The 141,603-nt window shown below is 36.6% G+C and overlaps 4 protein-coding genes across 5 annotated transcripts; 2 read left to right on the top strand and 2 right to left on the bottom strand.

Annotated features, from left to right (window-relative positions):
- Positions 1 to 18,336: 18,336 nt before the first annotated feature.
- LOC126701130 (uncharacterized) lies at positions 18,337 to 19,322 on the bottom strand. Its single transcript, XM_050399262.1, has 3 exons — positions 19,206 to 19,322; positions 18,804 to 19,151; positions 18,337 to 18,714 (listed from the first exon to the last, which is right to left on the bottom strand). The coding sequence occupies exons 1-3, from the start codon at positions 19,320 to 19,322 to the stop codon at positions 18,337 to 18,339; spliced, it is 843 nt and encodes a 280-aa protein (XP_050255219.1).
- Positions 19,323 to 23,462: 4,140 nt separating this feature from the next.
- Positions 23,463 to 106,776, bottom strand: LOC126698771 (mogroside IE synthase-like). 2 transcript variants are annotated; one of them, XM_050396200.1, is made up of 3 exons: positions 106,757 to 106,776; positions 24,568 to 25,242; positions 23,463 to 24,440 (listed from the first exon to the last, which is right to left on the bottom strand). In XM_050396200.1, the coding sequence occupies exons 2-3, from the start codon at positions 25,222 to 25,224 to the stop codon at positions 23,718 to 23,720; spliced, it is 1,380 nt and encodes a 459-aa protein (XP_050252157.1). In that variant the 5' UTR covers positions 25,225 to 25,242; positions 106,757 to 106,776; the 3' UTR covers positions 23,463 to 23,717. The 2 variants fall into 2 exon arrangements, with proteins under 2 accessions (XP_050252157.1, XP_050252158.1); XM_050396201.1 differs by lacking the exon at positions 106,757 to 106,776 and adding an exon at positions 106,525 to 106,750 and having other exon boundaries at positions 24,568 to 25,010.
- Positions 68,938 to 74,644, top strand: LOC126698772 (ribonuclease 2). Its single transcript, XM_050396202.1, has 9 exons — positions 68,938 to 69,306; positions 69,435 to 69,463; positions 69,569 to 69,642; positions 70,379 to 70,480; positions 70,604 to 70,607; positions 71,371 to 71,462; positions 72,932 to 73,093; positions 73,492 to 73,591; positions 74,404 to 74,644. Exons 1-9 carry the CDS (start codon positions 69,089 to 69,091, stop codon positions 74,442 to 74,444), a joined length of 822 nt encoding a protein of 273 aa, XP_050252159.1. The 5' UTR covers positions 68,938 to 69,088; the 3' UTR covers positions 74,445 to 74,644.
- A 20,869-nt stretch (positions 106,777 to 127,645) lies between the features above and the next one.
- Positions 127,646 to 131,269, top strand: LOC126698770 (cytochrome b561 and DOMON domain-containing protein At3g07570). Its single transcript, XM_050396199.1, has 4 exons — positions 127,646 to 127,879; positions 127,980 to 128,397; positions 129,027 to 129,310; positions 130,863 to 131,269. The coding sequence occupies exons 1-4, from the start codon at positions 127,694 to 127,696 to the stop codon at positions 131,091 to 131,093; spliced, it is 1,119 nt and encodes a 372-aa protein (XP_050252156.1). The 5' UTR covers positions 127,646 to 127,693; the 3' UTR covers positions 131,094 to 131,269.
- Positions 131,270 to 141,603: the final 10,334 nt, after the last annotated feature.

Here is a 141,603-nt window from a genome sequence, read left to right as displayed (position 1 = left end):
CCTAGCAAAATAAACATTTTCTTTATGATTCCTCTTGAAAGGAAGAATATAAACTTTTTTAGCTTTAGGCTTAAGAGAAACAAAAACACATCTTTCAACAACAGTAGACTTAGTACTAGTCAAATTTTCAAGTTTAGCTTTAGATTCAATTGACTCTTGTTCCAAGCTTTTCATCTTCTCATCTTTGGAGGAAAGTTGATTTCTCAAAAATTCATTCTTTTTATTTGATTCATTCAATCTCACAATCAATTTCTCTTTTCAAGATTAGCCAATTTTAACTTTTCCTTGAATTTCTTAGCAATTTTCATAGATTTAGTTAATTCCCTACGAAGAGTTTCACAAGCATCAACAAGATCAACAAAAAGATAGTGTCCTTTTTATTCAAATCATCACAAATATGAGCAGACAAACACTTAAAATTATCCATGATAGCAAGGATCAAGGATCTCACTAAAGACGTTAATCCAATCAGAGTGAACCCGTTCTGATACCAATTGTTTGTTCATTTAGACCCCTTAAACTAGATTGTTTAACCTATTATATTAACCAAGTGATTACTTAGATTAATTATTCAGATCTAGGTTAAACACAGATAAATCATATCATGCAAAGCAGCAGAAAAATAAATAAATCCACGATATGATGACTCAGGATAACCTATGAAACTCACTATTTTAAGGTAAAAATCTAGGAAGGATTTGACCTAACTATCCTCAAGATAAAGTAAATCTACTATAAGAGAATCGAAGTTTTTACAATCAGATTTAACCCTAAATTGATTGCTACCTTATGTAGTAACTTACTGACACTACCATGTGTAAGTTCTGAATCCATAAACTCCTCTTCTTGGATTTACAGCAATACAATCCACTTTGCTTGTGACTTTGAGATCCACTCAAAGGTTTAGCAACACAAACTTTTCAGTTTGTGACTCCAAGACCATCCTTGAAAGTTTAGATCATTAGCAATTGTTGATCTTGTTGCAGCAACTTCAAATTTACCGTATTTAATAATATGAGAATGATTTACAGTAGTGACTTTAAAAGTGGAAGGCACAATACCTTTTAGATCTCACAAAAGCACTTTCAAAGTCTCTCAAAAGCTCTGAAAATGTAGTTAGGGTTTTCCTTTTTGTACTAGAAGTGTTTCACTTGAAACCCAAAACGTTTAAGTAGAGTTTGGGCCGAAATAGAATTCTGCAAGAATTTTATGTCTGCGATTTTCGATCGGTCAGATCTAATTTTCGATTGGTCGGATTTCACAAAATTTGAATTCTCCTTTCTATAGCTTGAATGCTCTTGTATTTTGACTTGTAACACCTTGAGCATTGTTTATGTCTGCGATTTTCGATCGGTCAGATCTAATTTTCGATTGGTCGGATTTCACAAAATTTGAATTCTCCTTTCTACAGCTTGAATGCTCTTGTATTTTGACTTGTAACACCTTGAGCATTGTTTAATCAAACTTATAAATCTAGGAATCTATATCTAGACAAGTTTGTGCTCACGGTTTGCCAATTATTCTAAACTTTAGAACTTAACATAAATATTTTGTAACAACAGTGAGAGTTAATGGGGAGATAACATTATATATTATAAGCCCATTTCATATTAAATTTTGTAACACGAAAATTATGAGCATAATTTTTTGATATATATTTATTGAAATTTATAGATAAGAAATGTTACATTGTTACTTTTCTTTTTCTGTTTTTGATAATATTGAATTAGAGTTAAACATCTAGCAGCATGCAACTACACCCTTTCATATATATATATATATATATATATATATATAACCATACCCTTTGCTATTATTAATAAAATAGTGTAAAAGAAAATAAATAGTGAAAAAAAGGAGTATATTGGAAAATGATAAGTAGGGCGGGACTCTAATAATCTTAAAAGGTTTTTTTGGGACACATTTGGGCACAACTTATTTTATTGTCAATTAATGAATAGAGTTTTTTCCAAGTGAAAAAGCCAATAATTTATTTTTTGGAAGTAAATTAAAATATAATAATTTCTTTCTTTATACATATTATATATTATATTATACATATATAGCAGTATAAAAAAACTATCAACAGAGTTTAAGATGTAAATCAAATATTATTATTTAATGCATAATAGACGTATAAAAATGGGTTTATCAAACTTAATAAAAATATGCAAAATTTACTAAAAAAAAATATTAAATACATTTTACCTATATTTTCAATATAAACAACCAATTATCTATAAAAATAAATAACCTTGTACCTCAGATTCTTTAAACATTTTTTTAGAAATTGAAAATTTCACAAATTTAAGGTATTCTTACCTTCTAAATTGCCAGTGTAGGGACACGATTCTCAAGCGGCCCAACAATGACGTTGAGCTCGCGCGTGATGGATTCCTCACAATAAATTTTGTAGAGAGTGGGCTTGAAAGGCTAGAGTTGGGTCACGGGGCGTCAGTACAGACCGGACATTAGATAAACCTAGACTAGAAAAGGCTTTAGTCCGGTTATCTAAGCCCATTAACTTTACAGATTGAGGGATTGGGCTGCTCGAATCATGTCCGAGGAGCGCTAGTGTTTTTCTCCGGTTATTCGACGGTGGATTTTTCGGGGTGATGCGCACATATTCTCCGGGCATTTTTCCTCCTGAAGTCTTTTTTCCGGAAGTCAGATGGAGGCTCCTTTACTTTGTTACCCTACGTTCTCTTTTATACCAGCCTACGTTCGTTGTCCCTCGTCCACGTGTAGGGTCAGTTTTTCCAGGACTGATATTTGTCCTGTCCATCCCATCCCAGCATTGTTGGGCAGGGTTAATAAAGCCTAAAAATCCGGATCTGTTAGGTGCAACGTCACATCAATGAGGGGTATTAAGGATATTTCCCCGAGATATTTTCTGATCCTTTAAGTTAGTTTGTATTCCAATCTGATCCTTAAGGCTTTGGGTCTGCCGAGGACTAAGCTGTCCTCGGCTGTATCTTCGGGCCGCCTTTGGCTTCCTATTCTTGGACTTGGGCCTTGGCCTCCTTTAGTTTGGGGCCTGTGGACTCCCCATAAGCGAGCGAGCCGGGCCCATAAACTATTGGGCCCCACAATAGCCCCTCAAAACCCTGTTGTCCAACATCTTGGTTGGAAAGGGGGGTTTTGGTAATATCGAGCCTTTATTGCGGCTCATTTAATTCGGCCCTTGATCAACGTTGGCGACTCTTCACCTCCACGAGGAATGCACCGGTCTACAAGATATTTCCCTCGATTTACGCGTGATGCGCTTATACCGTTCGGTTATCCGTAGCACGCCTTTAATATCTCCCTTTTACGAGACCTCCCCAATCTAACGGTTACTGATAGCGTTGGGGAATGAAACGGATGCACATTTATTCGCAGATTTCCTTGGAGATCAGAACGTGTTACGTACCCTCGTCTTACTCCCCTATATAAAGAGAGAAGACAAAAGGTGATTCTCTCATATCTGAATCCCTCAGGCCCTTCTCATAGTCCACTTCTTCCGTCCGGTTATTCCTTATCCAATAATACATCCCCCATAATAGTCAGCCATGAATAAATCCTTCATTTCTCAGAAACGCCATGTCCTAACAAAACTTGAGATGGCTCGGTCAGGGCAAGGATGGCGGAGACTCAAGATTTGCCTCCCCATTCTTTTAGCCAAAATCCGAAGCAGGGAATCGTCACACCCCACTTCCGGTGTGACTGAGTCGAAAACCTCCCTTGTCATCTCCATCCGCTCTCTCATGGGCATACCTAATATGGCTCCCCTTTTCCCTCTTTTGCTCCTTTTACTTTCTTTTCATTGCTTCCCTCTTCTTCTCCTCCTTCCTGCTCATGTCTTCCATCTTCTTTTTCCTTTGCACTCCTCAGCGACAAGAGCTTGCTGAAGTGCTTCCATGTGTTCCAATTCTTCTTCCTTCTCCTTCATCTTTTCTATATAAGGTTCTTCTCCTGATATGAGCAGTACTGAGGCAAAGATTTCAGAGATACTTTGAAGGCGAGTTTAAAGGACACCTGACGGTTTACTTATCTGTATTACGGATGTTATTACTGCTTCGGCAGTTCATTTTTTGTATAGGTTTGTTTAAGCCCTTCCTTGTGCGTTGTAATAAAAAAAAATTTATATTAATGAAAGTTACTGTTATTCTATTTCGCATGTTCTGTTTATTTGTTTTAATAAATTTGCAAGCTCTGCTCGGCACAGTAGTATAGCATTTGAACCAATGATAACTAAGGCCAAAATACTTGCTAATAAAAAGACGCCATAATAACTTTAACAAAATGATTATTCGACATAACAATCCAACCAGTGATGAACGAGACTTACCTTAAAATTAGTCGAAATGGGGACTAAGTGTTCAATAAGGTATAACAAGTAGTTATCCGAGGACTTGCCACCTTCCTAATGAACAATTTCCTTAGGCTAACGATCATCAGTTCGTTTCACCATCTCCTTAACACACTGGCCTTAACTTCTCCATCCGAACAGTTGACTCCCCCAAGAGGCTTGAGTCCGAGGACTTCGCAAAGCCTAGATTTCACTTAAAACTTATGCTTTTTCTTTTATGTACTTGGCTTCCCCATAGGCTTGAGTCCGAGGATCATACAAGTCCCAGGTTTTGTCCAAGACTTTTATGTCTTTGGTTTCCCCATAGGTTTGAGTCCGAGGATCATACAAGTCCCAGGTTCTGTCCAAGACTTTTCAAGTTCAGATTCTCCCTTTCATCAGGCTTTTCATAAGGCGCCGAGCAGGGGTCGTCCTTGGCTACGGCTATTTCTCGGTGGGGGCCGCAGTCCCTGGGCCCTCACGCAAAGCGGACCTGGGCCGCGAATTCACTTAGCCCACGAATTAAGAGATATTTCTGCAAAATCTGGCCACGCGGTACTCTATGACGTCACAATGAGCGAGGTGCGCCTTTACGAGGCTTCTTTAATCTTGGGGCTGCAGTTGACATTGGAAGTTGAGCCAGAGCCCTTTTGTCTGTAGCGCTCCTTGGGACGCTGCGTGAGTTGACTGCCATCACCTTGTCTTTTCAAATAAATGGGAGGGAGAAAAAATTGCTTTATATACACACAAATCCCTCAGTTTTCTCCCCCATCACAGCTTCCATATCCGGAGCTCTCCTCTCTTAGCATAACACGTTTAAGGCAAGGGTTGGGAAGAAAGAACTCTCTCCGCCGCAGAAGCACCGTGCCTTTATGAGACTCAGAATAGTACGGTATGGGCATAGGAAGCATAGGTTCAGGAGAATACTCCATTTCGACCGAGGGGGAAGGGTGTCTCTTCCTCTTTTAGTCAAAATCCGAAGCAGGTTCTGTTCATGCCAGAATTTTGGCATGTCAGAAGAAAGATTTTCCACCATCAGCGCCTCTGCTTTGCGGCAGGCGTATATTTAGAGAAAGCCTCTCAACCTCCAACTCCCTGCACCTTTCCTTCAACGGTGTCAGGCTCAAGTTGGGTCTCTTTGGCTGTTTGAGTTGTGGGCATGTGAAAGCATTGAGGAAGAACAAGGTCCGGGGGCTGTAGCCAACCTCTCCTCTGACCTACTCCCTCAGCTTCATTTTATTCTCTTGTATCTTCCTTTCTTTTCGGTTATGTAATGAGTTTTGATGCAAACTGATTCCAGCTTTTCATTGTACGCTGTACTATTTCTTTGTTTTAGTGGTAATGGAAATTTCTTTGCTTGTTTTGGATACTGTTCCTTTGATTACACTACTTTGTGAGTGAGTGTGCCCCATGCGTGTGTTTCTTTCAGAATACTTAGAACAAAATAGCTCGAAACATAATCTAACTAACTCCAATTTATCAATACTATCAGGCATTATATCGATAATTCATAGTAAATCAAACTTAGGAAACTAACCGGGATAACAGTCGAACACTCTGTGATAAGCGCATGAACACCATCCAAGGCCGATAATTTCTAAATAATCCATCCGAGCAATCGGCCGGGAAGTAGGGGATTCCGATGGTGCTTTTTTGTACTCGGTTTCCCCACAGGCTTGGGTCCGAGGACCATGCAATGTCTTGGTTCTGTCCAAAAATTTTTTGTATTTGGTTTCCCCATAGGCTTGAGTCCGAGGACCATGCAATGCCTTGGTTCTGTCCAAAAATTTTTTGTATTTGGTTTCCCCATAGGCTTGAGTCCGAGGACCATGCAATGCCTTGGTTCTGTCCAAAATTTTTTTGTATTTGGTTTCCCCATAGGCTTGAGTCCGAGGACCATGCAATGCCTTGGTTCTGTCCAAAACTTTTTTTTGTATTTGGTTTCCCCATAGGCTTGAGTCCGAGGACCATGCAATGCCTTGGTTCTGTCCAAAAATTTTTTTTTTGTATTTGGTTTCCCCATAGGCTTGAGTCCGAGGACCATGCAATGCCTTGGTTCTGTCCAAAATTTTTTTGTATTTGGTTTCCCCATAGGCTTGAGTCCGAGGACCATGCAATGCCTTGGTTCTATCCAAAAATTTTTTTGTATTTGGTTTCCCCATAGGCTTGAGTCCGAGGACCATGCAATGCCTTGGTTCTGTCTAAAATTTTTTTGTATTTGGTTTCCCCATAGGCTTGAGTCCGAGGACCATGCAATGCCTTGGTTCTGTCCAAAACTTTTTTTTGTATTTGGTTTCCCCATAGGCTTGAGTCCGAGGACCATGCAATGCCTTGGTTCTGTCCAAAATTTTTTTTTGTATTTGGTTTCCCCATAGGCTTGAGTCCGAGGACCATGCAATGCCTTGGTTCTGTCCAAATTTTTTTTTTTGTATTTGGTTTCCCCATAGGCTTGAGTCCGAGGACCATGCAATGCCTTGGTTCTGTCCAAAATTTTTTTGTATTTGGTTTCCCCATAGGCTTGAGTCCGAGGACCATGCAATGCCTTGGTTCTGTCCAAAATTTTTTTGTATTTGGTTTCCCCATAGGCTTGAGTCCGAGGACCATGCAATGCCTTGGTTCTGTCCAAAACTTTTTTTTTGTATTTGGTTTCCCCATAGGCTTGAGTCCGAGGACCATGCAATGCCTTGGTTCTGTCCAAATTTTTTTTTTTTGTATTTGGTTTCCCCATAGGCTTGAGTCCGAGGACCATGCAATGCCTTGGTTCTGTCCAAAACTTTTTTTTGTATTTGGTTTCCCCATAGGCTTGAGTCCGAGGACCATGCAATGCCTTGGTTCTGTCCAAAACTTTTTTTTGTATTTGGTTTCCCCATAGGCTTGAGTCCGAGGACCATGCAATGCCTTGGTTCTGTCCAAAATTTTTTTGTATTTGGTTTCCCCATAGGCTTGAGTTCGAGGACCATGCAATGCCTTGGTTCTGTCCAAAATTTTTTTGTATTTGGTTTCCCCATAGGCTTGAGTCCGAGGACCATGCAATGCCTTGGTTCTGTCCAAAACTTTTTTTTTGTATTTGGTTTCCCCATAGGCTTGAGTCCGAGGACCATGCAATGCCTTGGTTCTGTCTAAAATTTTTTTTTTTGTATTTGGTTTCCCCATAGGCTTGAGTCCGAGGACCATGCAATGCCTTGGTTCTGTCCAAAACTTTTTTTTGTATTTGGTTTCCCCATAGGCTTGAGTCCGAGGACCATGCAATGCCTTGGTTCTGTCCAAAACTTTTTTTTGTATTTGGTTTCCCCATAGGCTTGAGTCCGAGGACCATGCAATGCCTTTGTTCTGTCCAAAACTTTTTTAAGATCTCTTGTTTTGGAGGTCAGCCCCTTGGCTATGACGGGGGGAGCTGACTTGGGGTCGGAAGCCCCTAGAGAAACCCGCGCCGTTAGCGGTGCAAGGCGTAACCCCTAGCAGAAGTTTATGGCGGAGCAACAACTGCACGTCGCCGGAAATGAGAAAGACTCGTGAATCTCCGCTTGCTAGAGAGCTGACTTATGCGCCACTCGCGCCAACGCGCAAGCCTTCCCACAGACGGCGCCAATTGTAGGGACACGATTCTCAAGCGGCCCAACAATGACGTTGAGCTCGCGCGTGATGGATCCCTCACAATAAATTTTGTAGAGAGTGGGCTTGAAAGGCTAGAGTTGGGTCACGGGGCGTCAGTACAGACCGGACATTAGATAAACCTAGACTAGAAAAGGCTTTAGTCCGGTTATCTAAGCCCATTAACTTTACAGATTGAGGGATTGGGCTGCTCGGATCATGTCTGAGGAGCGCTAGTGTTTTTCTCCGGTTATTCGACGGTGGATTTTTCGGGGTGATGCGCACATATTCTCCGGGCATTTTTCCTCCTGAAGTCTTTTTTCCGGAAGTCAGATGGAGGCTCCTTTACTTTGTTACCCTACGTTCTCTTTTATACCAGCCTACGTTCGTTGTCCCTTGTCCACGTGTAGGGTCAGTTTTTCCAGGACTGATATTTGTCCCGTCCATCCCATCCCAGCATTGTTGGGCAGGGTTAATAAAGCCTAAAAATCCGGATCTGTTAGGTGCAACGTCACATCAATGAGGGGTATTAAGGATATTTCCCCGAGATATTTTCTGATCCTTTAAGTTAGTTTGTATTCCAATCTGATCCTTGAGGCTTTGGGTCTGCCGAGGACTAAGCTGTCCTCGGCTGTATCTTCGGGCCGCCTTTGGCTTCCTATTCTTGGACTTGGGCCCTGGCCTCCTTTAGTTTGGGGCCTGTGGACTCCCCATAAGCGAGCGAGCCGGGCCCATAAACTATTGGGCCCCACAGCCAGCATCTTTTTTTAAAGAATATATCAATAGTTCTTAATTTGGGCATGCTTAAATTCTATTATAAATTAATAGTAAACCATCCAAATTCGTTGTAGTATTTGTTAGATTTAATAAAATTGGATTTAACCAATCATGAATTTAGATTAATAAATTGAAATCATAACATCATTTTGAATGAAATCAAATATAAATGAGAATTAAGATTTTTTTTTTTTTTTTACCTTAAACAAATTGAAATCAATTAAAATTTTAATGATAAGGAGATTAAAAGTTTTTGGGACAAAAATAAATGGAGCAATTAGGAAGAAAGTTATCTATTTTGACCATAGCTTGATATGAAAGAGTAGTATTGTGGTGTGAAAGATGTGGGAAGGGGAGGGGATCGGATTAGCCTTTGGTCACATCTTGCATAAGTGAAGTGCATAAAAAACAATAAAGAACGATATTGTCATAGTCTCCTATACGCAATGTCTGTTTGGGATAGATTATTTTTACCAACTTATTTTATTATTCAGCTTAATTTTGCTATTATTTATGGGTCACACCGTACTTTTTGGTACTATTCATGGGTCTTATTATGTTATTTCAGCTAACTTTTACCTTTATCTACAATAATTTTAACAAAAAGTTTTTAGTTTCAGCAAAATAAGTGAATCCCAAACCAACCCACAATGTAAAAGAATAAATCGGATTTCTTTGACTTTTTTATTGATTCACGACAGAACCAAGTCACTTTGATGTTTTATTTATCCACTAGAAAGTTAGGAATTGGGATAAGATAATATAAGTTGTGGTCCTTGTATTATAAAAAAATTCTTTAAAAAATAATTTGGGGAGCCAAAACTTCAAATTGCTTAAAAATTGAAATTTATATATATAATATAATTTTTTTTTGATACATATATATAATATAATTAAGTTGTGGTAAAGTGTACCCTAAATGATGTGTGCCTCGAACTTTTGTAGGGCCGGCCCAAGGCGTAGGCCTAAGGCTCCCACCACAAAAAAATTTTACCCTTTAAAAAAAAAAGCCTCATCTCATTATAAAAGACCTAAAATTTTATAAAAAAATATAAATTTTTTCAAATTGTTGTGCACTTTTTATTATTAGTGATATTAGAGATATCACAAATTTTATTATAGATTTTCAAACTGACATGTTACCAATCACAAAAAAGTATTTTAAATATTCATTAATTACATTATTGAATCTCATCCTTCACTATTATTGTCACATTATATTGTGAATATTTTGTAGTACTTTTAGCATTTTCCTTTTTTATTTCTAACAAGGCTTTAAAAAAATTTGCAAATGTGTTAGATCATCAATGATGATTAATCTCCCCTAATAATTTGAAACATTAATATTAGTAAACTAATCTACCACAAAGCCACACATCAATTAATATAATAGATTATAAATGTAATTAATTATGTATTGTTATATATCCAAGATAAATTAATTTTCCTTTAAAAAAATTCTCTTTGTTAAATTAATTTTTCAATTATGATATTCAATTCTCTTTATGAAATTAACCTTAATTTTAGTTAGTATCATTCATTAAATTATGTATTTAATACATCAAATTAACCTCAATTTGATTAATACTAAATAATTTTATTTAATTAATATTTATATATAAAAGGCTCCACATATATATTTCGTCTTAGGCCCAAATTAGTGGGGTCAATTTCATACCGTACCTACTGATATGACTGGTGTTTACCGTATCGAAATCTTGGCTGGTACAGGAATGTTAGTATTTCGTTCCGATTTAAATACTGGTCGTACCGGAATCATTCCGGTAATATCAAAGTGAATATCGGATTTCGGCCAATAAATGAATACCGGGCTGAAATAAAAATCTCCATTATTTTGGTATAGATTTATCTTTAAAGAAGAATAAAAATAGAAGAAGCAGTTGAGGCTTCTGTGAATCATTGAAAAAAAATTTCACCCATCGTTGCAGATCAATTAAGCTGCTACTTCTTCTCATTTCTCTGCTGCTACCTCGTGAACTTCTTCTCCTTTTTTTTTTTTTTTTTTGGTTAAAAACTTCTTCTCCTTTTACTTCTATCAAGTTCCCAACCCCAACCCCACCCCACCCCCCAAACACACTTTTTCTTTGTTTTATCCGGCTGTGAATCTTAATGCAAATTTTGGAACTTGTGATCAGTAATAGGAAGTGAAAAAGACAAGTCTTCAAATTCACTTTTTACCCATCCAAATGCTCATGTCACTCACGTGGCTTATAGATGGAGTATTTTTTAATCCCTTTAACTTTATTATAGTACTAGTCTTTAACTCAAAAAAAAAAAAAAAAAAAAAGCACAATAATATATATATATATATATTATATAATAAACTGGTCATCAAAAAAAATATATATTATAATAAATTATATATTCTATACATTAGTTAAATAGTATTAACTTTATAAAAAATATTGTATACTTTTTATTGATATTATTTGTGGGGGCCGGCCCAAAAATGATGGGCTATTCCAAACTCAGGCCCGTCCGAGGAGCGTACTATCCGAGGAAGAGCCTCGTATGCAGCATTACCCAATCCCAGCAGCTCCAAGGAAACCCGTCCGAGAAGTAATTCGTCCTCGGACATCACGAAGCCCAGACGAGAAACTCTGCTCAGCCATTTCAGCTCACCTTCCCCAACATATAAAACGAATTAAATTCAAAATATCTCACGGAAGGCTACCACCACATTAATTGCGCCCCAACCACCCTCTTGGCCGCATTAATGAGGAAAAGACTCCTGAACAGTACCGCCTTGGCCTCTGCAACTCACAAAGGGTCTGATGAGGGCATCTGATGGGACAGGTGCTCGAGTGGATGCTTGGATGACTAACAGGTGTAAGGCTGGGATGAAAAGAATAAAAATATATAATGTAGTGAAGTCCCTCAAAGAAGGGACAGCAGAATTGTAAGAGGAACAAAAGAAATAAAATCATACTTGAGGAATCCTTCTTTGCGTTCTTATTTCCTTTCTGCAAACAGTACACTACATGCATTAGACCTGCTAGTTTCACTGAGACCAAGTTCTTTAACCCATTCTCTACAAGTATTTATTGTGGGTTGTGCTTTGGGCCAAGGCCTGATCAACAGAAGTTGGGCCAGGAAAATCGTGCAACCACAATTGGCGCCGTCTGTGGGAAGAACTAGGGCATCAGCTAGTGCAACGGTCAAGCATGTCAGAACTAGACCCGCACCAAGAGGATCCTCACCAAGCTAACTCCCAACGGACACGACATGCCGAGTCCCAGAGGCAAAATAACCCAACTGGCCCAGGTGAAAGGGGGAATCGTGAAGGGAGTGTGCACACCACCCGGACGAGCCAGAGTCACACTCAGATAGGAAGTCACGTGTCTCAGAGGCGAAATAGTCACCAAGCCATGCAGCGAGAGATAGATGACCTAAAAAGGAAGTTACGACGTGCGCAGCGAAGACGATCTCCCTCTGACTCAGGCGAGTCTTCTAGTCCAGAAGACGTGAGTTACAGACGAAGGTCAAGGACCCCACTAAGCGAAACCTTTTCTTACGAAAAGGAACCACGCCTTGTACGAAAGTATGAGCGCCCGTCCAGCAAAGGTTCGGGGAGCGACGCCATGAAGAAGGCGTTGGATCAGGTTTAAAGATCACCCTTCACGAATAGAATCGAAGGGGCTAAGATGCCAAGACGCTTCAGCCAACCGGCGTTCGCCATTTATCACGGCAAAGCAGACCCGGTGGAGCACGTGAGTCAGTTTAATCAAAAGATGGCAATTTACTCGCAAAACGAGGCCCTGATGTGCAAAATCTTCCCCTCTAGCTTGGGATCGATGGCAATGAGATGGTTCAACAGCCTGAAGACAAACTCCGTGGGCTCCTACAAGCAGCTCACTCAAGCTTTTTGCTCCCGTTTCATTACAAACACTAGAGTCCCTCGACCTCTCAGTTCGCTGCTGTCCTTGTCCATGCACGAAGGAGAAACCCTGAAAGCGTATTCTGATAGGTATTGGGAGGTGTATAACGATTTAGATGACAACCATGATAACATTGCTATCAGCACGTTCACAAGCGGCCTCCCCACTGGGCATGGCTTAAGGAAATCCCTCACCGGGAAACCAGCTACTGACGTCCAACAGCTGATGGATAGGATCGACAAGTACAAAAGAGTGGAGGAGGATCAGCTGCAAGGGAAGGGCAAGGAGAAGGTCGTCCCCTTTAAGGCAAATGATTTCAGAATGGAACGTCACAATCCTGGTCAGCCGAGGAGAGATTTTCCGCGACAGGCTGGGCAGAGCACCCCGCAAACAGTGAATGCCGTATTCAGAGAGCCAGTACAACAGGTACTGGAGAAAGTAAGGGATGAACCCTATTTCAGATGGCCGGGAAAGATGGCTGGAAACCCTGCCAACCGTAATCAGAACCTGTACTGCCAATATCATCAGGACCACGGGCATACTACTGAGGACTGCAGGAGTCTATGGAATCATCTAGATCAATTGGTCCGAGAAGGAAAGTTACGTCACCTGCTGCACCCATCAAGCGGCCATCCCGGCCAAGCAGCACAAGAACCTCGAAGGGACGTGTCTTTAAGACCCCCCACCGGGACGATACATGTCATCCTCGCTGCACCAGGAAGAACTGGGCCGCCCATCCCCAGGGTATTAGCCGTGGATCATTTCCTCTACATGGGCAGGCAAAGAGAGCCCAAGAGGTTAAAAAAGGGAAGCTCTTTGATACTGAGATTCTCGGATGAGGATAAAGAAGGAACAATTCAACCTCACGATGATGCCTTGGTGGTCACCTTGCGGATTGGGGGTTTTGATGTTAAAAGGGTGCTAGTAGATTCGGGAAGTGCGGTGGAGATAATGTACCCCGACCTATACAAGGGGCTAAACTTGACGCCAGAAGATTTAACAGCTTATGATTCCCCCCTCCTCAGCTTTGAGGGGAAGCTTGTCATGCCGAAGGGGCTAATCCGACTGCCCGTACAGACTGGGGTGGAAGTGGTGGAGGTGAATTTTATCGTGGTCGACGCTTATTCACCCTACACTGCGATAGTTGCAAGGCCATGGATCCACAACCTAGAGGCCGTGACCTCCACACTTCACCAGAAAGTAAAATACCCATCCCAAGGACGAGTAGAAGAGATCCGAGGAGATCAGGCCATGGCCAGGAAGTGTGTGGTGGCCGCCATTTTACATCGGCCCTTGGTCGAGACCTCGGACTCAAAAAGCTTATAGCAACCAGCCTCCTCGGTGAAGCATAACAAGGGGCTGGCCGAGGAGATAAGGTGTGAAGGCCTAGATAAGATTGCTGTCAGCGATGACCCGGAGAAGTTCTTTCAGGTCGGCTCTGAATTGCCCTCTCAAGAAAAGGAGGAACTGGTCAGATTTCTCAGAGAAAACGTCGATGTATTCGCTTGGGACGCCTACGATGCCCCGGGAGTCGATCCCAGCCTTATTTGTCACCACTTGAACGTCAACCCCTCTTCCACTCCGAGGAAGCAGCCACCCCGACGCCCTTCAAAGGAGCACGCTAGTGCCGTGAGAGACGAGGTGGCAAAATTAAAAAGGGCAGGGGCTATCAAAGAGGTCTTTTATCCCGAATGGTTGGCAAACATAGTGGTGGTAAGGAAGAAGACGGGGAAGTGGAGGGTCTGCGTAGACTTCACGGACCTGAACAAGGCATGCCCCAAGGACCCATTCCCCCTACCCAAAATTGACTGATTGGTGGACGCAACCGTGGGGCACCCTCGAATGAGTTTCCTGGACGCCTTCCAGGGCTATCATCAAATACCCCTTGCGCTGGAGGACCAAGAGAAAACGGCTTTCGTGACGCCCGTCGGAAATTATCATTATAAGGTGATGCCTTTCGGGCTAAAGAACGCGGGTTCGACATATCAAAGGATGATGACTCGGATGTTCGAGCCACAACTGGGCAAAATCATTGAGGTGTATATAGACGATATGGTCGTGAAGAGCAAAAGGGTGTCCGAACACGTGAAAGACCTTGGAACCATCTTCGCTATCTTAAGGGAGCACCGCTTGCGGCTAAATGCCTCCAAATGCTCATTCGGGGTCGGGTCTGGGAAATTCCTAGGGTACATGGTCACCCATAGAGGAATAGAAGTAAGTCCTGACCAAATCAAAGCCATTAACAGTCTGCAGACTCCTCGGAACCCGAAGGAAGTGCAGAAGCTCACTGGCATGATTGCGGCATGAAGCCGGTTCATATCACGATCGGCGGATCGATGTCGACCTTTTTACCTCCTGATAAACAAGTGGAAAGAGTTTAAATGGTCGGAGGATTGCGTTCAGGCTTTCCAGCAGCTTAAGGACTACTTGTCCCGACCACCCGTCATGTCCAGTCCGGAGGCAGACGAGGTGCTGTTTGCCTACATCGCCGTAGCTCCCCACGCCGTAAGCCTGGTATTAATACGGGATGATAATGGGGTGCAGCGACCGGTGTACTATGTGAGCAAGTCACTACATGAAGCCGAGGTGCGATACCTATCCTTAGAGAAGGCAATTTTGGCGATAGTGCATGCAACCCGGAAGCTTCCTCATTACTTTCAGGCGCACACGGTCATCGTCCTGACTCAGCTTCCACTTCGAGCCGTGCTTCGAAGTGCTGACTACACAGGAAGGATCGCCATGTGGAGTGCTCTTCTGGGGGCTTTTGATATTAAATATATGCCCAGACCCACCATCAAAGGACAGGTCCTCGCGGACTTGGTAGCAGAATTCGCTGAGCCCTCTATAGAAACGGTGACCGAGAAGAAAGACCTGTGCGGAAAACTGGTCGGCGCGATTTCGGCCGGGGAAACCATGCATTGGAAGGTCTACGTGGATGGTGCGGCCAACCAGAGAGGATCAGGAGTTGGGATAGTTTTAATATCGCCAGACGGCGCTGTCATTGAAAAGTCATTAAGGCTCGGATTCTAGGCTACGAACGATGAAGCCGAATACGAAGCCTTACTTCAAGGAATGGCAATGGTTCAAAGGTTGGGTGGAAGAGTAATGGAAGCCTTCTCGGACTCCAGATTAGTGGTCGGACAAGTGATGGGAGAGTTGGAAGCTCGAGATACTAGGATGCGAGAGTATCTGGGACAAGTCAAACGGCTACAGGAGAGCTTTGAATCCTTCAGTTTAACGCACATCTCCAGGAGCGTAAACACTCATGCAGACTCGTTGGCCACTCTTGCCACATCCTCGGCACATAATTTGCCACGAGTAATCCTAGTCGAAGATCTAGTTAAGGCCAGTCCCATCAGTGGAAACTCGACCCAAGTCCATCAGATAAGACAAAGCCCTAGTTGGATGGACCCCCTAAGGAATTTCCTCCAAGATGAGATCCTACCGGAAGAAAGACTAGAAGCCGAGAAGATACGTAGAAATGCTCCTCGTTTTTGGCTATCAGAGGACCGTAAACTTTATCGGCGCTCATACTCTGGACCGTACCTGCTCTGCGTACATCCAGAAGAGTCCGAGTCTCTTCTTGAAGAGTTGCATGAGGGAGTATGTGGAAGTCACATCGGAGGAAGATCGCTGGCGCACAGGGCACTCACCCAAGGATACTGGTGGCCGAACATGCAGAGACAAGCCCAGGAATACGCTAAGAATTGCGATCAGTGCCAAAGATTCGCCCCAAATATCCACCAACCCGGAGGGGTTCTCAACCCACTCTCCAGTCCATGGCCGTTCGCGCAATGGGGTCTTGATATTGTCGGACCTTTCCCCAAGGCTGCGGGGAACAAGCGATACATAATAGTCGGAACCGATTACTTCACTAAATGGGTGGAGGCTGAGCCTTTGGCCAACATCAGGGACGTGGACGCCCAGAAATTCATCTGGAAGAACATTATCACCCGCTTCGGAACTCCGAGAACACTCATTTCCGACAATGGTCTTCAGTTTGACAGCAAGAATTTTAGGGAGTATTGCCGTGAGTTTGGGATCATTAATCGATATTCCACTCCCGCATACCCCCAAGGAAATGGGCAAGTCGAGGCCGTAAACAAGGTCATAGTGAACGGGTTGAAGAAAAGACTGGATGAGTTAAAGGGGAAATGGGTAGAAGAACTACCGCACGTCTTATGGACCTATCGGACAACGCCGCGGCGTTCAACCGGTGAAACTCCCTTCTCAATGACTTACGGGGCAGAGGCTGTGCTTCCAATCGAGAACAACTTCCCCACGTTGAGGTCTAGTTCGTTTACCCTAGGTGATAACGATGAGTTGTTAGGAAGAAGTCTGGACCTAGCCGAGGAAAGAAGGGAAAAGGCCACGATTCACATGGCTTATTATCACCAGAAGCTAAGACAAGGGTATGATGCTAACGTCAAACTGCGGCCTCTGGGTCCAGGTGATCTCGTGATGAGGAAGATTCTTGGCAGCGCAAAGAACCCCTCTTGGGGCAAGTTGGGGCCCAATTAGGAGGGACCATACCGTGTCACATCCGTGGCCGAAATAGGCGCCTACTACCTAGAGGATTTGGATGAAAAAGCTGTACCTCGACCATGGAATGTAAATAACCTCAGGAGGTATTATTATTAATAAAAATGGCTTAGCATACGTTCTCTTTCATGACTATTTGCCGCTTGCCAGTCTACATTACAATTATTTATAAGTTTTAAACAGAGCCCAAGTCCTGCATGGCTCCTCGGACCACAGACTTGGGGTAAATTAATACTTAAGCCGATTATTTATAAGTTTTAAACAGAATCCAAGCCCTGCATGGCTCCTCGGACCATAGACTTGGGGTAAATTGTTACTTAAGCCAACTATTTATAAGTTTTAAACAAAACCAAAGTCCTGCATGGCTCCTCGGACCACAGACTTTAGGGGAAGTTATTACTCATGACAACTCATAGTTTTAAACAGAACCTAAGTCCTGCATGGCTCCTCGGACCACAGACTCTAGGGGAAATTATTACTCATGACAAGTCATAGTTTTAAGCAGAACCTAAGCCCTGCCTGGCTCCTCGGACCACAAACTTTTGGGGAGATTATTACTTGTGATAGATTGGGAGATTATTACTTAAAGGAAATCACTTTTAATACATGCGCACCATCTAGCACCATCGCGACTCTCGAATGAGCAACCCAAAAACCCATTTTCATTTTGACCGTTTGCCTGTATCTACCTCGTTGCAAATGTTTAAAAAAAAAAGAAAAAAAAAAAAAAGAACGCTATTGACATACATTCTTAGTAAGCAAAACGAACATTTTATATTCCGAGTACATTAAAAGGAGAGGTCCTTACAAAAGAATGAAAAAACAAGACAACTCTCATAAAAAATATTAAAAAAAAAAAAAAAAAAAAAAAAAGGGCTAAGCCTTAGCGGGAGAATCTTCTTTCTGCTCGGGCTGAGGAGGAGGAACCTCAATGGTAGAGTCTGTGGCAGGATCCTTAGCCACATCAGACACAAGGACGGCATCAGGCACCGCCAGGTCTTGCTCCGAAGCGACTTGGGCTTCATCAGGACTAGCTCGGATCTCCGGAGGATAGAAGATGCTCTCGGGCAGCCTTAGGGCCGAATCCGCAGGAACTCCTGCAGCGTCGAGAGCATGAGCCCATGAAATGTCGCAGTACTCTCTGCACACCTCAGGGATCTCCTCAGACAACCTGGCCTCCGTCTCTTCGGCCCCGAGCTAGCGGGCAGCATTCTTCTCAGCCTCTGTGGCCTCTCGGATCAGCTGGGCCTCCTCTTTTACCAGCCTCAGCTCATCCTCTACCTTTTGCAGGGCGGTCCTGAGATCCTGCACTGCCTGCCTCTCGGTGTTAAGGTTAAGCTGAGCCGTGTACAGTTGTTTGCGCTGGTCCTCTGCCTGATCCTCGGCACTCTTCAAGCCAGCCTCTGCACTTTTACGACGGTTCTCCGAATCCTTGAACTCAGCCGTGAGTTTAGTGTGATCATGCCTGAGGGACCCCAAGGCTTTCTCCACCTCTGTCCGAGCCTGGGTCTCAGCCTCAGCCAGATTGCGGCTATTACGGCAAAACTCCTCAGCCACAAAGACCTGCTGAGTAATCTGCGGACAAAACAAGAGCGTCCTTAAAAGAAAAGTATATAATCTAACAGGAGCAAGTAAATGGACAAAGCAGTAAAAGGATTACTTACCAGCGCGAGATCCCTTTTAAGGGATAGGAAGAGCTCGGACTGAGTGCACCGCCTGTAGGCCTCCATGTCCCGAGGAAGAAGTAGGGGCTGCTCTAAGGCCTCCGCCACGTACCCTGGCCGGCCACGATTATACTCTCGGACCGAAGCAGTGTAAGGAATGGCGAGCCCATCCAGCTCCAACTTTGGGTCCCATGGACGAGGGGCAGTGCGCACTTCAGCAAGGTTCCCCTCATCCCTACTGTCCGAGGAGGTGCCCCTTCTGCTCCTTGGCGCCCGTGTGGTTTTCTGCTGCTTGGCCGGCTGGACAGCCACCTCGCCTTCCTCAGGCGTGTCCACCGGCCTCTTCTTCTTCAGGTCCAGATTAACCTTAAGGCCAGGGTCCGAGACACCCTGGGGGACCACCGGGGGAAGGGTCTTGGCCTGAGATGGAGTTGGCCCCTTCGAAGATTGACCCTTTGGTGACTGACCTTTCCCCTTGGAGGACATCAACTCCTTCAAGGACTTCCCTTTTCCTGCCATGGGCTCGGCCTCTTCGTCTGAGGTATCGTCCGAGCAGATAACGATTGGGGGAACACCAACTGCAGAATGTCAGTCCTGCTTGGCTTCAGGATTGGAAGACTCCCCTAAAAGATTTTGCTGAATTTCCTCCTCGAAGTAAAACTCGTCTATTTCTGCCTCAAGAGAAAGACGGGAAGATTCAGTTTCTTCTTCAATCAGAGCAGCCGCGCCAGGCTCATTTACCGGAGGAAGCTGCTCCGCTAAGTAAGGATTCCTGACCCCAGGCAGCACTACTGGTGGCAAATCGTGTGGAGCTAGGAACCCGTTTCGGGACACGTCAATCCTAGCCAACCTCGGACTGCCCGCCCTTATAGCGTGACCGATTGCCTGGAAAGCACTGCTCAGAGGTTGATAGCCCAAAACCAGATGGGCCGCACGCAACTGTCCGTCCCCGGTAACGTAAATCTCCGACCTGAGAAGATAATTCAGCGCTGGCACATTCGTAAGGTCTATCCGAGGAGCGACGTGAATTTTGTCTGCAAACAACCAAGAAAAGTGAGGTCAGATCATGAAATTTTCCAATTACAAAGAAAGCCAGAAAAAATAACCCCTCAACACTAAATCCTTTCCCCAAAAAGGATCAATCCTAAAAGCGCCGCACCTGGGTTTCCTGCCCGAGTTGGACAGTGAATACCGTCGAACCACTCCCCAGAAGCAATGAGGAAGTCATCCTTCACGGTCTTATTGGAAACTGGAAGACAAGAGATCAACCTAACGACCTCGTTCCGGGGTTTAAGATAATACCCATCATCCCCGAGGCGGTGGCATTCGTACAAATAAGCCACATCATGCCAAGTGAGGCCTAGATTCATCCGCTCGTTTAAGACATCTACACAGCCTAGTATCTTGAACATATTTGGGGCACACTGATACGGCGTCAACCTATGGTTGAATAGGTATTCCCTTGTGATCCTGCGCATGGGAAGTGTCATCCCTCCCTCTATGAAAGCAATCATGGGGATAACAACTTCTCCCTCAACTCTATCGGTCAATATTCCTTCAAGAGGACAGTGTCGCAGCCAAACCCTCGGGGGAATGTGGTATTTAGCCCTAAAGGCTTCCATAGCGGCAGGAGTTTTTACTAATTTTTCGAATCTACCCATCTGAACTGAACTGAGGAAATGAAAGTAAAGACTGAAAAGAAAAGTAGAGTCCGAGGAAGGAATTGAAACGGAGAGAAAGGCGAAATGTACTGGTACCTTCACAAAACGCTCAAGGGGACGCCTGGGAATCTCTCTTGGACGAAGCGCTTCACAAGAACGGCTACGGCGGCGTAACGGACGCAAGTGTTCGTATATCTCTGGGATTCGATGGAGTTCTCTGGAGCCTTTTGGGGTTTGAGAAATGCAGATGAAAAAAGAAACTGAACCCCGCTGACGTCTTATATAGCAGGGAGGAGAGAGAAAAGATCATCCCCGCCTAGAAATACGGGAAGAAACGATGGCCGTTCGATCCACGCCAAGCCGTTGGATGAAGGGAACATAACGCCTCCAGAAGTTAATGGCCACGTCTCGTAAATTGTAGCGCGTCAAAAGTAACGGTCCGCATGCGCGCCCCACGATCTCCTTATTTCCCTCCACTCACAAATATCAAAACCCCGCTTTTCTCCTCGGAGTGAGGTTAAAACCGCAGTTTTGAGGGGCTATTGTGGGGGCCGGCCCAAAAATGATGGGCTATTCCAAACTCAGGCCCGTCCGAGGAGCGTACTATCCGAGGAAGAGCCTCGTATGCAGCATTACCCAATCCCAGCAGCTCCAAGGAAACCCGTCCGAGAAGTAATTCGTCCTCGGACATCACGAAGCCCAGACGAGAAACTCTGCTCAGCCATTTCAGCTCACCTTCCCCAACATATAAAACGAATTAAATTCAAAATATCTCACGGAAGGCTACCACCACATTAATTGCGCCCCAACCACCCTCTTGGCCGCATTAATGAGGAAAAGACTCCTGAACAGTACCGCCTTGGCCTCTGCAACTCACAAAGGGTCTGATGAGGGCGTCTGATGGGACAGGTGCTCGAGTGGATGTTTGGATGACTAACAGGTGTAAGGCTGGGATGAAAAGAAGAAAAATATATAATGTAGTGAAGTCCCTCAAAGAAGGGACAGCAGAATTGTAAGAGGAACAAAAGAAATAAAATCATACTTGAGGAATCCTTCTTTGCGTTCTTATTTCCTTTCTGCAAACAGTACACTACATGCATTAGACCTGCTAGTTTCACTGAGGCCAAGTTCTTTAACCCATTCTCTACAAGTATTTATTGTGGATTGTGCTTTGGGTCAAGGCCTGATCAACAGAAGTTGGGCCAGAAAAATCGTGCAACCACATTATTATTATTATTATTATTATTATTATTATAGAATTAAAAGTAATCTCAAAATAGTATATTAATATTAACTGGTATTAAAATATATCGTTCCACTTACTATGGCTTCCAATACAAAATTGACTCTCACTCCAAATTAGGATAGGCTGGTCCTGACCTTTTGTAATGTGAACTTTTGTGTTTTATATATGCTGATGATTAATTCTATAATTGTGTTTTGTTATAAAAAAAAAAAAGATTAATTGTGGATAACATTGGATTGCACGGATTACACGTTTATGGGATTATAGGACAAGGCTATCAAATAACTTTGGCCCACAAAAAATAAAGTGCTGCATTGCACAGACAGCACAGCTCACTAATGATTTTTATTTTTGGCTGAAAACTCATCGTTCTCGATGGACTCATTTTGAACACATACGATTCCTCGTTCTGCGTGGTCCTTAGGAGTTAGGACATCTGTGTGGTCCTTAGGAGTTAGGACTAGGAGAGCTGTCAGGTAGCAAGTGGAGTACATGATATATATTTTAATAATTGCGTTCTGAATGTCTGATATCATTTTTCTCTTTTTTTCCAAAATTAGTAGAAAATTTACCATATATCCAATTCATCTATCATTGCATAGGGTGGATGTACTGTAATATCACCTCCTAAACTAGAGCATTCACGTCAGTCCGTTCAAATTTTTTGTTTGTTTTATCCGAAAATACCTATTTTTTCTATTTTATATCTTCATTTTTACAAAAGACCTATATCAGTTTATTTATTCTACACATTTATTCAATAAAATATTCAATATTTTTACTTTTTTTTATTATTTCCTTCCCTTTCCTCTCTACTCTCTAGAACCCTCTCACAGACCCAACACAAACCCAAAATCACCCACACCCAGTCGCTAGCCACCGTCTTCTCCGTCGAGCTACAACCACCGCAACTGGGACAGCGAGAAAAGTATCTTTGAGGCCAAGTTGAAGAAGTTCAGACCAAAACGAAACAAGTGTTTGTTGAATGCCTCTGAGAGGGATAGAACAGAGAATTGCCCACTGGATGGGGCGAAGATATTCGTCGAGGAGTTTTGCGACGAAGTAGAGGATGAAAATGGTGAAAGCGAGGCCTGCGTGAGCCATAGAGATGTAGAGGGCAAGACGGACTTGTGGGTCGCCTAAGAGAGAATTTTGATCTGGGTTCGGTTTTGGTGGTGGCGCGTGAGTTGGTGGGGGTGGTGGTGGGGTGGTGTTGGAGAAGGTTTGAGGTTTTGAGGCTGATCGGAACATGTCTTGCCATGCTAGGGTTGGTGATGATGAGGATGAATTTGAGTTTTTGGACTCTGGGTCTGTGTATGGAACTAGCTCCATTTGTTTCAGTTTTTGATGCAAGAGATAGTCGTGCTTTATGTTGTTTGTGTTTGTGATCAAATAGAACAAACCCATCGGAATCATCGATGAGTTCAACAGCAAGTTGAGATGATCAGAGAGGCTGATCGGCAAGTTCAACAGCAGAGCTGAGACGAGAGAAACAAAGAGCTGTGATGAAAGGAGAAATAGAGAGTTGAGATGAGAGTCAGAGGTAGGAGAGAGAAAAAAATAATAAAAAATCAAATACACTAGTTACAGTGTCCACCGGTACTGTAACTCATTGATAATTTTACACAAATTTACACATTTTTAAACGGACTGATATGAGGTATTTTTTGCTTCAAAATGTATAAAAATTGTACTTTCCTTTATTTTAGAAGACTATAAACAGATTGATATGAATGCTCTTAGGTAGATATGGATTGATAAAGCCAACATTAATTATAATTATTTATGAAATGCAACATTTGAGAAAACCAAGCAACCAACGATAGATTTTTACGGTTTACACAGTTCCAAACTGACAAGCCAAAATTATTACATGGAAAAAGTCGATCTGACACACCGAGTGCAACCATTATTGCATTACCGTTCAGAGTGCACCAATTCACGAAGAAACCACTGCAACTAATTAATGCAACTGAAGCTCTTAGCTACTAAGTTAGCTAGGTCTGTTTAGGAGTGAACCAACTTAGTTACAAACTCTTCAATGTTTTTATCAGAACTTCCACCTTGGTCAACAGCTTCTTTGGCCAATGTCTTCCATCTGTATGCATTTTTCACAATCTCTTTCCCTCTCTCCCCTTCCATTATTTCCTTTATGCAATTTTCTATTGCTTCTCTCTTGACTAACCCATTCTCATCGGCTGGAGCTTTAAGTCCCATCTTCCAAACATCCATAATATACTTTGCATTTGTTGGTTGATCTGTCCATTGTGGCACTGCAACCATTGGAACACCAAAGCTAAGAGCTTCCAAAGTAGAGTTCCATCCACAATGTGTCACAAAGCATCCCACTGCCTCATGTGTTAATACCTCGAGCTGGGGACACCAATGAACCACAAGTCCTTTCTCTGAAGTCTCTTCCACAAAGTTTTTGGGGAGCTTTGCCTCTTCAGATGCTCTTACCACCCACAAGAAGTAACTGTTGCTCATTCTCAAACCCCAAGCTAGTTCTTCCATTTGCTCAGCATTAAGAGCGGCCAAACTCCCGAAAGATACATAAATAACAGATCCTTTTGCATGATCATTTAGCCATTTCATGCAAGTATCGCTGTTTGGTTCGAAGATGCAGAAACCATAGTCTTTGTCATCTTCAATCCGCTTGTCTAAGTACATAGATGGAATGGTTGGTCCTATAGTTCTCAATGGCCATATCTCTGTCATCCAATCCACTACCTACAAACAATTTTATCATACCAATTAAGCATAAATTTTTTATTTAATTCAAATAAAAAAATCAATCAAAAAAGAAAAGGAAACAGGAAAGTAACAGTATACAGCCTAAGTTTATTTGCTTTATTACCTCTGGCTCCAGCTCATATAACGTGTTGCAAAGGACCCAATCAGCTTTATCAACATTGGAAAATTGGCTAACAAGCATATCAAAGAAAGCTGGGTAGGTGTTTAAATCATAAATTAAAGATGGCATGTCCTGAGGTTGAAGTGGTGGCAACCCTGGAAGCAAAATTTCTGGCTCTGAAAGAGGGAGTTTGAGCAACCCCTTATGGACATGGTAGTATATATTATCAACAGCACAAGATTGAGTGAAAAAAACAGCACCAACTAAGCCAAACTTTTTGGCTACGTCGAGAGCCCAAGGCAAGAAAGCATCATAAACAATACAATCAACAGGGTTGCCTGAACTAGAACTAGAAAGCTTCTCAAGGAGCTCAGCCAGAGTTTGTGACCCCACTTGCCAAAATCGCTCCAAATAGGCCTGGATGCTCTCTGCATGAGCAATCCCACCTTCATCAAAGCCATCAGAGATGGTCTCTAGGGCAATGGAGCTAGCTTCTTTGTGAATGGTTTTGGACATGGAGCGTGTGGTAACTAGAGTAACTTTGACTCCTTTGTGCTCCAAACGCTTGGAGAACTCGAGCATAGGATTAAGGTGGCCTTGGGTTGGATAGGATAACACCAAACAATGAGCTTTGTAGGCATTATTCGTTACCTTCTCCATTTCTGCTAGCTAACACAGGTTATGACTTTGAGCAGTGTTTTAAGCTGGGTTGAGAGAGTGATAAATATGAACATAAATGGGGTTGTCGCATTTCTTTTATGAAAATATATATTCTCAACTTCTCAACACAACAAAAAAACAAAAATGGGGTTGTTAAGGTACACTACTCCCAACTCTCAAATTAAATGATGTATGGTTTGACTCGGACGGAACTACTAAAAGTGACTGAGGGGCCCAGAATTTTTTTTTTAAAGATAGCAATATACATACAGTTAACGAATATATTGAATCAAATAAGTAATGCAATGAAATATTGGAAACATTAGTTTTTATGTCGGATAAAGTCTCGTATCTTTACAAGTTAAGAAACTATTCAAATTGCGATTGAATCAACGTTATAACTCAAATAGGATTAAACTCTATAAATTATTATTTCAAAAAAAAAAAAAAAAAACTCTATAAATTATTTATTTAAATATTTTTTAACTTTAATTTTGTAAATTGGAAGGGAGATTGTTGCAAAATTTAGTGCAAAATCAATTCAGATGATTTTTATTATTTAAAAGAATGTTGAATTTTATTTTTAGATGATTAAGTTAAAACGTATTAAGAAACAGTTTTTTTTTTTTTTCTTTCTCCCTTTTATTGATATTTTCTTAACATTAAGCATACGCTGGTTTGCATTATAAAGAGTTTTTCTTATTGAGGCTTTGGCCCCCCAAGTTTAGATCCTTTTTTTGTCCCTAGTTTGACTGAGGGTTTTTTTTTTTTTTTTTTTTTTGCTAAAAAATTATTTGATGAAAATCCATCTAATCATAGTTAGGAATATTTTTTTTTTTAAAAGGTGTAAATGATCAAATAAACTGAAAAGTTAAAAAAAAAAAATCTAATTAAGTTCAATATTTTTGTTGGCCAAAATACATTATTAATCCATGATGTTTGTTGAGTAAGTACTCTTTAGTTCCTCAAATTTCAAAATGATAGCTATCAGTTCTTTTGTTAATTGTCATTATTCTCAATGTTAACGTGACTTACAAGCTAATGACATGACATTTATTAAGTGACCTGGTATAATTAAAATCCATTTTTACACATAAACAAATCCATGACTCGTTTAAAAACCGAATTGCTAACCCGTTATTAAATGAGTCTTCCCTAAATCAAATCTCTCTCTCTCTCTCTCTCTCTCTCTCTCTCTCTCTCTCTCTCTCTCGATATTAAAATGAGTCATAGGTAGGCTTATGTCTAAAAGGGTTTTAATTTTTTTAATATTAAAAATGTTGTCACATCACTTAAAATATGTCATATTATTGTATGTTATCATGTAGACATTGAAACTAATGAAAGTTGACAGAAAGACTAATAACGCTTATTTTTCAAACTTTATATACTAATAGTATTCACTTGAAATTTAAGAGACCAAAAATGCTCACTTGGCAAACTTTTAAAACCAATAGTTGATTTTGACATTTTTTTTATTAATTATTTTTTGGTATGACTCTATTTTTATTGATCCTACTTTTTATCAAGATAATTCATTAAAAATAAACTATATTAGAAAAAGTAGGAAGATAATAAAATTTTATATTTTTTCACGAGTATTGAAATACTATATTATGATTGGTAGTAATAAAAGTGACAACAAATGATAATGTTATTATGTGAAAATGATGTTATTTCTATCACAATTTATCACAATAATTGCTAAGAGTTTTGTAACTCAATTATTATTCAAATCACTCATTCCTATTTTTGTAACTAATTATCAAAAAACAAAACAATTTCTAAGAATCTTTGACCTGTAAAAACAAAAACCAAAAAAAAAAAAAAAAAATTCTACCTCGTTGATATTAAAATTTTGTTTTGTATAATAACCGAATCCTTCTCACCCACTAAAAAAAAAAAGATCACATTAATAATAATGAATTTAAGAAAATTTTTGTGTCCTACTCTATTCAACCAAGCAATTATTACTTATTATTCACATTATATTCAAATGTCAAAACTCAAAACCTTCCATCATTAAAAATATATATTTAAAAAAGATCAATTGTCAACCTTCCATAATAATAATAATAATAGTCGCAAACCCGTGCTATGCACGAGAACCTACCTATTTGTGAGGTGGACTAAAATAATTTTATAAAAAATTTAAGAAACTACACCATTGCATAATTTGCTCTTGTATGACTTCAATTTGTGTTACAATTTAATGAAGAAGCTATTACTTGAACGTGCAATGAATTATAAAAAATTTGTCAAACAATTTCAGATACTGCAAAAAATAACTCAAAAATCCAGATATTAAAACTTCTGAAATACCAAAAAATATTAAAGAATCAGATGATTCATTGCTTAGAAATTATTGAAACAAAACAAAATATATATATGACTAAATAATAGATAAATATAAGAGAAAAATGGGTTACATTCGAAATAATAATTTCAATTATTGCAAACTTTTTTATCTTGTAAAAAACGCCTAAAGAGAGTTTGTAGTTTATGTACGAAAATTATTTTTTAAAAAATACATGAAAAAATCATAAAATAATTTTTTTTATCAAAATAGAGGAGAAGAAAATAACATAAGAAGAGCTCATACATCTACTCGGCTTAAAATATATATATATATATATATATATATTTGGGTTTGCTTTGCTTTTATAGTGTTCATGATTAACCTTGCAAATTTGGAAATAAATTATCAAAGTTTGAGTTTAAGTTTAATTTGGACTTGTTAGAGAGATACAGTTTCACTCCAAGTTAAGTTTAGATTGAGCAAAAATAATTTTGTTTTAAAAAAATTGATAATGATGAGTTTGAGTTTAAGTTGAACTTGTTAGAGAGATAGAGTTTCACTCCTTGTTAAGTTTGGATTAAACAAAAATAATTTTATTTAAATATTGTGCTGACGTGGAAAATTGTGAAAGTTTCAGAGGGTTCGGTTATATATATATATATATATATATAAATTACATGCAATGCTCAAAATTTTCCATTTCCACTAAGTTCATATATGCTATCCTTATCTATTAATGTGTACACTAAACCAGCTAATATACAATGCCCCAACAGTTCAGAAGAAAATACTTAAACTTGTCCATTTTCTATCCTTTTCTTGCAATTTCTTATCTACCAAACAAAAATTAAAACAAAAGGGTCTCAAAGTACATAAATACCTTCCAACGCTCCCACCGATTCCAACTCACAAATCCAGGCACTAACTCAGTCCTAAATCGCCCCACAAACTCACCCACCTTCACATTGGCATCTTCCAAGCAAACCCAGTTTCCTTCTTCCCTGACTCACTGAGTTTCGACCATAACCGCTCCGAGCCATGTCGGACCGACTGAGTCAAACTCAACCATGAAAACCCATCAAACCCATTTGGGTTTACAAAAGCTAGAATGTGAAAATTGGGTTTGTGGTGGGAATTTTTGGACATAGGGTTCTTAGGAAGCTTGAGAAGAATGAGAGTTTGAGAGTTGTGTGTGAGTGAAGCTGAAGAAAATAAAAATGGGTTTGGTTTGTATGGGACTATAAGCTCCATTGGTGGGTTTTGATTGAGGAATCTATGGCCATGGGCTGGATGAGACTCACGGCAAATGGGGCGCCGTTTCTGGGTTGTAGAAGTTGGATGTGGGTAGTTTGTGGCAAATGGCGGTCTGAGGAAAGAGATCGATCTCTATTCTGAGGAAGAAGATGGTCGTTGGGTTGTGGGTATGGTGGGTATGGGGGGTTTGGTGGGTTTTGATTGAGGAATCTGTGGGTCTTTATGTGATGCAATGCTTTGCTGTTGGTTTGTTGTGGGTCTGATCGAGGAGGAACTAGTAGAGGAGGAGTTGGTAGAGAAGGAGCTGGTAGAGGAAGGTAGGGAAGAGAAGGCAAAGCATCAGGTTTAGAAAAGTTTTATTATATTATTATTTTTAATATTGTGTTGACGTGGAAAATTGTGGGAACTTCAGAGGTTTCGGTTATACATATAATAATAATAATAATAATAATAATAATAATAATAATAATATATTTAGTCCTAAAAATTTGGACAAAAATGTATCTTACAACTCACAAGTTGTCTCATTAGCTATGTGACCATAATGAGACATAAGGGTGCCCATGGGTCGGGTTGGGTCAGGTTGAGGGGATTTTTTGACCCAACCCACCATGGTGGGTCAAAAAAAATTCAACCCGACCCAACCCATCACATAAGTCCAACCCAACCCAACCAAACCCACATGAGTCAGGTTGAAACCATGGGTTTAACAAATTTTTATTATTATTATTATTATTAAATTGAGTAGAAAAAATATATTAATATATTAAAAAAAACCTAAAGATTAGTATCAATATAACTCCTTAAAAGCAAACAACACTAATGACTAAACAACAATAGTAATTTATTAGGATTTGTGTGAACTAATTGACTTTTATATAGGATAAGAATAACTGGTTATTTAAAAAAAATTATTAATTATATAATTTATTATTTATATATATATATATATAAAATTGGTATTAGTAGGAGGAATCGAGAAAATGCTACTCTACAGCTGGTTTTTTTTTTAAATTATTAAATATAATATATATATATAAAATTTCCCTCTGATTTAAAAAAAAATATATAATTTATTTTAAATATATATTAAATATGGGTGGGTTGGGTCGGACTTGACAGATTTGTAATTTTATGACTCAAATCCAACCCGACCCGCTATAATTTTTTTTTTTTGTAATCCAATCCAACCCACCAAGTCTTAAAAACCGACCCAACCTGACGGGTTGGGTTGGATCGGATCGGATTTGACGGGTCGGTGAGTTTTCTGCACACGAGACAAATATAACCTAAAAAAGTAAAAAGCTAGAAAGGGACAGACACCTGGCCGGTCCCCAAGAGGAGAAAAGATGCCATAAAGCTAGTAGCCAGTGAGGGTGGTAGAGAGGTAGTGGTTGGATTGTCATTGTTGGATGATTTGGAGGACAATAGATGAAATAGTGAGGTCTGCAGAGCCAAACTTTAAGATAAAGATGACTCAGTCATAGGGATGGCAATGGGGCGGGGCGGGGCCGAAGGATGGGGTCTTCGTCCCCGCCCCGCATGGTTTTATCTTGCCCCATCCCCGCCCCGCCCCGCATGGCGAGGAATACTTTCTCACCCCATCCCCGCCCCTTGGGGCCCCACGAAGCCCCGCCCCACCCAGCCCCGCCCCACCCCGTAAAACTCTACTTTTTGTTAATTTGCCCTACAACTAGTACAATTTTTTTAATGAAACCTATTTCATTAATAGAAATATACTTGAAATTACAACTAAATTTATCCTATCAAATCAAATCAATTTTTAGAAAAAATTGAATAATATATCCAAGTGTTTATCAAGACAATCATTAAAAAAATAAATAAATAAAAATCTCATAGTATAACACAACAAAATAAAGGCAAAGAATCACATTGGGTAGAATAAAATATGCTAATATTAATATGTTTGTTTAAATAGTAGGGTTTTAGGGTATGAAAATTTTACAATTATAACCTTTAGTAACGCGGGCGGGGCGGGGACGGAGAGGGGCGGGGTGGGTCTAAGACTCTAAAAAGCCTAAACCCATCCCCGCCCCGCCCCGTGATGCGGCGCTAAAATCTTGCCCCATCCCCGCCCCACCGCCTTTGCGGGGCGGGGAAAACCCGCGCGGGGCGAAGCGGGGAGGGGCGGGTTAAGCGGGGCGGGGAAAAATTGTCATCCCTACTAAGTCATAATGAGCTATGTAGCCCTTTAAAAAAAAAAAAAAAACCTTTTTCTAAGACAATTATTCCCAAAAACAAAAGGGACTTTATTTTAAAATTCTTTTCTTATAATTTCTTTTCCTCAAAATTCATGGGATTTCATTTCCTAACATTTATTTTCCTTTCTATTTTTGGTGAAAAATCCCATTGAACTGGCTGTGTTAAACATTTTTTCCCTAGAAGGTCTTTTTCCAAAAGTCTATAAAAATTTTCAAGAAATGCTTTTCATAAAAGTCCATTGGAACTTCTCTTTGAGGAATCCATTCCCATTTCCAAAAATACTAAAAATCTAATAAAATATTTTCCGAAAATTCGAAGAGAATCAAATAAATAGTTTCCAAGAGATGTTTCCAAACCCCCCCCCCCTCTCCACAAAGGCATTTTCCCAAAAACTCCTAAATACAATTTAATTTTTTTTCTAAAAGTGTGTTTTCCTTAAAAAAACACTAATAAAAACGCAAGTTATAGCCACGTTTTTTTAGTTACATTTACAAAAAAATGCAATTATAGCTATCCTATTGCCGCGTTTTTAAGAAATGCAGCTTAAACTACTGACCTATAGTTGAGTTTTTAAAACATGACTATAGATTAAGTCTATTGTCGCGTTTTTTTGATCAGGCCTGTTGCCACGTTCAAAAAGTGTGGCTATAGGTCCAATTGAATTATTAAAAAGAGAAAAAAAAAAAAAAAAAAAAGAAGAAGAAGAAGAAGATGACCCATTACGACATTTAAAAAACAAAGCCATAGCCAATCTATAGCCACGTTTTTAACAAACGCAGCTTAAAATCATGACCAATAGCTGCGTTTTTAAAACACGGCTATAGGTTAAGTTTATAACCGCATTTCTAATTGTTTTTAGCCTTGTTTTTTTGGATAGGACCTATTCCCACGTTCAAGAAACGTGGCTATAGGTCCAACTGAATTTGAGAAACGGCGCTTTAAGCCCATTACCTCAAGATGAAGCCAATGAAGCCCCCCTCCCCAAAATTTAACCTTTGTCTTTGTTGTCTTTTTTACATGAAAATTGCATGGAAGGTAAGTTGCTTTTTTTTTTTTTTTTTTTTTTTTTTTTTTTTTTTTTTTTTTTTTTTTGCTTTTAAATTAATGAGTGAGGCAAGCGATATTTAAATTTCAAAGTACAACTCTTTTATAAATGTGGGGATCGTTCGATCAATAGGCCCATAAAGTTCAGAATTGATTCAGGATTGTTGGGCCCATGGCCCATCCGAGGATGCATATCCGTCCGAGGAAGCCAAGTCACGTCATAAGGTAGTTACTGAAGGGGATGGTAGTCAACATCACAAGGGCAGGGTTCTGTATCCGTCCGAGGACACCATACTCCTCGGCAGTATGCGTCCGAGGACGATCAAGACGTGGTCTTATTGCAACCAGACCTCAGAATTAGGTCACCGTAAAGGATAGAATAACCGACCAAGGATGAAAGAGATAAGGCAAACAAATATCTATAACTACAGCTGCCTCCGCATTAATGACCTCTCAACCAACTCTCTGGCCGCATTAATGTGGAGGTGATACCTGAACAGTAAGGAAGCAGCCTTACAGCTGCCCATAGGAAGTTCCAGGAGGTGCTAGATGGGACAGAAAGAAATCCTCCGGACCTAACCTACACGTGTGCGGTGAGGATGAAACACAAAGGGGGGTATATAAACTAAAAGAAGAGCATGAAGAAAGGAGGATCGGAACAGAAAAAGAAAAGGGAGAAAAACACAGACAAAAAGGAAGAGAGCAAAAGTAGAGAAAAAGAATTGCATTGATCACTAAAGAAAACGATCGTTGTACTAACTTTAGACCTTTAATATACGTGAGAGTAAATCTTTTTAAGAGAGACCACGGTTAACCTAGTTCTTTACACCCACGCTCTACAAATCATATTGTTTGGGCCTTTTTACGTGCGAACCCAACACTGTTAAGGTTCATTGCAAATCGTGTCCTTACAATTGGCGCCGTCTGTGGGGAAAGCTTGTATTAGCTTATAGAACTTCCGGTACAACGTCTCCGATGGAAGGAGTGGAACCACCTCATCCCGCAGTGGGACCGCATTAGGATGATGTCAACCTGCATCAGCCGGAGTCAAGGGGCTCTCAGCATGGTGGTCCTCGAAGGAGTCCCGAACGGAGAGAAGTCCGGGAGGGGAGTGTACGTACAACTCATACCACCAGGAGCCACTCACGGGGGAAGAGTCACGTCTCCCACGCGAAGCATGATGGGACTCTGCAACGTGAGATTGCAGACTTGAAGAGAGAGTTGCGCCATGCACGGCGAGAACGTTCCCCACCTTGCTCTGAACCATCATCCGGGGAGTCGGATGGAACTAGTTACAGGCGGAGGTCGAGAACTCCGCAAAGCGAGACTTTCTCCTATGAAGAGGAACATCGCCATAGGCGTAGGCGTAGAAGTCCAACTAGCAGGGGCTTGGGAAACGATGCCATGAACAAAGCCCTGAGTCAAATTTCCAAGTCACCCTTTACGAGAAACATAGACGATGCTACCCATCCTCGGCGGTTCCATCAACCTACGTTCTCTCTGTATGATGGCCATTCAGATCCGGTGGAACATGTAAGCTATTACAGCTAGAAGATGGCTATTCACTCCAGGGATGATGCTTTGATGTGCAAGATTTTTCCATCGAGTTTGGGTCCAACGGCGATGAGGTGGTTCAATGGCTTAAGGGCCAATTCTGTTGGATCTTTCAAAACACTGACTCGGGCTTTTGGTGCTCGCTTTATTACATGCAGCTGGACTCCCCGGCCTTTAGGATCCTTGTTGACTTTTTCTATGCGAGAGGGCGAGACTCTCAGGAGTTATTCGGATAGGTACTGGGAAATGTTTAACGAAATAGAGGGAAAGAATGATCCCGTGGCTATAACCACTTTCAAAGCCGGTCTCCCAACTGATCACGACTTGAGGAAATCCTTGACGAGTAAACCTGTCACCAGTGTGCGCCAGCTGATGGACAGAATAGATAAGTACAGAAGGGTAGAGGAAGATCAACTTCAGGGGAAAGTAAAGGCCAAGATCATCCCTCAGGAAAGGAGAGATTTCAGGTCGGATCGTTATAATAACAGCCGACCGAGGAGGGATTTTGTTGGGCAGTCGGGCTCGGCGGACGCCCAGGTTGTTAATGCAGTATTTCGGGATCCTGTTCAGCAGGTTTTGAAGAAGATAAAGAATGAGCCATTCTTCAAATGGCCGAACAAGATGGCGGGAGAGCCTAGAAAACGCAACCCGAGTTTGTATTGCCATTACCATCAGGATCATGGGCACACGACAGACAACTGCAGGAATTTATGGGACCACTTGGAACAGTTGGTCCGTGAAGGGAAATTAAAGCAACTCTTGCATCACTCCAGCGGAAGGGTGAGCCAAGCAGGTTCCGAGGTGCGTGGGGATGCTTCATCAAGGCTCCCCCTGGATACGATTAACGTTATCTTTGCGGCCCCGGGAAGGACTGGATCTTGCCCCTCGAGAGTGTTGTCGGTGTCCCGATCCCCGGCCGAGGATCATTCTCAGGCATTGAAGAGAGCCAAAAGGCATGTCCCCTTGATTTTAGGTTTTTCAGATGAGGATCTGGTTGGGACCATACAGCCCCATGAGGATGCTTTGGTGGTAACATTGAGGATTAGCGGGTACGATGTCCGAAGAGTGATGGTTGATTAGGGAAGCGCTGTGGATGTGATGTATCCAGATTTGTACAAGGGGCTAGGTTTGAAACTAGAGGACTTAACAACCTATAATTCCCCTCTAGTGAGTTTTGAGGGAAGGTTGGTCACTCCCATGGGGCTAATCAGGCTGCCCGTGCAGTCAGGCACGGATGTGGTGGAAGTGGATTTTATTGTCGTAAATATTTTTTCTCCGTACACGGCTATTGTGGGCAGACCTTGGCTTCACACCCTTAAAGCGGTTTCGTCCACCCTACATTAGAAGGTGAAATATCCATCCGGAGACCAAGTGCTGGATATAGTAGGGAGTCAGGCGGCTGCTCGGCAATGCCAAGTAGCGGCTATACAGCATTGGCCAGAGGCAGAAACCTCGGCTACGGCTGACAATGAGTTATAGCAATTAAAGTCCCCACTATCAGGATTAAACGTGCCAACCAATGGGGTAGAGTGTGAAGATCTGGAAAAGGCAGTTGTCGCTGATGATCCAGAAAAATTCTTCCAAGTTGGGGCCAAGTTGCCTTTGCAAGAGAAAGCGAATTTGCTGGAATTCCTCCGAGCCAATGTGGACGTTTTTGCATGGGACCCGTACGAAACCCTAGGGGTGGACCCGAATTTCATTTGTCACCGACTCAACGTGAACCTTGCCGTTGTCCCTAGAAGGCAACCTCCTCAGCGACCATCGAAGGAGCATGCCGAGGCAGTTAGAAGCGAAATTGCCAAGCTCAAATAGGCTGGGGCTATCAAGGAAGTGTTTTACCCTCAATGGTTGGCCAATACGGTGGTAGTAAAAAAGAAGACTGGAAAATGGCGGGTGTGCGTGGACTTCACGGATCTTAATAAGGCCTGCCCCAATGATCCATTTCCTATGCCGAAGATCGACCAGTTGGTGGATGCGACCGTGGGTCACCCTAGGATGAGTTTCTTGGATGCCTTCCAAGGGTATCATCAAATACCGCTGGCCGCCGACGATCAAGAAAAGACTGCTTTCGTGACCCCGATTGGGAACTACCATTACAAGGTGATGCCCTTCGGTTTGAAAAACGCTGGATCTACCTACCAACGTATGATGATGAAAATGTTTGAGCCACAACTGGGCAGAAATATTGAAGTTTATATCGATGATATGGTTGTAAAAAGTAAAGTAGTGTCCGAACATGTGGAGGACCTCACTAGTATCTTCGGGATACTGAGAAAACATAAGTTGCACTTGAATGCTTCGAAGTGCTCCTTTGGTGTAGGTTCCGGAAAGGTCTTGGGGTACATGGTGACCCATAGAGGAATTGAGGTGAATCTGGACCAGATTAGGGCCATTAAGAATTTGCAAGCACCTCGCAATCCATAAGAAGTGCAGAAACTAAATGGGATGACTGCTGCGTTGAACCGATTCATCTCCAGGTCGGCTGAGAGGTGTCGTCCTTTTTTCCGCCTGTTACATAAGTGGCAAGGATTCAAATGGACCGTGGAGTGTGCTGAAGCGTTCCAGCAGTTGAAAGATTATTTGTCCAAGCCGCCTATCATGTCTAGCCCTGAGGTGGATAAGGTGTTGTGTGCCTATTTGGTGATAGCTCCTCACGCAGTTAGTTTCGTCTTGATACGAGAAGACAATGACGTCCAAAGGCCAGTTTATTATGTAAGTAAATCCCTCCATGAAGCCGAGGTGAGATATCTGTCATTAGAAAAGGCCATACTGGTGGTGGTCCATGCAACACGTAAACTTCCGCACTATTTTCAAGCTCACACTGTGGTTATTTTGACCCAACTGCCCCTTAAGTCCAGACTTAGAGGTGCTAACTACACCGGAAGAATTGCCAAGTGGGGCACGATTCTGGGTGCTTTTGACATCAAATACATGCCCCGCACCTCTGTAAAGGGTCAAGTCCTCGTCGATTTGGTGGCTGAATTCGCTGAGTGCCCCGAGGAAGTTAGTAGGAATCAAGATCACATGGATGAAAAATCGGTTGGCCTAATATCCGCACAAGGAGAGTCTTTATAGAAAGTGTACGTGGATGGGGCCGTAAACCAACGGGGAGCAGGATTGGGATTGGTGTTGATATCCCCCGAAGAGGTCATCATCGAGAAATCATTAAGACTAGGGTTCTCGGCTACTAACAATGAATCAGAATACGAAGCTTTGATAATTGGAATAAGCATGGTCCATAAAATGGGTGGAAAGGCAGTTAAATTATTCTCAAACTCGAGGTTGGTAGTCGGCCAGGTGACCGGAGAGTTGGAGGCCCGAGACCCAAGGATGCAAGGATATCTGGACCAGGTCAGGCGTATGCGAACGGAGTTCGAGTCTTTCGATGTATTACATATTCCTCAAGGTGAAAATACCCATGTTGATTCCTTGGCAACCCTTGCCACCTCCTTAGTACGAAATTTCCCTCGGGTGATTATCGTCGAAGACCTGTGTACTCCCACCTCACCAGAAAAGGAGGTTTGCCAAATCCATCAAGCTAGTCTGTCGCCAAGCTGGATGGATCCCATATTAAAATTTCTTGAAAGTGACATATTGCCCGAAGATAAGGTGGAAGCTGAGAAAATACGAAGGAGAGCTCCTCGGTACTGGTTATCTGAGGATAAAAAGTTATACAGACGGTCCTTCTCTGGGCTATACTCTCTCTGTGTGCCTCCTGAGACAGTAGAATCAATCCTGGAAGAATTGCATGAGGGCATTTGTGGAAGCCATACAGGAGGAAGGTCTCTATCATGCCGAGCCCTCACACAAGGTTATTGGTGGCCAAACATGCGGAGAGAAGCGCAGGAGTACGTTAAGAAATGCGATCAGTGTCAGAGATATGCTCCAAATATCCACCAACCGGGAGGAGGTCTTAACCCTCTCTCAAGCCCTTGGCCTTTTGCGCAATGGGGGCTGGACATTGTCGGCCCTTTTCCTAAAGCCATAGGAAACAAGAAGTACCTGCTGGTCGGCACAGACTACTTCACTAAATGGGTTGAAGCTGAGCCCTTGGCGAACATCAAGGACGTAGATGTAAAGAAGTTTGTCTGGAGGAACATTGTTACACGATTTGGAATTCCCCGAACTCTTGTCTCAGATAACGGACTCCAATTCGATAGCAATGCCTTTAGGGAATATTGTTCAGAATTGGGAATAAGAAACAGATATTCCACTCCAGTTTATCCACAAGGCAATGGGCAGGCTGAAGCTGTTAACAAAGTAATAGTCAATGGGCTTAAAAAGAGACTGTATGACGCGAAAGGAAAATGGGTGGAAGAATTGCCACATGTGCTTTGGACGTATCGCACCACCCCCCGACGTTCGACGGGGGAAACTCCCTTTTCCATGACCTATGGGGCTGAGCCCGTCATTCCCCTGGAAACTGGGTTCCCAACGTTAAGGACCAGTACATTCTCTTCGGGTAATAATGATGCGATGTTGGAGAAAAGTTTAGACCTGATTGAAGAACGAAGGGAGAGTGCGATGGTTCGACTAGCTTACTACCAGCATAAACTCAAGCAGGGCTACGATAGCAATGTGAGGATGAGACCATTAGCCATAGGAGATCTGGTGCTGAGGAAAGTCCTGGGGGCCACTAAGAATCCAAGTTGGGGAAAACTGGGACCTAATTGGGAGGGGCCATATCAGATTACTTCTGTAGCAGGAATAGGAGCCTACTATCTAGAGGACCTAGATGAAAAACCTGTACTCCATCCTTGGAATGTAAATAATCTCAAGAGGTATTATTATTAATAAAGGTGTTTCAATTCAAATATTTTCTTTTAACTGACGTCAATTATGCATCCTGTACTCTTGCATTCTATGATTTATATTGAATTGTTAAACAGAAACTAAGTTATGCCAGGTCCTCGGATCGCAAACTTAGTGGAAATTAACATCCTATGATTTACATTGAATTGTTAAACAGAAACTAAGTTATGCCAGGTCCTCGGGTCGCAAACTTAGTGGAAATTAACATCCTATGATTTACATTGAATTGTTAAACAGAAACTAAGTTATGCCAGGTCCTCGGATCGCAACCTTAGTGGAAATTAACATCCTATGATTTATATTGAATTGTTAAACAGAAACTAAGTTATGCCAGGTCCTCGGATCGCAAACTTAGTGGAAATTAACATCCTATGATTTATATTGAATTGTTAAACAGAAACTAAGTTATGCCAGGTCCTCGGATCGCAAACTTAGTGGAAATTAACATCCTATGATTTATATTAAAACGTGGAACAAAGGCTAAGTTATGCCAGGTCCTCGGACCGCAAACTCGGTAGAAATTAACCTTCTATGTTGTGTATTGAATTATTGAATGGTAATAGAATTGTGATAAATCTTCTAATCATAAACTTGATGGAAATAATGCCCTATAACATTCATTGTGGAGTCGGAGAGAGAGCTTTGGACGCAAGATTGGCGTACAATAAAGAAGGTGGTCGAAATGAACCCATACAAAATTACAACGATGAAGTGAATGAGTGCAAAGATAACATGGAGCCGCCAGAACGATAAGAAAATGAGCAAAAAAGTCCTCTATTAAGTGTCTATTTAAAGTTACAAAACAGGTTCTACTTCTTTAATTTCAACTGGATCTGCGGGGTTTGGCTGGCGGGTAGGTCTGCCTCCGAAGTTGCGATTCCATCTATGGCTTTGGTAATGCCCCCAGTTGGTAGAACTGTGGAGTCCAATTCCTGTTGAAAACCCTGGGAGGCCGTCTCTGCCTCCGAAGTGGTGGTGGTCTTGTCTGGGGAAGCTCTTGGAGGGGCTAGTCCCTCTTTAGTCGGTCCCGGTTGGCCGCGAGGAGGAGAATTGCGAGGCAAAACCTCCTCGTTAAGGTTAATAACTGGAGAAGGAGCGTCAGCCTGATAGGGTTGAGGAGCTGAGAGGCGTATCGTCTCGGGGTAATATACGTTCTCTGGCCTACGTAGCTCAGATGAGGCTTCAACCCCAGCACGGTTAAGAGCCTCGCTCCAAGTTCTCGCGCAGTAGATGCAGCATACCTCCGAAACCTCGGCTCTCAAAGCCTTCTCAGTTTCAGTTATACCAACATCGTAGCCTCTCTGCTCGGCTTCGTTCATTGCCTGTTCGGCGTTGATTTTCGCTTTCTCGGCTTGCTCTTTGAGCTTTTCAGCTTGATCCCTTAGCTTCTGAGTTTCCTCTAGGTGCTTCTTAAGAACAAGAGCTTGCTCCTGAGTCTTCTTCAGCTCGGCATTCGTCTCGCGCAGAAGCCTTGCTTGTTCCTCGGCTTGCTTCTGGTAGCCTTCTGATTCCGATTCAGCGCTCTTGCGAGCTTCCTCTTCGACCTGTAGTTTTTTCCTTGCGTTGGCCAAATCCTGTTCAGATTTGGACAAGGTCTGTACAGTCATTACCCTTCTTTTCCTTTCGCCATCTAGCTGATTGGAGCAAGCATTGAGCATCTCATTTAGCTTGAAAGTATTTTGGATGATCTGTAAAAAAAAAAAAAGAGAGAAAAAAAGGGGGGAGTTAACATTATAGTCAATGAAAAGTGCGTATTAGTGAGTAACAGTCATAGAATGAAACAGGGTAAAAGACAGCTTCTCACCATGCCCAAATATCGTTTGTTGTCGAGGATGAGTTCATTCTTCCTCATATTCTTTATCTCGGCCATATCTTTTGGGAGCAATAAGGCTTCCTCTATGGCCGAGGCTACGTGACACCCAATGCCGCCGTTAAAGTCCCTTATAGAGGCATCGTCTCGCAGGGGCTCCCCACCGTGCATAGGTACTGGCAACCATGCTTGTGGCTCAGGATGTGGGGAATCAGATTTCTCTTGGCCCCACGTGGCTGGGTGCTTAGTTTTTTGTTGCTTTGCAGCTCGTTGGTCATCCTCCTCTCGAGTGGGACGAGACTTGCTCGTATCCGCCACCTCCTTACCCTTCTGTTCCCTGCGCTTTTTCTACTCGGCAGCGCTGGGAAGCGCTGGTTGTGGAGATGAACGAGGAGGGTGGCGAGGAGCTAGAGGAGGAGACCTGACTGGAAGAGATGAAGCCTGGGATGGTATTGTTTTGGCAGGTGCAGACTTTCCCGGCTGACCTTCCATCAGCTCCAACAAGCTTTTCTGGGGTTTCCTTTGTATCCCCATCTCGTCAAGGTCTTCCTCGGGGCTTGTGGGCTGATCAAAAATCCCGAAATCGTCCAAGGATTCAGATATTGTTACAACGGTTTCCTCGCCTTTTCCCTTTTTCCTTCCCCTTTTTGTTCCCTTTTTCTTAAGGGAAGGTAAGGGTGAAGAAGGTCCCGTCGAGACGCTAGCGACGAAAAGAGGCTCTGTGCGAGGTGTGTACTGGGGAAGCGGAATACCCTCTGGAACGATAAACCCTTCGTAGGCAACACTGATACGGTGAAGCCGAGAATCATGTACTCTAATCACGCACTTCGGCGCCTGAAAGGCAAAAGAAAGGGGGGTATAGCCAAGAATTAAATGTGCTGCCCGGAGCTGACCATCAGCCTCATTCACGTATATTTCAGCTTTCAATAACCTGTCTAGGCTCGCCGTATTGACTAATCTGAGATTGGGCTTCGTGTAGCGCCTATCTGCAAAACCGTTGATTCTAAAGTTAAAGTTGTAGGATACAAAAATAATAAAAGTAAATGAAATGTGTTCACGAACTAAATAGTATAGATCTATAATTTCGCGCCCACCTGGTGTTCCCTCTACTGTCGGACAAGGTAAACCATCGTACCATTCCCCAGAAAAAATAAGGAAATCCTACTTTAGGTTCTTATTTGAAGTGGGGAGGCACTGAATTAGCCTTACTTCAGGATATCTCGACTTGAGATAATAGCCCTGGTTAGCTAGGCGATGAAGGTTGTACACCCAATTCACGTCATGGTGGGTTAGCTTTAGGTCCATTCTCTTATTCAGAGCATCTATGCTTCCCAAGACCCTAAACATATTGGGAGCACACTGGGTGGGGGATAGCCTAAAGAAGTTGAGGTAACTCCTAGTGATACTACCCATGGGGATAGTCATCCCGCCCTCAATAAAGGCGATCATGGGGATGACTACTTCCCCAGTTTGCCTAGCATCAACCCACTCCCCTTGGGCTGCGTACCTCATCCCTACCGTTGGGGGGATCTTGTACTTAGAGCGAAAGTTTCTAATACCCTCCTCGGATTCAACGAGACATCGAAATGGATTCTTCTGTTTCCCCATTTTTCTAAAAAACTTAGTAGAAAAGACTTTTGGGCTTGAAACAAAAGTGGTAAAAACTGCAAGAGGACTTACAGGTTCAAAGGAATGGCCTCGGACAACGTACGATTATTTGTAGTCGCCAGGAGAATAACGAAGACTGGAAGAAGGCAGGTTCAATGTATGAGCTCTGGAACCATGTAATCATCGAAGGTAAAGTACAGGTTTAATTAGGGAGCGCCTTTATAGTCATGTGAGGGTTGTGAGCGGTGAAATTCCCGCTCACAAAACAATGGAAGCCCTCTGCCGTTTGATTTAGATCTCACCGTCGAACGTGGGAGACAATGGAGTTGTCAAAATTTAATGCTGCCAAAATCGGGATGCTGAAGCGTCAGGGGCATGCCCCAAAACGCGCGCAGGTACAAGCTTATGACGTCAAAATCCACCTTCTCTCCCGAGGAGTCGAAAAGTAGGATTTTAAGGGGCTATTCTGGGGACCGTTCGATCAATAAGCCCATAAAGTTCAGAATTGATTCAGGATTGTTGGGCTCATGGCCCATCCAAGGATGCATATCCGTCCGAGGAAGCCAAGTCAGGTCATAAGGTAGTTACTGAAGGGGATGGTAGTCAACATCACAAGGGCAGGGTTCTGTATCCGTCCGAGGACACCATACTCCTCGGCAGTATGCGTCCGAGGACGATCAGGACGTGGTCTTATTGTAACCAGACCTCAGAATTAGGTCACCGTAAAGGATAGAATAACTGACTAAGGATGAAAGAGATAAGGCAAACAAATATCTATAACTACAGCTGCCTCCGCATTAATGACCTCTCAACCAACTTTCTGACCGCATTAATGTGGAGGTGATACCTGAACAGTAAAGAAGCAGCCTTACAGCTACCCATAGGAAGTTCCAGGAGGTGCTAGATGGGACAGAAAGAAATCCTCCGAATCCAACCTACACGTGTGCGGTGAGGATGGAACACAAAGGGGGGTATATAAACTAAAAGAAGAGCATGAAGAAAGGAGGATCGGAACAGAAAAAGAAAAGGGAGAAAAACACAGACAAAAAGGAAGAGAGCAAAAGTAGAGAAAAAGAATTGCATTGATCACTAAAGAAAACGATCGTTGTACCAACTTTAGACCTTTAATATATGTGAGAGTGAATCTTTTTAAGAGAGACCACAGTTAACCTAGTTCTTTATACCCACGCTCTACAAATCATATTGTCTGGGCCTTTTTACGTGCGAACCCAACACTGTTAAGGTTCGTTGCAAATCGTGTCCTTACAATAAATAAATATGTTATTAAAGCATGTCTACTTTTATTTTTAGTATATTTTCAAAAGAAAGTGAGATGTCTAACACTTTCTTCACATGTAACCGATCGAGATTTCAAGTCCATGTCTTTGGTTTGAGACATTCCATTTCCCTTTTAGCTTAAGAGCCCTTAGGAAATCCTTTTCCCTCAATGCCATGTGTTACACTGTTAATAGGCCTTAGTTGCCTCTTGTAATTGCTTTGAGGCAACTTCTCCCACGTTGCTTGTGTATATTTGACACGTGTGTGTTTTGAGGCAATTGATGTAGGTAATTTTGAGGTTTGAAAATGTAAAATTGAGCCATTAGAGCGTCAAACTATTAACACCTAAAATACCCACACAGTTATCTCATGTTTTTTTTTTTCTCCTTTATCGTGCACCTGCCTCACTACTGGAGTGCTGAACATATCTGCCACTCCCTGTTTTCCACTTGCCAAAATATCGGTTAGCTATATCTACCTTTTATATATATATATATATATATATATATATATATTGTGGTAACCCCCAATCTTTCATTCTAGTGCTCTCGATTTGAAACTTGATTTTTGGACAATCGAGTTATAGGGAACTGAAACTTAAAATATATATATTGTGGAACCCGAGTTCCCTTCATGGAACTCAAATTCCTTGAAAATATTCAAGTGAAACTCAAGTTTCAGAAGAAAAAAAAAAAAAAAAAAAATTCTAAGTTTAATTTCGCTATAACTCGATTGTCCAAAAATCGAGTTTTACATTTCAAACTCGATTTTTTTAAAATCAAGTTTCAAAACAAAGATACATTCCTAAATAGTTTCCGACAAAAGGCATTTTACTAGACAATTTGTATGAAAGAGATAAATCTCCATTTTTTGGCCTCCTTAAAATTCATCAATACAGCTTAACTTGTGTCGTAATACAAACCAATGTAACTTGGAAGTTGGAAAGAATTGAGGTCGAGTTAGGCATGTGGTAGCTTATTATTATTATTATTATTATTATTATTATTACTGTCGTTGTTGTTGTTGATGCTGTTTTGTGTGCGTGTGGACAAGACAAGATAAGATGGCAATCCCTGTGTAACGTGGAACAGTGGAAGAGTTCTTACTTATCTGCCAACATTTTTTTTTTCTTTTTTTTGGCCCAACAATTTGGGATTGCATGTTTGTGAGGTGGCATATTGATATTATATATAGGTGTATTTTTCTTTTAGGGGCCACACCATGGTGTATGCAACTATGCATGTATGTACATGTATGATGTATGGGGTAATAATGAATTTGTATATCTGATGTGGCTTAATCATGCCCGGATAACCTTAACTATGTTGTTGAGTCCTTTTTGGTGATTTGAACCCGAAAGAACAATTTCAGTCCAATGTTTTTTTTTTTTGTTTTTTTTTATTATTATTATTTTTTAAATAAGAATTTCAGTCCAATGTTATTCAAACGCACAGTTGTGATTTTAAAAATAGAAATCAATTTTTTTTTCATCTCTTCTCTTGCTTGTTAGGCTCACAATTTTGCTTGTTGGGCTGCCCATTATATTTGAGACGAACCTTTACGCACCTCTTCTCTTATTTTGATTCTCTTCCAATGGTTTTAGAATTTTTTTTATTTAAAATTAGATAAAATTTATAATAAATTTTTATAAATTTTTTATGTAAAAGTAATTTTTTTGGGGTTAAAATGTAAAATGTAACCTCAAAATTTGACTGAAATTAATTTCAATCTTTTAACTTTATTTTTGTTTGATTGAATTATTTAAGTTTTAAAGTTATTTAATTCAAGCCTTTTGTCTAATTTCGTTAAACAAATTTTTGAAAAAAAAATTTACATAAAAAATCTATAAAATATTTTAATTAATTTTATAGATTTTTTTTAATGTGAAAATAAGGCTATAAATGAACTAAGTCGTTCATAAAAAATTTGAGCTTAGTTTGATAAAAAACTCGTTCAAGTTTGTTTGTTTATATATAAGCTAAGCTTAAGTTTTAGTTTTAGGCTTGTTTAATAAAAAAGCCAAGCCCAAGTAAAAAAAAAAAAAATTATTTATGAACAAGCTCGTGAACATCAGGGCTTGATACAAAATAAGTTAAGTTTAGACTTATTTATGGGTTTGGTAATAAAATTGATATGAGTTTTGACAAATAAACTCATATCTTTCTAAAATTTTAATTAATCAGGAGTTGATACCACTCATCTAAACCAAATAAGCTTGATAATAAACTTGATATGGGTTTGATAACATACTTATGTTGGATCTCAAGCCTAAAAGCATGATATTGAGCTCAAGTTTTACTTGATTTTGAGCTTGAGCTTGGCTTGACTAATTGCCAAGCCAAGCCAAGTTGAGTTCAAACTTTTATACTTTATAACGTGCTCAAACTTGAATATTATTTGTAGGCTTGGATTCAAGCTCAAGCTAAGCTTGAACATTCTAGTTTTGTCGTCAAGTTGAGCTTGAACTTTCTCCACTCGACAAAGCTCGGATCGTTTACAGCTCTATGTGAAAATAATATTTTTTAAGGGCAATCTTTTAACAAAATTAGGCAAAAGATTTGAATTGAATAAATTTGAAATTTGGAAGACTGAATTGAACAAAAGAAAAGTTAAAGAACTAAAATGAATTTTAACCAAACTTAGAGGGTGCATTTTGAAATATTTTAGTCTTATAATTATATATCTATGTATTCTTTGTTAAAAAAAAACACACACACACCAGAAGAGAAGGAAAAATAGGGGGCAGAATTTTGTTTTCGCAAAATCAAAATGGCGTCTTCTCTCTTTGTCTCTGTCCAAACGATTCTCCTCTTCGTGTCTCTACAATCGGTGGTAAATCATGTAATGGTGTAATGGTTTCAGACTTTCAGTTTTAGATTTTGTTTTGTTTATTTGTTTATTTGTTTTTTTTTTTGTCCAAATTTGAATCTTGACACTCAGCGATTTGTACTTGTGTTCTCTCCATATATATAGAAATAGTCCACAAGAGCGGTTTCAGACTTTGGCATGCCTGTTGCACCAAATCCAAATTCAATGAAAAACAGGTACATAATTACATTACATACATACATTCTTTTTATTTAGTTCCAACTCTCTTTAGATGACCCAAATTACGGAAAACCTATATACGTGTGCTTTTAGTGAGCTTAGGTAGTCATTGCAATCGTAGCAATAAATATGGTTGATTGAATAAAAGATTTGAAATTCAATTTTCACTTGCACTAAAAATCGATCGGTGTCTTGGTTTGACGATAAAAAACTATCATCAAGAGTAGACGTCATAAATTGAAACTCTCTCTAAAAAAAAAATGGTCTAGTAACAATCCATGCTACTTTTATTAATATTTAGGACAAAGATTAGAAAATTGAAAATAAAACCTCTGAATAAACAGACTCCATCTAGACTAAAACAAGAAATGACAACCTAACTTTCTTGGCTAAGGCATGGTTTATAGCATTATGCTGCCTCTTAATATGAGAGAAGGATTAATATCTATTTTTTTAAGTCATGAATAATATCAAATTAATAGCTTAATAAATATATCACTTAATTACTTATATATATATATTTAAAAAAATTGACACACCTTATGTAGTACCCTAATCATCATTCTTTTCTTTCTCAAAAAAAAAAAAAAAAAAAAATCATCATTCTTTTAAATTCACTCAAAAAATTTGTAGCGTTTCAACTTTCAAGCTTTAATTAGAATTACAACAAATCATGACTAAAACATATAGACATTCCTTATAACTTATAAGCTCTCAGTTACCACAACCAAACATTGAAAACAATCCTAAAAAAGAGAAAAGAACACTCATATTAGACCTTGACCAAATCTGAAATATGAAAGATGATGATCGGATGAACTCCAATCTGCTAAAGAGATATAGATTCCTCAAGCACTAGATGAAATTCAATTTTAGGTCAAGTTGGCCCTCTACTCAAAAGTAGTTTTATTATTGCAGTTGTATATGGTTGTTATTGTATACTTGAATTAGTTGGAACATTTGTCTTCATTGCAATTTGGAAACTACTCTCACATGTTACCACTTACCACTTGTGTACTTGTGTACATAAGTTGATTGTGTGTGTATAAAAGAAAAATTGTTCTTATGAAATGTCCAAATAAGTTGTAGGAGTCTTTTATGCTTTTGGGCTAAGGTTTTCTGCAGTGGGTAGGAGAGTTCAGTCTGGCTCGTTATCTTTGCAGAATCTTCTTGGAACTAATCTGTGCACAAGATAAAACACTCCAAAAAGACAACAAGCAATATGTGTGTGTGTGTATTATAGCAAGAATGTCAGTCTAAATAATTTGTTTGTGGTTAAGCATAGTTAAATTAGCATAATCATAGAATAAAAAAAGAGTCTCTGTAGGAAGTGAGCTAAAGAGAGCCTAAACTTCAACTTAAACAACCTTGTTACCAGATTAGGCCATAAAGTTATACATTTTAGAGGATGAGTCAGGATATATACTTTTCATCTGATGAGATTACAAAGAGTGGGTTTATTATGTGAGGGAGGGAAAAGATATGCCTATTGATGCATGCTGTTTATGTCATATTCACTCTTCTATTTCTCTAAGTCTCACTTCACACTTTCCCTTTTCTCTCTTCTTTCTCTTTCAATTCTCTGTTTAGATTGCCTAAGTTACTATCCTTGTTCCTTTTACGGGAACTGTTCCTATTTATGTACAAAATCAAGTTTGTGTAATTTCTCTTTTACTCTCATTGCTTACTAACCATTTGTGTCCACTGCAAACACTCTTCAGAGTCACCCATTACCCTTTTTGCCATATGGGTTCAACCTCCACTACCTCTGAGCATGTGTAATGTTTTCTCTCTCTTCCACTACCTATTTCACAACAAACTCTCAACCATTTCATTTTTCCATGTACCTTTCTCTCCCCTTTGAATGGTAAAACCTTGGGTCTCTTTCAACCAATCCCTCTAGCATGCATCAATTGGTTTTGGCTGTTTTACTACCTATTTTGGGTAAAGATGTTTTTCTAGTAGTGCACCTCCCAAAAGAGGTTCTGGCAAGATACTGGAAATAGGTTTTTCCCCCCTCCACCAAATCACATCCTTTGAAACCCTTTAGCTGTGGCTCACCATTTTTGCATTGCTGGGTACAAGTTGGTTGTGCTTCAACCATTGCATTGTTGTTTTCTGTTGGATCTATTTCAACAATTTACTTTTGTGATAAAGCAAAAGGAACAACATATAGATCTAAATATAAGCAATAACACAAATAGATATGATAGACAAACATAATAAATAGATACTGTATATATAAGAAGAAATTTGCAAATAATTAAAAATTTACAAACCAAATGCGTGAAAGATGAATGATTTAGATCAAGTCTTATGTTTGACATAATTTTCTTAAAGCAGATTTCGCCCCACACACAATCACTGTGGTGCTTTGAGACTCATGGACGTCTGCCTCCTAGGATAAAATGATCTATAGCATGGAAATGAAGCACACAAGACTGTGCTCTGCGAACTACTTTATGTCTCTTTCTCTCTCTTTGACACAAAATGAAATGCACAAAAATATTCTCACTTTTAGAGTTTTTCTGAAAAGTAGTTTTTATGAATGAGAGACTATGAAAAATTATACGTTACTGAACAGACACTTTGTTCCAGTAATAATTGCCGTGTACAAACTAATTGACTTGAAAATTAAAATAATAAAATATTATTATTTGGACAAGTAGGCATAGTCCACATATGCCAAAAACCCAACCCAATGTCCAACTCATAAACATATAAACTCATATATTATCTCTTTCCTTTCCTATGTGGGACTTAGGATTTTCACCACTTTTAATAACATCTTCAAGTGAACATAGAAAACATCAATTTCTTATTCACTCCATGCTATTTTTCCAACAATCCCCCACATGAATAGAAATTGATAAACACAGTGTAAATGATGATGTAGACACAGAGAGAGTAGAAGAAAAGTTACTATATCGGGAGAAGTAGCTTGTGGCTTTGAACTTTCCTTTATGAAAGACTATTGGATATATTAGCTAACTAGTGAACATGATGTCTTAAACTATTCAACTGTTTGTGTATACCAGGACAATAAAATTCACACAACTCCTTTTCGAACATATTTCGTTCTTATAGTTGTGTTCATTTCGGCCCTAAACATATCCTAGTAAATTCATGAAGTGCTTTAGAGAATTCAGCCTTGAAACTCTCATGGAAGCGACCTACTTCACACTCATAATGGTGACTCTTATTATGGGTATCATACTATACCCCACTTGGAATTCTAAGATATAAGAATCATTAAAAGCAAACCTTACCCTGAACATCGCTTACAGGCATCACTATTTCATCATATGAATGGATGGGAGATGTTATCTCCATAATGATAAAACTAGTCCCCACGATTCGGTTGTCCCTTTGAACCAAGATCTTGGGATCTCCAGTCAGCTAGGTTGGGTTGCCATCCTGGAGACTCTTATGTCATAGGCTTTAACCCCATTCCCCTCGATGAGTAGTTTACTTACTCTTTAATCAAACCTTTGGTTAACGGATCCGCCACAGTCTCTTTCGTTTTTATGAAGTCAATGGAAATAATTCCATTAGAGAGCAACTCCCTCACAGTATTATGTCTTTGACATATATGTCGAGACTTATCGTTGTACATATGACTTTATGCCCTACCTATAGCTGATTTGCTATCACAATGTATACAAATAGGAGGCATAGGTTTTATCCACATTGGCATATCCTCCAGGACATGACAAAGCCACTCTGCTTCTTCTTCTGCTTTGTCCAATGCAATAAATTATAATTCTATTGTGGATCTAGGAATGCATGTTTGTTTAGAAGATTTCCGAGATACCACTGCACCACCAAGGGTAAAGACATATCCATTCGTGGATTTGGTGTCTTTTATGTCGGATATCCAATTAGCATCACTATACCCTTCTAGTACAGCTGGATACCAAGTGAAGTGCAACCCATAGTTTAAGGTGTATTTCAAATACCTCTAGACCCTAACTAATGCCATCCAATGACCTTCCCCTAGATTACTCGTGTATCTACTCAACTTGCTGACGGAATAGGCTATGTTTGATCTTGTGCAGTTCACTATATACATAAGACTGCCAATTATTCTCGAATACTCCAATTGAGATATGCCTTTCCTTTATTCTTAGTTAGATGTAAATTTACATCTATAGGTGTTCTCACTGGACTGTCATCATATTTCTTGAATTTCTCAAGAACTTTCTTAACATAATGTGATTGAGATAAGACAAATCCATCGGATTTTCTAGAAATCTTCATTCCTAGTATCACATCTGCAACACCTAAATCTTTCATGTCAAACTCACTAGTCAACATTGGAGAATTTAGCATTTTGCCCTTGTTTGGCAAAATATTTGGCAATATGCCCCTATTTGCAAACTATATAGGGGCGTGCCTCTGTTTCGATACTCGATGACACTAAAATCGAGTTACTTGAAGTACTTGGTTATGCTAACGCCGAGTTATAGGTAGGTTCTTGCCACATTGGCAATCTAGCTTGGCTTTTGGGCAATAAAATATTCCCACGTTACTATTTGTAACTCGGCAATGGGGAAACCGAGTTATGTGCAGAGTAAATTGCAATTTTGAATGTAACGTCTCCAAAATAGTTTGTCTTCTTCCCTCAGTCTGATCAGTAGCCACCCTCAATCCGTTCTATCTCCCACCCTCAATCCGCACCCTCAATTCGTTGTCTCCCACCCTCAATCCGTTCAGAGTAGAGAAAGTGAAGTTCGCATCTTGAAGTTCTCTTATTTCTACCCATTTCTACTCGTAGGCCGAAGCGCAACGCAAACCCACACCCAAAACTCTCACCATAACCCTCACCATAGCAGAAGGTCAACCCAATCCATCTTTAGAGTTAAAGGATTAGAAACGTATTAAGGTAATTTCATCATTGTTGAATTCAATTTTTTTCCCCTTGCATTTAATCTAAGTTAAGTGTGGCTTGTGCATGTACTCTGATTTAAGTGTGGCTTATTAGTTTTTCTCTGTTAGATTTTTCTCTATTCATTATTATTGTTGCTGTTTGAGCCTTGTTACGTTTGGTTTTAAATTGGGGTTTGATGCGTAATTAGGGCACAAATTCATGTAAAATACAGTTGGCATGTATTAGGGAAAACTGCTTTTTAATTCATATAGTTTATTTCAACAGAAAGTTAAAAAAACGAAAAAAAAAAAAAAAAAAATCTAATCTTTACCCTAGAACTATATTGTATTTGGGCTTTAATATGGATTGTGGGTCTAATTTGTTCTCTTAAAGTAGGAGCTTTAAAATATAATTTTTCCACATACTTCTAATAAACTAACTAGAGACTTAATAAATTTTCCATATACTTAGTGGTTTTAGTTTAGTCCTGGTGTTGATATGCAGGAATTCAACCTGAATTGTTGTTATCTTTTACCTGAATCTTAAGTATGTCTATCTTCTTCATATATGTAATGGTCTTGACAATTTAAAAACATAATTTCTAGAGTAAGTTTCCCCTCCAAATTTCATGGTGATTGGTTCTGATGGAAATTTTGTATTGCCAGATTTGAACCTCATGAATGTTCAATTTTAACGTCATGCATGTTTTCTGTCTAAAGTTGCATGTTAGTTGTTATGATACTTTCATAGTTAATATGCAAGTTCTATTGTTTTTTGCAAGTACTGGGTGTATTGGAAATTATGAATGTTTATAATTGCAAGTCCTGGTTGTATTGTTAATGTTTGCCTGCGATCAATGGTTTATTAACTAGATTGCATGTGTGTCAGATACGCAGCAACTGCCAAATATGGATCCTGGACCCATGGATGGTACACAGTTGACGCAGCAGCTGGCTCATCGATCCATGACGCTATAGGAGACGCCTGCCGTCGATCAAGTACGTAGTTGTATTGAACTTCGAACGTGTCGAAGTCATTAATTTTTCTTTCTGTAGGGTTCTTTGATTATTTGAAAAAAGAAGTTGGAAATGGTATCATTACTGTTTTGGTTTAGGCAGAATTTTATTTAATCCAAAGAGAAAATGATCGCGAAACTACTAACGCTAAAAAAAATATTAAACATCAGTAGTGGCTAATGAAAATGAAAAGGTATATTCCGTATTAGTAGATCTCATTTAAAAGTTATAGTAATCAATTAAAATGAACCCGCTACTATTATTTTCCGAAACATAATGCTAATTTTAAACAATGTCATTGATCTTGAGTTGATCCTATTTGCTATTGAGCTGAGTGAATAACCAGTTAACATCGTAACTAACATATTGCAAAATGTTCGTAACTAGAGATGAACTAATTGTTTCTTGCATATTATTATTATGTAGCATTTTTATAGTTATTTTATGTGCACTATCCTAAGACAATGCTCTTTCGTGTACAGGTAGTGCCAGGCGTGCTAAAGTGCAGACGTCGATCTTGCAAGTTACCCCGGCATGGACTAGACCCACGGATTACCCATTACGTAGCTGAGGTGGGTTTGGAAGGGTTATTTAAGGTTCCAAAAATGGAACCTGATCACGCATTGATCACAACACTGGTCGAGCGTTGGCGTCCGGAGACACACACGTTCCATTTACCACACAGAGAGATGGCTATCACCTTACAAGACATTGAGGTGATGCTAGGGGTTCCTGTTGATGGGTTGTCGGTGACTAGGGGTGTGAAGCTGGATTGGCCTGCGTTGTGTCGTGAGTTATTGGGTCATCGTCCTCCAGACCCCTTACTACATCCCCATGAGAACATGTCTATCCTTGCTGGGGCGAGGATAAGAGTCAACTGGATGAAGGAACAATTTAGAGGTCCCCTACCTGCGAATGCTATTGACGAGGTAGTGCAGCAATATGCACGCTATCACATATTGGTGTGGTTAGAGTCGATTCTGTTTATGGACAAGTCGGCAAACCAGGTGTCGATGATGCCTCTACAGTTCCTGAACCCAATTAGCGATGCGAAGAAGTATAGTTGGGGTAGTGGAGCATTAGCTTGGCTGTACAGACACCTATGCAAGGCATCAGAGACAAAGGCGAAGCAGTTTGGAGGAGCACTGATGTTGGTGCAGCTATGGGCGTATTCGAGGTTCCCACTTATATGCCCTGTTATAAGGTCGCCACAACCACTGGTGGAGGCAGGTCCCCTCACCAGGAGGTATGTTATTTGATTACTTTGATAAAATTATCATGCCATTTGTCATTCACCGTGCATGTGTCTATAGTTGACTTTAATAATAAATCCATGTTGGCACTAATCTCGTTTAGCACAAGATAGATTTTTATTGACATATGATTTTCTTTATTTTGTGAAAAATATATTATAATTTTTAATATAATATAATTCTGGAAAAATACTGCTTACATTAGTAAATCTGTTATTTTCAATCATCTTGTCAAGATATCCTAGCTTGTAGCCAAGTAACATAATTGGCGCATCATGGGGCAATATTTACTTGAACCTTGAGTCAAACAAAAGGGACACTCAAGAGAATTGTGTGTCAAAACACACGCAAAAAATTCAAGCTATGTTCCTGACTTTTTGATTTTTGACGTTTTCTTTGGGCTTTTGCCCAAAAATAACAGCCATTTATTTATTTATATATTTTCTTCTTGTCTTTTCCCATTATACTAATAAAAAAAGATTTTTGTCTTTTCTTCTTTCGGTGCTGTAACAAAAATGAATGAGGAATAGGTATGAGAATGGACTCTTGTCTAGTAATTGATACAAGTGCATCTTTCTATACTATCTATGTGTATATATATATATATATATCAACATTTACATCCCTATCAATCAAAACATATATACACAGTAAAAAATGATGATAACAGATTTACACTACATAATTCTTAAAGAGCATCATAAAAGTAGCTCATCGAATAGGACTCCTTCAACTCCAGCACAATTGCCCTGAAGACAACAAACCATTTTTAAAAATAAAACAAACATAAATCTCAATATTCATAAAGTGAAATAAAAATTAAAAAAATATAAAAATAAATAAATAAATAAAGTGAAATAAGTTCCAAAACTTGAAAGGGTGTAAAAGGCTTACTGTTTAAAAATGACTCTCCCAGCCATGCACCACCTGCATTTCATTAACTGCTTATCCTCCTTACCATTCAAATTAAACAATCTCCATGTCATCAACATCAGTGCTGCCAGTTGTGGTTTGTTTTCTTAGTCCTTTTTAGGGTTTTTTTCATCCATGGGGCAATTACGTTATCTTTACGTTATCTCGTTTTTTTGGCACTAGTGTAGTCGAGTATTGATGACGAATTTTATTTGACCGGTCAAATTGAGATTCAACCCATTGAAAAAATGCTTGAGTCCACCCGAACTTCACTGTACAAAACAATTGGTTGAGTCCACCTGAACTACCCTGTTGTTCTTTGTTCCTACATATGAAAATTTAATACGAAAATTTCATAGATTCAATACATATAGACTCAACCAAACCACACATACCAACTGCCAGAGTAGAGTGCGCCGCAACTGGGACCATCACCGTTGAGGTGTAGACACTCACATTTGTTCAAGATAATACTCCCTTCCAGCATGCGTGACATGAAACTGGTAATGTATTACATTGCTATGTCAGTATGTTGCAATGTTTTCAACGGATTGGCTAAGTGTGTATGAAATCACTTGCTCATTCTTTCCCTGTTGTTCTTTGTTGCTACATATGATTCTTTTTTTCTATTTCTGACAATGTCATTTGCTTTGTAATGTAGGAAAAACCTTACATATGTTGATGTTTCCAATATTCTGTCTATTTAATTTGAAATGTTACCCACATAACACTCATCACTTAACTTAGATTTACTGCACATTACTTGTAGGAAAATTTAATAGATTCAATACATACAGACTCATCCAAACCACACATACCAACCACACATATGATTCAATAATACAAATAATTCATATATATGATACCGTGAGTCACTGTATCATATACCCGTATCCGTGTATCTTAGTTCTGCTAGTGTAATACTTGATATAGATACATTACATACAGACGCATCCAAACCCGACTAACCACTCATTCTCTCTTCCTCTGTATGTACAAGAAAATTTTTTCGTAACAAAATAGTCTCTGACTTCATGTTTTGTGGTGGCAAATCATCTGAGGGATATGTTTGTATCATCTTCATCTAAGTCTATTATTTATATCTGATAATCTTCCAATTTACAGTTCTTGCTGGGTGGATATTGAATCTCAGTGACAGTCTTATCAAATATAAAAACATGGAAGCTTGAATTTCCTTCATATCTGAAGACTAAAAAATAACCATAACAGATAGAATGATATTCAACGAAATTCTGCCAACCATTAAAAAACCAAATATTGTTATCAGCTTTCTTCAATCCCACTTGCCAAATACCACTATAGGGGGACAAAATGGTCTTATGCCATTTTCACCCAAATTATATAACCTTATGCCCCCCTTTCCAAACTAATTAGGGAAATGCTCCTCTTTTGTAACTCGATTTTCTCAAAATCGAGTTAAAAAAAAAAAAATCTAGAGCCCTATAGTGACGTTTTTAAGGACCTATAGTGACATTTTAAGGATCTATAGTGACGTTTTGTAACTCGATCTCCATGAAATCAAGTTATAGGCAATTTTATTGCTTATAACTCGATTTCATGGAGCTCAAATTACAAAACGCCACTATAGGTCCTTAAAAACGTTACTATAGGGCTTAACTCGATTTTGAGAAAGTCAAGTTTCAAAGGAGGGGCATTTCTCTAATTTGTTTGGGAAGGGGGGCATAAAGCTATATGATTTGGGTGAAAAAGGCATAAGGCAATTTTGTCCCACCATAGGGAGCAGTGAGTGTAGCTACGGTGGATAGCTCAACACTGTTGAACCCTAACCAGAAGTACCCATCCACACTCACGTGAAAACACAGAGCATCCCTTAAAAGTTTATGCATCAATTTTGGGGGTGAGTTGTCCACCATTGCTACACTGATATTTGTAGTGCTGCATGTGCTGTTCAACAGCTTCGCACTGTTGAACCCTGTCCAGTCATATCACCTAAACATATGTCAATACACAGATATGCATCCTTTTGCAATGCACCGTTTTCAAGGATGCAGAGCATCCTTGAAAAGTGTATGATACATTTAACAAAGCTCGGAACTGTCTCGTCAAGTCATGTTAGATGAAGCACAGGAGTGCTAAATAGTCTTCACGTGAACCCTGTCCAGTCATATCAGTTACACGCACGTCCATACACAAATATGCATCGTTTTGCAATGCACCGTTTTCAAGGATGCAGAGCATCTCTGAAAAGTTTATGATACATTTAACACAGCTCGGCATTGTTTCGTCAAGTCATGTCAGATGAAACGCAGGAATGCTGAATAGTCTTCACATGAATAAATATACAACCTCAGCATTGTTAAACCCTAACCATAAGTACCCATCCACACTCACGTGAAAACATGGAGCATCCCTTCAAAGTTTATGCATCAATTTTGGGGGTGAGCTGTCCACCATTGCTACACTGATGTTTGTAGTGCTGCTCAACAGCTTCGCACTGTTAAACCCTGTCTAGTCATATCACTGACACGCACATCAATACACAGATATGCATCTTTTTGCAATGCACTGTTTTTGAGGATGTAGAGCATCCTTAAAAAGTTTATGATACATTTAACACAGCTCGACACTATCTCGTCAAGTCATGTAGGTGAAGCACATGAATGCTGAATAGTTTTCATGTGAATAAATACGCAACCTCCTTTACAGTACACATCACCAGCCCGCTACTGTAGCACAAGCTATAGCCATATCAAATAGCTGCCTCAGTGAATCACATGCACCAACAGGCACCATTGTACAGCCAAGTCATGTTCGCAGTTTTGCATGTGCTTCTCAACACCTCACTGAACAATACACTGTTGAGTCATATTATCTTTATTCACGTGAATACTTACCCTTACATATGGTCACATCCACGTGAATACTTGCCCTTACAAAACTCCTATATAAAGTCCCATTTACATCTACCCTTGCAAAACATCTACACATACCGAAGTCTCATTTACATTTACATCTACCCTTGGAAAACTTCTACACATACTGATCTGAAGTCACATCTTCCAATGTCAATGCGCAATTGGATGTTACCTCATTTTCTAGATAACTATAGGAGGGAAAGAGATTCCGACGAGAGGGAATACTATGCCGGACTGCGGCGGGAGTGGGACTTTCGCGTGAACGAGTCCAACACTTTACACGATAATTTCATGTGACTCGGAGTGCCTCTTGTCGACCACAGCTCGCTTACACTGCAATGGCGAAACTTGCACCAATATGAGCGTGTTGTGACAAAAATAAAAAAAAGAGAACAATCTAATGATACTCCGTAGGTCTAGGTATCACATGCTACAACTGGCGGAAGAGCTGGCCGCCGCAACGAACAGGCAACTCACTGCGGCGGAACGTAACAATGTCCTCAACTACGAGGACTACCTGTCAGAGTGAATGCCTATGTGGTATGTGTGTTATGTCTAGGGTTAAGTTAATAAAGTTAGTAGCATTAGTGTTCAATATGCAATGCATGCATATTGGTGCCATCGTGTAAGTTATTTTAAGTTTTTTGTGTTATGTTGTAGGTGCGTATTGAAAAATATCATGTGTGGAAATATTTAACTTTTATGGGTTATGTGAGAATAATCTAGATTACGAATAATATGCATGCTCCTCACAATCAATAATAAGGTTTGTATAGTACAAATGCAATAATAGTGACACACATACATTTAAAACATAGTTAAGCAAAATAGTTCTCCAACAAAGTCTAATTACACCACGACACGATTACTCTTCATTTGACATCTCCACGTCTGACTGATAAATGGGATCAGCAAGAAGTGATTGCATGAATTGTGCGTGCTCATACCACCTTCCCTCCACTGACTCTCGAATCTCAACTTGGGTCTGATATCGATTAAGACGTATCTTCATTCGATTATTTTATTCTCTTATGCGGTTCAATGCTTTACGAAGTTCATCGTTCATGTCTCTGGGCATCGAAAATGCGAGTCGCTGAGGCACTGGCAACTTAAAACCAACCAACTCATCATAAAACATTTGTTGTTCACGAAATAACCAAGCCCACTCCTATCTCATGGTATTGTGAACGTAAGCACTATTTCGCAGATTTAGATTGATCGGATAGCTGAACTCATCTTCCAATACCCAGCAACGACCTATAATAGTGAACACATCGTGAGGCCTATAGAGTTGTGGGTTGCCAGAACCAGACATTGACGCTGAATACAATAACATCAAATTATCAAGTTAACAGTGTGCATCAACTGTTGGTAAATAATGTAATGCTGTATGAGATGGTACACGACAAAGACATTTATAAATTTGTGTACTATTACATGCTAAAAATGAAATACTAACACTTATATTTGACCATACACATTAGACGTTGTTGTTAATATCTACACGTTGTGTGCAATACAAAATGTTGTTGTTAATGTTTGACTAGTAATGAGTATGTACATTCAAGTTTTGCAAATCTAAAGATTAACTGTAAATTAGTTTTTAGCAAATCTAAATATTTTCATTTTCTGTCAATGAAATTTACACCAGCAAAGGCCCAATATAACTCAATATACACACATAACACTCATCAGCGTTTCTATAGATTGTTGTACATTTCTTGTGGCACCAAACAACACCAAATAACTAATATAACCCTAATCTATTCACATAACACTCATTCAAGAAAATACCAAAGCACAAGTAATACAACCTATTAAATGAAAATTCTTCTCTAACAAAAACATACATTATAGTTGATAAACTTTTATAATATCTACAACTACTTTTACCTACACAATAAAATTCTTTACATATTTCAAAAAAGAAAATGAGTTGCTCACTTGAGATGATAGAGAGCTGATACCAACTTCTGACATAAAATTCTGAAAATGAGGAGAAGCTAATCTGAAAATGATGAGGAGAATTGCATTAGAAGCTGATCTGTGGAGGGGGGGGGGGGGGAGGAAGTAAATAGCAGAACAACTCGACTATACCAGAGCTGAGTAAACTTAATAACTCGATTTCACGTTCATCGGGTTTGGCTTCACATGCAAATAAGTGATTTGAAATCCTGTCAGAGCATAGCAGCGCAACTCGATTATGCCAGAGCCGAGTAACATTAATAACTCGATTTTCTATCCATCGGGTTCAGCTTCACATGATAATAAGTGATTTGAAATCCCGTCAATAACTCGGTTTCCCCATTGTCGAGTTACAAATAGTAACACAGGGTATTTTATTGCCCAAAAGCCAAGCTAGATTGCCAGTGTGGCAAGAACCTGCCTATAACTCGGCGTTAGCATAACCGAGTACTTTAAGTAACTCGATTTTAGTGTCATGGAGTATCAAAATAGGGGCACGCCCCTATATAATTTGCAAACAGGGACATATTGCCAAATATTTTGCCAATAGGGGCAAAAGGCTAGATTCTCCAGCTTTAATGATATCATTATTGCTACCTATAATGAGCATATCATCAACATAGAGACACACAATAACATAGCCATTTGCGGTATGTTTAATATACACACATTTGTCACACTCATTGATTCTAAACCCATTTGACATCATTGTATTGTCAAATTTCTCATGCCATTGCTTTGAAGCTTACTTTAATCCATAAAGAGATTTAATAAGACTACACACTTTTTTTTCTTGATCAGGGACAATGAACCCCTCAGGTTGTTCCATATAAACCTCCTCATTTAATTCACCATTTAAAATGCAGTTTTTACATCTATTTAATGTATCTCAAGGTTATGCAACGCTGCAATAGCACATCCGAATGGATGTTATTCTTGTAACAGGTGAATATATGTCAAAATAATCTATACCTTCATTTTGTTTGTAACCTTTTACAACAAGTCTTGCCTTGTACTTGTCAATAGATCCATCAACTTTCAATTTCCTCTTGAATATCCATTTATGTCGTAGAGGTTTACAACCTGGTGAAAAATCCACTAGTTCCCATGTATGATTTTGTAAGATGGATTCAATCTTACTATTGACAGCTTCTTTCCAGAAAGGTGCCTCAGGTGTAGAACTAGCTTCCTTGAAGCTTTGAGGTTTATCTTCTAACATATAAGTTAGAAAATTCGAACCAAACGATTTTGACATTTTAGCCCTCTTACTACGTCTAGGCTCAACCTCATTCCCCTCTTCCATCAACTCTTGATCATGAGAGGTACTAGACGTAAACTCAAAGTTTCTCTTGATACTTGTGTGGATTTGTAGGGAAATATTTCTTCAAAATATACTACATTCCTTGATTCTATAATGGTATTAACATTCATGTCAAGAATGTCAGATTTATGAATTAGGAACCGATATGCACTGCTATTATGAGCATAACCAATGAAAACACAATCTATCGATTTTGATCCTATCTTTATCTTTTTAGGAATAGGGACAGCCACTTTTGCCAAAAACCCCCACACCTTTAAGAATTGATAGGAAGGCTTTTTACCTTTCCATAATTCATATGGCGTCTTCCTGGTTTTTCTTTCTAGGCAATTTATTAAGAATATAATTGGTGGAAAGAATAGCTTCGCCTACAAGTTTTGTAGTAAATCAGAACTTATCAACATCATTTCTTTCAAGGTTCTATTTTTCCTTTTAGCAACTCCATTTTGCTGAGATGAATAAGGTGAAGTGGTTTGATGAACAATACCATGCTGTAAACAGAACTCACCAAAAGGTGATTCATATTTCCCACCACTATCACTCCTTAGAACCTTAATCTTTTTGTTGTGTTGATTCTCAACCTCATTCTTATATTGCATGAATGCCTCAATTGCCTCATCCTTGCTCCTTAGCAAGTACACATAACAGTATCTAGTGCAATCATCTATGAAAGTGATGAAATATTTCTTACCACCTCTAGTTTGTACAAATTTCATGTCACATACATCACTGTGTATTAAATCAAGAGGTTCAGTGCTTCTTTCAACTAATTTAAAAGATGCTCTAGCCATCTTAGCTTCCACACAAGTTTCACATTTATGATCAAAATCAATTTCAAATTTAGGCAATAAATTTAAATTGATTAGTCTATGTAAAATATGATAATTAACATGGCCCAATCTACCATGCTATACATTAGATGACTCAAGCATGTAAACAGAAGATGTACCCTTATTATTATCAATAGTAGAAAAAGTAGTCATTACATTCATCTTAAACAAGCCATTGCTCAAATATCCTTTGCCCACGTACATTCCACTTTTAAAGAGTGAAAATTTATCAGATTCAAAGACCAACTTGAAACCATTCTTGCTCAAGAATGAGCCAGATACAAGGTTCTTTTGAATTTCTGGCACATGCAGTACATCTTTGATCTTTCAAAGTAAGAAATCTGCCCGTAGTCATTTTGAGCACAACCTTTCCAATTTCTTCAATCTTAGAGGTTAAGGAATTTCCCATGAAAATTTTTCCTTCATTACCCACAGGATTATATGTAGAAAACATTTTCTTTTCTAAACATACATGGTGAGTAGCCCCAATATCCACCTACCATTCCTTGATATTTCCTCCTACCAAGTTCATTTCAGAAATCATAGTAGAAATGTTCATGTTGGTTTGAGCCAAAATAAAATTCACTGCAACAGATTTCTCAACCATTTTTGTTGACATTTCTGCCAAACAAAGACTCGGTCAACTTGAGTCCGAAAATCAGAAAAATATATAACACAACTCAGAAAGTGACTATCTAAAAGTAAGAGCCAAAAATGCATGCATGTTAAATATTTATTAACTCAATCTACAGTAAATAAAGAAGAGAAAAAAGTATCTAATGCATAATATAAAAACAAATCAAAGTCTGACAATCACTATTGTAGAATAGAAAATATAGTCCAAGTAGTGTCTCCTTTCAATACTCTCCCCTTTTGGATTCAGGTCTTCAACATCCCAATCAAAAGTATGAATACTATTGTTGGTAATCATATTGCGAAGGAGATTGGAGTTTCGCTAGTGATAGACGCTCCAAAAAGTGGCCTTGCTTGGGGTCCTTTTCTCAAGATTTGAGTAGATGTAGACATCACAAAACCTCTTATGAGGGGAAAAATGATTCGCATTGAAGAGATGGAGGATGTTTGGGTATTTTTTAAGTATGAGAGGTTGCCTACATTCTGCTATCGATGTGGTATACTGGGCCATCAAGATCGTGATTGTCAGGGGATTAATAAAGGATGCTTTCATACAAATGATGATGTGCTTGAATTTGGTCCTTGCCTAGGAGTTGTAGCCTCAAAAACCAAGTATAAAAAAGGAAATCCCAATCCACACAAATACAGTGATGTTGAAACAGAAGATACATTCCTTTCTGACGAGGAAGATGATGCAGTTAGGGCTGATAAACTTCGGCAACAACCACTGAAAACGACATCTGCCGATGAGTTCACTGGAAAGATGATTAAAGGTCACCCGCCCACGGTAAGAAAGTCGGAGGAACACAGAGATTCAAACTGTTAGGTTCCAACTCAAATTTCAAATTCAAAACCAGATAATGGTGAGCCCGAATTCGCAGCACCGAATACCATTATTTCCTCGATGACTCAAGTTTTGAATTCATAAGAAGATCAGCCAGTTGTTAACCCGATGGAATCCAATGATGTTGGGCAACAAATATTGGATAAACTTGCTCCATGTTTTGAGGGATACATTTACAACACAACTCTTCCAGGTCTTGAGAAGATGGAGAGTGGCAAGTCTTTGCATAGTAATCAATAGCTGATGAGGGTAAAGGATAAGATAGTTGATGATTCAAATTCAAACGAGGAAAGTTCAAATGGGGATATGGAGCTGGATTTTCTACCCAATGAAGGTGAAGATTTCTCGGATCAGAAAAAATGATCTCTTTGGTCTTGGAAACGCATCCTTAGGAGTTCTAATAACAAAGCTGCAACTAAAGTTTCACCTAAACCTTCAAATCAGTCTCCCAGTCTGAAGGTGTTGAGCTCCAAATGGCATTTTGAAAATCATGATCCCAATCACTCTGCAGAACTGCATCCACATCAGAAAAAACAAGCCATTGATCCACCTTATACCCATTCTTTCTTTCCTCTAACTGGGGTTGGTAATCAATCTCCCCCTTCTCTTCAATGAAAATTCTCAGCCTTTCAAATCCATTAAAAAAAAAATTGGAATTTTTTTTTTGACAACCATTGATGATGCTTCCAAGGACAACATGGCTTCAACCTCTAATCCAACTGAATCATGTATACACCTGTTGCAAGATTGTTCCTTTGCACAAGTCGTTTGGCTTCATGCTCCTTATTGGAATTCTTTCAGGCCGGTCATGCATGTTTAGGTTTTTTAGAAGTTAAATGAATTGATCTTAGAAGTCTATGTTCTCGTACTGCTACCTATACTACAGAGTTCATGGAGGTCAATGCAATCAAGATTAGAGTGTATTCTTTGGAAGTCGTTGGTTAGATCTTGAAGGATATTAAGTTGATTTGCGAACAATTTGTTAGTACAGCTATATATATATTTAATTTATTTTAAGATGTAATTGTGTTACTTTAGCTATTAGTAGAGTTGCAACTTGCAAAAGAGAATGAGAAGAACATTGTTTTGACCCTTATTTCTCTTTTCTCATTGTATACTATGATATTGAATGAATAAAATCTACTATTATTTTTTCTTTTAAAAAAAAAAAAAATAGCCAACACAGAAAAAGAGATTATAGAGCCACGTGAATCACTATAAGGTCATAAGCATATATAATATTATATCCAACTAATATTTAAAATACCGAATTGCAGGCACAATTCGTACAATGACTGAGCAAATGACAACAAACCCCGGCCAAACAATGATTCAAGTAAGACCAATTAGCCTATTATAATATAATTTAGGCAAGAAAGCAAGTTCTTGAATAGTCTATAGACACTATACTGACAAATCTTTTTTTCTTTTTTTTTTTGGTTGAAGGAACACTATACTAACAAATCAGTATATAAAAGGTTCAATTGTCAATCACGAAGACCAATGTTATCAGAGAACTAAATATCACAGATTAACTTTACAATTTAAAAATAGATATTTGCGTCTTTCAAAATATATATATATATATATATATATTTGCGATAAACGATAAACCCACATATTCCAAACCTAGTTTTTCAAGTTTTTCCTAATATATAAACAATTGCAGATTAACATATTTCAACCAACACATAATTCCTTTCATCGTAAATCACAAGGGTAAATTAAAATATAAACGAAATCTGCTTTAAGGTAGTTGGATATATTTCAACAATTTACTTTTATGATAAAGTAAAATAAACAACATATAGATTTAAATATAAGTAATAACACAAATAGATGTGATAGACAAACACAATAAATAGATACTGTATATATAAAAAGAAATTTGCAAATAATTAAAAAAATTGACAGACCAAATGCTAAAGGATGAATGATTCAGATCAAGTCTGGTATTTGACACAATCTCCTTAAAGCAAATTTCACCCCTCACATAATCACTATGGTGCTTTGAGACTCACAGATGTCTACCTCCTAAGATAAAATGATCTCTAGTACGGAAACGAAACACTCAAGGCCGTGCTCTGTGAACTACTCAATGTCTCTTTCTCTCTCTTTGACACTGTGGTGGACCTTTTTGAGATTGTGGGCTGGACTGTCTCCTGCTACACTACAACCTAAAGGTTCTGGGTAAGGGAGTCAGGACTGATCTAATTGCAACTCAACTTGAATCGGCTTGTGCACAAACTAAAGCCCCTTTGTTGAAACTTTGGTTACATGCCCATGGTAGATGAGACTATTACGAAAGAGTTATAGCTGGCAAATACAATGTGATGACAATAAAGAAATATACTTGTTGTTAGACAGAATAAGTAAAGGATTCTTAATCAAAACAAGGACAGAGGACATCACAACACCAAGAAATACATTATAAATGAAATGGCAAAGGCGAAAGATAAATAACACTGGTATTGAATCAATAAAAGCAAAGAAGGAATGGCTAATATGTCATGTCCAGTTGTGCTACGGGACTAAGACCAAGGAGGGAACCACTTCCTTAATGTGAATAACCTCTTAGGAAGATCCTGCTGTAGAAATTACCCATTTTGAGAGAACGGACCTAAATGACTTATGCCCAGAAAAATCCTTAATCCTTAATAGAGGTTAGTCTTTTAGAGGGAGAGAAGAGGTTAGCCTATTGGTGCATGCCTATGGGCATTTTCTCTTATTATCCCTAATGGCATGCACTTAGTGGTTTCAACTCATCCTTCCTTCTTTTGGGTGGTATGTCATCCCAGTAGGACAACTCACCCAAAATAATTTGAATAGGAACCCCATAATAGGCTCCCCCTTTCTCCCCACTACCAGACCATATCCTTACTTACCTCTGACCCATGACCCACCACTCTTGTATTAGCTAGGTATAGGCTGGTAGTGCCTGGGCATTGCGCGTTTTCTACTTCTGTGCATGTCCAAAGCTTTTCTACTGCTCATGCATTTGCCATGGTCTGGAGGCTCATTTGTGCAGTTTGCCCCTCATTCTTAACCTCTTGTGGCGTGAACTGTCTTCTGATCTTCCATTCTTTATGGCTTGTTCCTTTCAAGGGTTGGGCCTTGCTTGATTGTGGGCTTTTCTCTCTTTAGCCCACTTTTTGCTCCTTCTATAAACCTGCTACCATTCCTGCCATGCCACTCTATAATTCCTGTTGTGGTGTTACTTGACCCGTGCTTGCTAGGCCTCTTTTGGGCTTGCTACGTGCTTTTCTTTCACTTGACTACAGCGACCCAGCATTGTCATTGGGTCTACATTCATGCTACTTGAGTTTCCTCAACCCATTCCATTGCTTACGGACTTCCTTGGCCCATTTCTTCTTCCTTGGGCATCCTTGACTCACTTTCTTTCCTTAGGCATTCTTGGCCCATTCCAACTTTGCATTCCCATGGGTTTTTGCTAACTCTTTTGGGCTTTTCTAGCCCAATTACCATGTCCTTTATCTTTGGGGTTCATGGGTTTTCCATCAACCCCTTACTTACTTACTTCACCACTTTGGGCATGCCTCAACCCATTCTTGCTTTCATACTGCCCATGGGTTCACTATTTCTTTCTCTGAACTCTTTTAGGCCTGATTGCTTCATTCGAGGCTCATTTATCATTTTATGGGCCTTTGATCCACCATTCCTGCCATTCGGACTTAGTGGTTTTTTCTCTTAATTTACCAACTCTTTTATGCCCATATTGTTAGGCTTCTTCCTGCTATTGGACTCTTCCAAAATGAGTATCAACAGACACAAAATGAAATGTACAAAAATATTCTCACTTTTAGAGTTTTTTTGAAAAGGTAGTTTTTATGAATGAGAGATTATGAAAAATTATACGTTATTGAACAGGCATTTTGTTTCAGTAATAACTGTTGTGCACATACTAACTGACTCAAAAATTAAAATAATAAAATATTATTATTTGGACAAGTAGGCCCAATCCACATATGCCAAAAGCCCATCCTAATGTCCAACTCATGAGCATATAAACTCATATATTATTTATTTCCTTTCCTATGTGGGACTCAGGATTTTTACCACTTTTAATAACATTTTCAAGTGAACATAGAAAATATCAATCTTATTCACTCCATGCTATTTTTCCAACATCTTCTTCCTTCACGCCTTATTTTCTTCATTTCCCACTTTGTTTCTACCTCTGTTATTTGATTTTTTTTGGGCATGTAAGGTTCTAAAGACTTAGGATCTTATGTATTTAGAACTCTAATGTGTATTGTTGGTAAATCATGATCAAAACAAGAAGTTTAGTCGTGTTTAGACTTGCTCAAAGTTGTGTCATTTATGTAAAGTTGGATTTAAGTTGATGCAGAATTAAAAGTGCAATTCGGTTTGGTTCTATCGATCGAAATTTAGGCTCAATCAATCGAAATTTGGGCAGAATGCATTTTTTGTAGAATTCCAACTCAGCCCTAGTTCATTTAAAACGTTTAGGGTTTTGTATTTTTGCCCTAGGTATATAAGGCAAACCCTAGCCACGTTTTAGTGTTGCTCCTATTGCTGTTTGTGTAAATCTCTTGTGAGATCTGTGAGAAGCTTTCCTCTACACAAGCTTAGGATTATCAAGAGGAGATTCGTTCAAGAACTTGATGATCATTCAGTTGCTGCCATAGATGCTTAAAGAAATACAAGCAGGTGTGCTTGTACTTGTTGGAGAATCCAAGAAAAAAGGAGTCCGTGGTCTCGGAGCTTGCATGTGGTCGTGTCAGTAAGTTTCTACTGGTAGGTAGCAATAGGATGTTAGTGGTCTAAGTCCTATTGAACAATTTCAATTTTTTCATAGTGGATTCAGGTTTACCTTAAGGATAATTAGGTTAAATCCTCTCTAAGTTTTTACCGGTTTGGTTTCTTGGGTGATCATATCATTATGTTATTTATCTTTCCGCTGCTTTGCATGATATGATTGTTTGATTGTAATAACCTAGATTTGGAATTTGGACTAAGTAATAACTTGGCTAATTACCTAGGTTAATTCAATTGTGTTTTTAAGGGGTCTAAAAACTATCAGGGTATTTTATTCTTTGTCGATGAGGCTTTCCACTTCTATTCATCCTTTATGGAAAATGATGTGGGCTTGTTGGGCTTGCCTCATTTTGCCTTTCTAAGTTGGGTCCATGGGCCTTTCAGGGTCTTTCCCGTATTACTTTCTATTAATTCTTGCCGGTTTGGCCTATTGGGCCTTTTTTCTCTTTGAGGGCATTTCACCATGGTTGACTCTTTCACATTACCCATGGGCCAATGTTTTCTATTCCTTGTTCTTTATGGATATTCTTTTTCCTTGGGCCATACTTATTCACTTTTTGGGCCCAAGGGGTGTGGCCCTATTGCTTTGCTTTTGTTCTCTAATCTCTCCTTCCTTTTTCTTGGCTTGGTTTGAGCTTATCTGCCGTTGAGCTTTTGTGTCCATATTATCAAAAATGGTTATCAACACAGGTCATCAAACAATCCATGTCGAAAAGTTTGTATGAATGGTATTGGTTGATTAATAATATAGGCAACAATCTGTCATGTAATTTTTTAGAAGTCTTAGAATTTTTTGGTATTTAATTTCAAGATTGTAATATCCTAGTGGTTGGTGATACTTTTTTTTGGGGGCTAATATTTATCTGTTTACACTGAATAGAATTACTATTATTATTATTATTGAACTCGAGAGTCAAGGCTATGTCAGTTGAATCCAAATCTTATGTACCTGTCTCTTTGTTCCACCAAATTTTACCACATGTCCATTTATTTAATTAAATCTTACAATTTTTTTTAATTATCCAAAATAAATAAAATAAATGAATAACTTATATAAAATTTATTCATAAAATTTTAAATAGTTTTGACACATTACTAAACCTAAATCCCCAAACTTCCTCAATGAAAATCATCCAAAATTTCAATTGACAATACCAGCCAGTTATAGAGGTTTTTTTTTTTTTTTTTTTTGTTGAGAATCCGAGTTATAGAGGTTAATGACTCACAATTATTAATGGATAGGGACATAAAGCTAATTTGATTTTGATGGTGGAATATACTTTTAGCACAAACTGTAAGTGTTCTATTTTAAGTATCTTTCTATTTTATTAGTATCTAAAACATATATATAAATAAATATATATATATATATTATTTAAAAAAAAAAAAGAATTTTGAGAGAAATTTTAAAATTAGTTAGAAGGTTGAAGACATTTTGGAGAGTAAAGTGAAGCGCACAAGCAAAGTATTACTTTAGCGAATAGATAAAGAGGAAATAAATATAGTTTAGCACATAGGAATAGGAATAGGAGGAAGAGAGGAGAGAGAGAGGGGGAGAGAATCTTGGTTGGTTTGCAAAATCAAACAACGAAAATGGCGTGTTCTTCTCTCTCCGTCTCTGTGCAATTCAAAGCGATTCTCCTCTTCGTGTGTAGTATACATTTAGTGGTTTCAGTTTCAGCTTCTGCGATCGAGCAGACGCAGACGCAGACGCAGAGAGAGTTCGATTATTTTGCTTTGGCGCTGCAATGGCCAGGCACCTACTGTCAGCGTACACGCTATTGCTGTTCCTCCAACGCCTGTTGCCGCCGGTATTATATTTTCTCTTTCTCTCTCTCTCTCTCTCTTTTTAATTTTTAAATTTCAAATTCGAATAATGAAAATATATTTATTTATAGTAATAATATATCATCTTGTATTTCTATTTCCACTGTTTCAGCCCCAACGCTCCCACTGAATTCACAATCCGTGAGTATAAAGCAATCGCAGATTGAATTTGATTTTACATAAATCTCTTATTTTAAATTTTCTGATTATAGATTTGTAGTCATATGCTTTGTATTTGTATGATAGATGGACTTTGGCCTGACTACAATGATGGATCCTGGCCTGCCTGTTGCACCAGATCCAATTTCGACGAAAAACTGGTACATACAAATTAGGGAATACTGGTATCTACATCTGCTTTGTGAGCTTAGGTTAGGTTTTAGGGTCCAAAGAATGATAACTGTGAGTACCAATGAGCAAAGAAAATTAATGAGATGAGGAGAAGAAGTAGAACAATTATAACTTCCTTATTGAATTGTTTGAATTTTTCAAGCACATTGATTTAAATGTTGAGCATATTTAGTACTTTTGGGACTTATAATTTCGTTGGTAAACTAGAAACCTACTTTTTATGACCCAAAAAATGGTACATTTAACATGCATTCTTTCTATGACCGAAATTACAGAAAAACTATCTATGTGTGTGCTTTTGGTGGGCTTAGGTTAGGTTCAAGAGAAGTTGAAGTTGAAAATCTAGGGTTTACTTTACCACTTTGGAAGAATTAAGGTTAGGGTCCAAAGAATGACTAGGGTTTGATTTAAGGTTGTAAAAGAGGTGAGGCTTTGAATAATGCACGGGAATGATAGCACTCTAGACATGTTGTCTTTCAATAACACTCAACACGCTTATAATTCCCTTATTGAACTGTTTGAGTTTTTCATGTACATTGAATTGAATGTTGAGCATATTTATAACAACTCTCTTACTTGTATTACTAGTTTTAGGACTTCTAATTTCATTGGTAAACTAGAAACCTTTTTTGATGTGTCCAAAAGGAGAGTAGTTTTTTTTTTTTTTTTTAATCATGATTAGTACAAATGCCATTTAATTTGTAGATTTCGACATTGCATGATGATCTGGAGAAGTATTGGCCTTCTTTAAGTTGTGGTTCACCATCAACCTGCCATGGTGGAAAAGGATCATTCTGGGCACATGAGGTCCTCATCTTATGTTCACTTAGTTTTTTTTTTTGTTTAATCTTCCCTTTACACAATATGGTCTAACAGTTATTCATTCTTATGCTCTTGGGGATGGCTGAAATGGGTGATATACAATGGCAGTGGGGTAATGATCTTCAACCTTTGCTCACTCACATGATTTATTGGATAGCTAAAGTTTATTGTTTACTCCTATCTATATATATATATATATATATTTTTTTTTTTTGAGGCGATATGGGGAAGGTGCTATGAATCTTACCCTCTATTAGTCCTTGGAATTTATTGAAATTCTTGGAATCTGAAATTTGTACATTTAAGAATCTCCATTTTTTATATTTTGATTTTCTTTGCCTATTAGGAGAGACAAATTTAAGTTGGACTAGAATCTCTCTCTGCAAAAAATGACATCTGAGCTGTAGGAAAGCACATTGTTTGCTTGTTTAATGTATCTATACTGATGATTGTATACTGTTTAATGAAATGTCATGTTTGGCTGGTTTATGATGTCAACTATCTTTTTTCCTTACATTTTTCATGGGTAAATCTTCATGTCATTCAATGTTAATAATGGTTTTTGTTCCCCAAGGATGAGATAAGAGAAGAAGAGAGAGAGAGAGAGAGAGAGAGAGAGAGAGAGAGATTTTGTTCAGAGTGGTGTCAGTTAAAACAGATTGACTTGATTAAGATCAATAAACTATTGAAAGTTGCCTTTGCATGTGCGCTAAGTTTCTTATCACGTGTTTACCATTGATAATGAGATTGGATTTCAAACTATGTGGTCATTATGGGAGGTCTATTGAACTTGCATGTATGATAAAGCAAAAGAAGTATTTTGATTCTCTCTCTTGTTAATGTCTTCTCATTCTCATCTGAATTTATATTTGCAGAGAAGCATGGGACGTGTTCCTTTCCAGTAATCCGAGATGAATACAACTACTTTTTAACAGGCCTCAGTGTCTATTTCAAACATAATGTCACAGTACGTTTTCTGTAAACTGAATATTATTTACATCAACCTAAAGTCTGTCATGCTTTTTACACAAGGCATATACTCCTAAAAGGAGAAAAATTTGAAAGAATGATTCATTAGTATAAAGTACATTATCTAGCTTACCTATGTATTTGTTCCCCTATCCACTATTGCTATCCAAATAAATTTCAATCTACAACAATTTATGCTGTTTTCTGAGATTATCTATAGCTAAAATGCTTCCAAAAGCTGCTGTCCTAAGGAAAAATGTCACTTTAGTTGGGGCTAAGAGTCCGTTGGGAACAGATTATTTAGCTGAAACTAAAAACTTTATGCTGAAAGTAGTCTAGATAAAACTAAAAAATAGCTGAAATTATACAATAGGACCCATGAATAATACCAAAAGTGTAATGAAACCCATGAATAGTAGCAAAAATAAGCTCAATAGTAAAAAAAATTGGTTTTTTAAGCTAATGCCAAACTCAACCTTTGTCTTCCATGTTCTCTTCTAGCTGAAATACAAACATTATGTAGTATGATTTAACTTCTAACATGTTTCTTTTAGATAGATTCCAACTAATTTATCCACTCAACTTCTTCCAACTTTACTTGCCTAAATTATGTTTATAAAACATACTATGGACTCCAATTCCGAGTCTTGCTTTGTTCTCACAAAACTAGCCTTCAACAATTGACTGCCATGCCAAGAGTCATGCTAGAACTTGAAACTAGAGCCCACCCCCACTTCAATGCTAATGCAGTGAAACCATATTCTTCCATACACTAACAACATTTGGCCAATAACCATATTAGAACACAACCCCAATGGTACCATGTTTTTTATCTACCACTAGTCTGCATAAGGCTTCTCTCTCCAAGGCATTAACCAAAGCCATTCCCCTGGTAAAAAATGACTAAGTTCCTAATGCCTCCACACACCGCCCCCCCCCCCCCCCCCCCCCCCCAAACAAACACACACACACCCCTAAAGTAGTTCACAATTTTTCCTCTAATTATCCAAATGAAACTTAAATTCATCCTCTACTTCACACTGCTAGAAATCCTGATGTAATTTCTCAATCCGACAAGCTACCCCCTTGGGGATAGGTTATATGTAGGTAAATTTGATAACGTGGTCTTAATTAAAGTAATTCTACCTGCCATGGAAATATAAAAGTCTCTTCCAGCCTGTAAGGTGCCTTTCCATTTTTTCTATTAAGTGTTCCATACAGCCTTCTCTCTCACCTTTTTTCTTCAGTAAGTATGCATGTGTATATATATATATATATATATAATGGAAATGAGGAGGTTATTCTAGTACACAGAAAGTATGATAGGATTACTCCTAGAAAAGTTTTATTTATTTATTTTAAATATGACATTTTACATATAAGTTGCTTCCTCCATTGTGTAATATATAGATTGTTTTCACCATGGATCTTATTTTGGTAATTTATCATTTGTATTTTCTTATACAGCAAATTCTGGAAAATGCTGGATACGTTCCGTCTAATACTGAAAAGTATCCTCTTGGTGGCATTGTTTCTGCCATTGAGAATGCTTTCCGTGCGACTCCATTGCTGGTGTGCTCAAAAGGCTCTGTGGAGGAACTTCATTTATGCTTCTATAAGGACTTCAAGGTTAGCTTCTTCAATGCTACTGAAAATAGATCCTGTGCTGAATTGAACTATACCAAAGAAGATTTCATGTTATTTAGTGTGTCCAGATCAGACAGCAATAGACATTGGCCGCCGTCTTGATTTATACCACCTTTATTGTTTTCATCTCTACATTTGATTGATTAATTATTTTAAAAAATAAAATCAACCTTACATTTTTTAAATTTATATATCTTCTGACATACTAAAAAAGCAGAGACTGTTGGTTGGTAGTATTTCTATGGGTGCTTAAGAGAATTCAGGATCTAGCATGGTATTTCAGTTAACAGGCTATCATTGCTGTCTAAAAAGAATGTGATTTGAACTTCCAAACTTATTTAAAAGATTTCAACATTCTTAAAAGCTTGATGTTATTACAGCCTCGGGACTGTGTGGTTGGATCGAGAAGTCTAAATGACATGGTCTCTTCAAAAAGATCTTGTCCCCTTTATGTCAGCTTGCCAGCATATGTTTCATTGGGTAAGATCTTTTTTAATGTTTTGTTTCTTGAAATTCTATAGCAATGTTACCTGTAATCTGATTTATGATTTCAGTGGTCGTGACAATCTATAATTACCTCCTGTTGAATGTAATTATCAACACCACCCCTAAAATCCAGATTTCACCAGTGTGGATCTGAATGTTAATATCTTTTCAAGCTAATGTCAACATATTTATTCGTCTATGCATATATTATTATGTACATATATTTTTGAAAATTTGTGGCTTATGAATTGAAGGGTGAGGGTTCCTAAGACTCAAAACTGTTCGGAGGTAGCTTTTTGTTGAAAGGTTATTTGCTGAAAGTTAAAATATATAATTATATCTAGAAATAAATGAGGTTTTAAAAAGTTGTATATAAGTGAGTAAGCTAAACTGCTAAAAGGCTGAAGGAAAAGGGTGCATCCAATACACCCTAAGCAAGGCAAAGCTCCTAGCATCTATAAGTTCCCGGTTGAAAACAAGCTAAAGATGCTAGTGCTTGCATTTTTGCTGCTTAGAGTTCCAGCCTTGAAGTTGGATTAACAAGAGAAAAGGAAAATAACTTGCTGTGCTAACGCTGCATCCTGTGCTTGTACTTTCTTTAACCTTCTATTTTTGGATTATAGGGTATATCCTATTGTTGCATGAAAAATGCCTTTCTCACATTGAATTCTCTGGAAACTTTTATAAAGGAATATTTACTACTGTATCTTGATGAACTGTAGTTTGCTCTTCCCCGCAAGTATTTACTTTTTAAGCAAATAGAATTCCAAAAAGATTTTTACATAAGTTTTCCTTTATTTTTGTAGGGCTTGACGGTGTGAAAACCACCCTTTCACTGGATGCCTGATATGGTTCTGAAAGGTCTTGGCAGTAAGTATGTGTTGTGAGGTGCTCTAGTTTAATCTTTACCTGATCATGAGCTGTAAACATCAGTGTATTTGTATGCTATACTATATGTTCCAAAAAGAACACTGTAATTTACTAATGAGATATCTGTAATTTATTGTTTAATACATGACCGGAGAAGTCCTCCAATTACTGTGCAAATTGCGTAGTGCAATGTGTGTGCATATCACTGTTCAGTATAGGGTTTTATGAAGTCCATACAACCTGTTAAAATCATATATAATAGCAAGTATTATCTGGCTTAATTGCAAATATTGATCATAAAATATGGGGTTATTTGCAATGTATGTCCTTAACTATGAAATTTGACAGTCCACGTCCAAGTTTGAGATTAATTTGCAATATGTGCCACTAATCCAATTTAGTGTCCAAATTATCAAAGGAAAATTGATTTCAAATGTCCTCATAGTTTAGGATGGACAGTATCATCCATTAATGTGCTAATTTAGACACTAATTTGGATGATGTGTTGAGCATTTTAAATTTTCTCAAAATGTGGGTTGATTTTAGAATTTGGAAGTTTTGGGTGCACATTGCAAATATCTTTATAGTTCTAGGGTGAATAATTGTAATTAACCTTATTTATCACTCTTATTTTTTGATATAATAATACTTTAAAAATTATTTTGATTAAATGAATGATCACAGCTCTAAACGGTTCTACCTTGGTTTTCATTAAAACTTGTTTGGTAAATCATGCTTTGAGTCTTGGAAGTGTTTGAAATATTAAAAGTTTGAATTTCTACCCTCAAATCTCCATACATATCATTTTCACTCATGTGGCAAGCAACTATACTATAGTATAGTCTATACAAGGTGGATTTCTCATGGATATATATATATATATATATATTTTTTTTTTTTCTCTCCCCTCTTTTTGCTTTCTCTTACTCGATGCCCTTTTTTTTTTTTTTTTTTTTTTCAATCTCTCTTCTATAGGCCCAGTTTCATTGATTGTCTCCCTTGGGCATTGCCACACTGCATTAGAAATTTGGGGGTCGTTAGCTTTGGGCTGGTGGGTTCTTGAGGTCTCCCAAAAAAAATTCCTCAAGGCCCAAGCCCAACGAACTTTTGAACAAAAGGTTTCTCACAACCACAAGTTTACAGTTCTTTAAAGGTTACATTTTCTTTTTTTCCTTTTTTTAAGGGTTTACTGTTTATTGGGTTTTAGGGCATGATATAGGATTTATGGATTTTTAGGGTTTAAGGTATTGTAAGATTTAATACTCTTTAGGCACTAGAATTTAGGGTTTAGGGTTTATTTATTTATGATTTATAGTTTTTAGGGTGTACGATATCTTAGAGTTTATTATTTTTTGTGACACTAGGATTTAGGGTTTATTGCTTTCGGTGTCTAGGGTTCTTATAGGGTTACTATTTTTTTTAAGGTTTAGGTTTTAATAGGGTTTATTTATTTATTAATTTTTGGTATCAAATTCAAAGTTTTGCATTCTTTTTGGGTTTAATTTTCTTGTAGCAATAGGGTTTTGTTTAATATAGAAAATTTACTTCAAGATTGTGTGTGATGTCTTAAATCATATAAAGATCTTAGTAGAGAAAGAATGTGAGCGTAAAAAAAAAAAAAAAAAAGTGAAATGAGAATGTGTGAAGTGGACCTAACAAACAAGTTGGGTTAGTTAGTTTAGGTTCGACCTAAACGGGTTCGTGTCAAATCTGGTTTGAACTAGAAATAGGTTGGCAAATAGATAGTAAAATTATAGTCCTTAATATATTTTTGATAAGTTGGATCAACTGGGTATGACTTGTATTTCTTTTTTCACATAACAAAGAAATGAAAATTTTCAACCAAAAAAAAAAAAAAAAAAAGAGAGTTAATAATACATGATTTTTACCATATCGTAGTGTATAGAATGTGAATATGAAATGAATTTAACACAATAAGTTCATTTTTAAATTTTACCCAAAAAGACATAATCATGGTGGAATCATGTATGAGTTGCACTCTGGACAATATTTATTTAGCCCAATTATTTAAAATAAGTTTAAAAAGATTTTGAAAAGACACTAATATCTTATAGAAATAATTAACACTAAACACATATTATACACATTTTATAAAAGAAACATTGACATATTTAATACATTTTTCTAAACAGTGAAAATTTATGTAATAGTTTTTTTTAATGACTTTTATGGAATACATATTACTAACCAAAATTTATACATATTGAAAAAAAGAAGAAGAATAATTTATACATATATATATATATATATATATATACTATAAAACCAATGCCTTTGACTATTTGTTGACTCTCTAATATTTTGTCACATAAGTTTTAAAAGCTCCACAATTTTCCACATCATCACCAATATTATTTATTTATTTAAGTTATTTTATTTTATTATTATTTTTTGAAAAAGGAACATCCTGACTCTTTAACCAAACCTTAACCTTAATAACCTATTGTCTTTCATCTGAACCCTTAACCCTAACGCTGCCTCTGTTGCCGGGGCCTCCACTCTCTTCTTTAGACTAAACCAGAAGAAAGAAATAGAATAAGAAGGAAGAAAAATTAAGATTGATAACAGGTCCTATTTAGAAGCATTAGACAACGTAATAGCGAATTCCATATACAGATTGATGTGCCTTGGTTTACGAGGTCTGTATTAATATCTTTAATCCTTTGTTTGTCTTTCGTCTTTCCTGCACATTACTCAACAATTCAGAAGTTTAAATTTTGAATAACAGTTTGTTTCAATAATTTGATTATATTTCGCATCCTATAGAATTTTTTACATCTTGTAACCTTCGTGATTTCAGATACAATTGAAAGAAGGAAAATTTCAATAGAGGAGAGTTGAGATGTCACTATTATAAAATGGAAATAATATTTGTTATTTGTCAATCGTCATATCCTACACTAAAGTGCCATATTTACCAAGATGCTTCTATCTAATCAGGCAATATATTATAACAATTAAGAAGTAGACGTAGTACAGGTCAGTTTTGAACACATATTTCTCTCTATTTTTCGCCATTTTCTATTAATATCAGTTTCTTTTACTATGGATTTTCATTGTTGAGTAAAGGCTTGGTTATTGGCAACTTGTGGGAAGTTTGATATTGTGGGTCTTCAAAGGTATAAGTTCAGTAGCTTTCATCAGTCTAGAGGAAGATGATAATATGATATACCAAAAAAAAATTTAAAAAAAAGTTCTTGAAATGTGAACATTTTTACAGGAGTTGTTGCAACCTATTTTGTAGCAAATCATTTTCCATATATATAATAATATAATAGATATAGATACCACTCTCTTCCAACCAATTATGAGTTTAAATTATGTCTTGCAACACAAATAACTGTTGATATTAGATTTTGATGGAAGAATGCTTCCCTCTTGTCATGATTCAAAATATGTCTCCCACCTCACACTCGACAATTTTTCAAAAGCCAAGAAACACTCTTTTTCCGTGCCTCTGTATGTCCACCTTATCTCCCCCATCTTTCTTTATAGACCTGGCAACATTGAACCTAAACATTTAATCCTAAAAAGATAGAAGGTTTTTAGGACTAGTAAAAAAATTGGTCAACATAAACTTGACCCACAAGTTGAACAATTTTTTTCATCAAAAACAGACACCATAGGTTAAAATTCTATTAATATATATATATATATATATATATATATTTATATATATATATCTGTGTGTGTGTTTTATATATATTTAAACTTCAACAAATTTAAATTTTATTCAAACTAAAAGTCTATTATCAAAAATTTCTAAACTTAAATATTTCAACAATATTAAATTTTATTCAAACTAAAAGTCTATGATAAAAAAATTATAAACCTAAATCCAAACAACAACTCACATTTTCTTTCTAAAAAGAAAGCATTTTGACTTTTTCTTCAATTAAAAGTCTATTATCAACATTTTAAGAACAACTAATTAGTAAATTAATTTTATATTATTTGTTTTTATATATTTCCTCAAATTAAGGGATAACACTTAACAAATGTGTAAAGTTGTGATTTACAAATATGTATTTTGTTGGCTTTTATTCTGTGCCAAATTTGATTGTAATTTTATTCAATCTTTTGTACCCTGTATTTGTTGTGGGAATTTATTGTAAGGGTTGTGTGATAGTGAGAGAGAGTGTGAAGACTCAAGCTATTGAAGACTGAAGAGTTTTCGCGGGTATATCGCGACTAAGCATCTCACGAAAGGAAGCATGTGCCTTGCACATGACTAGAATGCGAAGAGTCAGGCCAGATGGAGACAGCTGTGTCTCGCGAGTATCTTGTGGGTAAAGCCTTCCCGCGAGACACCCGCGAGACATTCTGTTCTGCCAGCCTGTCCAGTCTGATACACACTTTCTGTGCCTACACTATTTATACACACATTACCCACAAATGTAAGGGAGAGTTTTTGAGAGAAAACCCTAGCTAAAACACTTGAGAGTTAGAAATTGTTTTACCAACAATTCTCTACACATTTGTTTGTGGAATTTCCTCATCTCCTACCTATCCATTTCTATACCATTGAGAGGTTAATAGCCTAAACACTTACCACACCTTTTGAGAGTGTCCAATGAGGTTTTGGTGTTGCTGGAAAATATTGGAAGAAGCCAAGGATGGCAGATGCAACATGGAGCTTGTTGCGGGATCCAGAGAGCTAGACAAGACACGGTTCCGAGAAGCCTTGTTGGAGTAGGAGCTTGGAGGGCTTAGGTACAGAGGGTAGATTAGGTTTGGAGGGTCTCTTGCTTACCCATGTATCCCAACTGATTGTCTAGTGGATCGATTTTCGCTTGGAGGGTGGCGGAGAGGTTTTTCGCCGAGTTCTTCGGTTTCCTCTTCGATAACATGTCTCGGTGTTATCTGTGTTTGCATCTCTCTTCCCTACTCTTATTTATTTCATTTTACTGCTGTGTTACTTTAAATATGAATTAGAGCAGCTCTCTTGTTTGTTTGCTTGCGTTTATACTATTCCACACTTAGTATTAAGTTAGTGTAAAATCAATCAAGCCGTGATTTGAATTGGGGGTCTAAATAAGCTCTTGTGTTTTCAGACATTTCGAGCTTTCAAAATGTTTAATTTAAATTTAAATAAAACTAAAAGTGGATCATCAAAATTTTGCGTCTTATTAAATTAATATTTTATTAGGATATGAAGGTACAGAAAAGGGATGAGATTTAACAATAATTTAATTTAGATAAAACTTTATCATCTAAGTTTTAGAAATTTAAATTCTACTCCAACTAATAATCTATTATCAAAATTTTCATATATATATATATATATATATATCCATGGTTTTTTTATATAATTTTTCTTAATCAATAGTCATCCATATAATTAAATCTCACACAATACACACTTTTTTTTTTTTTTTTTTGCAATATGCAGCTTGTGCTTTTGTTTTAATCTAATAAATTCATTGTTGTAAAGAGGGAAAATTCTCAACCTATCACAAGCTGACACATCATACTATCAAGTCTACAAAATACAGCAAATTACAAAGCACCACGTACTGCTACTAGGTTTTGCTATTACCACTCAGAAACCAATAGAAATTTGCCAAGTGTCATTGAAATAGAGGCATAAAATGGATGCAAAAACTAGTCACAAATTAATGCGTGTAAGCGATGACATATGCAATCCAGCGTGTAAGCGATGACATAAGCGGACCAATCAAACTCCACCACGTGTCGCTCACCCACCCCTAAACTCCTATAAATAGAAGCCTTCCTAAGGCATTTCAAGAGACGAAGACACACCAAGACATCTTAGGAGAGGACCGAGAAGAGCTCTTGAGTTCAGAAGTCCAGAAGCTTTGCTGGAACCAAGCCCTAAAGCCTCTAGGAACTACAAGAACTTCAACTTCGAATACGAAGAACATTTGAAGAGAAATCATCCATCATCTTCCTAGATCTTAAAGGTCACTGGAATCAAGCTCAAAAGCCTCCAGAAACTCCAAGAAACCACAAATTGGTGAAGCTCAACGGATCTAAGCCTCTAAAGCCCCGAAGAACTTCTACCACAAACCTTTGAATACGAAGAACATTCGAAGAGGAATCATTCAAATCATATTCCTAGATCTCAAAGTTTACTGGAATCAATCTCAAAAGCCTCCAGAAATCTCAACAACCACAAATCAGTGAAATTCTACGGATTCAAGCCTCTAAAGTCTCGTAGAACTTCCACCACAAACCTTCAAAGACAAAGAACACACGAAGAACGTGAAGAACAAAGAATTTCTAACAAGCTCATAGCCAAAGATTCATTGTAATTCTGTTTCAAAGATCTTTGATCCATTCCTTAGCCAAATTGAAGGATATCTTGTGTTCGAATCAAAATCACATTACTACAATTCTAATCAACAAATCTTTCAAGAAGATTGAATCAGAGGATCATTCTTTTGTAATCACAGAGAATTGTACCACACATTCATCAATACAAATTCGCATTTGTGAAACTACTTTTACTTGTTTGATTTATTTCGAACTAAGAAATTTAGTCGTTCCACAATTGTATTTATTGTTCTTTGCTTCTGAATTTGTGCGCAAGATATTATGCCAAAGGAAGTTACTATAAAAATGCAAAACAATGGACACCCATTTAAGTTCTTTGTTCTTTTATGTAAGTTTTTAAATTTTTTTTTATTCTCAAATTTTGAACTCTTTTGTGTATGTTTTGATTTTTGGTTTTTGTTATTATATTTATTTTGTGAATGTGTTGATTTTATTAATTAAACTATCATTAGGAAAAAAATTGTATTGAGGAACTATTTTTTTATTTTTGCTTGTGCTGGCTAGAGTATAGATTAAATATAACCACAACTAGGAACGATCAAACTCATTCATATATTATATTAAGAAATTAACACAAAGCACAAAGAGAATTTTCAAATATAAAAGTAATTTAACACTATTAAAGTACAAACTCCAAACAATTAGAACTTAAAACAATTTTTTTATAAAAATTATTTACTTATTTTATTGTGGGGTCCAATAATTTACGGGTCCGGCCCACACGCTTATGGGAAGCCCACCGGTCTTAAATTGAAGGAGGCCGGGGCCCGAGCTCGAAACTAGGAAACATAAAAATAGCCCGAAGGCATAGCCGAGGACGGCTTCGTCCTCGGCAGGCCCAAAATCTCAGGGATAGGAATGGAACATGAGTAAGCTAGAAAGATCAGAAAATATCCTGGAGAAGTTGTCTTTAATACCCTTCCCTGACATGACACTGCCCCTAACAGAGCCGGGATCTTAGGCTTTATGGGTCATCTACAGTAATTTTGGGATTAGATTGATGGGACAGATATCTGTCCCGGAAAGATCGACCCTACACGTGGACGAGGGACAACAAACGTAGGCTAGTATAAAAGGAAAGGTAAACTAATAAAGAAGGGGGTCTCCCATCCAGCTTCTAAAAAAGACTTGATGAAAGAGAATGCCTGGAGAATATACGCCGGACAACACCCAAGAATCTACCGACGGGTAACCGAGGACAACACCATCGCTCCTCGGACATGATCCGAGGAGACAAACCCTCCTAGATACAAGATTGATGGGCCTGAATATCCAGCCCAAAGCTTTTTCTCATATCGGCTCACCTAAAGTCCGGCTCGAAACGTCCCCCTGTGGTCCAACGCTGGCCTTTCAAGTCCACTCTCTACAAATACTATTGTGAGGGGTCTTCCGCGTGCAAGCCCAACATCGTCGCTGGGCCGTTGAAGATTTTGTGTCCCTACATTTATAATTTAATATTACTATTTATTTAATAATTTTTTTTAAAATAGCTTACATATGAATCTTCATCAAGCTATACATTACACAAGAATAATACTAGTACGTTATAAAAGTTGAAACAAACATCATATATCTCGTTCACTCAAAAATAAATCATATATCCTCAATACATTAATTTCTTTCCATTCATGCCGATTATTGCATTTTCAACACAATAATATATCCTTAGAAAAAAGTTTAGCTACAAAATTAGTTGTAGCTTAAAGTTACAACCTTATTCAATATCTTTTTATTGGACATGAATTTTGACAAATCCACTATTGGATTACATCTTCTTCTTATATCCTTCATACTTGTAAAATCTCTAAAAAATTAAAGATCAATAGTTATGTCATCATTAAATTGTTTAAATTATAATTTTTTGTAATTTAAAATTATGCATAAAATATAAGTTTATAAATTATATAGTAAATAATATCTGATTGATACAAGATCTGACATGTGTATTAAGAGCATAAAGAATATGAAATTCAATGGTTAGATTTTTAAAATATGTATGAATGTTTATTTTAGTAAGTAAGGTTGTAGCCTTAGACTACAACCAATTTTGCAGCTAAGCTTTGTTTATATCCTTATATAATTGGATTCTTTGACCGGTTACAATGGTTTATTATTAAGACAAACATCAAATATCCTTAAATCCATTAATTTATTTCTATTTAAACTAGTTAATGCGTTTTGAAAAAAAATTTATGACTTCAATTTCTACTATAAACTAATTTATGATTTTTGAAGTTTACTTATTTCTCTACTAAATTGCTTTCTTTTTTTTTATTGTTACTTTAGTTTTATACACAATTAAATTTATTGTCTAACGTGACATATAGTGGATGTGCCTCTTCATCTCTCACTCATCCTTCCATGATATATAAAAGGCACAAAAACAACATTCTCTCTCTCTCTCTCTCTCTCTCTCTCTCTATATATATATATATATAGAGTAAGACTTAGGTATAGTACTTAGGTGCTATTTCTTAAGTTCTTCTTTTAAGATTCTGTCATATGAATTTTTTCTTATGGAATGAAAGTTTATTTTTAAGTTAAGTAGCCACATAACTGAATTTTAAGAAGGGAACCTAAGAAACAGCACCTAAGGTACTGTACTTAAGTTTTGTCTATATATATATAACATGGACAATACCTTTTCTTCTTTTCTTCTTCTTTTTTTTTTTTAATAAATTTTTTTTTTAGATATGGGTTTGAAATACTATTCAAAATGCAGTAAACCAAAATTTTGGAACACCATAAATTAGTTACTTTATAAGGCCTCTCTCTCTCTCTCTCTCTCTCTCTATATATATATATATATACACACACACTTTTTAACATGGACAAAACCTTTTCTTCTTTTTCTTCTTCTATTTTTTTTAAAATCTTTTTAAATATGTGTTTAGAAATACTATTCAAACTGCACTAAAACCATCTTTTTTGAACACCATTAATTTAGGTTTTATGCCAAAATTAAGAATAAGTAGTCTTTGTTGAATTGTACTTTTAGATGTATACTAGTAACTGTTTAATAAAATTGCTGAATTGTATTTTTTTTTTTCTCTTCAGGAATCCTAATGCATGGAGTATGGTTAGGTGGAAGAGAGATGAGGATAGTGGTATTGGTGTTGGTGGTGATCATTAATCTAAGTTAGAGTTAATAGGACAAAAAGCAAGTCTCCAAGTCATATGATATGTGGTTCTTAAGCCCAAGAAAAATTAAAATATTTGTATAGTTGTTTGGAATGAAAAAATGTATATCAATGAATCTTTTGGGATATATTTTTGTAACAATTGATTGACTTGATACTTTTAACATTCATTTAGTGATTACCATACTATAAATTGTTTGATTTTTTTTAAAACTCAAAACTTTTTCTTCAAAAGTGGTGAAATTGAACTAAACGTACTCAATAAACCTTTTTTTATTTTTTATTTTTTTATGTCATTTTGAGGACTTAGAATGTGGTAGATTTGGGACATAGTCCAACAACGTATGCGCCATTGGACAAGTCATGAATGTAAGATAGGTTTATTAAACCAAATATCTAATGCAAAATAATACTTATTATAAGATTTAAAAAATAAAGAGTAGAACATTTCAAAAAAAAAATAAAAATAAAGAGTAGAACCGTACAAAACACGGATCAACAATTAGTTTGACTGTGCATAAAATCTTTATCATGCTTTGGTTAAAGTTCTTTTTGTTTAGAAAAATGCCAAATCCTTGAATCCTGAATGCCTAATCAGGAATACATCATCAATCTTGCTTGAGAATATAAATATATATATATATATATATATATATATATTAAATATAGTGATTTAATAATCAAATGAAACATTTGACAATTTGGAGGCACAACGAAACGATATCCTTAGCCAATATATGCACCCATACAAGAGTTGCTCAAATCTTACTACATATATAGCCCAAAGATACAACAAAAATTCAAAGAAGTACAAAAATTGAGAGTTAGAATCATTTATATAACACGGGTAAAGAGTTATAACCTTCCCAAAACTATTTCCAATATTCACAAAGGTTTTCATTTCAAGTGGAACAAATTTTGTCCCAAAAACTATTGAATTCATAAATTTTGCATAATCTCGTACAACACTCATACGTTCGAGATTCATACAACTCTCAATTAATTCTAATGAAAAGAAACTTGATAATCTTGTATGTCTTTTAAACAACTCTCGTACGTCCAAGATTATATAAACTTTGTTTTTTCACTTCAAAAAAAAAAAAAAAATAGTGATTTAGTAATCAAACAAAACATTTCACACTTTGGAGCCACAATGCAACACTATCCTTACACAATATGAGCACCCACACAACAATTGCTAAAATGTTACTTCAAATTTATCCCTAGGATACAAACAAGTTCATTGCGCTCTAAATACAACAATTTTGGAGAAGTCTTGGAGGATTTTTAGTGTTTCTTAGAAAGTTCTGAAAGAAGTACTAAAAGTGAGAGTTAGAATAATTTATATATATATATATATATATATATATCACGAGTAAAGAGTTATGACTGTCCCAAAATTGTTTCCAATATTCACAAATGTTTTCATTTCAAGTGGAGCAAATTTAATTTGTCCCAAAAACTATGAAATTCTTAAATTTTGCATAATCTTGTGCAACAATCGTACGTTCTTGTTTCGTACAAACTCTTAGGAAATTTTGATGCTAAATAAACTTGAAAATCTCGTATGTGTTCCATACGTCTATCGTTCGTATGAGATTCTCTAAACATATTTTTTTTTCCCCATTTCATTGCCACAGTTTCATTCACTTTAGTTCTATGAAAGAGGAAGTAAAATTCTCACGTTAAATAAAAAAATAAATAAAAGGGACTTCACACCAAATTTTCACTGCCTAAAAATATAATAAATAAATATAGTGATTTAATAATCAAATAAAACATTTGACAATTTGAAGCCACAACGAAACGATATCCTTAGCTAATATATGCACCCACACAAGAGTTGCTAAAATCTTACTACATATATATCCCATAGATACAACCAAGTTTATTATGTTCTAAATACAACAATTTTAGAGACGTTCCAGAGGATTTTTTGTGTTTCTTAGATAGTTTTGAAAGAAGTACAAAAAGTGAGAGCTAGAATCATTTATATATCACGGGTAAAGAGTTATAACTGTCCCAAAACTATTTCCAATATTCATAAACGTTTTCATTTCAAGTGGAACAAATTTTGTCCCCAAAACTATCGAATTTGTAAATTTTGCATAATCTTGTGCAAAGTCATATGTTCGGGTTTTGTACAAACTCTCAGGACATTTTGATGCAAGAGAAACTTGAAAATCTCGTAGGTTTTACATACAAGTCTTGTAATAGATTCTCTAAATTTATTTTTTCACTTCATTGCCACGGTTTTTGTCACTTTAGCTCTACTAAAGAGGATTTAACATTTCTCACATTAAAAAAAATTGGGATTAGACATCACTTTTTCACTACCGAAAAACATATTGAAAATAATATAGTGATCGAATAATCAAACAAAATGTTTTAGAAATTGGAGCCACAACAAAATGCTATCCTTAGACAATATATGCCCCCACATAATAGTTGATAAAAGGTACTACAAATTTAGCCCTAGGATACAACCAAGTTTATTACATTATGAAAATAGCAATTTTGGAGATGGCCCGGAGGAGTTTTAGTGTTTCATAGAATGTTTTGAAAGAAGAAGATATTAAAAATGAGAGTTAGAATCATTTATATATCATAGGTAAAGTCTTATAATCATCCAAAAACTATTCCCAATATTTACAATAGTTTAAATTTCAAGCTGTACAACTTTTGGCCCAAAAGCTGTCAAATTTGTAAATTCTGCATAATCTCGTACAACACTCATACGTTCAAGATACGTTCAACTCTCAATTAATTTTGATGAAAAGAAACTTGATAATCTTGTACGTCTTTTATACAACTCTAGTACGTCCGAGATTATATAAAATTTGTTTTTTCACTACAAAAAAATATAACAAAAATAAATAGTGATTTAATAATCAAACAAAACATTTGACACTTTGGAGCTACAATGAAACCCTATCCTTACACAATATGAGCACCCACACAACAGTTGCTAAAATGTTACTTCAAATTTATGCCCAGGGTACAACCAATTTTTTGCGCTCTAAATACAACAATTTTGGGGAAGTCCTAGAGGAATTTTAGTGTTTCTTAGAAAGTTTTGAAAGAAGTACTAAAAGTGAGAGTTAGAATCATTTATATATCAGGGGTCAAGAGTTATGATTGTCCAAAAATTGTTTCCAATATTCACAAATGTTTTCATTTCAAGTAGAACAAATTTTGTCCCAAAAACTATCAAATTCTTAAATTTTGCATAATCTTGTGCAACAATTGTACATTCGGGTTTTGTACAAACTCTTAGGAAATTTTGATGCAAAATAAACTTAAAAATCTTGAACTTCTTACATACATCTCTTGTACGTTCGAGATTCTCTAAACATTTTTTTTTCCCATTTCATTGCCACAGTTTCATTCACTTTAGTTCTACTAAAGAGGAAGTAACAATTCTCACATTAAAAAAAAAGAAGGGACTTCACACCAAATTTTCACTGCCAAAAAATATAATAAATAAATATAGTGATTAAATAATCAAATGAAACATTTTTCAATTTGGAGCCACAGCGAAATGATATCCTTAGCCAATATATGCACCCACACAAGAGTTGCTAAAATCTTACTACCCATTTATCCCACAGATACAACCAAGTTTATTACGTTCTAAAAACAACAATTTAGAGATGTCCCAAGGGATTTTTAGTGTTTCTTAGATAGTTTTGAAAGAAGTATTGAAAGTGAGAGTTAGGATCATTTATATATCACGGGTAAAGAGTTAAAACCGTCCCAAAACTGTTTCCAATATTCACAAACGTTTTCTTTTCAAGTGGAACAAATTTTGTCCCAAAAACTGTTGAATTCGTAAATTTTGCACAATCTTGTGCAATAGTTGTACATTTGGGTTTCGTACAAACTCTCAGGACATTTTGATGCAAGAGAAACTTGAAAATCTCGTAGGTCTTACATAGAAGTCTAGTACGTAAGAGATTCTCTAAATTTATTTTTTCACATCATTGCCACAGTTTTTGTCACTTTAGCTCCACTAAAGAGGATTTAAAATTTCTCACATTAAAAGAAATTTGGATTAGACATCACTTTTTCACTACCAAAAAACGTAATGAAAATAATATAGTGATCCAATAATCAATCAAAATGTTTTAGAAATTGGAGCTGCAACGAAATCCTTAGACAATATATGCACCCACACAAGAGTTGATAAAAGGTACTACAAATTTATCCTAGGATACAACTAAGTTTATTACGTTCTAAAAATATCAATTTTTTAGAAGGCCCTAAGGAGTTTTAGTTTTTCTTAGAATGTTTTGAATGAAAAAGATATTCAAAGTGAGAGTTACAATCATTTATATATCATGGGTATAGTCTTACAACCATCCAAAAACTATTTTCAATATTCACAATAGTTTTCATTACAAGTTGTACAACTTTTGGCCCAAAAACTGTCAAATTCATAAATTCTGCGTAATCTCGTACAACACTCATACATTCGAGTTTTGTACAACTTTATATTTATTTTGATACAAAAAAACTTGATACTCTTGTACGTCTTATATACAACTCTTGTATGTCCAAGATTCTCTAAACTTTGTTTTTTCATTTGTTTGCCACTTTTTTTTGTCACTCTACCTCTACTGAAGAGGAATTAACGCTTTTTACATTAAAAAAAATTGGGACAAAACATCTCATTTTCTGTACTAAAAAATATAATTAAAAACATATAGTAACTCAATAATCAAACAAAGCACTTGATAATTTTGAGCCACAATGAAATGCTTTCCTTAGACAATGTATGCACCCACACACAAGTTGCTTAAAGATTACTATAAATTTATCCCCATAATACAACTAAGTTATAAGGTTCTAAAAATAGCAGTTTAGATGCAGTCCCAAAGGATTTTTTTGTTTTTTTGTTTTTTTTTTTTTTTTGTTTCTAAGAAAGTTTTGAAAGAGGAAGACATTGAAAGTGAGAGTTATAATCATTTATAGATCATGGGTGAGAAGGTATAACTCCATAAACTGTTTTCAATATTCAAAAAACGTTTTCATTTGAAGTGGAACAAATTTTGTCCAAAAAACTATCAAATTCGTAAATTCTACAGAATCCCCTGCAACATTTAAGATCGAGTTTTGTACAAGCTCTCAAGAAATATTGATGCAAATAGGGTTGTAAATAAGCCAAACTTTGCCAAATAGTGTGTGTTTGAGCTTGGCTTGTCAGTAAAAAACAAATGCTCAAGCTTGGCTTGAGCTCAAAACAAGCCTAAAAACAATGTTTGAACTCGAGCTTGTGAGAATTTCAAAAAGCTTGAGCTCGGCTCGGCTTGGCTTGGCTTGATTAGTTAGTCAAGCCAAACTCGAGCTTAATATCAAGCTCAAACTTTAGCTCAAGGCAAGCTTTTTAGCTTGGGATCTAAATGGTTGTATTATCAAATTCTTATATCTCCAAAAATCTAGTAAACAAAAAAAATAAAAATATACTCATTTTATCGTACTTCTAATTCCACATGCGATTAGAAATTGTTCAAATTACAACTTTACGTAATTAAATCTATCCATTCATCATTCATTGTCTATAGTTTGAGTAATTGTTCAAAATACAATTTTTACATCCACATTTGTCATCTGTGCAACTATAAACTTTACAAATCTAAATAAATTAACATTCCAAAACATATATGAATAAACAAGAAATCAAATTTAATATCCAAAAACACAAAGCACAAAACAAAGCTAATTACAAAGAAACTATATTATTTTCAATAGCTAGCCACAAAGGACTCTGCACCTTAAGAAAAGAAAAGAAAAGCACAGCCTCATTTCAAACTATATACCATACTCCCACAACAACAATCAACTAATTACAATGCTAAGTTATTATCAAACAAATACAACCAACAAGATTTCTCTAAGTTATATAGAAATTTCATAAACAACCATAACTTGGAAATCAGAATAGTTTTGCGACATCAAACAAACTACAGTGTAAAATAACTATAAAAATATATAAAAATATTCCAAACATGGAAACCTACGGTGAGTGAAGACTGTGAATGTCATGGAGGTAAAGAGTGAGGACAGTAGTGATGCCAAATACAATGTTGGATGTAGAGCCGTTGCTAGAGCTCTTTGCACACCCACTAGAAACCTTAGATTACATGGTCATTCAGTGAACATAGACCCTAATTCCTCTTCGCTAGCATAATACTCATCCAAATCTAGGACTCGTTCACCAATAGATGGGATTGCAAAGAGATCTAGGGAAGATTTGGTGGAATTTTTTGACCTCAAGAGAGAGAGAGAGAGAGAGAGAGAGTTGTATTCTTCTTTGTGAAAAATTGGGGGAAAAAACTAATGGTAAAAGAGAGAGGTTAAGGCTTCTCAAAGAAGTTTCGGTTTTCTCAAGGTAGCATATAGTTTTAGGTTTCAAAAGATAGACATTGGATAGCGACATTGAGGGTGAGAAATAAGAATATTAGTTTTGATAGGACTAGATTGTGAAGTTAGGCAAAGACTAGAAGTCTAAAAAGACTTACATTTGTAACGGAATAGGAAAGACTTACTATGTATTTCATAAATTTACAAAGATTGTGGGTGGGCGAATAGCCATACGTGGGCCCACTTGGATTAAAAAAATATGTAACTTATGTCTAAAAGTGTTCCATGGTTAGTTTAGAGGGAGTGTTAAAAAAAATTAGAGGAAAGAAGTGTTGGAAAATATGGCAAACTAAACAATTTTTTATTCAACAATATAAACCCTAAAAAATTAGCAATGACAAAAATAAATAGATAGAGTTAGAAAGATCCCACAAACTATAGAATAACACAAAATGCTTTGTCCTTAAAGGTTGATTTGTACCACCTGGAGTAGAACTCGGTGCGAATGGCTCTCTTGGCCGAACAACCGCCCAGGATTATATTATAGTGATTTTTTCAAGTTGAACACACACTCAAACAAGAAGAACTAAGAACAACCTTATTTGTCGTTCCTTAAAACTAGAAAATTAAACTAAAATTTTCTGGGAGATAAGCAGAAAAAATAGAGCAGAATAGAGGGAGAGAGGCGGTAGTGAGAGCTGGGAAAAAACCAAAGAAAAGAATAGTGGAATAAGGGTTTTATAAGCCAAAGAAGAAAAGGACACATAGGGTTATTGATGACTCCAAAGGTCACCATGCATGCCCAACAGGCAGCACATTAAATGCCCCCAATGGGCTACTTAGTTAATGCCCAATGGGCTAAATAGAGAATGGGTTAGAAAGAAAGAAAGGGAAAAAGACAAAGCCCAAGCCCAAACCCAAGACCAACACCTAGCCTATTATTTCAAGTTATCACTTAAGGAGGATAATGGCTTATGAAAGTTCAAATAGTGTGTAAAACACCTATGAACTTTTAGACCTCCAATTTAAAAATACCAACACAAGCTTATAAACAAACAATATTTGTGCGGAATATGAATATAAGCTAAACCCCAAATTGGTAAAACACTCTAATCCATATTTAATCACAACCACAACATCAATTAAATGATAAAGAGTAAGGGAAGTAAGATGCAAACACAAAGATAACACGATGATGTATTATTGAAGAGGAAACCGAAGTATTCTAGTATGGTACATGAATGAAGTTGGGATACATGAATAGTAGAAGACCTCCAAGCCTAATCTACCCAGTGCACCTAAGCCCTCCATACTTCTTACTCCAATAAGGTTATGCTGAATCTTGTCTTCTTTAACTTACCAGATTCTGCAATAGCCCATTGCATCAACCAAAATGAATTGGTCCCTTTTGAACTGCTTCCCAAGTACCAAAATACCTCCTCACTGATATGGGTATGGTGAGATAAAGATTTGGCTAAATGTACCTCTCAAGGATATGTCAATGGAGAAGGTGAGAGTAGAGGAATTTAGAGAATCAAAGGATGAAGATTGTGGATGAGTCAATCTTGTTTTTCTCTAGGGTTTCTCTCTCAGAATTCCCTCTGGAAGCTCTCTACATTTAGTGGGTATAAGGGTATTTATAGTAGGGAGTATGAGGAATGCAAAAAGACATATTTCAATCAAATAAGGCATTCTGGCGACTTGACCTCGCGACTAGAACGAGTCGCGAGCTAACTGCTTGGCCAGACTGGAAGTTTTGTCCTGTAGTGCTATAGCTGGTGTGACCCTTTAGCTCCCTTGCATGCTTCACATGTGTGCCACCTTTGGCAACTTGCTAGTCATGAGATCCAGTCGCGAGGCCCTTCTTGAGTGCACACATTTGAGTTTTCTTCACACTCTCTCACACATTACCCTTACATGAATCACACCTAAATACAAGGTATCTAATTGCTAATATTACAAGCAAATTTGGCACGAAATAAAACCAACACATGATTGAATAAATTCAACCTTACAATCTCCCCCTTTGGCTATTCCGTGACAAAACCTTAAAACAGACTCTAGACTTAACATGTGAGTTGGGAACAGTTGCCAAAACTCACTCACACCTAACTCTAGAAACTGTGAAACTCTTGAACCATAGGAACAAGTATTTCCTGTAAACAACAATATAAGATGATCACTGTAAGCAGAAATCTTGAAATGCATATGGAGCAAGCACAATGTGATCAAGTAGTAAAGATTAAAGCAGTAAAGCATGACTTGACCAAACAGGAACAACCACTATAAATAGTGATCACAATGAACATTCATACAAGGAATGAACATCTGGACATGCAAGCTAATAAGCTCAATGCAAAGTATCGTTTGCATGTCCAACACTCAATTGATACAAAAACTCAGAGTAATTGCATCAAGGATATAAAATCCAATAAGGGCACAAGAGTGAAGTACTAAAGAAAATGCATAACATTAACTAAAAATACTGAGCTACAAAGCAAAGGTACAAATAAAAAAGGTACTGAATAGAAACTGAAATAAATAAACCAAAGTACCAAACACCTTTAAGATAAGAGCACTGTAACCATCCAATAGTTATAAAAACTATAAACAACAAAAACCATAAACAGATGATGCTCCCCCTCAAGAGCTACTCTAATCCATATCTCCCCCTTTTTGACCAGAATGGCCAAAGGGTTAGGGCTATTCAGCGAAACTATCAAACTTGGCTGAAAGCAAGTTAATCTGGTCTTGGATAGTAGTTAGCCTGTCAAATTGTTCATTTTGGACATCTCGCAGGCCATCAATCCTCTCTAGGATGATCTGAAATGCATCTGGAGGTACTTTAGAAGATGCTGAAGCTCGGCTCCTTCTACCACGGTTTCGTGAGCTTGAGGGCTGCCCTTCTGCTTCTGTCTCAGTGTCCATAGATTCTTCTTGTGCTTGACCAACCTCCTCTTCATCACTAGAAAGACGAACTTTGCTTCATGCAATTGTTAGAGCATTTATAGCCGAAGGAGTAGACAAGAGAATGATATCTTGGGGAATTTCCACACCTTTTGCATGAAAAAGCCTCATGGGTAGACTAGGGAGAATTAGCTTTGGCCTTGAGGTTGTTCTTGTTTCATTAGCAATAATGCAGAAGGCATGAGCACTAATATTAATGTAAGTGTTCTCCTGAAACTCCATTAGAAAAATAGCTCTAGCATTATTGATGGGGGTCATCTTCTTCATCGGGTACATATTGAACTTCATAATTAAGGTGAGACATCTAAGGTCCGGTGGAAAAACAGTTGTGTTGAGACATCTTCCTTCTCGAACCCCACCAATGTGCGATTGAACCGTCTCTATGGAGAGCATTCTATCCTTGTAGTGAGTGAAATCATGCTCTAGATCCTCAAAACCAAGAACATTATCAATATCCTCCAAGTCAATGGTGAACTCATGGGCTCTAATCCAACAATCAATATCATCCTTTCGCAAGATTGCGTTGGCCTAGAATTCATAGATCAACAGGTCACACACTCCAGGGAGATCACTAAGGAGCTTGTCCCAACCTCTATCTTGAAAATAACCTGGGATAAAGTAATCCTTCAAATCCACCAAGTCCACAAATCGTTCTTGAATAATTGGAGCCTTCTTAAAGAACTGATTGTATCTTTCAAAGTGTTGGGTAGAGCGGAACCGAGTATTGTCCATTTTCTTCCTTTTGTCGACACGATGTGCAGTAGTCTTCTTCTTTAGAGTCATCTGCAAAGACATAGCAGCAAAGACCACAAGAACATAATGCAGCATGTGGTAACACCAAACATTAGCAACAAGTTACTAGCAATCAAATGGACTTAGAATTAGGTCAAAGATTTAAACTAAAACATAGTTCAAAAGCAACTAGACATGAGAGAACACATAGCATCAAGGCACAATAGAGATTTGGCATTAATTTCTCAATTATATCAAATAGTGTGTGTGTGCAAATATTACCATGTACAGCCTAGGGCAGAATGCAAAACACAGAACCAGAGATGCGTATTGCACATATTGTATTCCCAGAACACCCTTCAATCATTGTATTCCATGAAATCCTCAAAAACACAAGAAGGTGTTGATGAGGCATTTACCCATGGGTATAATATGCACAACACAATACAAACAGGGAATACTACTTAAGGATGAGAAGCAAACATGAAAATATGTATAATAAGCAGCATACTATCAAAACCAACAAAACCCATTCATTAAACTCGACAAAATATACCCAAACTGTATTCGAATATCATATTTTTCAAAACTCAACAAAAACACAAAATCCAAGAAATCAAAGGTTGGAAACATGAAATACTTTGAGAAAAATAGAGAGCCCATACCTTTTCTTGAAGATTGGTGAAGAGATGATGAAGAAAAATGGAGTTTTTGAGAGTGAACACGGTGAGTTTCAAAGAGGGAGACAATGAACAGTCACAATATGCGAGGCAAAACTAAAAAGTCTTTTGAAAACTGTCCTGAAAAGGACCCTTAATGTGCAAAACACACGTTTTTCACAACTGGAGTGAGTCGCGAACAAGTTGCCAAAAACCCGTGTGACAAAATTTGAAAGTTTTGTCTAAATGTGTTTCGCAACTGGAAGGTCCATTCGCAAGTAAGTTACGATAGGAGTCGCCAAACATTTTGAGTAAACCTCGCGATTGGAGCTTCCACTGGCGAACAAGTCACCAACATGAGTCGCGAAAATCCTAAAACTTAGATTTTTGAAATTTTTCTAAGTGTACCTCTCAAGGATATGTCAATAAAGAGGGTGAGAGTATAGGAATTTGGAGAATCAAAGGATGAAGATTGTGGATGAGTCAATCTTGTTTTTCTTTAAGGTTTCTGATGGAGATCAAGGCACTGCTTCGAAGGATCTCGTTCAAGTACCAATTGGGCCGGTTACAAGAGCACAAGCAAAGAAGTTCAAGGATGTACTCAACAGACTCATCCAAGAGTTATGGGCTCAAGCAAATTCGTGGAGGCCCATTGAGCATGATCCACGTGGGCAACAAAAAATCATCACCTTGATTTAAGTTTTAGAAGGATCTGGTCAAGGCTAAGAATTGGCATGAAATATTTTGGGTCTATGTAAAAAATGTTATTCTAGGTTTAGGTAATTTATTTCCTTGTTTTTAGGTGCATTTAATGCTTTTTAGGTCAAACTTTATTCCTAATATGGTTAGGTATAAATTAGGAGTTATTTTAGAATATACTTTTCTTGTCTGTCAAGTTTTAAGGAGCCTTTAAATAGTCATCTAAGTCTGTAAACTTTTTTCAGATATTATTGATAAAACTTGTGAGGTTTATTCTCTTTGGTTCTTTGAAGAACTACTCGAACTTATCGGGAATTCCCGTGGCGTTCATCTCGACTTATCAAACGGAGTTTCCACCATCGTTTGTGGCATCTTCCTTATACCGAGGTTCTTGTTTGTCATAAACAACGGGTTGAGGTCTCTCATTTGAATCTGTCCATAGAACGATCTTGGGTTCCCTTTCGTTGTTGGGTCTCGTTATTCTTGACGGGGTTCACATCATTTGGTATCAGAGCAAGGTTTCTAGTTCAGTTTTGCCTATCCTTTAACATATTTATCTCTTTTTAGCCGAATTTCCTTTACCCTATCTGTTCAATCTTTGTTTGTCTTGTTGATGTCTAAACTATTGATCTGGTTTTACATCTCTTAGTTATTTCGAAATCTTATTTCATTATTCTCAAAAGCTAGTTGTTGATCATAAAAATTAAAAAAGAAAAAAAGAAGAAAAAAAGAGAGAGACTCGAAGAAGAAGACAGAAAGGAGTCCGAACAAAAAAAAAAAAGAAAAAAGAAAAAAGAGAGAGACTCGAAGAAGAAGACAGAAAGGAGTCCGAACAAAAAAAAAAAAAAAAAATTTCACTATTCTGTGCTTCCAAAATTCCAAAGCTGCCATATTCCTTCTAATTCTAATATGAAAATTTCCATATTCCTTACGTTCAAATCTGAGATTTCTTGATTAGTTCTTGGTGAATTGTTGCTGGAAATTTTGAGTTTTTTGTTTAGTTTCAAAAGAACTAAAAGAGAATTATCGAGTGGAAAAAGGCCAGAGTGGTGAGAACATTAGAGGGTAAAAGCCATATTATTTTGAGTGAAATACGAGTGGAGAGTGATCCACATTCTTGAGTGTAAACACGTAAAGGAGTGATTTGTGAGGTTCCCTTCTTTTTTTTTTTTTTTTTTTTTTTCTAACCTTTGTTTTGCAGCAATCATGTCTCACGATAGTGGTAAGAGCATTGCCGAAGATGATACAAAATTGGCTGATCCGAAAGCGTTTTTGGAGGCCATGATGAGTGAGATGAGGCGTGTGATGAAGATGGAGATGACGCAGGTTCACGAACGGATAGATCAAATGGAGAATAGACGTGAGGAGCAACCACAAAACGGTCGTAATTTGCGTAGAAGGGAAAGAGTTCCATCGAGGGAGGAGGATGAAGAGCGTTATGGGTCTGGTTTTGATGAAGAAGAAGATCAGGATTCCATTGTTAGCAATAGGAGACCTGGAGGAAGATTTAGAGAAGCTAGGAATCGCGAAGATAACAACTTGGGTGGTATTAAGATGAAGATTCCGTCATTTTAAGGTAGGTCTGATTTTGAGGCATATCTTGAGTGGGAGAAGAAGATGGAGTTCGTGTTTGATTGCCACAATTACTCCGAGACAAAGAAGGTAAAATTAGCTGTGATTGAATTTTTTGAATATGCTATTACTTGGTGGGATCAGCTTGTGATAAATAAGAGGTGGAATAGAGAACACCAAATAGACACATGGGAGGAGATGAAAGTAGTGATGAGAAAGCGATTCGTTCCAAGTTACTACTACCGAGAGTTGTATAAAAAGCTACAACGTCTTAGACAAGGGAGTCGAAGCGTAGAGGACTATTACAAGGAGATGGAGATTGCTATGATCCGCGCTAATATAGAGGAGGATCGGGAGGCTGCAATGGCTAGATTTTTGCTTGGCATAAACTAGGAGATCCTTGATAAGGTAGAGATGCAACATTATGTGGAATTGGAAGATATGGTGCATATGGCTATCAAAGTGGAACAACAACTCAAGAGAGGGAATGGGACACGTGTAGGCCATAACTCTAGTTCTACCTCTTGGAAATCGAGTCATGCTAAGCCGCTGGACAAGTCACAAACGCCCAAACCCAAGCCCAAGTCTACGACCACAGCCAAGGTAAAACCGAGCCTCTACCTCTAGGAATCGTGATATTAAATGTTTTAGATGTCAAGACAGGGGCCACATAGCAAGTCAATGTCCAAACAAGCAAGTCATGGTGTTACAAGCCAATGGTGAAATTGTGACCGATGATGAAGATTCCGACACCGACGACATGCCGCCATTAGAGGATGTTTCCGAGGAGGAGTATTTAGCCCCTGACGCATTGACATTGGTGGCGAGGAGAGCATTGAGCTTGTAAGCAAAAGGAGTCGATGAAATATAGCGGGAGAACATCTTTCACACAAGGTGCTACATTAAAGACAAGGTATGTAGTGTGATTATTGATGGTGGTAGTTGTACTAATGTTGCAAGCACAATTATGGTGGAGAAATTGGGATTGCCCATGGTAAAGCACCCTAGATCGTACAAGTTGCAATGGTTAAATGATAGTGGTGAGATTAGGGTGAACAAGCAAGTGTTAGTTGCATTTCGAATCGGTAAATACGAAGATGAAATGTTGTGTGATGTAGTACCGATGCAAGCTGGACACTTATTGCTAGGGCGTCCATGGCAGTTCGATAGGCAAGTGAAGCATGATGGCTTTACGAACAAGTACTCTTTTGTACTTAATCAACGATCAATCACTCTTGCACCATTGACACCACAGCAAGTATACGAGGATCAAGTAAGATTATAAAAGGAGAGTGATCAAAAGAAAGAGAGTGAGCAAAAGAAAAAGAGTAAAAATCAGAGAGAGGCTAAGAAAAATGAGGGAGAAAAAGAAAATCAAAGTTCGGCCCTTGAGAGAAAATCAGAGAGAAAACAAAAGAATTTCTATGCAAAAGTGAGTGAGATCAAGTGAGCAATGTTTTCAAATCAGCCAATGATGGTACTTTTGTACAAAGAAGCACTTTTAAACACTAACAAACTTGACCTTGCTTTGCCTAATTCTATTGTTTCTCTTTTGCAGGAGTACGAAGATGTCTTCTCGGAGGAAACACCAAATGGGTTGCCTCCAATCTAAGGGATTGAACATCAAATTGATTTTGTTCCCGATGCAACCATTCCAAACCGACCAGCTTATAGGAGCAATCCCGAGGAGACAAAGGAGCTTCAACGGCAGGTAAGTGAATTGTTGGAGAAAGGGCATGTGAGGGAGAGCATGAGCCCATGTGCAGTTCCGGTCTTACTTGTACCTAAGAAGGATGGGACGTGGAGAATGTGCGTTGATTGCCGAGCTATCAACAACATTACGGTAAAGTATCGTCATCCTATCCCACGCTTAGATGATATGTTAGATGAACTGCATGGTTCTTGCATATTTTCTAAGATTGATTTAAAAAGTGGTTATCATCAAATTAGGATAAAAGAAGGAGATGAATGGAAAACCGCCTTTAAAACAAAATATGGTTTGTATGAATGGTTAGTTATGCCTTTTGGTTTGACTAATGCTCTGAGCACCTTTATGAGAGAACCATGTTTTGCGTGCACTTATAGGCAGATTTGTTGTTGTCTATTTTGATGATATACTCATTTATAGCAAAAACATAAACGATCATGTAGTACATTTGAAATCCGTTTTAGATGTGCTAAGGAAAGAAAGGTTGTTTGCTAATTTAAAGAAGTGTACTTTTTTCACCGATAAGCTTGTATTTTTGGGACTTGTTGTTAGTGCACAAGGTATACAGGTTGATGAAGAGAAGGTACGTGCAATCCAAGATTGGCCGAGTCCCACAAGTGTAGGTAATATTCGTAGTTTTCATGGACTTGCTAGTTTCTACTGGCGGTTCGTGAAGGACTTTAGTAGCATAGCCACACCGCTTACCGAAGTGATCAAGAAGAATGTTGGATTTTGGTGGGGAGAAAAACAAGAGAAGGTATTTCAATTAATCAAAGAGAAGCTTACTAACGCACCTTTATTATCTTTGCCCAACTTTCCTAAAACGTTTGAAATTGAATGTGATGCTTCAGGTATTGGTATAGGAGCCGTTCTTATGCAAGAAGGACGACCAATTGCTTACTTTAGTGAGAAACTTAGCGGGGTAGCCTTAAACTACCAAACTGATGACAAGGAGTTGTATGCATTGGTTCGGGTTTTAGAGACGTGGCAGTACTACCTATGACCTAAGGAGTTCGTGATTCACACCGATCATGAGTCCTTGAAACACTTGAAGGGCCAACACAATCTAAACAAAAGGCATGCGCAATGGGTGGAGTTCATAGAGACGTTTCCATACGTCATTCGGTACAAGTAAGGTAAGGAGAATGTAGTCGCCGATGCACTTTCTTGCAGGTATGCCTTACTCTCCACACTTGATGCAAAATTGCTTAGTTTTGAACACATTAAAGAATTATATGCTGAAGACCACGAATTTTGTGAGGAATATCGAGCTTGTGAGAAAATCACCTCTGGTAAGTTTTTTAAGCTTGATGGATTCCTATTTCGAGAAAATAAGTTATGCGTGCCTAATTGTTCTATGAGGGAGTTATTAGTGCAAGAATCACATGGTGGGGGATTAATGGGACATTTTGGAGTTGCAAAGACTTTAGCTATTTTGCAGGAACACTTCTATTGGCCTCACATGAAACGAGATGTCGAACGGATTTGTGGTAGATGTGTCACATGTAGGCAAGCTAAATCCAAAGTGCAGCCCAACGGTTTGTATACTCCTTTACCAATTCCTAGTGAGCCTTGGATTGATATTTCAATAGATTTTGTGTTATGATTGCCTAGGACTAAACGTGGAAGAGATTCAATTTTTGTGGTCGTTGATAGATTTTCTAAAATGACATATTTTATTCCATGTCACAAAACGGATGACGCTTCACATGTTGCTGATTTGTTCTTTAGAGAGATTGTGAGATTACATGGCATGCCTAGGACAATTGTTTCAGATAGAGATGCTAAGTTCTTGAGCTATTTTTGGAAGACTTTGTGATGTAAGCTAGGCACTAAGCTATTGTTTTCCACTACTTGTCATCCACAAACTGATGGTCAAACTGAAATAGTAAATATGACTTTGTCTACTCTATTGAGGGCAATCATTAGAAAGAACATCAAAACATGGGAAGAATGTTTACCACATGTTGAGTTTGCATATAATAGAGCTGTTCATTCTGCTACCAAATTTTCGCCATTTGAAATTGTGTATGGGTTTAATCTTTTAACTCCATTGGATTTATCTTCTTTACCTTTGACGGAGCACGTTAATTTAGATGGTAAAAAGAAAGCTGACTTTGTAAAGCAGATTCATGAGAAAGCAAACACTCAACATTAATCGAAGAACGGAGCAATATGCCACACAAGCCAACAAGGGACGTCGTAAACTGGTTTTTGAACTTGGAGATTGGGTTTGGCTGCATATGAGAAAAGAAAGATTCCCGGTGAAAAGATGTTCCAAATTGCTCCCAAGAGGAGATGGTCCCTTCCAAGTCCTCGAGCGTATCAATGACAATGCTTACAAGCTAGATTTACTTGGTAAGTACGATGTAAGTGCCACTTTTAATGTTATTGATTTGAGTCCTTTTGATGTAGGTGAAGATTTGAGGGCAAATCCTTTTCAAGAGGAGAGGAATGATGGAGATCAAGGCACCGCTTTGAAGGATCTCGTTCAAGTACCAATTGGGCCGGTTACAAGAGCACGAGCAAAGAAGTTCAAGGATGTACTCAACGGACTCATCCAAGAGTTATGGGCTCTAGAAAATTCGTGGAGGTCCATTGAGCATGATCCACGTGGGCAACAAAAAATCATCAGCTTGATTTAAGTTCTAGAAGGATCCGGTCAAGGCTAAGAATTGGCATGAAATATTTTGGGTCTATGTAAAAAACGTTATTCTAGGTTTAAGTGATTTATTTTCTTGTTTTTAGGTGCATTTAATGCTTTTTAGGTCAAACTTTATTCCTAATATGGTTAGGTATCAATTAAGAGTTATTTTAGAATATATTTTTCTTGTCTGTCAAGTTTTAAGAAGCCTTTAAATAGTCATCTAAGTCTGTAAACGTTTTTTAGATATTATTGATAAAACTTGTGAGGTTTATTCTCTTTGGTTCTTTGAAGAACTACTCGAACTTATCGGGAATTCCTGTGGCATTCATCTCGACTTATCAAACGGAGTTTCCACCACCGTTTGTGGCGTCTTCCTTATATCGAGGTCTCCCATTTGAATTTGTCCATAGAACGATCTTGGGTTCCCTTTCGTTGTTGGGTTTCGTTATTCTTGACGGGGTTCACATCAGTTTCTCTCTCAAAATTCTCTCTGGAAACTTTCTACATTTCGTGGGAATAAGGGTATCTATAGTAGGGAGTATGAGGAATGTGAAAAGACATGTTTCAACCAAACAGGGCATTCTGATGACTCGACCTCGCGATTAGAACGAGTCGCGAGTTTGAGTTGCGAGATAACTGCCTGGCCAGACTGGAAGTTTTGTCCTGTAGTGCTATAGCTGATGTGACCCTTCAGCTCCCTTGCATGCTTTACACGTGTGCCACCTTTGGTGACTTGCCAGTCGCGAGCCAGTTGTGAGATCTAGTCGTGAGGCCCTTCTTGATTGCACACATTTGAGTTTTCTTCACACTCTCTCACACACTACCCTTACATGAATCCCACCTAAATACAGCGTATCTAATTGCTAATATTACAAGCAAACTTGGCACGAAATAAAGCCAACACATGATTGAATAAATTCAACCTTACAACTTATAAACCTATAACTTGGTTCACTCCTAACCAATGTGGGACACAAAGCAAAGACTTAGTATTTGAAACACACCCACTCTAACAAGAAGAAAAATTAATAGGTGGTGGTAAGTGGTCTCATGTGGACTATGTTATTATTAAGATATGTGTAATGTCATTATAATGAGTTTATTTAGTAAAAATATATCAAGCTATAAACGAGCCTAAGCTCGGCTTGTTTTGTATTGAGCCCTATTGTTCACAAGCTTGTCCACCAACAATTTTTTTTTGCTTGGGCTCAGCTTGTTTATTAAACAAGCCTAAAACCAAGGTTCAAGCTTGACTTCTTTATAAACAAATGAAAATGAACGAGCTTTTTATTGAGTTGAGTCTAAATTGTTTATGAATAGCTTGGTTCGTTTACAGCCTTATTTATCTTAGACTAGCCTTTTGGTTTGTGTCCTTTAACCTCCTTTTTTTCCTTTGTGTTCATTATCATGAACTTGATGCTTTTAATACTTTTGAGCATTATAAGTACACTTATTACCTATTTGGAAATATATATATAGTGATGTGAGGTTTGGAGTTTGTGAGTTGGTGTTATGTTAAAGAATAGATAATAACTTGTAAATTGAGGGAAAAATAGAGGAAGCGGGCTGGGCACATGCTGTTGGAGGTTGGGTTTGGGGTTTTGTCAATCTAACCAAATCTATCATAGTCATAATAAATAACTCAGCCCAAGGCCATAGGGGTGGGCTTAAGAAGTCTGGTTGGGCACAATTCTGTCAGACCTGGACCAAAATAAAGGGGGCTTATATTGAACATTTAATTATGTAAGCGCATTGTTTAAGAAGATATTGTAATTAAGACAATTGGACCTAACATTTCAACATTATCATCAGGAGTGGACGCCATAAGTTGAAACTTTCTAAAAATAAAAAAACTACTATTCAAAATGGCAAAGAATAAGACCAAATGAGAAAAAGAAGATTTTTATTCAATGATGCGTGAGCATAAGAAAAAGGAGCCAATTCGAAAAAAGTTAAATCCACAGTTTAGATCATCCAATGAACTAGAAATTTTGAATGTCACATTCACTACCAATACTCATGTATCTCAATTTCAAATTTCATGAGGACTGTATAATATTTTCCAATACTCATGTATCTCAATTTCAATTTCATGAGGACTGTATAATATTTTTGGTTTGTTGGATTGCTATTTTAGGGTAACTTAGTATTAAGTCCATAAACCGAACTAGATGAAGCCCACAAAATTGTAGGTTGTGGACTCACAGATTTATAAAGTTTTTCAGTTTTTTTGAAATTAAGAAATTGAAAAATAATAATAATAATAACATCTAAAACAGCATTGTTTTGGTAAGTGGATGGCATCAACTAACAAAACACTAACGGAGGACTCAATTGGGAATGAACGAAACTTAATGGACTGAAATGATAAAACCCAAACTTAGAGGACTGAAATGAAAAAAGTGTGAAACTTAGGGTCTGTTTGGATATAACTTATTTTGCTGAAATTGAAAACACTACAGCAAAATAATTTTTAAATGTGTGAATAGTGCCGTGAGACCCATTTTTAATGAAAAAGTTGCTGAAAAGTGAAGTTTGTGGGTCCCATGAACAGTACACGAGACCCACAAACTGATGAAAAGTGGTTGAAAAGTCAGAAATATACTACTACTATTCATGAACAGTAGCCGTTTGTCCCCCTGAAATGCGTGTTGCAGAATAAGAAAAAAAAAAAAAAAAACGTAGGAAACGCCAGACGCAGTAAATGCAACGTGTATCCAAATAGATACTTAGAAGGTGAGTTTTGCATTTTAGCCTAAAATAATCTATACCTGAATGAAATCAACAAAATAAATCAGAGTAGCCGTAGGATATGGTGGAAGTTATTAGGACAAATAACTTTAGCATATTATATATTTGGAATCAGACAGTGATAATAACAAAAATTTCAAAATAGTCAAAAGGATGACCAAATCAATTAGATATATAAATTGGATAGGGCAATATAAATATTTTGTAACAACAGTGAGAGTTAGTGGGGAGTTGACATTATATATACACACATACATATAGCATATAAGGTTAGGTTTAAGATACGCCTAGTGTAACTCTAAATAAAATTGTACCACTTAATAACTTGTTAGAAAATTTATATTTTAAAAATCCCAACATTAAATTACATGTTCTAAATATTCTTAATATTCATGTCAATTTTTATGTCAATTAGATGTTATTTATCATTTGATCCATAAAGTCATCTTTTATGCATTATTTTAAATTACAAAAACTTGAATTTAAATTTTTGATTGATGGCATGACTATTAATCTTTGAACACCATGAAATTTTGCAAGTAAAGAGAATATACAAAGATAATGTAGTCTAATGGTGGATTTGTCAAAATTCACATCCAATTAATATATATATATATATATATATATATTTAAGCCCATTTCATATTAAATTTTGTAACATCAAAATTATGAGCCTAATTTTTTGATATATTTTTTTAATTGAAATTCATAGATAATAAAAGCATATTATATCTTTCTCTGAAGTCTCTTCCACAGTTTTTGGGGAGCTTTGCCTCTTCAGATGCTCTTACCACCCAAAGAAGGGATCCAGATCCTCTCCATTTCTCTTTGAAATAGAGAGTGTCCATTTCATGGACAGAATCTCTTTAAAATAAATCAACGCTCTCAAAAGTGCCACGTCAATTAAAACTTAAAATACTCCAACTCAACTATGGTTAACCTTTACTCAGTAAACCCACCTACTCTAAACCATTTTTTTCTAAATCTCTCTCTTCTCAAACCCATCTCCAAGCTCCACTCTTTCTCAGCCCTGCCATTGCCGCTGCAATAGTTTTTTTTTTTCCATCGTTTTTCTAGCAACCAAACAAAGCTTTTTAGTAAAAAAAATCAAGCCACAATTTTGAAAATTTGAAATTGTGGACATCTTCGCCTGCGTGTCGAGACGGGTCACGACGGCGTCGAGGCGAGAGGCGAGGCGGAGATAGTTCATCTGTGCGGTGCGTTTCCGGATTGCGTTCTCGGCGTAGATTCGAGCTCCGTCGATGTTGCCTTTCTCCATGGCTTTCTTGATCTTCAACTTCTTGGATTTCTCCTCCTTCTCGCATTTCTTGGCTTGGTGTTGGAGCGATTTGGATGTGAATTTCAGCTCCATGATCTGGTTCAAAAGCTTCTCTGTGGTTAAGAGAGAGAGAGAGAGAGAGAGAGAGAGAGAGATTGAAGCTTGGAGATGAGTTGGAGAAGAGAGAGATTTTGAAATTTTCAGAAAAAATGGGTTTGATGAGTTAGAGCAGGTGGGTTTACTGAGTAAGGGTTAACCATAGTTGAGTTTGAGTATTTTAAGTTTTAATTGACGTGGCACTTTTTAGAGCGTTGATTTATTTTAAAGAGATCCTGTCCATGAAATGGACACTCCATTTCAAAGAGAAATGGAGAGGATCCGGATCCCCAAAGAAGTAGCTGTTGCTCATTCTCAAACCCCAAGCTAGTTCTTCCATTTGCTCAGCATTAAGAACGGCCAAACTCCCGAAAGATACATAAATAACAGATCCTTTTGCATGATCATTTAGCCATTTCATGCAAGCATCGCTGTTAGGTTCGAAGATGCAGAAACCACGGTCTTTGTCATCTTCAATCCGCTTGTCTAAGTACATAGATGGTATGGTTGGTCCTATAGTTCTCAATGGCCATATCTCTGTCATCCAATCCACTACCTACAAACAATTTTATCATACAAATTAAGCATAAAATTTTTATTTAATTCAAATAAAAAAGTCAATCAAAAAAGAAAAGGAAACAGGAAAGTAACAGTATACAGCCTCAGTTTATTTGCTTAATTACCTCTGGCTCCAGCTCATATAACGTGTTGCAAAGGACCCAATCAGCTTTATTAACATTGGAAAATTGGCTCACAAGCATATCAAAGAAAGCCGGATAGGTGTTTAAATCATAAATTAAAGATGGATTGTCCTGAGGTTGAAGTGGTGGCAACCCTGTAAGCAAAATTTCTGGCTCTGAAAGAGGGAGTTTGAGCAACCCCTTATGGACATGGTAGTATATATTATAAACAGCACAAGATTGAGTGAAAAAAACAGCACCAACTAAGCCAAACTTTTTGGCTACGTCGAGAGCCCAAGACAAGAAAGCATCATAAACAATACAATCAACAGGGTTGCCTGAACTAGAACTGGAAAGCTTCTCAAGGAGCTCAGCCAGAGTTTGTGACCCCACTTGCCAAAATCGCTCCAAATAGGCCTGGATGCTCTCTGCATGAGCAAACCCACCTTCATCAAAGCCATCAGAGATGGTCTCTAGGGCAATGGAGCTGGCTTCTTTGTGAATGGTTTTGGACATGGAGCGTGTGGTAACTAGAGTAACTTTGACTCCTTTGTGCTCCAAACGCTTGGAGAACTCGAGCATAGGATTAAGGTGGCCTTGGGTTGGATAGGATAACACCAAACAATGAGCTTTGTAGGCATTATTCGTTTCCTTCTCCATTTCTGCTAGCTAACACAGGTTATAACTTTGAGCTGTGTTTTAAGTTGTGTTGAGAGAGTGATAAATATGAACATGAAGTGATCAATTTGTATACGGAATTCTGGAGGTATTGTGCATAACAGATGTCTTCAGCCATTCAAAATAGTAAGTTAGGCAACGTTTGAAACAATATAGGAAAGTAGCATCTCGAGTTTTAGAAACTCGAGATCCATATTAGAACTCGAGTCTGAAAGACTCGCTTTAGATTTCGAGTCTTTAAAACTCGAGTTTCATGCAAAAAAAATTTAACGTATAGTGGCGTTTTTAAGACTTACAGTGACGTTTTAAAACCCTATAGCGACGTTTTCCTGCAAAATTTTTTTTTATAAGTACAGGTTTAAGGAGTCCTATAGTGGCGTTTTTAAGCCCTATAATGACGTTTTATAGACCTATAGCGGCGTTTTTATTCAATTTATGGAAATCGAGTCTTTAAAACTCGATTTTCAGCTTGATTTTTTTCCAACTTCCAACTAATCCACTTGCAAATCGAGACTTAAAAACTCGAGTTCTATCTTGGAACTCGAGTTTTAGACACTCGAGATGCTAGTTTTCAAAATTTTTGAAACGTGACAATTAACTAAATTTTTTAATATTTATTGTTATTTAGAAAAAAAATTCCGGAATTCTGTGGTGGTGGGTTGTCGCTTTTCTTTTATGAAAATATATATTCTCATTCAAAGTACTAAATACGGATTAACACAGAGAGCCAGGGAGGGATCACGCCATCCAAAAAATTGTATTTTACAATATGAACACTAAAATGCGAGCTTTATCCGGACTTTTTTTTTTTTTTTTTTGAGAAGAAGCAGCTTTATCCGGACTTGGATTCTTAAATTTTTATACAATCTTGCTATAGTGTCCTTTTAAATTTAGAAACCACTGTAGTAAGATTGTTAAAAAAAAAAAAAAAAATTTATTCACTCTCTTTCTTCTGAATCTCTCTTTTAATATGTTATATATTATTTTAATGTGTAGATATATTATTTTAATGAGTTGAATAGGAAAATAAAAGTTGGGGTGTTGAGTGTATTGTAAAATAGTATGATATAATTAATAAAGTAGCTTTTAAAATGATAAAATGAAATTTTTAAAAAAACCGGATGTAAATGCTCTTATTAAGGCAGTCCCAAGTCCTAACTCTCTAATGATGCATGGTTTAACTCAGACGTAAAAGGGACTAAGAGCATTCGCACTAGGATTGCAAATGCCAAATATAAGGCGGGTTTGGCATTTTAAGCCCAAAAGACCAACAACGGCTGTGTTTGGTTGCCGTAAAACGTTTTTCGGAAAATACATATTTTCCGGAAATGCTAATTTCCAGAAAAGGAAAATATTTCTGTGTGTTTGGTTGCATTTCAAAAAATTTTCCGAAAAATATTTTCTGGTGTTTGGAAAAGAAGAAGGAAAACACAAATCCAGAAAAACACAAGCCACAACCCAGAAAACACGAATCCAGAAAACACAAATCCAGAAAACACGATCAACGTTGCGATCTCGCGATCGCGTCGTCGATCGCGATCTTGATCCGGCGCGATCTCGCGAACGACGCTTCACGAGATCGCGCCGTCGATCACGATCTTGATCCGGCGCGATCTCGCGAAGGCGAGATCGCGACCGACGGCGCGATCTCGCGAAGCGTCGATCGCGGTCGTCGGACTGGTCTTCTCCTCTCGCGCACGTGGATTGGAGCTTGGACTGGAGATCGGTGCGGACTGGAGCTCGGATTGGTCTTCTCCTCTCGCGTGCGCGTGCTCTCTCTCTCTCTCTCTCTCTCTCTCTCTCTCTCTTTTTCCGGAAATCCTTTGAAGTGAAAATGAGGGGAGAAATTCATTTCCGGGTCAAAGGTGAAATTAGTGGTCAACCGGAAATCATTTTCCGGAAAATAATGTTTTCCGTGACAGCCAAACACATGGATTTTCCGGAAATTGATTTCTGAAATTGGTTTTCACCCAATTCAAACGCAGCCTTAGATTTGCGCTGTAACACAATTCTAAAATTAAATAATAATATTTGATTCTCTCTCTCTCTCTCCTACTTTTTATTAAACAATTCTGAATTGGTTCTCTCTCTCTCTCATTATTTCTCTTCTCTCTTCCTTCTCTCTTCAGACCCAAAACCCATAGCCACCACACCACGGCGAGCCACCACTCCCATTGTTTATTCTCTTTCTCATTGCAGATTGGCCTGGCTGATGGTGGTGACGTGGCTTGCTTTTTCTCTCTCTGGTTGATGGCAGCAACATGGATCGGTGCGGTTGCGGGTTTGGGTTCGACGTGGTGGTTGATTGAGTGGGTCGAGATTGTCGAGCAGTGGAGATAGGTGTGGTTCGTGAGTTTTGATCGGCGTGGTTTGTGGGTTTTGATTGGCGGTGGAGATCGGCGTGGTTCATGGGTTTTGATTGAGTAGTGGAGATCGGGTTGGTCATGACTAGGTTGGTTTGGTGGTGATGTGTTGATAGTGTGGTGGTGGTGTGGTGATTGATGATGGTGGAGCCGTGGAGATGGGGGTTGCCATGGGTGGTGAAGGGATAGGTTTGCTGGTATGGGTCTGGGTTTGCTGTCATGGGTGTGGGTTTGGGTTTGCCGTGGGTTTGGGTCTGGGTTTGCCGTGGGTTTGGGTCTGGGTTTGCCGCTGTGGGTTGCTGTTTTTTTTTTTTTTTTGGTTGATGGTAGATTATGGGTTGCTAATGGTGGTGGTGTCAGGTGTGTCTAGTGCAGCGGTGGTGGGCATGGGGGTGATGGTGGTTTTAGTAAATTTGTGGTTGTTGTTGAACAAAAAGAATGAGAGAGAAAGAATAAATAATGTATTGTATTGTAAAGGATAGTAATTGGGGGATATATTATTTTTATTGTGTAGAAATATTATTTTAATGAGTAGAATAGGAAAATAAAAGTTGGGATATTGGGAGTATTGTAAAATGGTACGGTATAAATGATAAAGTAGATTTTGAGATGATAAAATAAAATAGTTTGTAAATATTGGATGCGAATGCTCTAAGGGGCCCAGAATTTTTTGAAAAAAGATAGCAATAGTACATACTTTTAATGAATATATTGAGCTTTACATAATTATTTTTGGTCCCTCCTCTCAAGAAGTTACAAGCTTGCCATGAAAATGACAATTGGGTGAGTTTGGTTTAGTTTAGTTTAGTTTAGTTTTTTATTTTTTTTTAATTTTTTAATTTTTTTTAAAATAATTTTTTTTTTTGAAAAAATGGCGATTTTAAAAATTGTGGGATGAAATTTGGCTCTCTAAAAAGGTTAAGCAATTGGTAAAGTTGTCAAAAAGTAGTTTTTGAAAAAGCTAAGTATTCGGTTAATACTTATAAAAGTGGCAACTTGAGTTGTAAATTACCAAAAATGATAAGAAAAAAAAAAAAAAAAAAATATATATATATATATATATATATTAATAGTCAAAACTTAGAGCAAATCTAATTAGATTGTAATTGGATTCTCAATTTTGTGCCATATGTCTCATCTAATTTTAAAGAGTTCAAATCCAATTAGATTCCAAATTGAATTTCAATTTGAGTCCAATTTTGCGCTACGTGTCTATCATTACATATTTTAGAAATGCATGTATGGTTTAAACAAGATGCAAGCTAATATCATGTGTAATTATTATTATTATTATTATTAATGATTTCTCACTAGTAATTGACTCTTTTAAATTTTCTTAGAGTGGAATGCACCATTATTATTTTTAAACTTAATAATTTTGGTTGTATAATCTTTGAAATAAGTTTTTATTGAGACTTATATTTTTCTTTCTGTAATTATTATACTCATTATTATTGATAGTAACGACTTTTTTCAAATTATTTTTTCCCTTCATGAAAGTTATGCACACAACATTTTACGAAAACTTCACAATAAAGTCTATGTGAGAAATTTTTAATGGTAGATAAAATGATAATAATATCAGTAGTAGATCCAGATGAGAATCAATAACAACTTGCTTTGAAAACTTTTTTATGAAATTGTTAAGAAAATATGTATTGTGTGAGTAGCACTATTTTTTTCTAAGGAGGAATAGCACTAATTTAAAAAAAAAAAATTAGGGAGACAATAAAATGTCACAATATTTTCATAATACTCTTTATTTTTAGTTGTGATCAATCCTAGTCTAATATTTTATTAATTTATTAAATTTTCTTTTGACATATGAAATATTTGACTACTCTGTAAAAGATATTGTGATAATTTATTGTGTACTAACACAATTGTAAATTTTATTTTTATAAATCTCCTTACATGATGTGACACATATGACATATACCACTTAACCCCCCTTTTATTTTTCCTTCTACTCTTTTTTTCTCATCCACCCATTTCTCACCCACCAATATATCTCTTCTACAACAAGAAGAAAAAGAAGAAGAAAGAGAACATGAAAATAAAAATGCAAGAATCCCAAAGAAAAGACTTTAGCAGCTGCAAAGGGAGCTCCGTAGATTTGCTCTGGTTTTGTGGCTGCACTGTGTAATCTGTCTTTTAAACAAAGGGTTTAAAATCGGCAGTGGGCAATTTGGGAAATTGGTTAAACCTTTCCTGTGGTAATATTACAAACGAGCTTGTGGCTTTTTGCAATTGCAACTCCCTAGCTACTACACGATCTTGTGGGTCTCCTTCATATTTGGAAAATTGACTTTTTTACAAAGAGCGTTTGCAATACATTACCAAACACGCAGTTTAAATTTTCAGTAAAAAAAGTGTGTTTTGGCTATGCACACAAAACCCAACAGGCACGCTAATACTACAACGTTAGCAGCATTTATGCATGGCTGTGTTGGCTGGTTCTCACTTTTTCTTCACACATCCACGAGGACCACGCTATTTTTATTTTAATTTTTTTGAGAGCTAAGTTAGCTTGAATACAAATTACAAGCTAAGTTAATGATTTTACTATATATATATACAATTTTTTTTACTAAAAAAATTGACTCAATATGATTGCAAGACATGGGATGGGAATGATGAAACATCTAAAATGAATCAAATAAGTAATGCAATGAAATATTGGAAACATTAGTTTTTATGTAGAATAAAGTCTCGTATCTTTACAAGTTACGAAACTATTCGAATTGCAATTGAATTAACATTATAACTCAAATAGGATTAAACTCTGTAAATTATTTATTTAAATATCATTTAATTTTAATTTTTTTTAATTGAAAGGGAGACTGTTGCAAAATTTAGTGCAAAATCACTTCAGATAATTTTTATCATTTAAAAAAATGTTGAATTTTATTTTTAGATGATTAAGTTAAAACATATTTAAAAAACGGTTTTTTTTTTCTTCTCCCTTTTGTTGATATTTTCTTAATATTAAGCATATGCTAGTTTGGATTATAAAGAGTTTTCTTGTTGAGGCTTTGGCCACCCTAAGTTAAGATCCTTGTTTTGTCCCTAGTTTGACTGACTATTTTTTTTTCATGTGTTTTACTAAAAAATTATTTGATGAAAATCCATCTAATCATAGTTAGGAATAAAAAAGTTTTAAAAAGGTGTAAATGATCAAATAAACTGAAAAGTAAAAAAGAAAAAAGAAAAAAGAAAAAAAAAAAAACTAATTAAGTTCAATATTTGATGTTTGTCGAGTAAGTACTATTTAGTTTCTCAAATTTTAAAATGATAGCTATTGTTTCTTTTGTTAATTGTCATTGTAGGGACACGATTTTCAGCACAAGCTCAAGATGTATGAGATACTGGCCCAGTGAACCCATTACAATAAATTTGTAGAGAGTGGGTAGAAGAACTAGGCTTTAGTGAATGGGATAACAGTTATAATGAGTTTCCATGACAATCAAACAGAAACAAACCAAGTTTGTACAAGAGAGTTTGTCCTCGGCACAATCCAAGGAGCTTTGTTCCAGTATATATTGGATGATAATGGTTACAAGAGTTGTTGAGATTGCTACAGTGCTTTCTCTTCCCCCTTTTCTCCCGATCTCTGGGGTCTCTACCCTTATTTATACTACATATTTTCCTTCATCTCTACCCTACACGTGGATAGTTGATGGTTTATGCTGATCTTTGTCCCATCAGCCCCCTTTAGAAGTCTTCTGGGGTGGTTGTAAGGTTGTAATAATACTGTGCAGATGTCACATCCTCATCAATGCAGCTAGGGAGTTAGCTGGAGTGCATTCAATGCGGTGATAGTAGCTTTTCCTAAGATATTTTGGGACTCTTCTTTGTCTTTTGTTCCTGCAATGCTTATCCATATTTCTAGAACTTCATGGATCGCACCTCTAGATGGCAGGCATCCTTTACGGACCTCGGCCTTGGCTAGCCGAGGAAAAATTCATCCTTGGCACAAACTCCTAGGCCATTATGTTCAATATTGAGTTTCCTTAGCTATTCTTACCCATCCTTGGATGGCCCCTTATCCTCGACTTGCGCCTTAAGCCCAAAACCCAATTGTATGATCTGGGCCCATGACCCCACAGTCATTATTCTCAGTGCTAACATTACTTACAAGCTAATGACGTGACATTTATTAAGTGACATTGTATAATTAAAATCCATTTTTACACATAAAGAAGTCTGTGACTCTTTTTAAGACCTAATTGCTAACCCATTATTGAATGAGTCTTCCCTAAATCATCTCTCTCTCTCAATATTAAAATTGGTCATAGGTTTGCTTATGTCTAAAAGGGTTTTAATTTTTTTAATATTAAAAATGTTGTCATATCACTTAAAAAATGTCATATCATTGTCTGTTACCCATGTAGACATTGAAACTAATGGAAGTTCACAGGAAGACTAATAACACTTATTTTTCAAATTTTAAGGATTAATAGTACTCACTTGAAATTTAAGAAACCAAAAACTTCACTTGGCAAACTTCAAAACCAATAGTGGATTTTAACCTTTTTTTATTAATTATTTTTTGGTATAACTCTATTTTTATTTATCCTATTTTTTAATCAAGATAATTCATTAAAAATAAATTATAGTAGAAAAATTAGGAAGACAATAAAATTTATATTTTTTCACAATTATTAAATTACTATATTATGATTGGTAGTAATAAAAGTAACACAAATGATAATGTTATTATGTGAAAATGATATTATTTCAATTACAATTTATCACAATAATTGCCAAGAGTATTGTAACTCAATTATTATTCAAATCACTCATCCCTATTTTTGTAACTAATTATCAAAAAAAACAAAACAATTTCTAAGAATCTTTGACCTGTAAAAACAAAAACCAAAAAAAAAAAAAATCTACCTCATTTTTATTAAAATTTTGTTTTGTATATTAACCGAATCCCTCTCACCCACTAAAAAAATGAACACATTAATAATAATGAATTTAAGAAATTTTTTGTATCCACTTTATTGAACCAGAGTTGTAGTGTGCCTTTATGTTAAAACTTCTTTATCTCTCCCTTGTGTGTGTTTGTTTCTTAAAAAAAAAAAAAAAAAAAAAAAGCAATTATTACTAATTATTCACATTATTTTCAAATGTCAAAACCTTCCATCATTAAAAAAAATATATTTAAAAAGTCAATTGTCAACCTTCCATCATAAAATACATATATATATATATATATATATATTTAGTCCTAAAAATTTTGACGAAAATGTACCTAACAACTCACAAGTTGTCTCAGTAGCTGTGTGACCATGATGAGACAAATATATCCCGAAATAGTAAAAAGCTAGAAATATATATCCCGAAAAAGTAAAAAGCTAGAAATGGACAGAAACCCGGTCCCAAAAGGGAGAAAAGATGCCATAAAGCCAATGGCCAGTGAGGTTGGTAGTGCTTGGATTGTCATTGTTGGATGATTTGGAGGACAGTAGATGAAATAGTTAAGTATGTGGAGCCAAACTTTAAGATAAAGATGACTCATAATGAGCTATGTAGCCTTTTCTTTTTCCTTAAAAAAAAAAAAACTTTTTCTAAGACAACAATTCCCAAAACAAAAGGGATTTTATTTTAAAATTACTTTCTTATAATTATTTTTCCTCAAAATTCATGGGATTTCATTTCTAAACAAATATTTTCCTTTTTATTTTTGGTAAAAAATCCCATTGAACTCGCTGTGTTAAACTTTTTTTCCCCAGAAGATCTTTTTCCAAAAGTCTATAAAATTTTTCAATAAATGCTTTTCATAAAAGTCCATTGGAACTTCTCTTTGAGAAATCCATTCCCATTTCCAAAAATACTAAAAATCTAATAAAATATTTCCCAAAAATTCCAAGAGAATCAAATAAATCTTTTCCAAGAGATGTTTTCAAAAACACGCCCAAAGACATTTTCCCAAAAACTCCTAAATACAATTTAAAGGTTTTCTAAAAGTGTGCTTTCCCTTAAAAAAATTCTTCACAAACTTACAAAATTACAATTTTAAAAAATGGTTTTAAAAAATTATGCTAGGATCATGACTTTAATTGACTAAGCCCATTAACCTCAAGACTAAGCCAACAAAGTCCACCTCCCCCCAAATTTAACCTGTCTTTGTTGTCTTTTTTTACATGAGAATTGCATGGAGGGTAAGTTGCTAAATAATAATAATAATTGTAGGGGTGATAGGCCTAGTAGTATATATTTATGTATATGTTGGGCTGGGGGCCCAATCCGAGGACATTTAGTAGTTCGAGGACTAGTAAACGCTGTCATGGGAGTCTGTGTTAGCGAATGAAGAAATGGGGGATGGTCATAAGAGTTTAGAAAGGTGGTTTGAGGAGGAATGCCTCCTCGGCTAAGCAAAACAGAGGTCCGAAAGTGTGGCCTGCCATCTAGGGCAAAGTTCCGGGAGGTTCTGTTGATAAAGATGCACATCATGAGTGCACAGGACAAATGAGAACTATGAAATATCTACGAGAAAGTTGCTACCACCGCATTGAATGCTCTGCAACTAACTCTCTGGTCGTATTAATGTGGAAGTGATACATGAACAGCAATTTTCAGCCTTATAGCTACTCTTAAAGACTTTAGGAAGGCGTTGATGGGACAAAGATCAACATCAGGAACCTAGTCTACACGTGGAGGGTGGAGATGAAAGAATGAAGACAACATAAAAAAGAAAGAAGACCATGAGGAGAGGGGATCGGAGAATCGAAAGGCCAAAAAATGAATTTACCCCTTGTGATTAATTAATTGATTAATTTGCCAAGTTTATTAATTAATCAAATTAACATGCAAATACGTGGTAGCACAAACAAATCACCAATAAACTAAGTATGCAGCGGAAAATAAATTGACACGATAATTTGTTTATGAATAGGGAAAACCAACACAGCAAAAACCCCACTGGGTGATTTTAAGCTCACCACTCCTGAGAATCCACTATTATCAAAACAAGTGGTTACAAGTAAAGGAATCCCAGTACTTTATACAAACTTACAGTTGAACCCTTACCGTAATGCCCATTTAGATTTGTTCTGTAGTGACAATCTCTCTTTGTAATGCATGGCTCCTAGTACATGACTAACCAATTTTGCGGATTCTAGTACGTGACTTCAATTACTAACTAGAGAAGGCTGTTGGCTGCAAAGTTCATCAGTTCATCACACAATGAAGATTGAGAAGCTCTTTGGTTACAAAACCCTACGGTGCACAAACATAGTAGCTTCTTCACAAGAAAGATGAATTAGAGCAAATTCTGTCTCCGGTCACAATTTGCTTGAACAAACTTTACTTAACACTTGTGCAACTTGTTCCACCTTTGACCGCTCTTAAAATAATCCTTTTATATGTTTAGGGTTGTGAGAAAAGAAAGCCTAAACAGATAATCCCGGATTGAGTGAAAAACAGTCCTGAAAAACTGAACTTCATAAACCTCAATAAATACCTATCTATCGAGTTGCTGTCGAGTCATGAGCTAAAATAGCTCTATAGGTCTTAATAGATGCTAGCTATCGAGTTTTAATGACAGACACTTTTCACACTTGAATTTTGGACAGACTTGCATGATTTTAACACTTGAACTTGAAACAAGGTTTCTTGAAGTATTAAACACATCTTAGATCTACCCAAATACAAGTAAAATGCGTTTTGTCAAAAGATTAACCAATTACATAAAATAGTGACATATGTTCCTAACAAGTGAATCACATATGTCCTAACAAGAATGAAAAGAAAAACACTGTAAGAACAAGAAAAGGACTTGTAACCAAATTGAAAAGATATATATAAAAGAATTGATCTCCTTGGATTGTACCGAGGATGACTTTCTTTAGATAAAATCAGTCTATCTTTACTTTCTTGTCATCTAGATTCATTATACTTGTTACCCAACTTGTTAGAGCCTAGTTTTCTAACATACTCTCTACAAATTTCTTGTATTGAATTCTTTGGGTCTAGATCTTTTTACCTTTTGGGCTTAGGAACCAAATTGTTGTTATTATTATTATTATTATTGCTTTTAAATTAATGAGTGAGGTAAGCCATATTTAAATTTCAAAGTGAAACTCTTTTATAAATAAATATGTGATTAAAGAGAGAAAGATAATAGGAGAAAAGAGGAGAATAGAAAAAAGTGTGATTATGGTTCTCGGTAGGGTAGGGTAGAGTAGCTCTCCCCCACTTGCCCTACAGTAGTATTCTGTTTTCCTCTATCTAAGAGGAAGAGTTTGTCCCCTCTAGTGGTTATGCTACTAGTAGGGCTTTGTTTTTCCTATTTTCTTGTCTCTTGGTTTTCAATGTGCCTTTGAAAGAATTAGGAATGGAGGATCTTACTCGTAGTTGGCAGAATTTATCTCTTTCCAACAAATGAGTGAACATGGATCTGTCAAAGAATAAAAAAGATTCAAGGGTTTGCCCTAGCAACGAAGTTCTTTTCTCGAAGATCCTTGAATATTGACGCTGTGGCTTGGACATTTCACCCATTGTGGTGTACAAGTGGTAGTTTTCATGTCAGTGATGCTAAGTAGAACTACGTGGTCTTCGCTTTTGATTTAGAGAAGGATGTCGAAAAAGTTCTCATGGGTGAGCCCTAGTCATTTGATAGGCATTTGGTGGTTTTACATTAGTATGATGGCTTGGTCCCAGTTCAGGAACTCATCTTTGAAAGGGTTTCTTTCTGGGTGTAGATTCATCAGTTACCCTTTTCCCATCTTATTGAGGAGGTGGCTCTCAATCTTAGTGAAACATTAGGACCAGTCATAAGATCCAGGGATTTGTCAGAAATGAGGGGTGGAGCATTTATGAGGGTCAGGTTTCGTTGAATATTTTGGAACCTATATATCGTGGTAAAAGGGTTACATTTAGGTAGAACTCCAGAGATTGGGTTTCGTTCATGTACAAACGACTACCAGATACATGTTACTAGTGTGGTAGGTTTACTCATGTTGATAAGGAGTGTGCAACTTGGTTACGGAGCAAGGGTTCGCTTGCTATGGACGAACAATAATTTGAAGCATGGCTAAGGGCAGCACATTTTAACTCATCAAGACGTACCTATGTGGAAGTGAAGGGCTTTGAGATGGTGGAACGCCCTTACCGATCTGCGGTAAGCGAGCAAAGTTTAGGGTTGGAATCTGAGGCATGGGTGGCTCCTCAAACGGTGGTTTTGGGTGGCATGGTGATTAGTAAAGAAAGTACGGGGATCTCGAATAATTGCTTCTGTGATCAAACTTTTAGCAGATTTTATGAAAATCATTAAGGGTATTGATGACAAGATCAACCAAGATTTTAAGAATTCAAATTCAAATATTCCCTCTCATGTGACCATTAATGATACAGCTGGAAGCTCATTCTAGGTTGGGCCTAGACCAAAATATACGACATGGGCCTAAGAGAAAGGGTGAGTTCTCGTATGTGGATTCAATGGAATTGGGGGAGAAGGAAAAAAGGGTGAAGAGAGATGGTGATGTTCTTGTACTACCAACTTTTATGGGATTGGTAGATGTTACTGAGCAGTCCCGTCGGGTCCAATGAGTCTTATAAGTTGGAATTATTGAGGGCTTCGGAACCCTCGGACAATTAAAGCCTTGTAAAAGGTTGTACAATAGGAAAATCCCATTTTAGTGTTTCTTATGGAGACTAAACTAAATAATGAAAAGGTAGAGAAAGTTCTTGATCAGTGCAACTTTGAACACAGTTGGGTTGTCCCTAGCATAGGAAAGAGTGGGGTCTAGCTTTATTTTGGAAGGAGGGGGTTACAATAGAAGTGCTATCAGCAGAGCAGTCACACATTGACACGTTGGTAAAGGGTAGAGTTTTGACAGATTGGTGGCATCTCATGGGTTTCTACGGGGCACTAGTGACATCAAGGTGGGATGAGTCATGGGCGCTTCTGAAAGTGATGAGGGATAGGTCTAACTTACCTTGGTTGGCTATCGACGACTTCAATGAGATCACAAGTGGTTCCGAGAAGGAGGGAGGGAGCTTTCTTCCTAGGTGATAGATGAAAAACTTCCTCGATGCTACTAATTAGTGTGGATTACGTGACTTGGGATTTGTGGGGCCAAAATACACTTGGCTCTACCAAAGAGTTGATGGCAACCAAATCAGGGAAAGGCTTGACAGAGCTCTAGTTTCACTGGAATAGGGGGCATGTTTTTAGGAAGCAAAACTTTTTCACCTCACTTGTTTAACATCTAACCATTCTCCTTTGTCCTTGCATTTTTTCATCAGACCTCAGAACTGAAAACGTTGCAAGATCTTCAGGTTTGAATCCATGTGGTTGAAGGACTCGAGGTGTGAAGAAATAGTGACAAATGCATGGGTAGAAGGAAGTGTATTTGCTGTAAACTTCCTTATATCTTGTTGCTTGTAGTTTTGTCAGAATCAGTTGGAAGTTTGGAACAAAAATGAGTTTAGGCACATCAGAATTGCATAAACGGTTAAAGTGGTTTGAACTTCAATTGGCTTCAACTGCTACCATTAGCGCTACAAGTAACTTGAAATGTTGGCTGGACAAGAAGGCTACCATGTGGTACCAATGGTCTCAGATTAGTTGGTTCCAGTCGGGCAATAGGAATACAAGGTTTTCCATGCCAGAGCAACCACTCGTTACAAGAAAAACATCATTGCAAGTTTGTTGGATCCCAATGGAGTTTGACAAGAGGAAAAGCATGAAGTGGAAGAGATTGTGGTTAACTACTACACGGATCTGTTTTGCTTTAGTTGGCCTTTTGAGTTCACCAAGTTACTGAATGTAGTTCAACCTAAAGTCTCCGGGTCCACGAATTAGATGCTTACTTACTAGGGATTTCCAAGGTAGTGAAGTTTCTACGGCACTAAAGCAGATGTACCCCTTGAAATTACCGGGTCCTAATGGCATGCCTTCTCTTTTCTTCCAACATTTTTGGCCTACAATTGGTAACATGGTTACTAAAATGGTACTAGATTTCCTTAACTTTGGCATTGCCCCTCCTATGTTCAATGATACTCATATTGTTTTGATTTCAAAAAATAAAGATCCTAGGAGTATTTTTGATTATCATCCTATTAGTCTATGTAATGTGATTCTTAAAATTGCTTCTAAAGTTATTGCGAACAGGCTCAAGAAAGTTTTACCCACTATTATTAGTGATATCCAAAGTGCTTTTATACACAAAAGGTTAATTAGTGATAACGTTCTTGTGGCTTTTGAGGCTATGCATCACATCAGTTAGAAGAAGGCAAGAAAGAAGGGAGAGATGGCTTTGAACTTAGACATGAGTAAGGCTTATGATTGTGTGGAGTGATTTTTTATTTTTTATTTATCATATGGAGAAGCTTGGCATTGATTTGAGGTGGAGAAGTTTAATTATGAGATGTGTGACAACTGTCTCTTATTAATTTAGAATCAATGGGAAGGTTTGTGGGTCAGTTTAGCCTTCAAGGGGGATTCACCAAAGGGGTCCCTTATCACCTTACCCGTTCCTTATTGTGATGGAGGGTCTCTCTTCTTTGATCAAAAAATTTGTGGAGGAAAAAAATTTGGAGGGCATTGCAGTGTGCCGAGGGGAGCCAAAATTATCACACCTATTCTTTGCGGATGATTGTCTTATCTTTTGCAAAGCTACCACCTCAGAATGTGATTCTTTGCAGCGAATCATCTAAGTGTATGAAGCAGCATCTAGTTAGCAAATAATCGTACAAAAATTTCATTTTTTTTTAGTACCAATACTTCTAGGGAGGTTCAAGAGGAGATTAAGGAAAGGTTTGGAGCTCAGGTGATTGAAACAATAAGAAAAGTATCTTGGTTTGCCATCGCTCATTGGGAGGAATAAAAAAACCAGTTTTAGTGACATCAAAGACAAACTCTCTAAGAAATTGGCGAGGTGTAAAGGAAAACTTCTTTCAAAAGCTGGTAAGGAGGTCTTAATTAAAGCCATGGTTCAGGCTATCCCTACTTACACTATGAATTGCTTCAAGATTCCGGATTCTCTATGTGATGAGCTTACTAGTAGGATACGGCAATTCTGGTAGGGACAAAGAGGGGAGGAAAAGAAAATGGCTTGGTTGAGTTGGGAGAAATTATGTGAACCAAAGGCGTGTGGTGAGATGGGTTTCAAACAACTTAAATAATTTAATTTGGTACTGTTGGCGAAGTAGGGTTGGCGTCTTTAAACCTGCCAAAACTTTTTACTCTACCGTGTCCTCTAAGGCAAATATTTCCCCACTTGTGACTTCCTACACGCTACACTAGGGAATAATCCTTCATACACCTGGCATAGTATCTTATTGGCACAACCCATTGTGAAGCAGGGCGTGCAGTGGAGGGTTGGGAATGGCTTGGACATACGGGTCTAGGGGGATAAATGATTGCCTCGGGTTTCTAGTTGTGAAGTTATCTCTCCCAGGCTGTTTCTGCATCTGGATACCAGGAAGTGTGAGCTTATTCATTTTGAGACCAGTTGTTGGAAGGAGGAAGTTATTCGCCAGATATTTTTGCCATTGGATGTGGAAGTTATCTTAAGTATCCCTTTGAGTGCTTGACTGCCGAGTGATCGCCTTATTTGGGTGGAGTCTAATAATGGCAGTTTCAGTGTTCGGGGTGCTTACAAGGTAGCCATGAACCTCGATCGGTCCACAAATGCAACTTCTGGCTCAACGGATAGTTCTCTTCATGTGTTTTGGAAAAAAACTTTGGTGCTTACCAACTCCCCACAAGGTTCGTCATTTTGCGTGGAGGGCTTGCTGTGGCATCCTTCCTACTAAGGATAATCTGCAACAGCGTCGGGTGCTTTCAGAAAACCTGTGTGACAAGTGTGGTACTGCAGCAGAGTCATCAGGTCATTTTTTCTAGTCTTGCCTAAGAGCTCAACTGGTCTGGGGTTGCTTGAAATTGACAAGTTCCATCAGGTCGGGTCAGTTTCACTCTTTTTTCAATTTACTATGGTTCCTTCTAATGCTTGAATCTTATGATGATGTTAAGGCTAATTTGTTGGTCACTATCGCTTGGTCTATGTGGTGTAATTAGAATGCGGTTCAACATGGGGTTATAAGGAAAAGCCTAAAAGCTTTAGTCCATGGGCAACACAATACTTGGGTGACTACTTGGCTGCAACGTGCTCCACACCAGTTATTCCTAAGGTACTTATCTCTAATTGGACTCCACCACCGCCTCCTCTGTTTAAGATCAACATGGATGGAGCTGTATCCAAACACCATAGTTTAGTGGGCGTGGGTGTAGTTATCCGAGATGACAAAGGCAGAGTTGTAGCAGCTTTGAACAAGAGAATTCATGCACCTTTGGGCCCGTTAGAAGCAGAGGCAAAAGCTTTTAAAGCCGGTTTCCAATTTGCTAGGGACACAGGTTTCCAAGAATTTGTTCTTAAAGGGGATTCATTGGTGATTGTTCAAGCTCTCTGTGGTCTATCCCATCCACCTTCAACAGTGGCTCCACTGATCCTTGGAATGTAAATTTTATGTACCGAGTTCCGCTTGGTTACTGTTTCACATGTAAGGAGGCAAGAAAATAAAACTGCCCATCTTTTAACAAAACATGCTCCTAGCATTAATGATTCTTCAATATGGATTGAAGAGAATTCTTGTCTTATTGAACAAGCTCTCATCTAGGATTATGTATTTGTTTCTGTTATTTGAATAAAATTGCAGTCTTCACATCCAAAAAAAAGAAAAAAAAGTGACTAAAGCATGTCTACTTTTATTTTTAGTTTTCAAAATGAGTGGGGTCACTACAAAAAAAGATGAGTTATAACAGTGGTCTTTTTTGTAGTGCTTACAAAAAATGCTACTAGAGAGGGTTTATTGTAGCGGATTTTCAAATGCTACTATAAGTCTCTTTGTAGTAGCGGGTTTTTTTACAACCGCTACAATGTACCTTTTGTTTTTGTTTTTTGTAGCGGTTTCCCAACTGCTACAATATACTTTTTTTTTTTTTATATATTTATTCTACAGGTATTTTCTATATACAAAACCACAAAGTTTAGTCCTTTTTTTATTTATTTTATATAACCCAATGTAGAAAACTAGCACCCTTATGACCAAAATATCTCTAAATACTCAAAATGACACAAACGCCCCTGGAACTAAAAAATGAGCAAAATATCCAGCATACCCCAAGACCTCAAAAATTAATTACCAAAATACTTTAGGACTAATTAAAATGAACCAAAAAAAAAAAAAATCACTAAAATCACTAAATGATAAAATACCCTCCAAACCATAGTATTACTACTATTATTTAGTGGTTTAAATTGTGAAGATGTTTAAGCCTCAGCAATCTTAGTGTGGTGTCAAACAACTATTAAAAATTGGTGCACAATGTAATTATAAATCAATTATTGAAAGACTTCTAGACCTGAGTTTTAAATTGATGATAAAAAGAAATTTTATTAGATGAATCATTCAAATAGTAATCAAATTAGTTTTTTGTTTTTTATTTTTGTTTTTAAGATTAGAAATAATAGGAGAATAAGAGCAAAAGAAATCATATATAATCGTATATTAAGAAAATATATAAATTGACTTAGTTACCGACAAAGCATCCAAACCCTTTGAAAAAAGCCATTAATAAGTGCATTTTGCACCAAGTATTCCATCCCAAAACCATCAAAGTAGGCCGCTCCTGAATCTACATTAAATGAACATTAATGAAATAAAAAATAAAAAGAAAGAAAGAAAGAAAGAAAAGATAAATAGTACATAATATTGCTACAAATAAAATATCGCGTCAAAGAAATTTTTATAGTATACCATATGATGTGCCCATGTGCTAATGGTATAACGGTATCAGACAAAACTAGGAGGACTTTTCAAGAATAACAATGGTGTGTGTATATATATAGGTAACAAAAGTGGAGTGGCAGATCCAAGTTTGCAAAATATTGGCCTCACTTCCTGTTGGGTTACACATGTGAGTGAAGTTCCACATTAAATAAAGATGAGAAGAATGAGTGATTAATATAACATAATTGAGCACATACCCATTGAGCTTAGGCCTTTTGGGTTAAAATGTGTCTCTATATGTTATATTAATTACTTAAGGAAGCTCCCCAAGGTGTTTAGCCCCTCGAGAAGTGGTATCAGAGCCCATGGTGGTGTGCGGCGAAGGTGGTGAGGTGTTTATGGTCCCTACCTAGTGGGGAAAGAAAAAGCCTAAACAGCCCACACACAAAGATCTTGGAGAAGAAAAAAAAGAGCCCAACAAATGAATATTGCTAATGGTGCTAAATAATGGTGTGATGCAAGGTTCCCATGGACATGGTCGTGCGGGGTTCCCATGGATGTGCGTGTGGGGTTGACACGTGATTCCCATGGATGGTGTACGAGAGACTCATGGATGATGCATTGATGAAGTGAAAAACCCATTAGGCAAGGGGGAGTGAGTAGGACTTCTTCATGGCCCATAGAGAGGTCTTGAAGCCCATAGAGAAGCAGAGACTCACACGTGAGGGGGAGATTTTTGGGTTACACATGTGAGTGAAGTTCCACATTGAATAAAGATGAGAAGAATGAGTGATTAATATAACATAATTGAGCACATACCCATTGGGTTTAGACCTTTTGGGTTAAAGCGTGTCTCTATATGTTATATTAATTACTTAAGGAAGCTCCCCAAGGTGTTTAGCCCCTCGAGACTTCCAATTTCCTGGTCTATCAACAACAAATCCATATTTATCCAATATTAAAAGATAAAAGGCATCATAAGATGAATGGATTTTCGACAACGCAAACAATATGAGAGTTGGCTTAAAACAAAAATGACTTTAATTAAAGATAAATATGTGAACGGATCATCTATTTATCTTTAATTAAGTTTTTGTGTCTATCCTAAAAGTTGTAAAGGGTAAGAGGAAAAGTTGATAACAATAATTAAGTTCATGTTTTATCCACAAAAATTAAAAAACAAAAAAAATTCTGCAATTTGGTAAAGTTACTTGCTCAATTATGGTTTTTAAGACTGTGTGGGTTCTTTTTTTGTAAAACAGCACACAGGCCCAAGTTGAGGAACAAGGATCCTGGGCCTGATACTTTATGCTTTAAGGGACTGAGCTTGGTTCACCATAGCTAAAGTGGGTTGATTTCGAAATAAGTGGTGCATAAAGCGCGGATCCTACAACACATACACACTAACAGATAACAAGCATATATGTATTGAACAACAAGGAACAATAAAGAGCGAAGTAAAGAAGAAAAAGAAAAGAAAATAATGTAAACGACGTCAGGAGTCCTTAAAATACCGTGAAATACTTCATTATTTTCTTTAATTTTTATGATACATCACGCTCTCTAAGACATGTTACAAGGTTCAAATAAGTTCAAAAATCACAGACTTAGATGGCTCTTCAGGCCTTTAAGACTTGTAAAGTTTGAATTCCCTTTAATCCAAGTATGTTCTCTAGTGGTTGTTTGAGGATCCCGGACGCTGTTTTCCTTCTCTTTTCTCTCTTTTTGAATTTCTTGCAAAGTTTTTCCTAGTATTTTTACTTCAATATATGGACTCTGGCTGAATGTCTTTCACTATTCGCTACTTACCCATTTTATAGTGCCATCCTATGGTTTCCGGGGTACCATTGATTTTTTCCATTTGCACCTTTGGGTAGTAGAAACAATGTTGTGTCAGCAACATTGGTGGCTGGTTCCTTCCTTATTCTTCATTATTTTCTTCTTTTTGAGTTTCCTTCTTCAAAAGCTTCTAGCTGACTTTGTTGAATACTTTTCAAACTGCACTAAAACCATCTTTTTTGAACACCATAAATTTATGTTTTATGCCAAAAGAATAAGTAGTCTTTGTTGAATTGTATTTTTAGATGTATACTAGTAATTGTTTAATAAAATTGCTGAATTGTATTTTTTTTTTCTCTTCAGGAATCCTAATGCATGGAGTGTGGTTAGGTGGAAGAGAGATGAGGATAGTGGTATTGGTGTTGGCGGTGATTATTAATCCAAGTCAGAGTTAATAGGAAAAAAAGCAAGTCTCCAAGTCAAATGATATGTGGTTCTTAAGCCCAAGAAAAATTAAAATATTTGTACATTTGTTTGGAATGAAAAAATGTATATCAATGTATCTTTTGGGATATATTTTTGTAACAATTGATTGACTTGATACTTTTAACATTCATTTAGTGATTAACAAACTATAAATTGTTCGATTTTTTTAGAACTCAAAAGTAGAAAAAGTTTTGTACATGGCTTATTGTACAATAAGCCATGTACAAAACTTTTTCTTCAATAGTGGTGAAATTGAACTAAACGTACTCAATAAACCTTTTATTTTTTATTTTTTTATTATGTCATTTTGAGGACTTAGAATGTGGTAGATTTGGGACATAGTCCAACTCTATAAAGGTATAATAGTCATCATCGTGGTTTATACATATTTCCATAATTTTGGTAGTATAAATATTTCTCACCTTCTTTTTTTTCTTTTCTTATTTTTTTGGTTACATCTATTTGCGGGGTCATGGTCCATTGACAAGAAATGCTAATCTCTAAACATTTTCATTTAATGATCCAAAAAATTTTAAAGGTATATTAAATTTCTTGATAATGAAATTGACAGTGCAAAAATTTACCATGAAAATTTTTTAAATGATGAACTATTAAAATCTATTTAAGTTTTAAAATTTGTATTTCTTAATATTATATTTTTAGGTTGAATGTTTAAGGATTGCGTCCTTGGACAAGTTAAGAATGTAAGATAGGTTTATTAAACGAAATATCTAATGCAAAATAATACTTATTATAAGATTTAAAAAATAAAGAGTAGAACCGTACAAAACACGGATCAACAATTAGTTTGTTTAAAATTTTGAAGACTAGGGATTTGCATGTGACCAAGAAACCGCTAAAAGCCAATTCAAATTTGATTCCAGAACTTTAGTTTCCCACTCTAATTGCTTTTCTCAAATTTTTTTTTTGGTCAGAGTTAATCTACCATTTAGTTTCGGTTAATAATCTAATCATGCCCTATCACGTTTAACTGTGCATAAAATCTTTATCATGCTTTGGTTAAAGTTCTTTTTGTTTAGAAAAATGCCAAATCCTTGAATCCTGAATGCCTAATCAGGAATAAATCATCAATCTTGCTTGAGAATATATATATATATATATAGCGAAAGAAAGATGATTCCAATTATAAATGTCTACGACAAAAATATAAAAAGTATCAATCAATTGAATTATAAAGCTTTTAATGATCTAACTTGAGTTAAACTTGATCCCTCGTGTCAAAATAATTTCATTGAAGAAATGTCACCATTATTTTTAGATCCACCTCCCTGATGTAAACTGCATAAACAATTGATTTTTTATTCTATTTTATTAACATGATTAGTTAGGCACTTACCTGCTCATTTTCCTATTCATAAATTTGCGTACTGTCCCGATCAGTGATTCATCATTATAAGTTAAGAAAATGAGTATTGTCAACTTCTCCAGCTAGGTTATATAGATGTGATCACCCACTACGTACTTTGCCATTATTTAATTGTAATAAATATACACAAACAAATATTTATACACAGAGAGAGAGAGAGAGAGAGAGAGGGAGAGAATGAAGTCATCTTTGCTATTCATGATCTTCATCATCACCATAGATATCTATGGATTATCATCATCCCTTGTGAATGCACAAGCAGATTCCTGCAGCTCTAACCTAAGCCTCAGTAATTCTGTGCCTTTTGATACAACTTCCCTACATTGTCTAGCCGTTTGGGATTCTCAAGGTTTCATACTAAGAGTAAGTGCACCTTTCATGCATCAATATCACCATTTTTTTTTCTTTGGATAGTAATTTCTAGTATTAACAACAATAATGTACGCATGGCTAAATGGTACAGTATTTGCAAACCAACAATGCAAGCATATGGAGCTTCGTTGTTTCAGCCCCAGCAGATACAAATTCTTACATAGCCATTGGGTTCTCAACCAATGGTGCGATGGTGGGGTCGAGTGCAATGGTGGGTTGGGTCTCATCATCATCAAATGGTAATGTTGGAATGGCTAAGCAGTATTATTTGAGTGGAAACTCACCAAACCTTGTGAAGCCTGATCAAGGAAGCTTACAACTTGTCAGCAACTCAGCCACAATCATATCCCAAAACTCAATTTTATACATGGCTTTCCAATTGCAAACCAATCAGCCAGAGTCTCAGCTATTATACGCAGTTGGACCAACTGGTGTTTTTCCCTCAGCACCCGACTACCAATTATCTGAGCACCGAACAATGGTCTCCACTTCCATAAACTATGCAGCAGGTAACGATAATCGCATAGTATATAACCCTGAAATGTTTTCTTCTTTTCAAGTCAATTTCTTCATTTTTGATTTTAATGCTCGAGATGGATTGTTTACATAGGAACCAAAGTAATTAATCAACCATTTAAAGTTTGAATAGTATTTGCTAGAGAAAATTCCATAAATACAATATATTAAAGCAAAACTACTTTTGTGATTATTCAGCAGAAGAAAAAAAAAAAAAAAAAAAAACCACTTTTGTCAGTTTGTGATTGTGAGTTGTGACTTGTGAGTTTTTTTTTTTTTGAACAATAATTTTGTGAGTTTGGTGTAATGGACCCGGCGAATACCGAAAAGCATATGAAAGTCAACAACTATATACCATCACTACAAAACAAATAAAATAATAAATTAAAGATGGGTAGGCGTAATCTAAATGATAGATGGACTTGCATGTTTAATGTTATGTTATGACTATTTCTGAGTAACACCTTCAAAGACACTTACGGGTGATTTCTGTATAATATTTGGAAATTGAACAGAACTTGTGCAATTAAGTACTAAATATTCAGGAAAAACAAAATAAACAAAAACAAAAACAAAAGCAAAAAAGTACTAACATGCACGTAATTTCTGATTCATGCAACAGGTCAAAGTGCATCGGAGAGCCCTTATACAGGACTGCGAAGGGGCCACGGAATATTGGCTATGCTAGGATGGGGTATTCTAATGATAATTGGAACAATAGTTGCTCGTTACTTCAAGCACAAGGACCCAATTTGGTTTTATCTTCACATTTCCCTTCAATCAGTCGGATTTATACTTGGAGTTATAGGTGTAATATGTGGATTTATCTTAAATAATCATGTCAATGCTAATGTTGGTACCCACAAGAGTATTGGGATCTTCATTCTTCTTCTTGGCTGCCTCCAGGTTTGTCTCTTTTTTGTAATACTTCCAAAATATAAAGTTTTATACTACACCCTTAGGGCTTTAGATATTACTCTTCAATCAATGGACATATCTAATGCACTCCACAATTATCATATTTTTTTCCTTTTTTATTTTTTATTTTTTTATTTTTATTTTTAAAGTGAGTTTTGCTTTCAAAGAGAAAAAAGAGAGAGGAAAGATTTGAACTAATGATCTCCTTTTTATAAGATATGATTCTACGAATAAAAATATTGTATCTAGAAATTCTATCTATAATATGAGTTTTTTTTTTTTTTTTTGGTAAATTATAATATGAGTTTTTGCACAAACAAAAGTAATTTAATCCAATAATACAATTAATATGAGATTTTGAATAAAAATAAATAAGAGGTGACGGTTGAGTTATAATTTATAAAACTCTTTTGGTGAAACATTATTTATTTATTTATTATTGACTTAATATTAGTTACCCATGACAGAGAAGGAGGTAGCCTTATTACAACAAAGCATAAGAGATTGCACATATATTCTCACATTATACAAATAATTTATTACTACTTGACAAATCTATAGGTTATTGTCTTGAATATGGATATGAATATCGGTAATTTCACATTTTTAAGCACTTATTAAGCTTTTGCTTAAAGTAAATTAAAGTGTATATTTTAAAAAATTGAGAAAAAAAATGATGTTTCAAAATGTTGTACTTAAGCAAAAGAGCTAAAAGCAATAACTAATACCAAACATACTAGTATTATGCAGTGTGCACAGTAAATTGAAAAGGCGAAAGAGGTATTGTATGCGGTATAGTAAATTAGTAATCTATATATATTTATATTAATAGGTAAAGTTTAGAGAAAGTTCAATTAGAATTTGAAATTAGAATCCAATTTTGTGTCTTGTGTTTAAATTTATGTGGCGACTACACCATAATTATTCACTTAGATTTTTTAATCTTCGTGCCAAGTGAGTTAATGAGTGAAAAATACTATGAATATAATATTAATGAACTAAAAAATTTTAAATAAAAAACTAATTATATATACTCAATAAAAATCACCACACAACAAAGATCACCACACTTTCTATCTTATTAAAAATTAGAAAAAATTTATCATAAGTAGTATTAAAAATTGTGTTTAATTTTAAATGTATCTATATGTATGCATGTGTTACATGCTATTTATTTTAAAATAATTTGACTAATTATTTGTATTTTTTATAATAAAAATTGTGTTTAATGCATTCCTTTTTAGCTAAGTAATTAATTTAAAGAACTTATTACTTTTTTACTGAACCTGTGATCCCCCCCCCCCCCCAAATGATAATTTTGTGCAATGATATACATATAATTTATTAATTACTTAATAAGTCCAATTCTGTTTCAAAATGTCTTAAGTTGACTTTCATAAAATGAATTAATAATTATAATTAAAGAATTCATATTTAAAAACCATCTAGCAACTTGCTATCTTTTATCTATATAAATACAATATATAATTCCCTTGCGAGACACGTATTCATATTATTTAGTATTGGTTTCATTTTACAGGTAATGGCCCTTTTAGCTCGGCCGAACAAGGATTCCAAATTCAGAAAGTATTGGAATTGGTACCATCAAAATGTTGGGAGAATTTTAATTATCCTCGCAATTGTAAACATCTTCTATGGAATTAATTTAACTGGAACGGGACATGGTTGGACTGCTGGTTATGGAGTCCTTCTTGCTGTCTTGTTCATTATTACTTTTGTTCTTGAGATTAGATTTTGGATTAGGAGATAAAAAAATCCATTGCTATATAGCATAAGGGAAATTAAATTACACTTTAGTAACCCAACTTTCATGCCAGTTGCGATGTTTCCCCTCCCAAATTGATTTGTGTGTATATTAACTCCTCCTATTCAAACTTGCTACTGTATTTACTATTTTAATCTGACAGTTATTGTCTCAATTAATCACATGTACTGGACAAGGTGCATGTACAAATATGAGTGATATTATTTTGTGTAATGGGTATATATATGCTACAGTATTCTTAAAAAAAGAGAAAGAAAAGAAATAATGGGTATATACTATAGTATTCTCACAAGTATTTGTAACCTCGTTATCACATGTGGAACTTGATAGCACCCAATGAGCTGGTCGGTCTTTACTTTTTTTTTAATGGAATTAAAAGGGTTAAACTTTCAATCCCTACCATGCACACCTAACATTTGGTCTTATGGCGTCATGGGCCTTGATCAAGTAGCTGTAGGTGTCCAATTAACTCAATTGATCACATAAAATATTACAAAAATTCAATTGCATTATGTTCAGATTCAATTTGGATCTCCCTAAATTACTCGGCAATTTGTTTTTGCAAGTAGGGTCAGTTGCCCATCAGGTTTACTAGATTAATTCTCAGTCACTTGAATAAAGAACTAGAGAAAGTTGCTAGTAATGGATTATCCATAAACTCCACATCCTCAAAAGTGAAATGTTATTCACCCTCTAAATAATCCACATTATAAACACAAAGGAACCATGTTCCAAATATCTGATAACTGCCCTTTCATGAGCAACCGTGCAATGAATGAACCAAAAGATGGTATACCGCCTCTCCATTACAACAAAACATAATATACTAAATGTTGAAAAGAATACTTTGGAAATCCTAAACTAATTAGATATTGAACTTTTTTCATGAGTAATTAAATATTGATTTTTTTTTAAAAAATATTTAGAAACAAACACTCGTACACACAAGAAAAAGAAAATGTGAATATCAATGGGATTATTAAATATTGAACTTAATTATTAGGAACTACTACTTTTAACATCAATCTCAATTAATTAATCGCAGTAAGTTTGATATGTTTTATGTTTTCCTTTAAACGAAATTAATCATACACAGCACCATGTATATTCTTATCAGCACAACGTGTGCCACACCACACACCCTCACCAATATGATTTTTTTTAGATACCCCAATATGATAATTCTTGAAACACTAGCAAATATATTTTGTGGTAACAATATTTATTGCTTTAATCTATTTTTTATATTTTCCAAATATTGGTGGATAAATTTGAGATGCCATCTAATATTGTTCAAATTTTTAGTACTCTTAAAAAAAATAGAGAAATTATACTTTATCACTTTAAACTATACCACTTATTATACTTTTCACCCTAAATTTTTTGAGTACGTTTTGCACCCTAGATTATGATCCTTGTTACACTATGCACTCTAACGTTAAGTTTGGTGTTAACTTGCATGCACATAATGTAGATTTTTTTTAACGTCTGATCTCTAGACATCAAGAAATAAATTAGGTTTTCTCTCTTTTAACTATTCATTATATTGATTCTAATTGGAATTTAAATAAAAGAATAATATCATTTAAAATTTTGGAATCCCCACATGCGGGATATGACATTGCAAATCTTATTAGTGAGGAACATCAATATTGGGGAATTATTGATAAAATATTTTCAATAACACTTGACAATGCAACAAATAATGATATGACAAAGATGTTTTTAAAAGAAAAATTAAGCTTACCTTTACGTGGTACACTATTTTGAATATGTTGTTGTGCACATATTTTAAATATAATTATTCAAGATGGTTTATTAAATTTATTTCATCTGTTGAAAAAATAAAAGATATTGTTTGTAATATTAATAGTTCTCAAGCAAGATATGAATTGTATATAAAATGTTGTATGGAATTGAGAAAAAAAAATATATATAAATATTGATGTGCCTCATAGGTGGAATACTACTTATCTTCTTTTAGATTCAGCAATCAAATACAAAGATGTATTAAATTTATATTATTCTCATCTTTCTCAAAGTTCTTGTTGTCCTCTAGAAAAAATTGAAGAACATAATTGGATGTTAGTAGAACTTGTAAGAGACTTTTTGAATTAAGGTTTTCGATAATTCAACAAAAATTTAGTGGTCGTTTGCTCTAGGCTAGTGGGTTCTTGGAGGGTTCCCACAAAAAAAAAAAAAAAAAAAAAAAATCTTCAAGGTCCAAACCCAACAAACTCCTGAAAAAAAGGTTTCCCACAAATTTACTGTTCTTTAAAGGTTACCTTTTAAAAAGGGTTTACTGTTTATTGGGTTTTAGGGTAGGATTTAGGTACCAACAAATTGGGACGGAGAGAGTGTTTATTTTTTTATTTATAGTTTTTAGGGTGTACAACATTTTAGGGTTTCTATTTTTTGTGACACTAGGATTTAGGGTTTCGATTTATGGTTCTTTTAGGGATATTATTTTTGGTATCTAGGGTTCTTTTATGGTTACTAATTTTTTAAGGATTGTTTACGGTTTAGCTTTTAATAGGGTTTATTTATATATTAAGTTTTGGTATCAAATTTATGGTTTTGCATTCTTTTTAGTTTTACCAACTTTCTTTAACCAAACTGTGGTCTGCATATCCATCCCTTATGCTTATTGTCATTCAAGCAAAGCCAAAAAACTTCTTTACCATAAATGGACACTACTACTCTAAGCACTCTATCTTAGGGAAGATGAGCACGAGTTTACATGACCAAGTCTCATGGTCTAACCCTTTTTGGGAATGGATAGAAGGCCCTAAAGACCAAGGAGAAGACACCTAGTTAAGTAGTAGTGTCCTATTCACACTATACCCAAAAAAAAAAAAAAAAAAAATCTATTACATCAAGTGTTAATTAAAATGGTTGCAATAGTAACTTTTAAATTATTGCATCAACAATAATAAATTGCAATAACTTATAATTTTTGATTGCAATAGAAGCTTTAATATAATAGAAAAAATTGTTGTAATAACTTAAAATAAAAAAATCATTGCAATAAATTGATACCAATTATTTTTGCAATCTATTGCAATCGCAAACATGAATCTACAACAAATATATCATTGCAATAACCCGATATCAACTATTTCATAATCTATCGCAATGACAAAATGAAGTAATTATCTATTACAATGAAGATATCATTAAAATAATTTAATCATTTGGTCAATTATTTGCAATCTATTGCAAAAAGATTCATAAATTAATAGCATATACCTACAAGATATTCAAAATTGCGATATGATGTTTGTTGTATTGAAATATGGAAAAACATAACATGAAAAAGGTAATTATTATCACTACACATGCATTACTATAGTCTGTAGGGAATGAATGAGTAGTACATGTTCTAGTCTTTAGTAGTTGAATGACAACTTTTGTTGCAATTTTCCTATGTGGTAAGTTATGATTGGTGGAGTTGTGGATCCACTATTTTTATTTCACCACTTCCAACTTGTTGTGTAGGCAAGTTGTAACAAAATTGTGACAAAATTTATATTTACTTTTTGAACAAAGCTATTGTTCCTTTGGAATTATTCATTATTATACCAAAAAATTATTTATCCCACTCTCATGTTTGAGTACCTCACAATCTCACATAAATGCAGGGACAGAGCCAAGACTTGTATTTGGGTTGGGGCGGGGCGGGGGGGGGGGGGGGGGGGTGGGGGAGGACATTAACAAATATTTTTTTTCAAGAAAATCCAAGCTACCATTCAATATTATAATAATATCCATAAAAGAGAAAATACAAAATAACCATTTTTCAATATATATTCTTTTATTAATACATTAGAACTTCAATCTATATCACCTCTTTCATGATGGAACTCGACAATTATTTAAATCCCAAAAATCACATATAATTTATATAATTATGTTATCATACTTGAATAACAATGTTGATCCGATTACAATTCAAATAGTTTCTTAACTAATCAACCAACTAATTAAGTTAAAAATTAGAAATGAATAACCCTAGTCGATTTTGACTCTGCCAGACACAAAGTTCACTAATTATTATTTACTACTTTTTAATATCTACTACTATAGTACTACTTTGCTTTCTTTGAAAATAATAGAATAATACTACAAAATAAATAAAATAAAATAACACACCACACACACCGTAACACACCACACCCACATACTAACACCACATATTCACTAAATGTCCGCCAAAGCCAAAGAATGGCTCCGTCCCTGCATGCATGTTCCAAATTTTATATCCTTTTATTTCATGAGTTCATAACTTCATATCAAGTGAGCACCCATGCACCCTAAGTTGCAATTACATGGCCTCGTAGAATTACGTTGAAAAGTTCCACTTTTAACCAACTTTCCAACCACAATTTTGACCAATTTTCCTTTGTTCACAAGTCAATTAACAATTTTATGACAAAAATTTATTCCACACTCTACTAACTACTCTATTATGTGTGGTTGGTTATGAGTAGTGAAGTAAAAGTGGTCTATGTAAAAGTGACAGGTTGCTAGTCATAGTTCAAAATTGGTTACATACTACCTCAATAAGAATGAGTTAAGAATAGTGAGATCACCTTATGGTAGATTCTCTATTTACCCTTAGTCTTCCTCCACCATAAATATGACACTCACTTCTCATAGACTTGCAATAGAAGCTTTAATATAATAGAAAAAATTGTTGTAATAACTAAAAATAAATAAAAAAATCGTTGCAATAAATTGAGACCAATTATTTTTGCAATCTATTGCAACGAAAATTTTAAACTAATAGTTTATTGCAATGAAGTTATCATTGTAATAATTTGATATTAATTCTTTTGTAATCTATTGCAATTGCAAACACAAAACTACAATGAATACATCATTGCAATAACCCGGTATCAGCTATTTCATAATCTATCGCAATGACAAAATGTAGTAATTATCTATTAAAATGAAAATATCATTGCAATAATTTAATCCAATTTATTTTGGTCAATTATTTGCAATCCATTGCAAAAGATTTGTGAATTAATAGCATATACCATTGAAATATGGAAAAACATAACATGAAAATGGTAATTATTATTATTACACATGCATTACTGTAGTTTTTTTTTTTTTTTTGAGAAAGTGCATTACTGTAGTTTGTAGGGAATGAATGAGCAGTACATGCTTTAGAGCATCTCCAGCAGTCTCTCCAAATTTTTGCCTGTTTAGAGAATGAACAGTGACATTTAGTTTTTAGTTACCCACTTTTTCAAATACACTTTCCAACAGACTCTCTATCACATTCTCTATCTCATTTAAATATTATATCTTCATTAATTCTTTATTCTTTTTTTATCATCATTTATTCTTTCTATATTCATTACGCACAATTATATTTTTCAATGAAAAGTATTATATTCACAACATTTTTCGCAATACTTTCATAAGAATCACATCAAAATCTTATGTGAAAAATTGTTACTAGTTCTAATTTGAATCCACCACTAAAATTATATTTTTACTCACCAATATTAGCTAATTACTTAAAATTTATTGTGAAAATATTGCGATAGAATTTCTAAGTCGTTATTTCTTATTCTTTTCCTTCCTTTCATCCACACGTTCCCTTTTATTTATTTATTTTTTTTTTCTCTTGGTTTTTCCTCCACCACACACGTATCCCACTATCTCCACCTACCTTTCTTTTTCTTTTTCTTTTTCTAGATCATTCCGGATCACTTGTGTGGTAGCCTCCAGAACAAGAGCATATCTCCACTTCTCCCTCTCTGTTTCTTTTTCTTTCTTTCTCTTTCTCTTACACAAACACACAAATTTCTCTCCCTCTATCTCACACAAACAAATTCTCTCTCATACACACATAGATCACCGACAGAGAAGTGGAGATTGGCGTTCTACACAGATCGGCGTTCTACATTTTATTTTTATTTTTTTTGGTTTGATTAGTTTTATTTTATTGCTCAGATTTCATTAGGCTTATGAGAAATATTGTTTTTGTGTTTCAAATCTTTCGATTGGGTTTTGTGTTTTTGTTTTGATTGTGGTATGTTACCGTTGAGATAGAGAAGCACGAGAGAGTGAAGAACGAAAGAGAAAAGGAATGAGAGAGAAAGAATAATTTTTTAATTCAACTGGTATTAGTTTAATGAGAAATAATCTTTGCAAAAGCTACAGTGATTGCTACAGTACTCTCCAGGCCTGGAGAGCTTCTGTAGCAAATCTAAAATTTTTTTTGGAGATAGAGAGGCTGTTGGAGGGCTGTTTTTGTGTGAACAGTGGCTTGTCTCTCCAAAATTTGGAGATGGCCAGCCCTGTTGGAGATGGTCTTAGTCTCTAGTAGTTGAATGACAACTTTTTTCACAAATTTCTTATATTTCAAATTATGATTGGTGGAGTCGTGGATCCGCCATTTTTACTTTACCACTTACAACTTGCTATGCAGGCAAGATGCAACAAAATTGTGACAAAATCTATATTCCTAGCATTACTTTTTGAACAAAGCTATTGTTCCTTAGGAATTATTCATTAATATACCAAAAAAATATTTTATCCCACTCTCACGCTTGAGTACCTCACAATCTCACATGCATGTCCTAGTTTTTATATTCTTTTATTTCATGAGTTCATAAATTCATATCAAGTGAGCACCCATGCATCCTAAGTTGCAATTACATGGCCTTGTAGAATTACGTTGAAAAGTTCCACAAGTCGTTTAACAATTTTATGACAAAAACTTATTCCACACTCTACTAACTACTCTATCATGTGTGGTTGGTTATGAGTTGTGAAGTAAAAGTGGTTTATGTAAAAGTGACAGGTAGCTAGTCATAGGTCAAAATTGGTTACATAAAAACAGAAAATAAGTTTTAGTGACGAATTTTTTCGTCACAAATATGGCAACAAAAAATTGTTTTAGTGACGACATATGTGACGAAATATTTCGTCACTAAATGCAGCGGAATTTTGTAAGAATTGGTTTTAGTGATGAAAATTTTCGTCACTATATGTGTCTGAATTTTCTTAAAAATAGTTTTAGTGACAAATTTTTTCGTCACTAAATGTACCCGAAAATAGTTTTAGTGACGAAATATTTCGTTACTAAATATGATTTAATAAACTGAAATGGTTTTAGTGACGAAATATTTTCGTCACTAAATATTGTTTTTAGCGAGGAAAACATTTAGCGACGAAATGTTTTCGTCGCTAAAAGTTTAAAAAAAAAAAAAACAAATCGGACTTTCAATGACGAAATTTTTCGTCGCCAGAACTTTTAGCAACGGGGCTACAGCGATGAAACGAATTTCGTCACTAAAAGTCCAATTTCGTCACTAAAGGTTCTTAGTGACGAAAAACAAGACTTTTAGTGATGAATTTTTTCGTCACTAAAAATACATTTTCTTGTAGTGAAGAATGAGTTAAGAATAATGAGATCACCTTATGGTAGATTCTCTATTTACCCTTAGTCTTCCTCCACCATAAATATGACACTCACTTCTCATAAACTTGCAATAGAAGCTTTAATATAATAGAAAAAATTGTTGTAATAACTATAAATAAATAAAAAAATCATTGCAATAAATTGATACCAATTATTTTTGCAATTTATTGCAACGAAAATTTTAAACTAATAGTTTATTGCAACGAAGCTATCATTGTAATAATTTGATATTAATTCTTTTGCAATCTATTGCAATTGCAAACACGAAACTACAACGAATATATCATTGCAATAACCCGGTATCAACTATTTCATAATCTATCGCAATGACTAAATGAAGTAATTATCTATTAAAATGAAAATATCATTGCAATAATTTAATCCAACTTATTTTGGTCAATTATTTGCAATCCATTGCAAGGGATTTGTGAATTAATAGCATATACCATTGAAATGTGGAGTAACATAACATGAAAATGGTAATTATTATCATTACACATGCATTACTGTAGTCTGTAGGGAATGAATGAGCAGTACATGCTTTAGTCTCTAGTAGCTGAATGACAACTTTTTTCACAACTTTCCTATATTTCAAATTATGATTGGTGGAGTCGTGGATCCACAATTTTTACTTCACCACTTACAACTTGCTATGCAGGCAAGTTGTAACAAAATTGTGACAAAATTTGTATTTGTAGCATTACTTTTTGAACAAAGCTATTGTTCCTTAGGATTTATTCATTAATATACCAAAAAATTATTTTATCACACTCTAACGCTTGAGTACCTCACAATCTCACATGCATGTCCTAGTTTTTATATTCTTTTATATCATGAATTCATAAATTCATATAAAATGAGCACCCATGCACCCTAAGTTGCAATTATATGGCCTTGTAGAATTATGTTGAAAAGTTCCACTTTTAATTAACTTTCCAATCACAATTTCGACCAATTTTCCTTTGTTCACAAGTCATTTAACAATTTTATGAAAAAAACTTATTCCATACTTTGCTAACTACTCAATTATGTGTGGTTGGTTATGAGTGCTGAAGTAAAAGTGGTCTATGTAAAAATGACAGGTAGCCAGTCATAGTTCAAAATTGGTTACATACTACCTCAACAAGAATGAGTTAAGAATAGTGAGATCACCTTATGGTAGATTCTCTATTTACCCTTGGTCTTCCTCCACCGTAAATGTGACACTCTCATTTCTTATAAACTTGGACCATTACCTTTCTTATTTTTCCCTCCCTCTTTCTTAACATGTTTTTTCTTAGTCACTTTCTAAACGCATCATTATCAACATAACTTCCTTACTATTTTACTTTTCTTTCCCCTTTTTTTTTTTTTTCTTGTTCTTCATTGAAAATTTAATATGGCGACGTCCACTTGAACCCCACTTGGCTCTGAAAACATTCCTATCATCAACCTCTTGGACTGTGGGGCAAATGAATCAAAGGGCATTGTTAAGGCATGCGATGAATTTGGATTCTTCAAGAAGAAAGTTTTAGTTTTTTGGTAAACCAATATTTACAAAACAACAAGCTGGCCTAGGTAATCCTCTTGGCTATTGCCACAGAAGCATAGGCTCCTGTGGAGATATGGGAGAGCTTGAGTATCTTTTACTTAATGCTCATCCTTCCTACATAATTCAAGTGTTTAATTATTATGTTTTGCGCTTATTGTAATATGTATGCATTGAAAGTTGGCAATGGTTGCATGGTGCAGAGTAATTTTGTTAGCTCTTATATTTGTTTAATTCATTGGCTCTTGTATTTATATTTTGTAAAAATTCCTCTTTCTATTTTTTGTTACACGTTAAGTTGATAGTAAAAAAATATAATCTAGTTAACATAATTTTATTTGCTATGGATTGACCATGGTCACAAAACTAATAATAGAAGTGAGTGAATTTGTATAAATGAATGAAACTATCCTAGGTGTAAAAAATGAGAAAGAATGGTCCTAATTCCTAAATGTGATGCATGTCTCAACTCTCAACAGATGCGGTGGGACAATCTCTCTTTTTCATAAAATTTAACTTATTTAAGTATTGGGTTTTTTGTTTTGTAAAGTGTCCCTCGTTTTTCTTAAAATTTAAGGATTGGGCTTTTTGGTTAATGAAGTGAGATGAAATGGTTTTTTTTTTTTTTTCTTTTTTTTGAGAAAAACATGTGCGCACACACACACACACAAGCAAAATCTAAGTTTTACAATCATTGAATCAAAACCTTTTCAAAAAAAAATTTTATTTTGAGTTGTAATAACTAAGAACTATTAAAATATTCTATTTCCCTTTGGATTGCATTGAGTATTTTGTAGGCACTGGGGGCCAGTTATAATTAAAGATTCAAATCTTTCATTTTCAGGCAAGGTGAGTCTCTCATCCATGGTTTTTCTATTGCTTGAATATGATTGAATTTTGTGTTATATTTTCTTGATTATGTTCTTCAATAATATCCTTTGTTAGGAATATGATTTGATTTTTTTATGTTGATTTGATTTTTTGTGTTTTATTCTAAGTTATGAGTTGAACGAACATGATTAGATATATGAATATGAACATGCTTTGTTTGTTCTTGAATAATATGAGATTCTATGCATGATATGTTTTTATTTGTTTAATGTGTTGAATTGATATCAATGAAAATGTGAATTTGTTTCAGCATGAGAAACAAATCTGGATTTGTGTTTCTGTATCAATATGCAAGCGCATGGTTGAAGGTGCGTACACAGCCGTCTCCATACGTATGCATATTGACACAGAAAATTGATAAATCTTTGTTTTAATTACATGATTGCTTTGCTTTGATGTTTTCCATTTTTTTTTTATTTTTTATTTGTTCTATTTGGCTATGAGCATCTTGGGTTAGGGTGATAATTGCTAATTAATTGCTTTGCCATGATTTTCTCCTTGACTTTTCCATGATATATTTAACATGTTTCGTATCCTTATAAATGCATGGTTGGATTATATTTGATTTGATTGCTGATTAATTAGATTGTAAATATTTGATTTGCTTTAATTGATTTGACTCGTTTTATTTG

Source organism: Quercus robur, chromosome 9, assembly GCF_932294415.1.
Source record: "Quercus robur chromosome 9, dhQueRobu3.1, whole genome shotgun sequence".
Lineage (NCBI taxonomy): Eukaryota > Viridiplantae > Streptophyta > Magnoliopsida > Fagales > Fagaceae > Quercus > Quercus robur.
This window is presented reverse-complemented; position numbering and strand designations above follow the sequence as displayed.

Excerpts from the sequence above, each read along its gene's own strand:
- LOC126701130 (XM_050399262.1), bottom strand. The coding sequence starts at position 19,322 with ATGGCAGGAAAAGGGAAGTCCTTGAAGGAGTTGATGTCCTCCAAGGGG. Across the intron at positions 19,152-19,205 it reads AGGCCAAGACCCTTCCCCCG|AAGAAGAGGCCGGTGGACAC; the intron begins GTGGTCCCCCAG and ends CTGGACCTGAAG. Across the intron at positions 18,715-18,803 it reads TTAAAAGGGATCTCGCGCTG|ATTACTCAGCAGGTCTTTGT; the intron begins GTAAGTAATCCT and ends TTTTGTCCGCAG.
- LOC126698771 (XM_050396200.1), bottom strand. The coding sequence starts at position 25,224 with ATGGAGAAGGTAACGAATAATGCCTACAAAGCTCATTGTTTGGTGTTA. Across the intron at positions 24,441-24,567 it reads TATATGAGCTGGAGCCAGAG|GTAGTGGATTGGATGACAGA; the intron begins GTAATAAAGCAA and ends AATTGTTTGTAG.
- LOC126698772 (XM_050396202.1), top strand. The coding sequence starts at position 69,089 with ATGGCGTGTTCTTCTCTCTCCGTCTCTGTGCAATTCAAAGCGATTCTC. Across the intron at positions 71,463-72,931 it reads ATTTCAAACATAATGTCACA|CAAATTCTGGAAAATGCTGG; the intron begins GTACGTTTTCTG and ends TTTCTTATACAG. Across the intron at positions 73,094-73,491 it reads GCTTCTATAAGGACTTCAAG|CCTCGGGACTGTGTGGTTGG; the intron begins GTTAGCTTCTTC and ends ATGTTATTACAG.
- LOC126698770 (XM_050396199.1), top strand. The coding sequence starts at position 127,694 with ATGAAGTCATCTTTGCTATTCATGATCTTCATCATCACCATAGATATC. Across the intron at positions 127,880-127,979 it reads CTCAAGGTTTCATACTAAGA|TATTTGCAAACCAACAATGC; the intron begins GTAAGTGCACCT and ends TAAATGGTACAG. Across the intron at positions 129,311-130,862 it reads TTCTTCTTGGCTGCCTCCAG|GTAATGGCCCTTTTAGCTCG; the intron begins GTTTGTCTCTTT and ends TTCATTTTACAG.